General features: G+C 60.0%; 6 protein-coding genes across 9 annotated transcripts in view; 2 read left to right on the plus strand and 4 right to left on the minus strand.

The window, feature by feature from the left end:
* Positions 1-20,860, minus strand: part of ASIC4 (acid sensing ion channel subunit family member 4) — a 29,149-nt gene extending 8,289 nt beyond the window's left edge. Inside the window, exons 1-2 of one of the 2 annotated variants that reach the window (XM_027678792.1) lie at positions 19,675-20,860; positions 6,187-6,307 (exon numbers count right to left, since the gene is read on the minus strand). In XM_027678792.1, coding sequence (XP_027534593.1) covers positions 6,187-6,307; positions 19,675-19,814 — 261 coding nt within the window. In that variant the 5' untranslated portion in view covers positions 19,815-20,860. The remainder of the gene's footprint in view (positions 1-6,186; positions 6,308-19,674) is intronic. The other variant, XM_027678791.1, reaches the window with a different exon arrangement.
* A 41,326-nt stretch (positions 20,861-62,186) lies between these two features.
* Positions 62,187-67,403, plus strand: LOC113965061 (rac GTPase-activating protein 1-like). The gene is made up of 16 exons (XM_027677900.1): positions 62,187-62,748; positions 62,793-63,061; positions 63,146-63,282; positions 63,490-63,568; positions 63,756-63,809; positions 64,439-64,516; positions 64,773-64,893; positions 65,119-65,309; positions 65,524-65,685; positions 65,830-65,925; positions 65,998-66,199; positions 66,275-66,380; positions 66,527-66,659; positions 66,734-66,836; positions 66,945-67,062; positions 67,137-67,403. Exons 1-16 carry the CDS (start codon positions 62,187-62,189, stop codon positions 67,186-67,188), a joined length of 2,463 nt encoding a protein of 820 aa, XP_027533701.1. The 3' UTR covers positions 67,189-67,403.
* A 701-nt stretch (positions 67,404-68,104) lies between these two features.
* On the minus strand, positions 68,105-72,974 carry GMPPA (GDP-mannose pyrophosphorylase A). Of its 2 annotated transcripts, XM_027678793.1 has the most exons (13): positions 72,787-72,974; positions 72,621-72,718; positions 72,427-72,530; positions 71,833-72,025; positions 71,608-71,667; positions 71,328-71,458; positions 71,180-71,194; positions 70,446-70,580; positions 70,168-70,265; positions 69,988-70,034; positions 69,795-69,887; positions 69,535-69,703; positions 68,105-69,446 (listed from the first exon to the last, which is right to left on the minus strand). In XM_027678793.1, the coding sequence occupies exons 1-13, from the start codon at positions 72,827-72,829 to the stop codon at positions 69,346-69,348; spliced, it is 1,287 nt and encodes a 428-aa protein (XP_027534594.1). In that variant the 5' UTR covers positions 72,830-72,974; the 3' UTR covers positions 68,105-69,345. The 2 variants fall into 2 exon arrangements, with proteins under 2 accessions (XP_027534594.1, XP_027534596.1); XM_027678795.1 differs by lacking the exon at positions 71,180-71,194 and having other exon boundaries at positions 72,787-72,972.
* Positions 72,975-73,797: 823 nt separating this feature from the next.
* Positions 73,798-112,551, minus strand: SPEG (striated muscle enriched protein kinase). The gene is given in 42 exon segments (XM_027678796.1): positions 73,798-75,145; positions 75,449-75,598; positions 75,854-75,929; positions 76,447-76,670; positions 76,743-76,982; positions 77,073-77,641; positions 77,643-77,755; positions 77,929-78,093; positions 78,289-78,411; positions 78,691-78,858; positions 78,936-79,052; positions 79,123-79,275; positions 79,400-81,632; positions 81,768-81,836; positions 81,930-81,972; positions 82,193-82,345; positions 82,588-82,614; positions 82,717-82,889; positions 83,085-83,162; positions 83,362-83,422; positions 83,570-83,770; positions 84,118-84,211; positions 84,295-84,463; positions 84,668-84,780; positions 85,590-85,762; positions 86,145-86,268; positions 86,393-86,599; positions 86,689-86,793; positions 87,167-87,286; positions 87,465-87,694; positions 87,840-88,029; positions 88,164-88,322; positions 89,516-89,776; positions 91,815-91,996; positions 92,182-92,270; positions 92,543-92,754; positions 94,406-94,588; positions 95,380-95,523; positions 96,525-98,056; positions 99,163-99,544; positions 99,806-99,895; positions 112,136-112,551. Coding segments are annotated over 42 exon segments (10,512 nt in total). The 5' UTR covers positions 112,545-112,551; the 3' UTR covers positions 73,798-74,937.
* Positions 112,552-114,987: 2,436 nt separating this feature from the next.
* On the minus strand, positions 114,988-120,381 carry DES (desmin). Its single transcript, XM_027678799.1, has 9 exons — positions 119,752-120,381; positions 118,227-118,287; positions 117,956-118,051; positions 117,707-117,868; positions 117,491-117,616; positions 116,573-116,793; positions 116,401-116,450; positions 116,056-116,138; positions 114,988-115,940 (listed from the first exon to the last, which is right to left on the minus strand). The coding sequence occupies exons 1-9, from the start codon at positions 120,300-120,302 to the stop codon at positions 115,899-115,901; spliced, it is 1,392 nt and encodes a 463-aa protein (XP_027534600.1). The 5' UTR covers positions 120,303-120,381; the 3' UTR covers positions 114,988-115,898.
* Positions 120,382-126,921: 6,540 nt separating this feature from the next.
* Positions 126,922-132,071, plus strand: DNPEP (aspartyl aminopeptidase). Of its 2 annotated transcripts, XM_027678797.1 has the most exons (15): positions 126,922-126,951; positions 127,078-127,165; positions 127,242-127,330; positions 127,413-127,526; positions 127,843-127,968; positions 128,107-128,237; positions 128,578-128,662; positions 129,089-129,196; positions 129,423-129,500; positions 129,829-129,912; positions 130,179-130,339; positions 130,494-130,533; positions 130,929-131,030; positions 131,385-131,552; positions 131,959-132,071. In XM_027678797.1, exons 1-15 carry the CDS (start codon positions 126,946-126,948, stop codon positions 132,007-132,009), a joined length of 1,431 nt encoding a protein of 476 aa, XP_027534598.1. In that variant the 5' UTR covers positions 126,922-126,945; the 3' UTR covers positions 132,010-132,071. The 2 variants fall into 2 exon arrangements, with proteins under 2 accessions (XP_027534598.1, XP_027534599.1); XM_027678798.1 differs by lacking the exon at positions 127,078-127,165 and having other exon boundaries at positions 126,936-126,951; positions 127,214-127,330.
* Positions 132,072-132,637: the final 566 nt, after the last annotated feature.

Raw genomic sequence — 132,637 nt, forward strand, 5'->3', positions numbered from 1 at the left:
GCTTTGCCTTTCCAGCATGACAAATCCAATTAGATAACAGGGAGTGCATGAGGAGGAGGAGGAGGAAGAAGGGCAGAGGAGAGCCTGCCTGCACCAGGAACACGATTTTCTCCCTGCAGCTGACCCAGAAAAGCACCTTGCAGGCTGCAGCACACATGTCCAGCCAAGAACAGCAACTGGGCCATGGGCCTCTCGGCACTTTGCTCTGCTTGGTGGGTACTTAAGAATCTTGCAACCTGAGGGGCAGGGTGGCAGCATTTCCACACCTTGTGCCGGTCTCCTCACTCAACCACTGCATGACAGCATCCCCACACCATGTTCATGTGCAGGGGAGACCCCATTAGGGAGGTAATTTCTTGACACAATTCCTCATTTGCCTCTCTCTGCCTGGGAGACATGCTGACCTTGGCAAAAATAGCTGCCTACACCTTGGCAGGCAGATCCCAGTCAGAGATTGGTGGGGGCCCTGGTGTCTTCCTCCCCACTCCACACGGCTCTGGGGCCCCCCAAGTCCTCTTCATGCCCCTGAGACTTGTTTCCCTGCCCCCTGTTGTGGAGAGCCCTATGGGAGTAAGGTGCTGACCCCCAGCATCCTGACCCTGGCTCACGCCGGTCCACCCGTGAGCACTGGGGGCACGAGGACCAGCATCATGCACTCCCAGTCCCCCATCTGCAGTGCTGCCAGCCTATTGTGCCAGCCTCAGGCTGATCCCAGCTCACGCAGGTATTTCCGCGGCTTACACGGCTCCCCATGGTATTTAGCCTCTGGAAGACGACGTTAAACATTGCAAGTGGTGACAAATCCTGATTGCTCCAAGGAGACAAGAGGCCACACTAAGCTTCCAGCCAAATGTTTTCATGTGAGGGAAACGAGCTGCGACGTGTGTGATGCCGGCAGGTCCTGCTCCTGCACGCCTGGGGCACCCAGCCCTGCTCCCACATCCCCTCTGGGACATCCAGCTCTGCTCCCACATCCCCACTGGGACATGCAGCTGATGGGCAGGCCCTGGGCATGGACACAGCATGCAGGAGTGATCACCCCAGCATAGGAACACCCCTGAGAACAGTCATCACTGGAGCAAAATGGGGATGGGGACATGAATGGGAAGACACTGGAGTGCTGCCCACCCTGGACTTGGGGATGCCAGCCCAGGGGTAACCTTGTGGGTGATCTCGAGATATCCCACCCCAGAGAGCAAAATAACATGGGCAAAGCCATGGCATAAAGGAAAGCAGCCTCCAAAACTGGAAATGCTGCTTCCTGAGTGAGTGCAGCCAGCTGGAGGCACTGGGATGTTCCTGTACAGGAGACATGGCACAAGAGCTGGGGCCAAACTGAGGTGACACTGGTAGAGCTGGGGCAATGGCACACCCATGAACTCTGCCCCCTGCTTTGCTTCTGCCCCCCACTGTGGCCATCCCAGCCCTGAAGCCCAGTTCTGCTGGAGCCCCTCCTCATCCCACTGGCCCCTCCGTGGCAGCCCCCCCATCCCCAACAGCCCGTTCCCCCGCACGGCACAGCCAGGCCCCGCCTGGGTGCCCCGGGAGGGAAGCTGCAGCGCTGACGCCAGCATTACAACTGCCCGGGATATGAGATCCGCTTGGATTCAGCAATTTCAACTCATTTCAAGCCCGATTCTGCAGCAATTTTCTGAGCCAGTGGGATGTTTTTGCCACTGCAAACGTCCCTTCTCACACGTGGTCGCACCATTTCCCTTCTCTGCTCCCGAGAAAGGTTTGGGAATGGTGCCAGTTTGGCTCTACCCCAGCTCCGGCAAGTAGCACAACCATCTCCCACACTAGCAGCCCCCCAGAGCAGCCTCCTGCCCCATATGGAGCTGCTGGGATGGCTCCTGTGGGATGCAACCCTGTCTATTTGGGCTGGAGCTGCTGCCTCTATGGGGCACTGGGCTTTGCATCCTCACCCCAACAGAGCAGGGCACCTTTGACCCTGAGCAGCACACACCAGTGCTGGTCTGGACTCCTTGTTTCCCTTGTTTCCCTCCCTGTGAAGGGCAAAGCTCTAGAGCATCCTCCACAGCTCCCTGACCTGCCTCCAAAGGAAGAGGGAGAGCAGCGTGGGGCAAGGGGGCCAGAGGATGCTACAAGCATATCCCAGAAAGGTCAGGACCTCTTCTGCCACCACAGCTGTGCTTTTCTATGTGCCACAGGACAGCCCATGCCAGCTGAGTCCCCTCAGCTAGGCCTGAGCCAAGCAGTGGAGACGTGGGTGCATGGGGTTGGCTGAGCCCCTCTCATGCCAAGCAGGCTCGCTGCTGGAATGCCAATTGCTCAGCTGGGCTGCAGGCTGTGCCGCTGGCTGGTGCAGAGCAGTGGGAGACACCTGGGCCCCAACACTGGGCAGGGCCAGCAGGTCACCACCAGACTGCTGCATCAGGGCCAGCATGTAGCCTGTGTCCCCAAGAATGGGCAGGATCTAGAACAGGGCTTGCTGCTTCTGGTGGGTCAGGAGCATAGAGATGCAATGCAAGGCAGAGGGATACACTGTGCACATGGACAGACACCTTCCCAGCACATCTGTCCCAGTGCTGCCAGTGACTAGTAAAGCAGGGGGACATTGGCACCATCCAGCTTTCAGGATCAACATCTGTGATTACATGCCCAATCTTGTGTGCCAGGGAAGGACCACTCCCTGCAAACCATTGCCCCAGGAGCCCTGCACTGGCCAAGCCAGGAGCCAGAGGGATCTGTGCTGCCAGTGCCACATGGAGCCAGGTTGGCTGTGACGCAGAGGTGAGTGGCTGGGGACCCCAGGTTATCACCTCTTGACCCCACTGCACAGCATGGCAGCACACAGCTGCCTCCAGTAGCAGAGCAAGAGCCATTGCATAGTTGCGCTTTCTGCTCCTGCTGCTCCTGGGGGGAATTTGTCCCAGAATCTCACTCATTTCAAACCTAAATTTATTCATGACCAGTTTGTACCATTTGTTCTCATGCCAGCATTGTCCCTTAGCTTAAATAACTCTCTTCCCTCCCTTGTGTTTACTCCCTTGATGTATTTATAAACAGCAATCCCATCCCCTTGCAGCCTCCAGCCTGCCAGCCTGCACGTGCCAGTCGCTTCTGGTTTCCCCTCCTAATTCAGGCTCTGCCTGCCTGTGCAGCCCAGCACAGCATCTGCTCCAGCTCCACAGCCCTGGCTGCCCAGGGCTCACACACTGCTCTATCCCACAGCAGCCGTGGGGCAGCATCCCACCCCGGTTTGGACTGCTGCCCCAGCCGGGACTAACCTGCTCCCTGCAGATCTCTCGGCAGCTTATGCTTTGATATGGTTTGTTTGCATTTTAAAAGAGTCCACCAAAACGGACGCCTGGGCAGGTGAAGGAGCCAACACGAAGGGAATTGCAGAAGATGAAGTTCCAGTGGCAAAGGTGTGTTGCAGTGCAGGGAAGGGGTGTTGAGAGTTGGGGGGGCAGGAGCAGTGAGATGGGGGGCAGGAGCTGGGGAAGTCCATCCTGTCGGCACTCAGCCAGCATCTCTGAGATGCTGATCGTGCTGCCTACCTACCCTGGTCTCTCCCTTAGTACATGAATGAGGTGCTGGAACTGCAGGAGATTTCTGTCCTATGTTTCTTCCTCCTGCTTCAGGAGGTGCACAGGGTCCCCATGGGAAAGATGCACCAAAGCTGCACCCCCAGACATGCCAGAACGAGTTTGCCGATCTGCTAACACACTCCCTAGCTTGTTTGGTTTGGTTTGGAGTGTGCTGAGCAGCAATCCTGACATTACTCTGTGCATCCTCCGGCACTCTACAGCCGGCTTCCCACCCTCAGACACCCCCGCGCCGGGCATGCCGCCCCCGGGCACACAGCACAGCACGCTACAGATAAGCGCTGGGATGGGATGCAGCTCAGCCTCGCTGCTGCAAACCCAACAAAACACTCGCATACACAGGGAGCAATAGTGATGGGTTTGGGTTGCGGTCTCCCCTTGGCACCCGGAGGAGACCCAGCACCATACACGGTGCTCTGCAGACACAGATGGCCCGTGCCGCTTCTCCCCAGCACCAGGGAAGGATCCCCAGCCCTGCGGCTGGTTTCACACACAGATGTAGCACTGAGCCCACACATCCTGCAGGCTGGAGGAAGCAGGGAACATCAAGGATACCCGAAAGTGGGGTATGCCGTGTCTCCGGGGCTCCTTTATGGAGTTCAGATAGCTTCTGCTCTCTGGCAGTTGTCACCCCCCAGGGACCCCAGTACATCAGTGCCTCTGCATGAGGCTGGTGCTGGTTGGGCTCTGGTGGCTTTCAGCAGCAGATCCTGGGCGCCCCTGGACTTGCCTTGCTCCCCTTCGCATGCGGGGCGCTGCGGGGAGGTATCCCCTCATCCTCCCATCCTCGCAGAGCTCCGCGGGCAGCGCATTCCCCGGGGACGGCTTCTCTTTGAACGCAGTCGTACAGGGAGCGCTGCCGGCCGTCCCCAAAGGGTTAACAAGCAATTTCCTTTGCTGACAGCTCGGAGACCGTTCACTATCGACTGCGGGAGAATAAGAGGGGAGAAGCAGCGAGATAAAAAGGCAGCAGAGCTGGCACCGCCTGCTTAATCCCAGCGTTTAATCTGCTGGGGCAGCGCAGGCAGCCTTATCTCGCCGTCCTTCTGCTGCTCCATCTCATTACTGCTCCCACGGCTGCCGGGAGATGGGGGAGCTGAGCCGAGGAGCGGGGCCCGGGGCAGGGATGCCGCCTGCCTCCCCGCTCAGCAGCCCCCGCGCCTGGCACCACCGCATCCCTCGCTGCCCGGCCAGAGCGGGGACACACATGCAGGACTGGGCGCACAGGCTGCACCCACAGAGCGTGCTGGCTCATGCCTGGCGCTGTGACACAGCCTCGGGGACACATTGCCAGTGTCACACTCAATCACACGTTTCCCGGTCACTGAGCTCCGGTGGTCCAGCCTGTGCGATGTCCGAGCCCTCATGGGCTGATGAAGGATGCAGAGATCCATGGGATGGTGCGTGTAGGACACAGTAGGGCCAGGACAGCAGGCAGGGCAATACCACCTCGTCCTGCATGTTCCCCTCCCTTCATCCTCACCTGTCCAAGTACTCCCCTGCCGGATGCCATACTAACCTTGCTCTGTCTGCTCCTCCCACCAGGCACACCATGGCTATTGTCCCTGAGACGAACCGGCCTGGATCTGGAAGACCCTGCAGCCTCAGGGAAGGGTTAGGCAGGAGGGGAGGGTGGGTACTTCCCATGAGCCGGCACACTGTCCCTCCAGCTGTGGCATTTATCTGTAGATCCACAGCACTGACTCTGTGCAGATGAAGCCTTGAACTTGCTGGGTTGTCACGGGGGTTATCCTCCTGCCTATGGATGGGTTTACACTGATAAGATTTATTGTCACCCTGGCTGAGGTGCTGCCAGCACGTCACTGCCTGCTCCTCTTGCAAGGCTGTGCTGCCTGCCCTCGTGCCTGAGAGGCATGAGCAGCACCTCAATGAGTGGTTGCCAGCAGAGTGGGTCCCTAGATGAAAGGACAGCCAGGCATGACCCTCTGCTCCCTGCTGCCAGGGCTGATGTGTCTCCTGCCCACTGTTGCAGGGTGCCTCAAACACCCTCTCACCATTTCAGCAGGATGCAGGGGATACTGGTCTCTGAGCTGGACTATGCTGAGCAGAGCACACCTCTGGGCTGACACAGATTTGCTGACTGTGCTGGCAGTGCAGCTGCTGTCACAGCTCGGTGGCTTCATGGCTTTTCTGCTTGGTGGGGGGTGACTGGGACTCACGGGGCTGCTGGGTGGCTGTGTGTGGAGCCACTGCAGGCAGGGCGGCCTGAGCAAGGAGTAAGGGGCCGACCCCACCCTGCAGCCTGAACTCAGCACCATGTGGAGCTGGCAGAGTGGCTATGGGAGCCAGAGCCTTGTGCACCCCCTGCCCCAGGGTGACATGGGATGAGCAGAAATACTCTCAAAAGGGGAACTTGGTTTCAAGGCACTCTGCTATGCCCTGATCCCTGACCCACTCCCTGCTGCCTGTGCCTCCACGATGCTTCCCACTACTGATTTCCCTGGGGCCAGTAGGGATTGTCCTGAGCCACCTGGAGCAGCCAGGCAGGGATTGAGCCAGGCTAAATCCCTGAGCAGCAGGAGGGGTAGCCGCCTTCCAGCATCCCCTCCCCCGTCCCCAAAATCACCACATAAGCCCTGCACTGCTCTCCTACCGCTCTGCTCCATCCAGGCTCCCACCTCTTCCTCTTCTCCTCCCCTTCAGTTGTTGACCTCCGACATTTCTGGGGGCTCTGCTCTCTCCGACAACATGAATTTGACTCCAACATGTCAGAACTGAAGGAAACAACATGCAAACAAACAGTTTAAGCCCTGCCTGCACCCACCTCCCCAGGGCCAGCTCAGGGAGACTGGGGGCCAGGGGGCCGGTTGGCATGATGATGTAACCCGACAGCACTTCGGGAGCCCTAGTGAAGTGGGGTGATCACAGCCCAGTGGGAAAGGGCCCGTTAATAGCTGAGCCCTTTTAGCAGAGATTAGGGAGCTGTGCGGCTTTGATCTTTGATTGCCAATTTGCATCTTGAAGGCGCTGGGACCTCATCCAGCCTCAGCGCAACCCTTTGTGGTTATCTCGTGGCTAATGGATTTGTTCTTAATGCTGGAGCGTGCAGGCTAAAGGCTGATTAAACCCTCTCTGCGGTGCTAAATCAATGGAACAAACATGATAGGGGTTGGCTTTCCCCAGCCTGTGAGCTCCCGGGCAGAGGGGCTGATCAAGAGAGTCCCGGCACCCTGGCACTGACAAGGGCCCCCTCCTTGGGGCTGCCAGGCAGGGAAAGAGGCGCAGGCACTGGCAGGCAGGGACAACCCTACAGTCCATATCCTTCTACCCATGTATCCCCAGCCTCTGCTCGCTATGCAGGAGGTGATGGTCTAGGGGTTTTAGGACTCTGAAGGTGTCTGGCCCTCCTGGATGCTTGGGCCACACTGCCCTTGTGCTGGTCCTTGGCAGATGCAGGAGTTCCTCAGTTGTCACCTCCAGCTCCTCCCAGCTCCCAGGGTTGGCTGTGGCAGCAGGGACATGTCCTGAAAGGGATGGGGTGCCCCTGCAGATGGAGGACTCCTTTGCCTCCCACACACAGGGAAACAGCACTGGGAGCTCCCATCTCCTCTATCCAGACCATCTTCCCTTCCCCCTGCTTGAAGCCAGCACCGTGTTCCCAGGGCCACATGCTGTCCATCGCATTCCATACATCACATGCTGTGAGCAGGTGTATCTGTACACACTTTCCATAATGCCTGTGGTCTCTGCCGCATGCTCAGCTTCAGGAAAATGCAACTCCCACTGCGTCTGCAGGCAGCGTGAGCAGAGGGGACAAACTGCACCCTGTCCATGCAAGAACAGCTGGTCCTCCATCCTACTTGCTGCCTGGGATGTGGGCCTGAGCTGAGTACCTGAGACAGGCAGGACTAAAGTTATGGGGAGTAGCAGCTGTGGGGAAGAGGGTTGTGTGGCTGCAAGCTGGGAGGAGACTGGCTGAGAGCATTTTGCAAACTTTGCTTTTTGCAGGGTTCATGGCATTGCCCTGCTGCTAGGGCAAAGCTACCTACAGGTTGACAGGAGCCCTGAGCAGGGACCCTGCTCCAGGGCCCAAGCTGCCTCTGCCAGAGGATGAGATATGAGCTGCAACACAGTGAAGCTCAGAGCAGTGCCTTGCTGGGAACCAGTCCATGGGCAGAAGGTGCTGGGAGCAGCCCTATGGGCCCCAGGCTGCGCCCATGTCAGACTCAACCCTGATGAAGCAGCTGCTTCAGAGACAGCTGGGCTGCTGCAGAGTGTGGAACTGGCAGGATCACACACTGAGATTCCCATCGACAAACCTCACTATTGAAACATCTCCCCTTTGCCAATATTTACCAAGCACAGGAGATAAAGTGGCTACAAGTCATCATTGCTGGCATTTCAATCCACCAAGCTGGCAGCAGAGGGGCAGCCAGGCTGGCAGACAGACCCTGGGGGTGGTGAGGCCCTGTCAGCTCAGCCCCTTGGGCCCCCACCCCCATCTCCTGACTGAGCAGCCCCTGTGCCCTGCCTGCAGCAGAGTGAGGAAAGCCAGGACCCCTCCATGCTGCTGCACAGCATCTCTGCCTGCCTGGAATGGATGCTGCCACCATGGGCACCACTGCCTCTGCTGCTCTGCCCTGGGCATCAGCACAGCCCCTCTCCTGCACCCCCACCTCTGCACCATGACAGCCATCTCTACCTGGTCAGCATCACCTCTGAAATCCTCAATGCAGCACCAGCCTTGCAGTTCCAGCACTGCCCCATCCACCCCATGTCATCCCAGTGACCCCAATATCACTGCCCTGCCCTGCCTGACCACACAATCCCCTCTCCCCATTGTTCCAGGCTGCCTGTGCAGTCTCTGCAGCAGTCCCTGAGTGGGTAAGGCAGGATACGATGCTGAGATACAGCTCCTGGAGGAGAAGCCCAGAGCATTATCAGCACAGGGAGTTAATTAAGGTCATGTCAGGCGATAAGGAAACAGGATGTCAGAGCAGAAGCAGTACAGGGGGGTCAGAGCCTGAAAAACTCCCTCTGAAAAGCAACTCCACCGAGATGTAGAGTCAACCAGGTGCTCGGGGACAGAGCAGCTGTCATGGCTGCACACACAGGGCTTCAAGGATGGTACCGCACGTGGTGTACTGTGCAGGATAGGATGGGATGGAATGGAATGGGATGGGATGGGAATGAAGGTAGCACAGAATGGGATGGGATGGCGATGGTATGGGAATAGGAATGGAATGGGGTGGAATAGGGCGGAATGGAATGGGGATGGGATGGCATGGGATGGCATGGCATGGCATGGAATGATGTGGGATGAGATGGGAAGGGGCTGGGCAGGAGGCCTGGCTGTGATACACCATTTTCTGGGCAAGGAGTGCCTGAATGGTCCTGGTTATTCACTCCTGTCCTCATGCAGAAGCAAAGCACATCAGTGTGACCAACATGATGCCAACAGGGCAGGAATTGCTGTGAACCTCTGCCCATAATTAGCACATGTAATTGCAGGCACTCTCTGATTAGCAAGACCTCAGAGCCAGGCGTGCCAGGCTGCTTGACAGCTCTTGCACTGCTCCTGCCTCAGGCTGTTCACCTCCCTGCTCAGAGATGGCTTCAGCCCTGGGCCCGGCAGTGCCATGGGGCTGGGAGAGCCAGGCTGACCTGGCATGGCACACCACAGTGCACAGTGGGGTTGTGGGAGCAGACTGGGGACAAGGGGACAGGCATAGGGCACACACTGCCAGTGCAAACCCATCTTTCCTGCGCAAGCAGACACAACACCCTGCCTTGCTGGGCAAGAGCTGATCTGACAGGACATAATTAATACTTGCATCAATCTCAGCTGGATTTGCATAGTGCCCTCAGTCCCGTCCTACTCGGGAAGGCGGGCTGCTCCATGCCTTTCTCGGGGGCAGTAGCATCAGACGCTGGGCTGGCCCTGCCTACTCTGCAGGGGTCACAGTCTCAGTATGTTCCCCACATGCCCCCACATGCACACTAGCCTTTCTTACCCCACTGCAGTGGGGACACCCACAGGCCCCTGCCCTGCCCTGCTCCAGCCACTGGAGCATTGAAGACAGATGGAGATGCTTCCCTCTGCTGTGGTCCCTCCCTCCCTCCTTGGGCGATAAAGAAATTGTGGAAATGGCAGCTTGGGAGTGAAGGGCACAGCACGGTTTGGAGGGCAAAAGGATGTGGCTGAGCTGCAAACACCCTCTGGCAGCTGGGAGCCACAGCGGTGCCCACCTCTTCAAGCCCAGATGCCCATGGGCACCATCCACAGCCACTACCTCTCTGCTGGGACACTCAGCCCCTCCCCTGCTCCTATGGCCCAGGTGAAGTCCTTCATCCCGTCCCTGCAGGGGTCCCCCAGGCTGAGCCCTGGCCTGGGAGGAAGAAGAGCCAGGGCAGAAAAGAGCCTGTGGTGGCGGCAGGAACAACAGGACGCAGGCAGGGACATGGATGCCACCACAGTCCTCTCTTTTCTGCCCTGTGGGTGCAGGTGGAGGTGGTGGAGGGACGGGACGGGGATGTGCGAGTGCCACTGACCCCGGGGACAACAGAGTGGTGAGATATCTCTGTGCAACCGAGCGCAGCGCCTCGCCACGGCCGCTCACACCGCTGACAGCCGCCTTCGCCCCCGTGACACCGAAGGGACCGCGACGCTCCAGGCACAGCCGGAGTACAGCCGGATACAGGGGGGGACGCGGGCACGACTCCTGCCCCTGGGCTGCCTGCCAGCCCTCTGCAGCCGCTGTCACTGATGTGTCCCACCCGTGCCCGACTACAGCACCCACAGCATCTGCAGCATTTGTGTGCGTGCATCACCCGTAGTACCCGCGGCATGGGCTGCTCAGCCCACCCGGGGCGTGGGGGACAGGGCCACTGATTGTGCCTGTGACTGGGGAGGGGGAGCCGCCGCCTGATTGCAGCTGCCCAGGCCAGCGCGTCCGGCTCAATCAGAGCCGCACGACCCTCCTGCATGCCGGGCATCGGGAATTAAACTACTAATGAGCTGCTGGCTGGAGGGCTGGCTGTTAGTGATTAATCAGGGATTCTCCTCTGACAAGGCTGTGCCTCCTCTCCCTTCCTGCCCTGCACAACCCAGAGCTGGTGGCTGGCAGTGACTGGTGGGTCCCCCAGCCTCTATTCCCTGTTTGCCCAGCAACCGTGGACAGGGGACAGCCTGGCTCAGCTCTCCAACACAGGGAGGATTCCCCAACCCCTGTGCCACTGGGACACAGTGCCCACAGGTCCTTCCAGCCTCTGGCTTTCCTGCCTCTACTGCTCCTCTTATACTTGCCTTCCCCACACTGCAATCAGGAGGGAACCTTTTGTTCTGCTGGAAGAAAACCTGTTGGGCACAGCTGAGCTCAGCCAGCGCTCAAGTGCTGCTTAGGTGCAGGGCGTGCTCAGGCCTGTGTCTGAGAGCCCGGTTAGGGCCCAGTGACCTGGAGGGCCTCTGCTGAGGGGCTGCTTGAGGGTGGCAGGAGAGGACCGGCTGTGCAGCCAGCGAGGTCTCCTGGTGAGAGGGCAGGCATATGCAGGAACCCTGAGTCCCAGCAGGTTGGGATGCAGGTCCAGCCCCCCAACTCAAGCCTGGCAGCACAGTGCCATGTGCCACTCTCACCTCCTGCCTGCTGCTGACACATTGGTGGGGTGGTGGATATGGGACTGGCAGAGCCCTGTTTGTGACAGCTGGTGGCACAGCACACTGGGACACACGGGAAGGTTTTGCAGCATGAGCAGGGGACAGCCACCCACAGAACCATGTGGGGAGCTGCAGGGAAGCTGCTCGACCATAAGTCTAACTGCTCCCTGCTGGGAAGCCCTGGCTGGCAAGGGCTTCCTCCTCTTCGTGGTTCTGGCAGAGTCAGGATGTGGCAGAGGTGTTGGCACCCTTTCTTGCACCCTCACTGTGCAGCCTGTGCAGGGAGCATGCCCTGGGGACCAAGCTTGCTTCCTCCTCTCTGGCTGCATGTTGGGGCAGCATCTGGGAGAAAAGGCCATCGACTGTCAAGGAGTAGGTTAGAGATGCGTGTTTTCCCCTATTGCACAATTAATCATGGGAAGTTTTTCCTCCTTTCGTGCATGAAACTGAATTTGGCAGGGTGCTCTGACCACGGGGACTGGCTGCTTGCTCTCCAGTAAAAACCCGGCCACATCTGGCTAAGAAATAACCTCAGTGCATCCCTGTGTGTGCAGGCAGGAAGAGGCAATGCTGGGCCAGGCAGGAAAATCTAGCTGGGCTTGGTCCACAGCCACTCATGTGGCGAGCACCTTTGGCTCCTGGTGTTTTCCCCCCTCTCCCCAGCCCCAGCACACACATGGCCATGCTGAGCTGCCAGTGCCTTCATCCCTGTCTGTAGGCCCTGTTATTCCAGTGGTGACATATAAATGCCTAGGCAGGGGCACCCACCCCATGGCAGCATCCCCTGTCTGGGCTCTCATCCAACCCTGTCTGCCTCCCTCTGCCCGCTCCATCCCCCAGCCTGGCTGGAGCCTCAGCCCATCCTTTCCCAGAACAAGCTCAAGCCTCCCCAACAGCGTTCCAGTTATTTGTTATTGGAAAAAGGGGGAAATACGTTTTTCAACAATTATTGTTTTTTCCACCTGACTGGCTGCAAATTTGTTAATTTTTTTCTTTAATGTGTGAACAGTGTCGACGGCAGCTGCATGTCAAATGACTCGACGCCCTATCTGCGGGTCCCTGGCTGGCTTTCAGTACTCGCACCACAAACATTGCCTTCTATAAATAAAGGCCTATATCTCATCAATGGCAGAACAGCAGAGCTTTATATAGTCCTCTTACATAAAACCGTCTCTCTTTATGGGCTTCAAACCATTTGCGTCACTTAGTGCAGCTCCGTAAACCTCCTTCTCCATCCTCTCCCTCATGGAGGGAGACCTGGCACGGCTGCCCCAGTGGAAAGCTGGAGTCCCCAATCCACATGGGACTGCCCCCCAACACCCCTGCAGGGCCAGGTGGCAGCCGTGTCCTTTTCCCCCCACTCCACCACCTCGGCACACGCCTCCCTCCAGCCTGCCCAGCCTTGGCACCAAGTCCTGGCATGGCAGCCAGCACTGCCAGGCACCCCAGCACTTGGAGGTGGCTGGCCAAAGGCCAGCATCACTCACCCTGCCCTTGTCATCTTGTCCCTGCCACCGGTCCTGGGGAAATACTGACATGAATACTGGGAAGTGCTGCTCTATCCTCCATCACTTGAAAATCAGGGACCTGAGGCCACTGGGTGACTGGGGATGCAGTGCCAGGCTCGGGGGACAGGCTATCTCACAGCAGCTCTGGCTTTGACATGCCGGGAACATGAGCCCATCCAGTGGCTGTCCAACCTGCTGCCCAGTGAGTGCTTGGTGTGGGGGATTCTGAGGTCTGTCCCCACAGACATAGGACACAGGTCCCAGCCCCAGCCCACACACAGGCTCCACAGCCAAGAGTCCCCAGGGCTCTTGGCTCCATATGGTAGAGCCTTCCCTCCGGCTTGCTGCAGGCGCCCGCCTGTATGCAGTGATGGGTCGTGGGGGGGGCCAGGGATTCCTGCCGGGGCTGCAGCAATGCCTGCCTGCAGGGAGGCAGCCCACACCGAGGCTGGAACTGCAGGAGCCGGCGGGGGGAGGTAGAGCTGCAGAGACCGTGGTGACAAGCCTTCATTTACCTCTGTGCCATCCCGGGTGACTGCCCCAATTGGCTGGAGCCTACAGCATAGTGGCACTGGAATCTGAGGTGCACTCTGCCCCATGGCTGCCCCCAGCGCTGTTCATGGGACCCCTGTCACGGTTGACACTGGCACAAAGGACAGGATCACAGCAATACCCTTCCAGCCATGGGGCCACATGACATCCAACTATGTCACTGGCACGGGACACCTGCAAACCAGACAGGCCTGCCCCAAGCTCAGATGGCCATGCTGCACCCCATAAACCCCTCTGCCTCCAGCCAGTCACCCTGCACCCTGTCAACCCTACAGCCCTGGGTCTCCACCACCCCATGAACTCACAGCCCTGTGGCCTCAGGAACCAGCAAGCGCCGGCTCCTGGGGCCAAGTCCCCGTGGATGTCTTGTGTCCATCCCTCCCACAGACACCCGAGGTGCCCAGCCCACTCTGCAGCCAGCAGTGTTGGAGGGACACTGCCCCACAATCACTCAATGGGTGCCCTGGTCTCAGGGGATACCAGTGTCCCTATCCACTCAGCCTGGCTTGTGGGACCAACCTCATGGCACGTCCCACATCCCCGATGAGCCATACCAGGCGCAGGCGTCCTGGCCGCTGGCTCCCCCCATATCGGAGACAGGCTTATTAAGTGTGTGATATTAAATTACCCAGATAAGAGCATAAGAGCTTTTAAAGTCAATTCATTAAATATAATTATGAAGAGAGCTTTTTTATGCTCACGGTGATCTGATCTCAATCAGGGAGACGGTGGGAAAGCCGCCGGCTCCTCCAGCATCTCTGCTCCCCCGCTGCGTCGCCTCCGCATCCCCCTGTGCCCCCACCTCATCCCCCTCCTGCAGGGAGCTGGCACCCACAGCCATGGCCCTTCATGTACACCCCACCGCCTTGGCATCTGCTCCCCAGTGTCACTGCTGGTGTCGGTGCCACTCCACTTGGATGGAGGTGGCATGGGGGTCTGCTCAGCAAAGGTGTGAAAGAGGGGAGGTGATGAGGGCAAGATGGTTGGGTCAGTGGGGTTGGGGAGGAGGGCAGGAGGGTATGGACATGCTTGAAGGCAAGAGTCACGGGGCTGGGAGCTAAGCACAGGCAATTCCCAGTCACGGATCCCCTTCTCTGTGTGATCTGACCCCCTCCCTGTCCCCTGCAGAGCAGCCTCCTCAGGGACCTAATGATGCATCCCTACTTCTCAGGCAGGAGGGGTGCATGCTTCCCTCCCCTCCCACATTCATTAATGGCACTTCATGATCAATTAATACCTGCCAGCTAGGCAGAGGCTGCCCTGACCTACAGCCAGACCCCTCATGTGCAGCTCAGGTGGCCCCACACCAGCCCTTTGCACCAGGACACCCCTCTCACTCTATGCATCCCCAGCCACAGCCCAGGGTACAGCTGCACGTGGGGCTGAGCCCAGCCTTCATAGGGGAATCCATGAGAGAATGGCAGTCCCAAAGACATCTCATAATCCCCATGCCAATAACATCTTCCCCACCATCTGGAAGACAGCCAGATTGCCAAGACATCTACTGTCCCTTTGTCACTGTGTCCCACTGTGATGAGGGGCTTTGTGGGGACACCCTTAGGTGCAGCCAGCTCCTCACTGTCCCACCACAGTATCCAAAGTACCCATTATGCCCGCACCCACACACATACTGCTGCAGCCTGGGCACTGTGGGGAAAGGAGTAGCAGCCTGGCTGGCAGGGAGCAAGGTGGGCTCTGGGCTCGAGTCCCTGCACAAGGCTTCAGCAGGGACTGGTGGGAGCAGCTACCCGCTGCTGGGAGCTGCTGGACTGACATTTATTTTTAGACGTGAATTGTATAAATTAGCATTTCTCAGCGGATTAAGCAGCAGGAATTGTGTAAAATTAAATGGCAACGAATTGCATTAAAGTCCCCCGTTTTCTGGCACAAACAGCGCCTCGAGCCGTGCCCGGGCAGCTCATGTGTAACAGCACTGGAGCTGCTGCTGCCGCTGCTCGGGACAGGAGCACAGCCAACCTGCGACGTGTCTGCACCACCCAGGACACAGGCCTGGAAATGCACAAGCATGGTGGCCAGGCTGGGAGGATGGGGGGCTCTGGATGGGCTGTGAGTCTCTGGGTAGGTGGCTCAGGCACTGGATTGGGACTGCAGGAGGTGGATGCAGCGAGTGGAGTGCATTGATCCAGATGGGCACAGGTGGCTCAGCCAAGCAGCTCACAGGCATGGGATAAGTGACGGATGCTCCAGGCTCTACTGGGCACTGACACCACCAGTCCCAGCCCAGCCAGTCCCTACCATGCATGGCAGGACACCCACCACAGTCACAGCTATGCTACCCACCCGTGGGGATGATGCTGTGCTGAGACCTGTATGGCATTGCCTGGCCCTAGAGCCACCCTGTGCCCCAGCCAGGGCAGGTCCTGCAGTACCTGGAGCCCTGGGGGCTGGGGCATCTGGGAAGCCCCCAGCAAGCTCCCCATGCCCTGGAGCTTGCTCAGCCTTGTACAGGAGGACAGGGGAATTGGAGTGGTTGAATTCCAGGGGCTGAGCAGGCACCAGGCAGGGCAGGGCAGGTGAAGAACAACCAGTTCAGCTCTCTTACCCAGCGTAAAAATAGACTGAAAATGTGACATTTATTAAGTACGTTTCTGGTGGAAAGGTCAGAGAGGGACCCTGTGTCAGGAGCGGCGGGTGAGCCTTGAAGGGAGGAGGCAGAGACAACAGCCTACTGCCCACTGGCCACCCCCCCAGCCGTGATCTTTCGGGTGCATATAGGTGCAGCTGAGGATGTTCCCCATCTCAGCACGGGGGTTTTCCCCTCTGGGGTCTTCTTGGGGTTCTGGGGAGACCCCTCACACTGCCCACATCCCTGACAGGCGAGAGGCCTTGCCTGGAGAGCTGAGGCATATGCCAGCTCTGAGAGGCACTGCCAGCTCTCAGCAACCTCCCTGCTCTCCCCCAGCCTCCAGCCCTGGCACAACTGGCTTCGGCAGCCACACATCACAAACAAAAGGCTTCTGACAGTGAATGAGGTTTTGAGAAAAGCACTGGGCTCCTGCCCAGCCGCGAGTGGAGCCTCCCGCCACAGCCACTGCCGGCGAACAGGCGGGATACTGCTGCCAGCGGAGCGGGGCCCCTCCACGCACCTTCTCGCACAGTCCCCAAATTCCTGTCCCCCCATCTGTCTGTCCCCTCCCATCCCCATAGCACCACCGGGAGGGCTCCCCCTTTCCACAGTACTCCCTGACATGGCCTGAACTGGCCTCGTGTTGTACAGGGGTGTCAGGCTTGAGGGGCAAGGGTGGGTGCGAGCCACCCGTGGCAGCTCAGTTCCAGACCCACGGGGACACTTCCCAACCTCCCACTTAGTGGCATGTAAAGAGCGCCATTGATTTCCTACAGCTGCTCTCACGCTTCACACCCTCAGTACCGCAGCTGCACTCGCCCAGCCAGGAGTGCTCACGGAGGCATCCGTCGGACAGTGTGCCGGCGGGCACAGTGGGGACTTGGGGCTGTGGAGCATGGTGCAGCTCGAAGGGGCCAGAAGAGGCTTTGCTAGGGCTCCAGCACGGCCCTCCAGCAGCCGACGCAGAGGGCACATTTGTCAGCGGGGCTGCAGGGAGCCTCGCTGCGGCTCAGGGCTGTCCCTGCCGCTGGGGAGATTTACAGCCCAGCCGGGCTTTATTACGCGGAAGATGCTTACGCTGGGGATTTTTTTTTTCCCCGATAGTTTCTTAATTTGCTATCCCATAAAGAACGTGGATTTGTGACGTTGAATAGGGGAAGATCATTTACCACTCACGGCTCTTACTTAAAGGATCCGCACGAGTTATTTATTGTACGAGCACAGGCTGCAAGCAGCAGCGTAAGGGGACACGCTCCAGCCTCGGCACTGCTCCTGCTCCTGGACAGGCAGACAGTCGGCAGCAGCCCCACAGCTTGGCCACTCTCGTGCTGTAAAACTTCCAGCCTCTGGATGAACTGCATCTCGTATCCAGAGGGAAGGAAATACTCCAGCACTCCTGCAAGAACAACTGAAGGGGAAGCTCCTTCCCTTCTCCAGGATTGCTGGGGGGACAACCTCTGCTACAGAGACTGCTTGCTGTGGGCTTGGTGCCCTGTGACCCCAGGCTATTTACCCCACTGTGATGTGCTGCAGTCTGAGAGCCTTCCACCACTGCTGGGACACGCTGTGACTCATGCACCCACCCACAGCAGCAGCGGTACAAGAGCTTTCTGAACATGAAGGCTCACATGAGGATCCAGAAATGGGACCAACAAAGATTGGACCTCCCCACTGCATGACGGCTGGGTGCAGAGCAGCCAGGGTGCCCCTGTACTGCGGCCACAGCTGGGAGGCACGGGAGCGCCCAAGCCCACACATCACAGCTGGGACTCACCCTGCTTGCCAAGCAGCCTGCGCTGTGTTTCAGTCATTCCCAGGAGGCACAAAGGACCGATTTGGCTCGGGGAATGGGAGTGGGAGGCTCCAGCTGCAAGTAGTGTGATGCCTCGACAGGTCCCACTGCTGCCTGCTAAGGCTTTGGGACATGTTACGTGGTGGAGAAAAGTCACATCTTCACACATCCCTCCCCACACCCATGCTCTACAGCCTCTTCTGCCCCAGGTTCACTGCTTTCCTCTGAGCAAGTAAGAGGTGGCAGAGATGTCTCTTTCTGCTGACAGCCCCCACACCTCAAAGGCCATGCTGGAGGGCTGAGTTGTGGACAGGGGGTGGAGGTTTTAGGAGCCCTATACTCTCCTTTTTTGGGCCATGAACCTGTGGGTCATTCTCTCACCTGAAACCTGCTCCTGTGCAGGGTGCTGGCACACCAGAGCCTGGCTGCCTGGGCATCCCCAGGGCATACCTGTAAGTAGATGATGTAGGCAGGCCAGCTGGTCCTGCGCAGCATCCTGCCAAGAAGCTGGGTCCCAGTGACTGTCCTGTCTGTCACCCTCTGCTGCCACACAGCATAGTGCATGCCACACACTGTGTCCACCTCGTGGGAAGCTCGTACCCAGCCCAATCCACCTGATCTCTGCCCTGCCAGTCTCACAGAGTGGTTCAGCACATGGTAAAACCCATTGCCATGCCGTGCCACCGCCCGGCTCAAGGCTGGTCTTGTTTGCCTCCCTCACACACCAAAGCTTTCAGGATCCTCCAGGAGGACCCACGGGCTGGAGCCAGCATGGCCAAGCCACGTGTAGGACTGTCCAGAACCAGAGCTGCCGGCTCCAAACCCTGCTGGACCATGCTTCTCCCTGGCAAACTCGAGCAGCTGCTGTAGAGCAGGCACAGAGCCATGCAAATCCCCAGGAGGAGTGGGGCTGCCCCCCCTGCTCCTTCCTACTCCACTGCAGTGGCCCATGCCAACCCCCCCACACAGGGCAGCCCCCCCCAAACATCTCTTTCCTAGGGACAGCATCACCCTGCGCATTGAGCAGGCGTCGTACCGATGGGCACAAAGTGAAACGGAACATGCTGCATCAGCCATTTCCAGACCCACAGAGCATCCTCTCTCCCCCAGCATCCCACACAGCCCATGGCATTGCATCCCATTCACTGGCAAGAAGCGGAGTCCGGCTGGCAGCACTGTTTCTGGGAACGCAGAAGCCAGCCGAGCAGTAGCCCCTGGCAGCCTTAGGAGAGAGGCGGCTCATTTCCAGAGTCATTACGGTCTGAAAAGGGTCCCATCAGGTATTCCGCCCGTTCAGCACATTTATTTTCCCAAACCACAGCGGGGATTTGTGATTCCAGGCTCAATATTTGTGAGAGCTGCACACTGGCGGCGGTCGGCCTGGGGCTCGCTGCTTGGGCAGATTGGGCGCTGCTCAGAGGAGGCCCTGCTGCCAGCCCTGGGCAGTGAGTGGGCAGCCCCGGGCAGACCCTGCTCGCCCAGCTGTAGCTGTGTCTCCAGAGCGGAGCAGCTCAGCATGTGCGTGTGTGCACACGTGCGTGTGCAATGCCGGCAGCCTCCACATCCACACACATCCCAGTGCTAACCGTCCAAATGCGGGAAGGTTCCCCTGTGTGCAAAGGGGTCTCTGCCTGCCCCCGCCCCTGCATGCTCTCACTGTGCAAAGCACCCCATGTCAGGGCACTTCAACCCGGGGAAAGCACAGGCTGGAGCAGAATTCTATGCCACAGTTTTTCCCCTGCCCACCACACGCCACCCGTGGGGACCGCTCAGCCCTGCTGCACCCCCCCCTTGGCTCCTGCCTGTGATCCCCTCCGGCACAGACCCGCCGACAGCCCAGTCCTGCGGCACAGAGCCCTGCCGAGAGCTCCCACAAAGGACCCTCTCCCTCTCTCCATGTGAAACTTGGAGGGAAACTCAAACAGAGAGAGATGCAAACTTCAGCAGCCGGAGTGAGCCAGGGAGCCCTGCTCCGGTGAGACCAGAGGGGTGGGTGCCCCCCGTGCCAGCAGGGGCCCCCTGGGAAGCTGACCCAGGTGTGCACTCACCACAGTGAAATCACGGGATGAACAGTTCTCGCCGCTGAAGTTGCAGCTCTTGAGCATGTCGTCAAGCTGGTGGCCAGTGCGGTTGACAATGTCAGCCATGTCGGGGTCAGGGTAGAGCAGGTCCGTGGCCTTGTGGCCATCCCGGTCCTTGGGGGGCAGCCCGGTCATGTTGGCCAAGTGGAAAATATCAGCGTCGGTGAGTGCCGAGTGGCGGTAGCGGTTGATGTTGCAGATGGTGATGGCGGGGAAGACCATCTCACGGATGGCCTCCTCGTCCAGGGCCATGACATGGGGGTGCTCCAGGTAGAGCAGCGCTGACTTGGCTGCCTGGTAGAGGAAGAAGGCGAGTGATGCCAGAAAGGCAAATGCCCAGAGGGTCTGGCGCACGCCCAGCTGTCCTGACCGGCAGATGTGTCCCAAGCCGTGCAGTGTGCTGGTGCTGGCAAAGGTGGCCAGGTCCCGAGAATGGGGCCGGGCAGGCTCCTCGATCAGGCTCTCCTTGTCCCCTTCTTCTTTCTCCTTCTGCTTCTCATCCTCCTCGGCAAATTTGATTTTACACACGATCTCAATCGGCATCTGCCCCGCACAGCTGGTGTGCCCAGCCAGCGAGCTGTCCCCCAACACAGGCACTGACCGAGAACTCGGCCAGGTGCTGGGAGGGAGTTCGGGTCCTCCCCAAGCCCCAGCACGGCACCGGGAGGGCCGAGCCGTCTCGGGAGGGAAGCGCAGCCCCTCTCAGCAGCTCCGAGCCGCCGCTTCCCTCTTGTCTCACTAGTCGATCGTCTCCTTGTGCCTTCGCTTATCAGCACAAATACAGCTGTCAAAAACCCCTCTCTCTCCTCTCCCTCGCTCTGTCTCTCTGCCTCTCTCCTTCGCTCCTCTCTGGTTAAGACCCCAGCAGATACAGGCAGCATTTAGGCATCATGTGCTAATAAAATCCAGGGAATACTTAATAATTCAAGACATGTCAACATTATTTCATCGTCAAATAAAGAGCGAGCGTCAGAGAAAAGAGGCAGTGTAAAGGGCCCGGCGCCTCCGGGGCAGGGAGCCACGCTGCGCCCGCTCCGCAGCCCCGGCCCCGAAGTGCTGCCGGAGCCACTTGTTTGAATGGCTCGGGAGCTGCCCGAGCCGAGCCGTGCCGAGCGGAACCGAGCCGTGCCGCGCCGTGCGATGCCGAGCCGTTCGTGCCGCGCCGCGCCGTGAGATGCCGAGCCGTGCCGAGCCGTGCCGAGGCGGGCGGGGCACGAAGCCTGCCCCCCTCCGCTGCCGCTGTCGCCGCGGTCGCCGCCTGGCCCCGCCGTGCCCCGCCGGCCCGTGCGCCCCGGGGCAGAGCGCGGCGCGGCTCGGCGGGGGCGGGCAGCCTGCGGGCAGCTCGCCCGGCGGCCCCCTCCTGCTCGCCCGCCTGCGGACTCCTCCTGCCTCGGCGGCTCCCTGGCCGTTAACCGCCTCCCTGCCGCGACCCACGGCGGCCACAGCCGAGACACGGCCGTCCCGCCGCCGGCCCCGGCTGTCCCGGCGGGACCCGGCCGGCGAGCCGCCGCCGAAGCGCGGCTGAACACCGGGCGCCGGGGGTGCACCTCCCCGAGCCCCCCACCGGCCCCGCCGTGCTCCTCAGTGTCCCGGAGCCAGAAGGGAGGCAGCGTCGCCACCCGCCCCGCGTGTCCACCGCCCCCCTCTCCACGGCGCTCGCTGTGCGCCCGGGATGAGCTCCCCCGGCTTCATTTCTGCTCCCTCCGCCCCCGCCACTCTACCGCTGCTCCTCATTGTCCCACGGCAGCCCACAGGAAGTGGGGGCCACCACAGGCAGTGACCGGCTGTGATAGAAAGGCTGAGCCGGAGTAGCCCTCACCCTCTCTTTTGCCCTGCTCAGCCCTTGCTCCTCCTGGGATCTGCTCCCTCCACCGCACACTCCCCTCCTAGCCCCCGTGGCAGCACACCCCTGCAGGCAGCGTGAAAAACAGGGTGACCTCCTGCCCCGTCCTGCCCGCAGCAGTGGGGCTCTGCCTGTGCAGTGATGAGGTGACGGGTTCATCTTTAGGCAACAACCACATGGCACCTGGGTCTGGCTGCTTCCCATGCACAGCACCTCTGACAGCAAGTCTTGATCTCTCCCAGCTTCCTGCCTCGGTTTCCCCAGGTGGTGGTGGACGGTTTGCTCAGCTAAAAAGGCTGAACCAATTCCCTCCCCCACAAGTCAAGCAACCCTCTGTGACACTGCCTTGTGGCACAGTGTGTGTGGGGGAACACCAGCTCCCTGCCCCCAGAACAAGCCCAGCACTGGGTACCTCCCCCAGCAGACACAGCTCTGCTGAGAAGGTGCGTGCCTGGCAGGGAAGCTGAGGTCTCCGGAGGACAAGTGACGAGACAGCCGCCCATGAACGCGACAAGAGGCCTCGCCTCTCCTCGGGGACTGCGCCGCAGGTCAGCGTGACCTTCACTGTGCTGCCAATGCCAACGGCAAAGCTTTCCCCAGTCGTCCGGCAAGCGCACAAGCATCTTCAATCTTCCCATTGATCTGTGCGTGCCACACATGTTCCTGCCTCTGTGCGGGTCAATACAGCATGATAGGCTGCCTCCGGCGGGGAGCACGCACAGCCCCATCCAGCTGCTTCTCCCTGCCCAAGGGATGCATCAAGCACGTGGCAGCCCTGTACCCCCAGCTTGGAGAGGCACAGTGGAAGTGGTCTGGGCAGGCAGCCCAAGCACTACCATCACCATGGGTAGCCCAGCCACATAGCCATCAGCCCCCAGCAGCTTCCACAGGGATGCTTGGCCCTGTGGGAATGCTTGGCCCAGTAAGGACCATGGGCAGCAACTGCCTAATCCTGTGGTGAGGAGTTTCTGCAGTGCCATGCAATGGCCAGCACTGGGTCTTTGGTCTGCAGAGCTGGGTGTGTGGTCCCTACCTGTGCCTCTCATTTGCTGTGATGTTAAGGGGCATGAGGGCACGGAGGTCTGCCAGGCGGATCACACTGTAAGCTCAGACTTTGAGGTACAGGTCAAACCGAGCTGTGTGAGTGTGGGACCAGCTGGAGCCGTGTCCTCTGTGTGCTGGACAGCCATGGCATGGCAGCAGAACTGTCTCTTGGCTCCTTGCAGGGCCCTGGCCCCCATACTATGGCGACCACAGACCCCCGCTTTCTCTGGGTATCTTTGGCTCCATTATTAGCTGCCACCCGGACTGGGGACATCTCTTATCACCCTCCTCACATCATGATCCTCTCCTTTGTGGACAAAGAGATAAGTCCTCTCCTCTCTCCTCTCCTGACTCTCCTCCCCTATTGTGTCCTGCTCCTGCCTTGCCATCCAGCAGGGGCAAATGGGTTCTAAGGGCTCAACATCTTGCAGGGCGACCCAAGGATAAAGTGCAGCCAGGTTGGGCTGGGATCAAACTGTGCCCAAGTGAGTGGCACCTAAAGCACCAGTCCCATCTTCAGCTGCAGCTGCAGGCTTTCTACAAGCCAGGGCGCAGAGAGCACTATGGCTTTGCATCCAGAGACACTAGAAGAGAGGGCATGCCAGTAGAAACACAGGGCTGCAGGGGCATGGAGTGGGGAAGCAGCATGGCTTGGGAAGGGGGGGCAGTAGGGCTCAGGGACTGCTTTCTCCTCACACCAGACAAGGCAGAGAACATAGCACCAGCTGGAAATGGCTGGTGCTGCCCCTTTGCCAACATGTCTGCAGGTCCCCAAGGTTCTGTGCTGGAACCTCCCATCTGTGGCTGAGTGCCTGCCCCTGTGGGATATGAGGCCACAAGGAGGGACTCTGTGGCATGCAGTGGGGCTTGTCTGCCCCTTCACCTGGCCACAAGCAGCTACAGAGTCTGTCTACCCACTGATGCTCCCTCTTCCAGCCCTTGGGTTTGATGCTAACAGCCAGGAGAAGGCCAGTGACCTGGGCTCCGGAGTGCTGGCTTCACTAGCCACCATGCAAGCAAACCAACAGGATAGGAGAGCCAGCCAAGGGCTTGCCAGGAGACTGGGAAAGTGGAATCCCCCCTGCTCATTCCCGTGCCCCCCAGCCAGGGGAATGTTGATCGTCAGGGACTTGGCGCAGGGCCCACGTGCTATGCTCAGATGATGGGGGGAGGCTGCGGGTGCCGGGGAAGACAGGACTGGAATTCGAAATGATGTTGACAAATCGGAGAAATGGCCTGAAAACAATCAGATACAATTCAAAAGGACAAGCACCAAGAGCTGGGCTGGGGCGGGAAGCAAATCTGCCCAGCAAGCAGAGGGCGAGCGGCTGGAGGGCAGGGCTGCCAAGCAGGCAGGAGGGCAGGGCAGAGCATTGGCTGTGGGCAGCAGCATCAGCTTGTCTGAGCTTAACAAGGACCCCCAGGACAATCCCGGGTGGATAAACAAGGGATGCAGAGGGTCAGAACCTTCAGGCAGGATGCGTTCTATAGGTGCCGTTATCTGCGTGAGCAGAAGCTGCATCTCCAGATGCCCAGCAGCCAAGCAGCTGCCTGGAAAAGCAGCTGGGAGCTATGAAAAAACAGGAGAAACCTCATACATTTGGGATATGGGATCTACCAGTTTCATATGGGATGTCTGGCTGCCCTGTAACTGCACGGAGCTCAGTGAAAAGGACAGTGTTGCTTAGGGCTGCATCAGGAGGACAATCATTCACGAGGCATCTGAAGCGCTTGCTGGCAGCAAGGCCTTAGTGGAACCCCTGTGTTTGGTCTGGGACATACATCAAGAAAAATCCAAACTAACTGTAAATAGTAGTGAGGATGGTAACAACAAAGAGCAGCAATGGAGACACTCTGGAGGCACTGGGGGTTTAGGTGAGAGCAGAGGAGATTAAAAGGCTGCATCCATAGAAAAAATAATGGAGCAGTGAAGGAGGGGGCTTTCTAGAGCATCAGGGCCCTGACACACCATAGTAGATAGCAGGAGAAAGGTGGAGTCTCCATGGGGACAAGCTGACCCCACAATCTGGAGGGATGCTTGGTGGGCCTGACCCTGCCCTGATGCCCTCCAGCACCCTCATGATGATTCATCTCCTCCAAAACACAGACCCTGTCCATTTCTATTCTTAGCCCAGTCTGGATGAGGGTTGGGTTGTGATTTCCCTTTCTTGCCACCCAGCCAATGAATTGACTCTTTTCTATACCAACAGCCAAACTCCTGCTGCGCTCCAGCACTGGCACTGTGCTGCTGCAGTGAGCTCACCCTCCCAGCCACCCTGCGGGGCTGCAACTCCTCAGGAGAGACACAGGGGATCAGCCCGGGGGAATAAAAGGTGCTGTGGCCAGGGCAGCCCAGGAGGATGAGGTATACAGGTGATTAGGAAAATTACAGACCTGGGTGGGCAGCGAGCAGCTGCCCAAAAGGAGACCCCCAGGAGGGAGCTCCCATCTGATACTCAGCTAGTCCAAGATGGCCAGGATATGGATCCAGCTTGCTGAGTGCTTCTGCCGCCAGTCCAAGCTCATGAGCTGGCTGCCACGTCTTCCTCACCAGCTCCTCACACTCCAGAGTTGGTGCTGGCCGCAGCCCCAGGCCGAGAGGAAACTGGATCTGGGGCAATCATTAATTTTGATCTAATTGAAGGAAACGTGGCTGCAGAGCCCAGCTGACCGCAGCACTCAGCTCTGCCTCATGCAGGTTGTGTCCTCCGAGACCCTTGCAAGCACATCGGCTTAACAAGAACAGCCTCCTTCCATGGCCTCCTCGGCATGCTGCCGGCGCCTGCCCGCCAGGTCACGCTCTGCGGCAAGGACAGCAAGTGCCTCGGCTGTGGGGAGATGTGGGATGACAAGATGTCCACTCCAATTACAAGAGAGCAGGGCTGGCAATGGTGTGATGAGCATTCCAGGCATCTCCACTGCCTGCTATGGAGTTGGCTGTGGGGGGGCCACAGGAGCAGTAATGCTGCCTGCACCCCGCTTGCTGAAACCTCCAGACCCAATGGATCTTCCTTCACCCATTGGGAATGGTGGGGCTGGGAATGATGGGAGGGAGCTGTATGCACCAGGGTAGGAGCAAAGCCATTGCTATGAGCACTGTTACCAGCTGCATGATGCTGGGAAGGGGAAGACAGCAGCTCCAGTGCTGCTGACCAGCCTTGCTCATGGTCCTGGTCCCCAATTTAGCCCACTGTGGCAGATGACAAGTCTGCGAGGGCCAGCAGATACATGGGTGACGCAGCACCCCATTAATGCACTGACCCCATTTACGTAAACTACCCCCATTAAACACAATACCTTATTAAATGCTTTACCACAATTAAGTGCAATACCTTAATTAATGCAACACCCCAATTAAAGACAACACTCCCATTCAATTTATTCCTTCATTAAGCGCAAAACCTCAATTACAAAGTCTCTTTTGCAAGCTGTGTGCATGAGCTCGCATGAGGTGTCCTGGACACCTTTTGCTGTTGCCAGAAAAACAATGCTGAGTTTTTGTAGCTTATGGGATCCTGCCTCCAAGGAATTTAAGGAGTGGGTTTCAGTACGGTCTGAGTGTAGGAGCATCTGCTCAATGACTGACAGGACAGATCGGGGTTAGATCCTGTGGACACTCAATGGGATAATGGGTTCAATCCCTTCCTGGTTCATGGGAGAAAAGGGTCTTTGCCAGGCCGAGGCTGATTCCCTGGTATTTAATCCTGATGAGCAGCTGAGATCTTGCTGGTTGCCCTCCTGACTTCCTGCCCCAAGAAATGCTCAGCGCTTCCTGCATCCCAGCCATCCCCTGCCACTGTGCCCAGGGACAGGCAGCAGAGAGTGGATGCTATGGGCTGCCTGCCCATGCACAGCAGCCCCTGATTCTGGTCTGCATCTGAGACACCCCACATGCCATGGACCTCCACTGCCCTGACTCTATGAGTCTGAAAGCCAGAGGAGCAGGAGAGACCAGCATCCCTGTCTGTGTTCTGCTCTGACCCTGTCAGTACAAACCATACACCAACTGAGCCAGACACTTGATTGCACTGCACAAACATGCTCACTGAGAGAAAACATATATAAAAGCCTTCCAAATCCATGGAGAAGAGAAAAACAGAGCCTCTTTCCCAGCAGGATGGCCAGCCATTTCAGCACAGAGGGTGTTCAGCATTCCCATGAGGATGCTTAGCCCGGCACCTATCTCCTGACTCCAAGTCTGGCAGTGCTCCCTGGCCCGTGTCCGGTAGGAGGTCAGACGGCTGACGCTGCCCTCCTGAGTGGGAGGAGTGAAGGAAATGGCCTCACCGCCCTCAGAGCATCCCCCACGGCTTGAAAGGCCATTGCAGATGTGACCAGAGAGTGACTGCGTGGCAGCAGGAACCCTGGCTCTGTGCACAGGCGATGGAGTGTGCACAGTCCCTCCTGCCCTTGGCACTGTTAGGAAGGGGAGGGCACACTGGGAGCCATCTCTGCAGTATGCAAAGACATTCGTTTGGTTTTATAGCCTTTTATTGCTGCCGCTGGTTGATCCTCCCTTCTCCCTGCCATCTTGAGGAGGGCAGCCGGGCAGGCTGGCACATGGCTGCACTGTGCTGAGCAGCTCAGCAGCAGGACACCCTCCTGGCATGCCGCTGGACTTGCACCACTAGAAAAAGCACCAGCATGGCAGAGAAACTGGGTTTGGTACCCTGCTGGGATGGTCCCCAGTGCTATCCCTGCACAGCCCCTCTGCCCATAGCTTGATATCCCCTGCCTCCACCACTCGTCACCTGCCTGGTCGTTTATAAAATTTTAAATCTAATGGTGTAATAAACTCCAATAATGATATTGCAGCTGCACCGGGGCACCCTGGGATGAATACATTACAGGAGCTGCAGCAGTTAGGCAGGGAGGGCAGCACTGGGGCTGGCAGATGCTCCAGTCAGTGCAGCAGGAGACGGTCAAGCTTCCCCCAGTCCCGCTGTGAGTAGGGCACCCCCTTGCTTTGCTCCCTCCAAAGCAACAGCTGAGAAAAGATGACTGGTGGGCAGGCAGCCCATCTTGGTCATGGTTCTCCTTGATCATAAGGCATGCCAGGAGACCTTCAGGGAAAAGGATTTGTGGGGAGCATGAGCCCCTAAGGCAGCCTACTGTCAGTTTCTGATTTATGGTCAGGGGATGCTCAGAGGGATGAACTGGGCTGAGCCTGGAGGACCACACTGCTTTCAGCTGTGGTCAGTCCCTGTAGCACTGGGCTCCTGGCTTGGGTGAGCCCCAGCCACCATGTGCAGCCCCCAAACAACAGCTGGGTGTCCCTGTCCTGCCTCAACAGTGCCAGACCTGGCATCCACCTGTCAGGGCTGGCATGCTGACATGCACTGCAGACATGGGTAGGGCTGCTGCTGACCACAACTGGCACAGCTGGAAGGGCATCTCATAGCCAAGTGGACATGCCAAGAGCTCCTGACCCTGGACTGCTCCTCCTGCCCCACCCACAATGCTTTGCCAAGGTGGCTCCTACCTCCCACTTGGCTTTACTAAAAACAACAGAGCCATAAACTGCCAGCAGAGCTGCCTCAGCACAGCAATAGGGCTGAGGTTTTAAATGCACCCAAGTCAGGAGACTTGGAGTTATGGTTCCCCAGGCAGCCATAGCTCAGCCACATGGTGCCCATGAAGGCCCTGTGCGTTCACAGACGTGTGCCGCGGGCAAGGGGCAGAGTTAGTGTTACCATGGCAACCACCGCTCCCCATTTCCCAACATCTGTGTGATTAAAACCTCAACCTCAGTGCCATAGCCCCACTGATGGCATGTGCAGTGGGGGCACCCTGCCTGTCCTCCCCGGGCTGCTACGTGAAGGGGATGGAAGCCAAGTCTGAGTCTGCCCCTGCCCCTTGATGGCTGGTGGAGTGGTGGTGGACAGACTGGGTCTGCAAGGTGAATGGGAATTTGGAAGAGGTTACTGGGAAGTGGGCCCTGGATCGAGCACACCATGGGTATGGCACACAGCTGACCACCGAGCACACCGCAACAAGCCCTGCGTGGGTCACAAGCGCTGAAGACACGGTGGTTGCTGCCTGGCTGCAGAGCACATGGCTAACAGCAAACATAGCACACAGAACCAGTGCCTTCAGCACCCTGTGTGCTCCAAATCCTAGGTGTGTTGCTGGCACCAGGTGTGGAGCGCATGGCAAATGCCAAACACCTCACCGGGCTTCATCCTGAACACACTGCAAGTAGGGAAAGCATCCAACTGCCGAGCACCCTGGAAGCATTGACCCCAAGTGTGAGCTGGGCCACTGTTTACACGGCACCAAGCACCATCTTCCTGCAAACTGCCAGCTGATGCTGAGTCTGAGGGCACTGCCAGTGCCATGTGTGCCACAGGCACTGAAAACTGCACTGTGGATGTGGGATGCATGGCGGACTGTGAGTGCAGAGTGCACTGGAGAGAGCCTCAACAGGAACAGCATGGACTGGTGGCACTGCCAATACAAGAGCTGGCACTAGCAGTGGCACAGATCATGCAGCTGCTTCAAAGCAGGCTGGCATCTGGCACCAGGCACAGGGTGGATAGTGTGAACACCATTAACTTTGTGCAGCAAGCTCTGCAAAATGGCAAAAGCATCAGGAAACTTGTCTTGACCACATCATGAGCTGTGCTAATCATACTGTGAGTAGTGAGTTGGGCACTGGGGCTGGGTGCAGGGCAGATGCTTACACCTGTGGGAGTGGGACCGTGCGAGCAGTGGGAGCACACTGTGGGCACCGCAGGCTGAGCCCACTGCAAGCACTGCACATGCACTGGCACCAGGCACCAACCGCAGTGCCAGTAGTCTGCTGTGAACACTCATCACACCACCGGAATCAAAACACTGAGTACACCGCAGAGAGACGGCTGGTGAGAGCACAGGCTATACTGCAAATGCCAAGTTGAACAGACGCTGGGCACACCTTGAATGCAGAGATTACTCAGTGCTTGGCAAACATGAAAACCTCAGCTGACACGAAATACTGAAGGTGCTGCAAACATCAGCAGTGGCAGGACGCATATCCTGAGCACAGTGTGTGTGCCGAGCGTTGCTGACACTGAGTGCGAGCACTGTGTAAATAACAATGATGCCACAGGTATTAAGTGCTGAGCACTCTGCAATTATCAAGCAAACTGTGGGCATCAGGCACTGCACACACCACGACTGTAAACACACTGCAGGCACCAATTTGACAAATACACTCTTGATAACAAGCATGTGGCTGGTGCTGAGTGCACCGAAAAGAGCATGCGAGTATGGGTACAGAGTGCCACAGGCTATTGCATACACCAAATCTGGCGCAGGCAGTGGGGATGCTGCACACATCAGCTCGGGTATTGTGTGCATTGCAAATACCCGATATAGCACGGGCACTGAATGCCAACCAAATCCTTCACTGGCTCCTTCCCATGTGCTGTGCTATAAATAAGAAATGTGCCAAGGCACCACCCTATAAAATGGACTGCAAACACCAAGTGGATGCAGACACCAGGCCGCCCCACACTGACCACTGAGAGATGGGCATGCTGCAGCCAGCCCTCTTCCTGCGCCAGCCTCAAAGCCCACTGCAAAGAGCAGCCCACCTAGGTGCCATGGTGGCATCAGATGCTGGCACACCTCATCTCACTAACCCGCTCCAGGCCGGCATCAGCAACCTGGCTTGCAGCCGGTGCTGAGTGCTGCCAGGGGGATGAAGGCAGCCCTCCTGCAAGCTGCCAACCCCATGGCTCTCCCACACCAGGGTGCATGGGGTCCTGCCTGTCTCTCAGGGAGCGACAGCCGTGCAGGAGGGCCAGTGGTGCGGCATGTGCCGGTGTGCTCAGGGCCTGTTATTTCATTTTCACTTGTCCCATCCCATTAGCACAGCTGTCTGCCACCAGAGAAGGGAAAATTGATGCTAAACGGGATATCAATTTATCATGGAGTGTGTCACCCGCCGCACGGCTCTGCCAGCCGAGGAGGAAAGACGCGCTGCACCAGCCAAGCAGCACCTGTAATTAACAGCTCGTCAGCCTCCCCCTTGCTGCAGCCTGGGCACCAGATGGTGAGTGCAGTACGGGGGAATCCCAGCTGTGGTCCACCCCCACCCTCGTCCAGGACCCCACCATCACTCCTCGGCGCCGTGTGTGCTCACCTCTCACGCTGCTGCCAGGGACAGAGGCAGTCAGCAGGTTGTATGTGGGTGCACCAGGCTTGCCAGCTCATGGGATGCTTGGAGAGAGAGATTTGTCCTCTGCCCCAGCCCTGCCTCAGCCGTGTTCCCCCCGCCCTGATTCCTTGCTGGTGAGGTGTCCCAGCGAAGGCAGTGCTGTAGCTCATGAGGTGACGGTGCCCAGTGAGTAACGAGCCGGGAGCCCGGCTCCGGGGCATGAATTACAGCTGCTGCCGGCGCTCAGTGAGACATCAATCCCAGCGGGTGGCGGGGATAGAAACGTAGCGTTCAGCGTGCCGGGAAGGGCTGCAGGATGGGTCATCAATCCTGGGCAGGAGGGTACGATGCCAGAACAGGCATGACTGGGGGACACACACTGGGGACACCCCTATCCACATCCCCATGTTTGCCCCTGGTCCCCCTAGGTGCCCCCAGCCCCATGAGAATGCAGGCTGTTGTGCCCATCTGAGGGACCACAGCAGAAGGGATGTTCCAGATGTGGTTTATCCCAGCCCTGGAGATGCCAGTGGCCATTCTGTGGGAACATGAAGGAGGGAAGAGCCCCCTGAGATACCTTAGTACAGAGCCAGGAACAGGATCCCAACCTGGTGCCAGAAAAATCTCCAAGGGTTTTTTCATGAGCAAGCTCTCCTAGTACTCCAGGCTGCTCAGCTGTGCCTCCACCTCCCCTCAATGCTCCTGCCGTACAGGAGTCCTGCAATCACACAACCCCCTCCCCACTGTGCCCTGGCAGGAGCAGAACCAAACCCCCACCCAGGCGCAGCCAGGCACTACCATGCCCTGCGCCCGGAGTGCCTGAGCAGCGTGGCAGTGGCAATGACAGTGGCAAGGCGGGAGGGAGTGGGCAAGCAGGGCAGCCAGCTGAGCCAAGGCTGTTTGCAGCTTTGATGTTAAATACCCAGAGATGAAATGCGTGGCCTGGGGCTGGGTCCCTTGCAGCCAGTCGCTGGCCAGCCTCTGGCTGCGGAGCTGTGCCAGCGCTGGGGCCGATAATTGGATGCATGTTTCTTCCAATGAGTTTGTATCATTTTTATGTAAATTTGACATTTTCCTGATGTTCTGTAATGTGCACAAAGCAAGTGCCGTTCCTGCCGTCGGCAAAGCCTATTTCCTTCCTGTCTGAAGTGCTGTGTTGATTTAAGGGCCTGCTAATACGCGCAGCCGGCCCCCCCCCCCGTGCACACGCACGTGCTCACATGTGGCTCACCGTCCCTGATCTCTCTCCATTAGCCTCATGTGCAGCTCCCAGGCACCAAACCCTATGTCCAACCTAGGACCAGGGCCGTCCTGCACTGGGACAGCATGGAGCTGGGCTCCCCAGGACAGCAAAGCACCTTCTTTATCCATCTCATGTGCCACCAAATCCCCAGTAGGACCACTGGATGTCACTTGACTGTTTGGCTTATCCTGATGGAGGTGAAGAGGTCCCTCCATGCCTGGCATGCAGCCCCTCAGGGCTCTTTCATCTCCTAGAAGAAGCTCTGGGAGGAGATCAGAGCCCAGGAGCCAGAGGGGGAAGAAAGGAGAGGGCAACCAAGGGGCCCTTTCTGGCAGCACGGGAAGGTGCAGCCAATTAACTGGTTTAAGAGGATTGTGCAGAGGGAGCTGTGAACATTGCTGCTTGGGAATTGCCAAAGCAGCTGGGGTGGATCTGGCCAGGCATCCCGCAGCACTCTTGGGTGGGGCTCTGCATATCCTGGTCACAGACCACCTGCCCACAGGCGGCAACCATGGCTCTGGGAGGCCCTTCCTGGGGTTGAGGGCACCCCCATTCCCACATCCCCTGGCTTCTTGTGCTGCACAATTTTCCCGGGCTCTGTCTGTGGCACAGGCAAGCGAGTTTCAAAGGCAGCGCTGCTATTTAAAGCCCTTATTGTTCGTGTCCTTGACACCGACAGCTACATCCTGCTGTCGTTCGATGAGAGCGCATCCTGGCCCGGCCAGCCAGAGGAAGGCAGCTAATGAAGAGCAAGTGCAAAGACGCCTCTTCTTTGTCCTGTTCACAAAGCAGCTTCCCAAACAGTCCCCCTCTGCCCTTCACCAGACGGCTATTTATAGCTCCCCTTCCCTAGGGCACGTCGGGAGTTTCCTCCAGACAGTGATGCCCTGGGATCCCTTCAATGGGCAGTTCTCTGACCCCTCAGCCCTGAGAGCTGACCACAAATATGTCCCATCCTTGCATGCTCCCCTTCCAGGAACAGCCACGAGGACAGCTGGGTCAGCCAGGGCCAGGAAGAGAGTGGGCTTCCCATGGGGTCAGCTCCCTACCCAGCCCTGGCAGCCACTGTCCCTGGGGGAGCTTCTCCATCTGGGCAGCATAGCTGCCTCTCTCCTCTTCCTCCCTGTAGGCAAGTGCACATATGCCGCTGCTGCTCCCCTGCCTGCCTCGGGTGCAGGGCTGCACAGCTGTGGGACACAATGGAGGCCTGAGTGCCCCATTCGAACCCTCCATGCCCAGGGCAGCCTGCCTCCTGGGCTCCTGATCACAGTGGGCATCTGCTGCACCCCCATGCCAGGTGCTGCTCTCTCCAGCAAGAGGCTTTGACAGGAAATTAAAGATTAATGTTCCCTGCGGCACCTGTGCTGGCGGCGCCCACGGTGCCGAGGACGTGCCCAGCATGGCAACCTGGGTGGGGGGGCTGGGGCATGGGTGCCCAGGGGATTTGACCAGAGAGCGGGGGGACTGTGCAGGAGGCAGAGGTGGGAGTGAGGAAGGAAAAGATGTGTCCCCTGTGCACTGAGACACTGTCACTGCATCGGGCATCCAGAGTCAGGCAGGGAAATGCCACTCTGTAGGTAGGGCAGCGCCAGGGTTGAGGAGGGTTGCAGGTCTCAAAATTCTGCACAGAGCCTTCAGCCCCTTTCCCAACTCCTTCAAGGTGAGGAGCCACCAGCCCCTCGAGGGGACACCCCGTGGCAGGCCAGAGGATCCAGCACTTGGCTAACTGGCCACCTGGCACAGCGAACTGAGCCATGCAGCTGAGCAGGCAGCATGATGCCAGGAGCATTTCCTCCCTCCCACTGGGAGGGGATTAAGCTCAGCCGAGCTCTGGCTGGCAGCAGCCGTGCCCACACAGCTGCATTTGTGGTTGCAGCTGCCAAGTCGGATCCCAGTGCAGTCGGGTACTGCACCCTGCTGCATCCACTGCCCGCTCCCATGGCACTCCCACCCTGCTCCCAGGGCATAGGTCTGTGCCAGAACACTTTGAGCTCTGTACCAACTCCCACAGGCACATGCTGAGACTCACAAAGGTGGTGGGACCTCTTCCCCCACTGCCTGTCCTGGACACACACCCACTGTGACCATGGGTCTCTCCCCGTGAACACCGGGCACCTTGGTGTGCTGGGCCATGGTTTTGTGAAATACGGCCCTTATAAATCCCATGGTGTGCGTGCCATAATTCTCAATATATTTTCAAATATAGTTCAATTATTTTTCCCATATATCATGGAGAAATTGCATTGGCGAGTGGCGGCGCTAAGCAGGGAGCGCGTGGCGGGGCGGCGTTAATAGGATTGTGCATGGTATTATGCATGAGGTCGTTCAGGACACAGTGGGGAACCTCCCGTGCTCTGGAGAGACGAGAAAGAATAAATCAGGCTATTAGCCCAGCACCTTGCTCAGGTCTGCAGGGGATTAATCTCTGCAGCATTTAGGGATCCCAGCTGGGCTGTCTCCCTGGGCTGCTCCCAGGAGCTCTGTCCCACTCCCTGCCCACATCTGCCCAAAGCACTGGGCAGTGCTGAACATGCTAGAATCACCAAAGTGGGTGTGACCCCAGGGAGCAGGTTTTCCATGACTGCATGCAGGACAGTCCCTAGGCCCAGTGTAGAGGTTGGGTATCCTGGCACCTTTTCTAGAAAAGCTTCATTCTTGTCTTGAGCTTGCAGCCCTTGTTCCAGCCCTGTGTGAGGCCCTAGCAGCTTCGTGCCCCATGTCATGCTGCAGATGGGCAGCATGGGGTACCCTTGCTCTGTCTCACCATGAGACAGTAGCTCAGCCAGCAGTACCTGGGGAGCAGCCACAGCCTTCAGGACAGCCATGTATAATCAGCCGGGACAGTCACATTTCCTTCAGTTTCCCATGAATATTTATGCAATTTGTGCAGAGCTGCCTGAGCCGATCTGCCGAACCAGAGGGGATATGTCAGCCTGGCCCTCCACCTTCCCCTGGGTCCCATGGGAGCCCCCTGGGGCTGGTCCCTCTTGGCTGTGCTGCTGCACAAACCTCCATGACACAGCTGCAAGCAGTGAGATGGGAAGTAAGGGTCCTGGGAACAGCGACCGTGGGGATGGGTGTAAGAGATGGCAAAGTGTTCAAGGTAGGGTTGGACACTGTTGGGCTGGGTTTGCAGTGGGAACATCTGCACCAGCCACAAACCCTGTGAACAGCACCAAAAGCAGGTCCCAGACACTGGGCTCAGGGACTACTTTCCTGCTGCCTGTCCACCTGGGAGAGCCAGTCAGCCTCAGCACCACCTCGGCTGCTGCCAGCTGAGAGGAAGCCCAGCATAGAAGCAGTAGGAGAACTTGGTTGTATCTCTCCAGGGTGCCTGTATGTAGGGGCAACTGGAATTACTACAGAGGCCAGACATCTAGGGCTGCCTCTGCACCAGGAGCAGGCAGGATGTTCCCTCCTCATGCACAGGCCTTGGCCTGCTTGGAGCAATTAAGAGGTTCCTGGTGCTTGGCAGATGCCACCCTGGCTGGGTCCTGGGGGGCTGCCTGGCCCTGCAGTTGGTGCCCCATAGCAGACAGGGAGGTGAAGGACCTGCAGGGCCAGGGCATGGGTGTTCCCTGGCAGAGGCAGAGCTGGCAGTGCCAGAGCAAGCAGCGAGTGCAGGTGAGGTTTACAGTAAAGGGAAAAACAAATTATTAATCATGAGAGCAGCCCCAGCCGGGCTGTCAGGGCCGCATGGGCTCATGAATATTCAGCATCGGGCTGAGCACTAAATCTCATTTAAATGTCAGGGACCATTAGGCAGACAGGGAGGGGGCTGGGATGGCAGCTCCCCACTCCGTGCCAAGCCCTGCACCAGCTGAATGGGCTGGGACTGAGGTGCTGGCACCCCACTGGCACCACTTGGCAGGGGCCACACTAGTGCTCTGGGCATCCCTAGCCCAGCACCTGAGTGTTCCTTGGAAGAGCCTGAGACCCCCTGATGCCTCTGTTAACCCTGAATGTCTTCTGATTGCTGATGGGGGCTGACAACGCACACTAAGCACCCTACAGATGCAGACACCACCAGCCACATGTCCTGCCTGCCCCCTGGCAGAGGAACAAACCCTACTGGATCATCAACCCAGTCATGCTTAGCCTGGGAGGACACAGTCCCCTGGCGCCCGGCATCCTGGCCAATCCTCCTTACTCCTCAAGGCACACACAGGAGCAGCTTCATGTCCTTCCCTGGGCACGGAGCTGGTGGATGCCAGAAGGGTGTCAGAAGGCTGTCCAGAGGGATATCCGGGAGGACTGAGGCCATGCCAGGGAGTAGTGGGCAGCACACTCAGGGGTCTGCACACTTGGCATCCTCCTTTGGAGCCCCTTCCTTGGCAGTGCCTGGGCACCATCCCTTTCCATGCCAAGCACCCCTTCTCTCGAGCCACCTGCCTTCAACCAGCCGTTCATACTCAGGGTAGTTGGTGGCTCCCAGTGGTGCCTACAGTGGTGGCAATGACAGCAGGCAACAGCAGGTAGCAGCAAGGAGCAAACGCACCTGGGCACTGCCTCCTGGTGCTGGCACTCACACTCTCTTCAGCTCAGCAGGGGCCTGGCAATTACACGGATATGTTTAAGCTCTTAATCCTACTGAAGATTATTCCAAGGTCGGGGGATGAGGCAGGTCCCCATGCACTGCCAGGCTGCTATGCATCCCTGCTGCCATCTGCCGGGATAGGCCAGCTTAGGGGACATTGGCACCTTGGCACAGTGGCTCTTCCCATGCCTGGGCCACCAGCATCCTTCCATCCATGGCATGGCCACAGCCTTGAGCCTGCTTGCATCTCCTGCCAGCTGGAGGCAGGTGTGGGCAACCCTCCTTGCAGGTTCTCCAGTACATCCTGCTTCCAGCTGATATTGGTGTGAGCCTCTGGTACCTCCCCTGGCTCTCCCACCTCCCAGCTTCATTGGCTCCCTGATGTTGCCCCATGCTGCTCCATGGGAAGCGTGATGGGTGGCCTGGCCAGCGGGGCACAGGAGACATCTTGGACTTGTCATGGATGTCGCTGGGGATCCAGAGCTGCTGCATGCCCATCCAGGGGGATACTGAAGATCAGAGCTGCAGAAGAGTGCCTTGGCCTGGAACTGAGGAACCGAAGACATGGCTCACGAACTCTAAAACTTTTATAGTTTCTGGTACAGGCAAGTGATAATCTAAGAGCAGAAAATGGCTCTAAGATGGTGCAAACCAGCCTGGGAGCAGGTCTGAAGACCACTGGAGTGCAGAACCTTTAACTGCAGCAGCTCATCCCCTGGGCTATGCTGGGGTGTTCTCCAAACACCTCCAGATGAGCAGGGATGCTTTACACGGCCATGGTGGGTAGTCTGATGATAACTAAAAGTAGGGAAGGTGCCCAAGAGAGGAAATAGGCACTCGGGCTGGGTGGTGGCATCTGGAATTCCCCCTCCTGCTCTCTGCATTGCTCATTGGAAATCAGCACCCACTCCCCAGCATGGCCTCAGTCCTGCACTGTCCGCTGTTGACAGCTGACGGAACCCTGCAGGACCTGGCATTTCCTCCCTGGGAAGATGTGTAAATGCTGCAATCCATCACTGTCCTGTCTCCTGCAGCAGGCCAGCTGGCTTGGGGATGGGACTCTGGGTGGGGCGTAATGTCTGTCATTACCAGCGGGAGGCAGTGGAACTCCTTGGGGCCAGTCCCAGGGGACAGTTAGGGGACGATGCACACTGCACGTTTGGGTGCTGCTTGTGACCCTACTGCACCATTTGGATCCATAACTGATATCAGGCTCACCTTGCTGGGCAGGGACAGAACCCAGAGCAGCACTGTGCCTGATCTTCATCCCTACATCCTGCAATCTTCTCAGAAAGACGCTTCTCCAGCACAGTACATACTCCCTCCTGCTGCAGGATATTCTGGTGACCAGTGCAGGGTTTCCCTGCTTTCCTCTCATTCAGCTACCCAGCAGTGCAGCCATCCCACACACCAGCACACAGAAACACCAGCCCGTGCACCCCAATGCAATACCCCACTGTACCCTCCTCCTCTTGCGCCCCACAAGCCCCATTGCACTGCCTGCACCCCACACCCCTGCATCTCCTGCTGCTACTGGTTGGAAAGGTAAAAAAAATATTAATGATTATTAGGAAGAGCTAAAGCGGAATTGCAAATGTTATTTCTCTGGTAGACAGATGATAGCGAGGTGGATGATAGATAGCTGGATGGATGGATCTCTTTCCCTCCAAGCTGTAACCCCCTTCCAATCGCTCCCTCTGGAGCGCTGCTGTCACCTTGTCTCTGCTCAGAAGGGCTTTTACTGGCTCACTGGGGGATGCACGAGAACAGGTTATTAATACATGGAGAGGGGGATGGAATCCATTTGACTTGAAAATAGCTGAGAAACTGAACTGCACTTTTAAAATCTGCTTTTAATCAGAAGGAAAAGAAGAGAAGTTTGAACAATTAGGGAGTAATGAAGAGGTTTGGAAAAAAAAAGCTCTCTGAAGATTAGCTAAGATTTTTACAGCACTTGGAGAATTTAAAGAGCTATGCTGGTATCGAGCAAAACGATACAAATATTCCTTGTGAAAATCACAAGTGATGGGATAGATGGTGAGTGCCAGAGCCTGGATGTCCACAGGCAGGCAAAGTGCCGGCTTGCTGTAAGCAGTGATGCTGTGCTGCCTGCATGCCAGGGCAGACAAGCAGCTGGCAGCAGCTGGGCTCACCCTTGCCCCTGCCCATGAAAGGTAATGGGAACTTGTCCAGGAGGGAACCTCAGCTTGGCCACGGATAAAGAATTGTGGTGGAGTCTCAGGTGGAAGCACAGCCACTATGGCAAGGCTGAATCCATCCCTTTCACTCCAAGCCCTTGTCAAGCAGAGCAGGGATGATCCCCTATGGATTTGGGTTTTGTGGGGCCGAAGATGTCCAGGAGATGCTCAGGGGCAGGGACCATTGATGGCACATCCCTAGAGGAGAGCTCATGGAAAAGCTTCGCTCGGGTGCTCCCTGAGGCTCAAGCACAGGATGGGCAGCTGTGATGCTGGCATCCCCTGCCCTGAGCCAAGCCCTGGTGCCTACTGTGCGGGGAAGCCCACTAGTCAGGCCGTCTGTCCCAGGCGTGCTGGTGGCTGCTCGCTCCCCGTACCTGCCAAGGGCCCGTCACTGGGAGGTGAGCGCGGGGGCTGCACAGCCGTGCACAGCAGCAGCTGGGTAATTTTCATGCTAAGTGAAAAGTAAAGTGCACAGACTCTTTATTAGAGCAAGCACGATGCGGGGAACAATGAAGGCAGTGATGATCGTTAACTTTCTAATCGGAGGAGAAAAGTCCTCAATGCAATTTTTATGGTAATAACATCGACACTAAAGATAATTGCTCCCCGCGTCGCGCTTAGCGCCAGGAAACTGTTTGGGAAAAAAACATTAATTTGCAGGAACTGAGCCAAAGTTTCCTTAAGGCAGCTGTTCCCTGTGCCACCCTGTCCCCAGTTCATGCCAGTACTTCCTGTTGGCCGACTCCTTGCCCTTCCACCTCTGCCCACGCTGACACCCCTCATCCCTTATGCCAGCCAGGCTGGATTTGCACCATACTGGTGCTGGCTGGTGGCACAGGGCTCTCCTGGCATTGGTCCCTGAGACTCAGCTGAGCAATGCTGGAGGCTATGCAGCCCACCACTGTGGTGGTGGACGAGGGTCAGGAACATTTTGGGTGACATGATGGAGCAGCACTCATGCTGCAGTGAAGGGGACAGGCAGGGCTGCCCCATGTGCCGGGACCACCATGAGCAGGGTGGAATGGGAACTCATGCTCCCTGGGGAATAATAAGCACAGGAGAAATTACAGCCAGGTGACATTTTAACGAGCTGGCGTCCTGTGTGGCATTAATATTCCAGGGGCTGCAATTCCCTCGTGGGCGTTTGAGAGATGAAAAAAAATCCCAGCCCAGTAAAATCAAATAAATAAATCTCTGCCTAAGCGTGGCGTCTCCCCCGCCCCCGGCACGGAGCGGGTGGCACGCGGTGTGATTTCCCTTGTGATCCCCTGCTGCCGAGCAAGCAATCGTCTCATCTTTGAGCGTGGCGGCAGGATGATTTATCCTGGCTCCCGGCGCCCCAGCTGGGGTGAGAGCGCAGGGCCGGGGATGATGCATTGGGCAGGAGCAGAGGTGGCAGCAGGGGGAAGGCGGGAGAGCAGGGCGCGCACACAGGCCACCACTCAATTCTAAATTAATTTTAATATTTGACAAATCAAATCTACTTAGGTGAGCCATGGGCCATGCGAGCGAGATTTATGAGGGTTTGGGGCTGTTGGCTGTGTGTGTAGTCCTTGTTTGCCGCTGCCTAACAGGGTTCTGGCACTCACAGCATCACTAACTCCCCCCTCACCAGGAGAAGGGATACAGACAGTGAAGCGGCATGACAGTGGCAAGAAAAATGTCCTATACTCTAAGATCTGGTTTATTAGGCTGGCAGGAGTGACAAATCTTTTGCCTGCCCCAGCTCTGTGCTCTGCCCCAGGGCACAGTCCTGGCTACAGCTGGACATGGTACCTAATGGCCAGGATGTCTCTGGGAACTGTGTCTGAGCTGGGGCAGAGCAGTCTGTTCCAGCATGCTGGGAATGGTGCTGGAGCAGTTTCCCAGCTTGGGGGCAATTACAGACCTGTGGAGAGAAGAGCCACACTGGGAGCTGGCGGTGGTGCGCAGGGTGCGTAGAGCCATTCCCCTGCAGGGCCATTTCAGTCCCAGCTCCACCATCAGCCTGCAGATTCATGGGCCCTGGGAGGTGACAGGAAACCTGATAGGTTTTAAGACAGCAACATGCCCTGAATCTGCAAGGTGCCTGAACAGACGAAGCAGGGAATCCGAAATGTTTACAGCCTCAAGGGACTGCGGAGCAGGGAAGGCAGGCTGGGCTGCCTAGGATGAGTTTGCCATGCTGGGGACAGACTGCTGACATCCCTAATGTGCCATTGGCAATCCCTGCCTTGGCACAGGCATCTCCCCAGCAGCTCTGCGGGACTGGTAGGGGAGACTCAGGGAAGTTCAGTGCTCCCATGACAAACCTGCTTCTATGGCAAAGCCTCAGCATGAGGGGTCCCCAGACTGCAGAGGTCTCTTGCAGTGGTGCCAGCAAGGGGTCTTCAACACTTTCTACCCCAGTGACCCTCACTCCTGCCTGGCAGTGAGGACGAGCCTGTACTTGTCTCTTTTTGCTGAGTCCTTTACTTGGCACAATCAGGTGGCTGTGCCCATGTGCTCAGGCAGGGAGATCAGGGCTGCCCTCAGCCAGCCTCTGCCTGCAGGATGCTACTACAGAGATGCGGCACTGGGCTCTGTGCTGGAGACCAGTCCCATGTCTGGCTGCAGCCTCAAGCTGGAGCATCTCGAGGGACCTACAGCATATCCCTGTATTGAGGGACATACAATGGTACATGGTCCATGGCAGGGCAGGCAGTCTTTCTAGCTCATCCAGCAGCACAAAGGCAACTGGTACACAAAGCTCAGGCCAGCCTAGAACCCGTGGTGGCTCCATTTCCTGCTCTACCTGTGTCTCCCTCAAGTCTCACTCTGACAACAGCAGAGGCCTCCACCTGCTATAGGTGTGCCAGAGAACAGCCAAGGGCCAGGAGAGATGTGTGAGATACAGGAGAGACAGCCTGTATGCAGGGATGACATGCACACCTACACCCTGCAAGTCTTACAGTATAAAACAGACACCACAAAGGCCTCAGAGGAACTTAAAAAATCTCCACAAGTTGCCCAATCCAGTAGTGACCATCTTTGAGAGGTGATGGATGTAAGGAGAGGGCAGTTTCCAGCCCCTGCCTGCCCCTGTGCTTGTCCAGGCTCCTGGCTGGGCACCAGAGACAGCTGCTGCATCCCAGCATGTCCCCGCAGAGTGGGATGCAGCAGGATGGATGGAGGACCATGCCTCCAGGGCTGTGAGCTTGCAGTGAGCTTCATCTCCATAATGGCACATGGTTCCTGATGGCCCTCTCCAGCCCACCTCCAGCCCCTCAGGTGTCCCCTCCACAGCAGAGGCAAACAGTGCCAGCCCTACTGATGAACAGTTCACGGGAAGGTGGGCACTATTATGACTCCAGTTCTCAGCTGAAGCGTATGCTCCCATAAACTATCTACATTTGGATGCAGAGTTTTCCAGGGATCTGAGAACACTGTACTGCTGATAATTAAACATCTGCTCTGCATTTGTCTGTCTTCCCGCTGTGATGTCGCTCCAGCCCTCGCTTTCCTCTCCCTGTCCTCCTGCAAGCACTCTGGACCAGGATGGCATTCCCTGCTCAGTGCTCTGCCCCAGCCCTGAGGTACAGCATTCCAGGCCATGGATACTGGGAAAGAGAGGGCAGCTCTGGGCACCCCAAGGAACAAACAAGAGCTTCACTGCCAGTGCTATGCAGCCTTTGTGGAGCTGTGAAGCTGACAGTCTTCCCTGTGGCTTGCACCAGCCCAAACAGTTTCTCTGAGCCCCACCGAGCATCACCAGCCAGTGCTTGTCCATGCACAGTCCCCTGGACTGAGTAGACAGCTGCCACCACCATCCTGCAACCAGGAGAGCATCAAAACAACCTCCAAATTGATCTCTGAGAGTCTCCTGCGAGCCCCAGTCATGTCCTGCTAGGAGCAAGCGTCTGCTCTAGTTACTGTCTCCTAGGAGAGCACCGAGGGCTTCAGGCTGTCACAGGAGGAGCAGACCCAAACATGACATCTCCATGGAGCCCTGGGTATGGCAGGTAGGACCACAGCATCACTGAGCAGATGGCACCAGAGCCTGGATCGATGGGACCCAGCTGGGCCCCATGGGGACTCTAACAGCTCATACAGGGCTAGGCTGGTGGTGGGGTGATCTGAGGAAAGGGCTGAGTCCCTTCCCCAGCTGCAGTTCCCTGGCTCCAGCTGTGCCCATGCCTCTGCCCAAGCACCCCCAGGGCTCAGCTAAGGCAGCTACCCACTGCCTGCACCGCTGGCCCTGAGGGGTCACATCCTGCCTGCACTGCACTCCCTGCCTGGCCACTGGTGGCAAGCTGGGGCACTTGCAGTGCCGTGCCAGATGGGCACTACCAGCAGCCATGCCACCACCACTGCCCTGGGGCCCACAGCCCAGTAGGGTGACAGCATCCATGGGGACAGCACCCTGCTCAGGGTAGGGTTCCAGGAGCTGATGTGGGTGCAAGGATGGGGGAGGCTCTCTGGGGTGCACTGCAGAGCCCCTTCTGCAGCACCCCAAAACTTCCCAGACACCTGTCCCCCTTCACCAGGGCTGCCCTTCAAGCCATCCCTTGTCCCCTGCCTGCTCCCTGCCCTCACCTCCCGGCCCCCACGCTGTTTGTCACACCTGTCACCATGGCAAGGGAGAGATTAGCCACAGACCCGCCACTCCTGCCCCAAGCCACTGATTCATATTCATGAGACTTCAAAGCATCTCTCTGGCTTTCCTGCACCAAATCTAATCCTCTGCTGCAGCACCATGCCAGCAGCCCTCTCTCACAGCACGGGGGCCCTGCAGCTGACAGCCCCACAGCCCTCCTGCCCTGGCTGGCTGTGGCCGTGCAGCCACGCTCCCACTGCCCCTGCTCCGCCATGGCAAGCCCGGCCCACAGGCCTGGGGAGATGCTCTGCACCATGGAGATGCTGCCACAGGAGCCACAAAAATCAGGAGTCAGCATCACAGAGGTGGTGGTTTGTGTGTCCTCACCTGCACCTGTCCATCCCTTCACCCCTCAGGGCTGTGCATGCCACACCCCATCTGGACCACCAACCAAGCAGTATCCCTGCATGGATCACAGCAATACCAACAGCCCTTTGTAGGGGATGATTGGTGCAGCTGCCCCACGGCCCCCCACATCCCTGCCACAGTGAGCAACCAGCAGGCATCAGACAGGGGCTATTGAGGGGCAGCTGGGTGTGCAGACCATGGTCTTGCTGGGCAGTCTGCCTGCTCCCACCAGGGACAAATCCTGCAGCACAGTACCGGCAGAGAAGTGGCAGGGAGTATGCTGGAGGCATTTGGAGGTGCAGGCAGGACCAAAGCGAGTACCTGCTCCCAGCCTGCCCCTGCAGAGTTGTGGGGCAGAAGATGGAAGGACAAGGCACCCAGGGGTGCTCTCCCATCACTCTGCTGCGGTGTGCATGCCGGCAGGGCTGTGCAACCCCACAAGCACTAGTGCTAACCAGGCCATCTCCAGGTACAGCCCATCTGCTCCACAGCAGGATCACATTGGGGTCAAACACAGCCAGCCCTGCACAGAGAGCCGGCAGCGTCATTCCACCCACAGGTGCTGGCAGCCCCGCACCGGCGCTGGTGCCGGGAAGGTGCTGGGTCGGCACTCGGGTCCTGGCTGTGGGCAGGCAGCGGGCAGCAGGTCCCCCATGGAACCGTCTCCTCCAGATGGCGAAGGCCATTAGAGCCGCTCTTATGCGCACGGAGCCATAAAGTTTATGGGCCTCATCATTTAGCTGTAATGGAAATAGTTAAATCTGTCTCTGTTTAAGCAAACTCTGCCCTCGTGGGAGTGCTTGGGCAGGCAGAGGCCTCCGGCAGCCAGGGGGTGCCTCCGCTCACAATCTGTCACCTGAGCAGCTGGGGCACCCAGCCCTGGCACTCCCACTTGGCACCTAAGACATCCCCCTCATGTCAGGATGGGGACAGGCAGTGACACCAGGACAGGGGTTCTCCCTGTACTGCCAGCTCTGGATCCTAAGTTTCCCCTCAGTGCAGATAACGCTAGAACCACATTTGGGATGACCAGGCAGGCTTTGGGACTACACAAATTCCCTGACAGCAGGAGCTGAGAGGGAATGTGCAGGCAGGGAGGGCAGGGAACTGTGGGCAGGATGATGCCTGTCTGTTTCAGGCAGGGCACCCACAGCTGCATAGGAGCAAGATGGATTCAGCTGATGCAGACCTGCCCTGCACTGCTGGGGGCTTTGGCCCAACAGCCTCTGGGCAGAACCCAGCCTGGAGCCTGCTGGACCCCATTGCATGGGGCAGAAGAGCATGTGGTACATTGAAAGCCACTTTTCATCCCTCACCAGACACCTAGAGAGCTGGGCAGGTTGCCCCCAGCTTTTGAAGGGTGGAGGGTAACAGCAACACTGCACTGTGCCTCACTGCACCCCTCAGCCCTGGCCTGGGGGTGTGACGCTGGATCCCCAACTGGGAAGCTGCCAGTGTGTTTACGGAGGGCCACTTTCTCCCTGTCGTCACGTGGGGTGGGTAGGGGTGCTGACCCAAAAGCAGTAGGACAGGTTGACACCACCTGCCCCATGCAACCTTCCCCTCACCCCACATCTCACCTGGGATAAGGTGAGACCCAGGGCTGTCTCCACTGCTGGAGTTGGTCTCCCCACCCATGCTTAGCCATGATGGTAGTGGGAGCTACCCCCTCTCTAGCATGCAAAGCTTGATTAATTACAGAGTAAGTCATTAATATTCACAGCTAATTAAAGATCCTTATCATGAATAATGGAAATCACTCTCCAAATTATGGGACAAGGATAGAGGAGGGGGGAAAAAGCCCTGCAGAGAGAGGGGGCTATAGAGGGTCAAGGCTCTGGGTCAGTGGCATGAGGGGCAGTGGTGGTACCCTCCTTGTGGGATGCCTGAGTCTGGCAGTGCCCTGGTCAGGTATGCAGTGATAGGCAGAAGCCGGGGCAGTGGGCATTGGAACGGGCTGGGGATCCAGCCACACTGGAGTAGGGTCCAGGCAATCTCAGGGGCACCAGACACCTCTGCCTGTGGGTCTCTAACCTGCCACCCCATCATGCAGGGGACCCATTCATGCTGGTCCAGTCTTACACACAACCCCATGAAGCAGGGACTGTCCTAGCCTGGTGGCACACTGCCCTTGAGCCAGGTGGCCCCAGCAGCCTCCCAGAGTGAAGCTGGGAGGGGGCTGCCTGTTCCTTGGGGAGCAGGTGGGAAGGGAAGGCTCCGGCACTTTGCCTGAGCTTCTGTTATACAAATGAAAGGTTTTTAGTGGGAAAGACTCCGGGAGAGTAATACATCTCCCATATTGATCGCAGGCCAGGGACCAAGGCAGGGCTTAAACAGTAATTGATTTCTAGCCGCCGAGATGTGTTGGGGAGCATTGATTTAACAGCACTGCAGACACACTGCTACTAATCTGATTAAAGTATTTAGCAGAAATGTTATTCTTTTAAAAAAAAACATAGGGAGGTGACGGTGTTGCCTGGGGCTGAGGCAGACCTGTGGAGCAGGGGCAGCCTAGCACCCTGTCAGCGTGAGCCTGGGGACAGCTCTGTGCATGCACCCTGGAGAGGATGCCACTGCCTTGGGACACATCTCCAGCCAGTTGTGCTTGCAGCCATTCCTGATGGAGCTGCCAAGGACACGTGTGAACCCGGCAGGACACAGGCAGGGCAGAGTCAAGGACATGTGCCGTGAGTGTGGGCAACACGTAGGTGAGCGCCCAGCCAGCCACCCTGCCAGTGCTGGGGACAGAGCAGGTGTGGGAAGAGAGGGAGACAGCCTACAGAGGTGGCCCTGGTTGGGAGCACACTTGGCTAGCAGAGCACACATGTGGGCTACACCAGATGCAGGAACAGTCAGGGAGGTGCAGGAGCCAAGGTCTGGCGGTGCCTGGGCATGGAGGAGATGCTGAGCCAGGTGACCGCATGCACTTGGCCCTCTGGACATGCAGCATCCCCTTGTGCCCTGCCACAGGCGGTCTGGTCACCACCAGGAGCTATTGCATGCTGTCCCCTGCTGTCCCCATCCTGCCCCACTGCTGACAGCAGGGTGGGATGCTGGCTACTGGGGATGCGACTCACCCACACCATTCCTGGCCCCTGTGGAAAGGCATCAGCTGAGCAAGTAGAGGGGTTCCTGCCACTCCCCATCACACTCATCAGCCCAGTTAATTAACAGGCAATGTCAAACAAATAAATTATTCCTGCTTCCTATTGATTCTAATTTACTGGCCCCTAGAGAGCCCAGGATCATTTATCCCACCTGTCACCCCTATGTAGCAGCTGCACTAACATCTGCCCTGCTCCCTTCACCTCTCCTGCTCCTCCATCTTTGGGGCAAAGCTAGGCACAGCTGTGAGGCCCACACTGCCCTACACCACTGCCTGTCATCCCCTGGAATGCAACTGCAGCCTGGTCTGTTTCTTATTCTGGGAATGGCAGATGCCCTAGTGCCAACAGCACAGGGACAGGAACTGTCTGCCCACCATTGTGACACTCCTACCTGCCTAGGGTTCAGCTTCCTCCAGGGATTCCTTGGCCCCTGCCAGCCCCTTCTCCTCCCTAGCACCACCAGAAAGGATGTGGGTGCCAGTTCTGGATTCCTAAGCATGCAGTCCCCCATCTCAGGCCATGGCCACGAGGACAGCAGCCAGATTTCCTTGTTGTCCCGGAAGGAGGCCACTGCTGCCCACGCATAAGCCTTTGATGCCTGCCTCCTCCGTGGGAGGCTGATCAAAGCCCGAGCCCCTCCCAGCTCCAACCCCTATGGATGCTGGATCAATAAATCAATCTGATCTCAGCTGCTGACTGCACAGTAGGTTTGGTTGGGAGATCCCTAAGAGAAGCAGGGTCCTGGCTTCTTTGAGATCTCAGCTCATGGCTGATGCCACATTGGGCTAGTGATACACCAACCACAACAATCCAGGCTCTCAGGCAGGATGGTAGCGGCTGCCAGCTCTTGGCAACCAGGACTGTCTCCTGCTTGAGTCTGGGCAGCGCCCAGTGACAAGTCCTTGTCCACACCTGGCCAGGGTTCTGCTGCCCAGAGTGTCCCTGCACAGGGCTGGGCTTTGTCTGACAGGAGCCCTTGGGCTCACATTCAGTGGTGCAAGTGGCAACATGTGTGCCCTCCTCTGGGCACGGGGTCATTGGTTGGCTCAGCTGAGGGATGCTCTGGGCAGCAGCATGCAGGCATAGAGCCAGCAGTGAGCTGGATGCAGCCAGAGCAGTCCTGGCCTTGCCTCAGTTTCCATAAGCAACAAGCCATGGTGTACAGGGGGAGCTGGAGGATGGCCAGGGTCATGGAATAGGGTTGTGGGTGCAGCCTGCCTGCCTAGCTGCTGCTCCAGGCAGCTGCTCTGGTGGTTTCCAGAACTGGATGAGCTGTATTTCCTTGGATTGGATGGATTAAATTGATCCCGGCCAGACGCCAGTAGCAGGCTGCTTGCCACGTGCCTGTAGCCCAAGCCTGCTTGGAGAATTTGCTGCTTGAATGTGGGTCACCCAGCATCTAGCTTGGGAAGGGACACACAGAGCACTGGAGTCACTCTTGAGGACCCTGCCATGTCCCTGGTGCTGCCTGTCCTTGGATATCTCCCTGCAGCACTTCTCTTGCAGAAAGCAGAGCAGGAACAGCCCTGCTGTTGTGCCAAGCAATGGGTGAGGAAGTGTGGTGGATGCTGCTGCGAAGCTCTGCTGCCAAGCTGGCCAGGGCCAAGGGGGCAGGCAGGTGACTCGCTCTGGGTGATTCATCCCAGGTGTCTGTTGGGACAAGCCAGGGAGCCAGGGTGGCTTCAGCCATGTCAGGATGTCTTGCCCAGAGCCAGCCCATCACCATGGCCTCCAGCCCTTGTCTGAATCCACATGCCTGCTCCCGCGAAGGCAGTCCACATGGATGTACCCGGCTATACCAATGCCTAGGAGCCAGGAGCCATGAGCCTGCCCACCACTGACCCACCACCTACTCTGTGAGAGCCGTGGGGTGCCTGGTAGAGAGGAAAGCTGCAGCTCCCATCCAGATTGGTGTGGTCCCATGCAGTGGGGCACATGTAGGAGGAAAGACTGGCAGCACCGCAGCCAGGAGATAAGCTCCCTGCTCATCCTCATCGCATGTGACGGGAGGGAGATTTATGGCTCCAAGCTGTGATTTGTGCGAGGCTCCAGCACACTGTATTGATCACCCCCGGTTGCTCCTTCTGCTCCCTCCCTCCTGCCTGTTAACTCTTCCAGACCTGGGAACCCCTGGGGCCAGGCACCCTTGGGTGCTGCAGCAGCTGGGGTAACAAGGAGCACCCCAGGTCCAGGGTGGCTGGGATGCCGAGGCCCCTCTCTTGGGAGAATAGCAGGGATTTTCCTGGCTGGGGCTCAGAGCAGAGCAGGCAGGGGGAGTTTGGCTGGGTTGGCAGCGTGGAGGACCCCTTAGCAAGGAGAGGGGCCAAGGGTGTGATGAAGGAGCCAAGGGGACAGGGTTGGTAGTTTGTGATAAGAGAACAGTGCAGAGGGGGTGGGGCATGGTGCCAGGGATTAGTGCTGAGCGTAGAGGGATGGCAGGTGGTGACAAAGGAAGAGTACCCAGGGGACAGTGTGCAATGGCCACGGGCAGTGCCAAGGGCACATGGACAGCAGTGTGCACCAAGCAGTCCTGGGGCCAGCTGGGGGGATGATGCCGGGGGGATGATGCCAAGGGGATGGGGATGGGGGCAGCCAAGGGGGGACAGGGATGGGGCTGCGGGTGGCTCTGCAGCAGCAGCAGGAAACGATGTGTGAAATGAAGAGTTCCTGCCCAGTGCCCAGAGGGAGCGTGCAGCATACTGAGCAGGGCCGGGGCCAGGGAGGGGGCTGCAGGGGGGTGCACGGCTGAGGGGTTCCCCAGCACTGTGTGGGGACCCTGACTGGGGGGGCTGTTCTGCAGCACGGGGCTGTGTCCCTCCTACAGGGCAAGTGGGAAGGGGGGCTCTTGGCGTGGGAGTGGTGTGTGGCTATTGTAGGGTTGGAGGCTGTGTGGGGCACAGCCCTGCTAGACTGAGCCCTCGTTGCCCCCCCTCTGCAACGCCCCAGCATCGTGTACCCGCCACCCCCTCCCTGCTCACTGATTTCCCGCTGCTCCACGGAGATAATTAAATCTGCTATTTCGGCAGGTTCCGCATCCCCTGCCAGGCGGATCTGCAATCAGACTCGAGAGGGCCGGGGGCCCCCCACCTGCGTCCCTCCACTCTCGTCGCCCCCACACCGGGGCACCTTGTCTGGCCCTGCTGCCTCTGCCTGCCTTAGCTCCCAGTCTGCACCCTTGGGGACAATCCTGGGTGCTCGCGGGAGGCTAACACACTCCTCTCCTGTGTCTGTCACTTCTCTCCAGCTCCAGGGTTGCAGCCCCATGCCGGCTCCTCTGGAGAGGTCAGTCCTGTCCCCAAAGCCAACCTGGCTGCAGAAGGACCCATCCAGTGATGGCACAGACCCTGAGCACAGGCAGAAGCAGCTCCCTGACAGCTGCCCCATGTCCCCAGCTTCCCATCCATCCCCAGTTATGATGTTATCATTTTCCTGCAGCACCCAGGGAAGCTTTAAATAATTCAGAGAGGTGAACTGGAGCACAGATGCTCCCACAGGCAGCTGGGTGCGAGCAGGCAGGCAGTGGCTGGGTGGCAGAGATAGCGGTGCTATCCCCGCAGGCTGCCCAGGGCCTGCTGGCACCTGCCAGCCAGGAAGGAAGGGCTTGGGCTGTTCACGGAGGAGAAGCATTGAGAGGATTGTGCTGAGACAGTTCCACAGAGTCAGGAGGTGAGCAGGGTGCCCAGCAAGCCCCACACTGTGCTGCCCCCCATGTCCAGCCCCGTGCCACGGCTGACTTTCCCCCCAACTCCCCTCTGCCCCTAATCCACTGTGCAGGACCCCAGACTGATTCTTGAGAAAGCTTGTGAAGCTGGCAGCTCTGGCTGTAATTTTGATCAATAATTTAAGGGGGTAAAACTATTAATAGAACATTAAACCATCTGCTCTTATCCAAGGCACAAAGTTGGGAGTGAAGGTGAGGGTACCTGGATGACCTGCACAGCCACTTCCTGGTCCAGTCAAAAACCCCAACACTACCTGTGCTGTCGCGGTGGGGAGAGTGGCAAGAGTTGCTGTAACTAATTGCCGGCTGTGCCAGGAGAGGGGAGGGCAGCATCCATCAGGGAGTGGAGTTATTGATGGACTCCAAGGTTGCTATTACCTGCCAGCCCTGCTATTACGCACACCATCACTCAGTGCATGTCTGCGGCCGCCACACCAGCCCCTCAGCGGTGCCTCATACTGTGCTGGCCAGGAAAACCACTGGAAACAGGTATAATTACACAGATGGTGCCCACCAGGGATGTTTTGTCTGTTTTGTCTATTACCTGTGCTGCTGGCTACACATTGCACTGATGCTGTTTCCTCTAAGTCTTGTGCCCCCAGCCCCACAATGAGTCATCACTGTGCAAACCCCATGGCACATCCCCGTTCCACCCCAGTGCCTGCCTTCTCCATCTTCTGCAGCCTGGATGGCCTCATGCAGCTTGGCTGAGCCACAGGAAGGAGGCAGCTGCTGCCATCCTGGAGTGGGGAGCTGGCCTTCCCCACGTGCAGGTGATACCCTCGGGAGCCGATGCACTGTGACACTGAGAACCCACCGCAGCCTGACTCATTTTGGGTGGATTAGTTCCTGATCCCCTACTGCCTAGACCCAGGGAGGGCAGCTCCAGGAAGCAAGGAAGTGAATTTCAGGGAGATTAACCCTGGTCCCCAGCAGCAGGGAAAATGGAGGTACATCAGCTTATCCAAATGGAAGGAACAGCTGCCCTGTGGGGGAGCAGATAAAAATAGGCTGACATTTATCTGCCAGCCCCGAGCAAGGCGGGTGGAGGGCACCATGACCAGGCTGTGTCCACTGAGGAACAGGTGGCAGGCACTTACCACCTGCTGTCCTGCTCAGTCTGCAGAGACAGCGTGTGACATGCAGTGGTGTGGCTGTGACAGCAGGGCAGTGTCCTAGGGCAGCACCAGGGTTGGGGAGTCCTGCCAAGGCAGGGCACACACAGGCACAGCTTCTGGGGCAATGGGAGAGCCAGGTGTGTGTGCCAGGGCTAGAGGGTGTTTAGGCCTGCCCGTGCATGGAGATGGGCACCAAGGTGGCTGGCAGCGAGGTGTGCAACTATGGCAGAGGAAGGGGATCTGAGCTCAGGATTGGGCTGGTGACTGAGCTTGGAGCCTGCTGGGGTACTCATTGCTCCGAGAGGGGTGGTAGTGAGGAGAACAGCCAGGGCTGACAATCCCAGTAAAGATGCTCAGGGTGATGCTTGACAAAGGTAAGGAAACCCTTTACGTAGGCATCCTTCTCTGCAACCAGCAGAAAGAAGCCTCTTCACCTGTCTGAAGATCTGCAGTCTGGGCTACCAAAAAGGCACTCTCTGCCCTGCTCAGAAGCCAGAGGAGCAATTGTTCCCACCTCTCTACCTGCCTGCAGCAGCCCTGTCTTCCCATGCACCACAAACCAGAACTGAACATCCTTCTACAATGGCATTAACATTTCCCAGCACTTATGGCAGCATTTCCTTGGGATAACACTTGCCTCTTCACAGCCATCTCTGAGCAGCAGAGGCCATCCTCCTCACAGCTCACAGCCACAGAGGTGAGGATGCCTCCTCCAGTATCACCAGCTTGGCATCCCACCACTCTGCAGGCGTTGACTTTGCTGTGTGACCAGCAGCTCAGGGTGCCTGCCCAAGCCAAGGCACAGCAGCATCCAGCCCAGCTCCAGTGAGCCCAAGTCCTCAGCACCAAGAAGCCAGTGCATGGCTGTAGGTGGGAAGAGTTAACTGCTGCAAGAGCAGAGCCTCCCCTTCCTCCCCCTGTCTTGTGTTTTACAGACCGGAGCTATTACCAGGAAATGTTCCCATCAGCACCATTGATCCCCTTGTTTACAGCCCAGTAATCCTCGGCTGTTGACTCAGGAGCAAAGAGGAAAGGAGGAAGGAGATGGCTCCCTCTTGGGCATTGCATCTGCTCTGCCTGCACCCTGCTCAACGCCTGCCTGATGCACTGGGGTGACACACACAAACCCTGACACACCCGGTTGGGCACTGAAGTCTCTGCAGCCAGTGGGAAGACTATGGAGGGTGGCACAGTGGCAGGAGCCTGCCTGTGAGAGCAGCCACGGCCCTGAGTGAGCTGGCTCATGCAGTGGCTGCTGGTCCCCCCTCACCAGCATCACCCTCCTGGCACATGGTTGTGCCCCCCACCAGCTGCCCAACACCTGGTCACAGGGTGTAGTGTGGCAGCCCTGCTTTGTTCTCATTAGGGCAATGAGCGGAGGCGTCACGCTAAATTAGAGACCCTCCCGACTCACAGCTCTGCATCTGCCAAGCTGAGCAGCTGCCAGCTGGGAGAGCCCAGTGCAGTAGCAGTGGGCACCCACGCACTGCCCGAGGAGGCTGCAGTCCCCAGACTGCCCAACACCCAGCGGCATGTCAGGGCTGGGGTGCCAGCTCTTGGTGTGGGGCACTGGCCCCTGCCCCTGTGTGTTGGCTCTTCCCACCCCAGGATGGCTTGCAGCCCTATGTCGGGGCTGTGGCTCTCCCTCCCCCTGGACCAAGCTGCGATCCTGATAGCTTGTACCAAGCATCTGTGTCAAAGGTGATTGTGTGCCATCTATTACTGGCTCTTTCATGAAATTTTTACTTCTTGTGGCTCTGATAACACCAGGATTCAGCCACTTCCCTGTGCCAGTGTCCCAGGCAATTACCCTAGCTGGGGGACAGGATTGTGCCTTTCTCTGCTCACGCTACTGCTTGGATTCAACACATCTCCTGGCCCCTGCTCTGTTAGGAGGGGATATGCTTTGCTCCCTTTCAAAACCCTCCAGGCCTAGATTTACCTTCCCTCCCTCTGCAAGCCCTCAAGAGCCTGGCTTTCCCCCAGAGCCCATGGGAGGGGTAAGGAGCCAGGCTTCCCAGGCATGCTGGAGCAAGGCTGTGGGTCACAGCCTGCCTTTGTTAGGGCTGATTTAGGCTGGGCAAATCCCAAGGCTGAGCTCCCCAGCCCACCCTTTCTCTGTGCCTCTCAGTCTGGCTTCACTGCACAAGCACTGCCAGAGCACCCCCGCCCAACCCAGTGCACCCCTGCCCCGCATAGGGCTTTGCTCCAGCCCCAACAAACCCAAGGCCTTATAGTCTGCAAAAACTGGTGCCTGGCATCTTTCCCCTTCCCTGATCTCTGGTCACTGGGGGCTAGGATTCCCTTGTCAGCACCTCCAGGCTGTGGGTGCTGGCCCAGGGGCCATGCCCATCCCCTCCATCCCCTGGGATGTCCCACCACTGGGCACTCACTGTCTGGAAGTCGCTGCTGTTGCAGTCCTTATTGCCGAATGTGCAGCGGACAAGCATCTCTCCCAGGTCCATCTGGTGGCCCGCACGCTCATAAAACTCCTCCAGGTGGAAGGGACGGTTCTTCTCCTCCTCACTCATACCCAGTGTCCCCAGCAGAGCCTCCAGCCTGCTCCTCTCAGGGCTCTCTGGCACCAGGGGCCGGCCAGCACCATCTAGAAGACCCAACATCTCCCCTGCCCAGTGCAGATCGTGGCTGGAGAGCCATGAGAAGCGGGCAGGGTTGAGGTTGCAGAGCGTGATGGCAGGGAAGATCTTGTTGTGTTCTGTCTCCTCCTCCAGCTGGGTGCTGTGGGGGTACTGGAAGTACAAGCCCACGCATTTGGCATAGGCATGGATGAGGAGGGCCAGTGAGCCCAGGAAGGCCAGCAGCCACAGCAGGTTGCGGGCAGTATAGCGCCGGTGCCGGAAGATGTGCTGGATGCCGTGGAGGGTGGAACGGCCGGCAAACTCTTCCAGGCTGCATGGGCGCTGCTGTGGGGCTGGGACATCGCGTGCTGGGTGCCTGTCAGGGCAGTCCCCTGCAGGAAGGGCTGCAGAGGACCAGGAGGCACCCCAGGGGTGTGGGGGAGGCCTCTGGGCTTCCTCCAGCCACATGCTGCCACCCTGCTCTTCCTCTCCCCACTGAGCCCCGGGTGCCAAAAGAAGGTTTGAGGAGTGGATGGCCGTCACTGCAAAGGGCGGGCTGGGCTTGCGGCAGGTGATGTGCAGCAGCGCTGAGGCGGGACTGATGCAGTGTGGTGCCACTTGCACCCTGCCCCGAGCGGGAAGCTCACTGAGTGCTGAGATCACAGATGTACTTAGCGATCACCACATCCTGCAGGAACTGGAGCCAGAGGCTGAAACATCCTGGAAAGCTCAGGGCACTCTCACCGCATGTCCCCCGGGGTTGCGTGCAATTAGTTGGAGTCTTGCTCACTTCCACCACCTCCGTGCACTTAGCGTGGGTTCATCAGGGATGGGGAGACAGGCAAATCAGTAAATTCTTCACAGCCTGCTGCCTGGATATGTAGGAGCCACCTGGGCAGGGCTGCATGGCCCTGGGCTCAGGAGAGGTGCATGGGCAGGCATGTGTTGGGGGGCAACAGCTCTTTGTCCATGGAGCTATGGGGGAACCCCAAGCCCTGAACCAGCCTTACATCCAGGCTGGCCAAGGATCCGAGATGCTGAGTGTCACTCTTGCCACAGCTCCTGGACCCTTGGACTTAAGCACCTCTTCGAGGCTCCCCAAAAGCTGCCAGGGGCCAAGCTCCCATGAGCACAGAGCAAGGGGTGGCAGAGCACATGGGGGCAGTGACACAGACCTCAGGGGAGTGCTGGGTGCTGGTATCCCCTGCATGCCACCACAGGGATGCTGCCAGGCTCTCCAGTGTGGCACTACTTTGAGACAAGGAGATCTGATGCAATGGAGGGGCTGGCACTGCTCAGCATCCCTTGCCCTCACAGTGTGCAGGAAGACACAAAATTTTTTATGAGGCCAGCACTGAAGCTGAAGGAAACGCTTGTGAGTACTGAGAAGCACTCATGGGTCCGAAAGCTTGTCTCCCTTTCTGAACTACCTCAGTTTGTCTAGTAAAAGATAATGCCTTTCCCTATTGGGCTCACCACATGTACACCTGCCTGGGCAGATCCCACAGCACTGTTTTGCTGGCAGTGGCAGAGTGGTAGAGAGCAAAGGCAGAGACCAGAGCCATGTCTGTGAGGCCAGAGAGGACAGATCGGGATCAGGGAGGCACTTAAGCTAGGATAGGGGGCTGCACTCTGCTCCCCAGGAATGTCCCAGGAGGGAAGATGTGGAAATCAGAGGATGCCTGGGCACAAGGAGGAGATGGTGCCCAGGCTTTGTGGGCCTGGAAGGGGGTGAGAGGGCTGGGCTCTCTCCTGCAGATGTTTGGACTTGGCCAGATGCCCACAGGGCTTCGGAGTGCAGTGAAAGGCACTGCAAGACCCTGGTGGTGTCTGTAGCCACAGGCTGGCAACACTGGCCCTGCCCAGCTGCTGCACTCCCCTGGCCTGTGCTCCCCAGCACAGCTTTAAATCCATTAGCTTTGCATAATTAGATTTTTCTCAATTACCAGATTATGATAATTAACAGCTCATTTGTAGGAGGCAGTGCCTAATCCCGGCATCATGCTTGGCTCAATGCCAGCCTGGCTCTCGAGGCTGCTGGTGCTGGGTCAGTGGGCAGTAAAGCAAACATCAGCATGGAGGAGCCTCAGGGATGCTCCCAGGACCCCTCAAAAGCTCTCCACTACTGCTGACCAAGACTTCCCCTGCACTGCCCGGCCAACACAGCCTGCCCAGAGGGGTCAGTCCCCAAAAACAAGGGGGAGAAGAGCCCTCAGGCAGGGACAGTATCTTCAAGTGAAGGGAGTCAACAGGGTTTTAGAAATGGCTCAGGCACCCACATGGCTTTGAAAGTGTAAAAAACATCCTGAGATGCCTCCTCCTGCAAGCAGCCGCCAAGGGAAACCACGGGAAGGGTTAGCATTATGGGCTAGGCTGGCATGGCTGCAGTCATTAAGAGTCTCTTTAATGAACTTTCCTAGTCAATAATGTTGTGAGGAAGGACAGGAGAACACGAAGGCAGGAGAACACCTGCTGGTAAGGTACCAATCTTCATCATGAGAAGGCAGGGCAGTTCAGGCAATTACTGCCCATCAACAGAACTTCATCCCTAGCAACATAATAGAAAAATGCTTCTGAGGACCTCGAGGGCAGAGGAACAGGGAGTAATAAAGATGTGCTTGGAGCTCACATGGAATAAATCTGCCCGATCTGACTTGATTGCCTTTTTTGGGTAAAATTGCTAAATAAATTGATGGTGAGAAGACAAGAGGTGTGATATATCAGGCTTTTATTAAAGCATTTGATATAGTATCTCAGGGAATTAATTCCAGTTGGTGGGGACAGCCATACCCTGTCTGGGCTGGGTGCAGCTGAGGAGACGAGCGAGATGGGGCAGCCTTGGACACAAGTGGAACATGGTGGCATCCTGTGACACCACTGACAGAACAGCTGCTCTTCTTCCATCCAGGTGAATGTGCCACAGCTCCTGCTCCATGGTCTGTCTCCCAGGGCAGCTGTGACAGGAGCACCAGTGTTGCATCTGGATTATCCGGATGCAGCACCCTGAGACAGTGCCCATAGCAAGACTTGTGCCTCAAACTGCACCTGTTTGGGGCCACCACCTCTATGTGCCCAGGGCCATTCTGCAGCTTCAGGACTTTTCTGTTCTTGCCATGGGCTCTGCTTGCAGAGCTCTGGTTGGGAAGTGGCATCAAGCGTGGGCAGTGGTCATGCCCAGCTAGGCACAACTGGATAGGATGCTTCAAGCCGTTCCCATGACTCTACTTTGCACAGCATTTCTGCTCTTCTGCCATGAGTGTCTCCAGGCGGGGGATCTGGTCCTGCCTCTCAGCCCAGCATGGGCTGCAGTTTCGGCTCATGCAGGCAATAAATCAGCCTGCTTGCCCGGAGGTGGCTGTGTGGCCCCTGCTGCCTCAGCTCACATTTCCCAGCCTCAAATTACCCCAGGCTGCCAGAGAGTTGGATGGTTTTGTGCCACTCCTCCAAACTCCCCTTGCTCTGTTTTTGTCACCAGATTTTGCCAAAGCCTCTCGAGTGTCCCCATGTCCAGGCACAGCATCTCCCAGCACGTGGTCCCCACCAGCAGCCCTGCTGGGCAGCAGAGCTGTGCCAGCCCCAGCTTCTCGACACCACAGGGAGCCAGATGAGCCTCGGGAAGGCAGCTTCGCTCAACCTCAATGGCATTTGCTCCTCGACCAGATCAGTACAGGGTCAGAGGTCCTCTGCCAAATTTGGACATGTTTGGCTCAGTGGGGGAGCAGCCCAGAGTGTGCTTTTTGCTGGAAACTGCCTGGAGTGTTTCTCCTTGAAAACAGTTTTTTCCCAGTGGGGTTCCTTTGATGCTCATACTAGGAGCACCACATGCAGCAGTTACACTCCCAGCTGGAGTCTCTTTTCCCCTGACTGAGGAGTCCCTCTTTCTGTCCCCTACAGCCCCTTTCCCTGTCCAGCAGTGCCAAGCAGACAGGGGTTGGAGGTGCTGGAGGTGATGGCAGGCTCTCTAATGGAAACAGCCCTGCCACGGGGCAGTGAGTGAGGGAATCCTTCTGCTGTCAGCACCCACAAAGTATTGGATGCTGTGAGATCCTGGAGGAAGCTGGGGGAGAAGCTTCCTTTGTGATGGCACAGCTCACCCTTGGTGCCTGGCCAGCCAAGCTGCCCCAGAAGAAAACCACTAAATCCATGAGACTATTCAGGCACCCCAGGTGGGTGTTATGATCAAAGCACAATGGTTCAGGGGCCAAGCAGAGAGAAAAGATCTGTGTTTGTGTGGCATCAGCAGACTTCCCCACAGCCCCCACTTTTCGGGCAACAGAGGAAGCTATTAAATGAGGCGCATCCATAGTGGTCCCAGCAGGATGCTCTCCCCTATATGCTATCTTCTCTCTCCCTGCAGTCTAGCTACTTCCCACACCAGCCTCTTTCCAGCTCCTTGCACTGGTGCTAATCCCCTAATCTGTGCAAAGCAACAATTTTCTGCATGGCACAGCTGCTGCTTTGAGATCTGCATCCCTCCTCCCCCCCTAACCAGCTCCCTTATCAGCAGCAGGTATCAGGTGAGCCAGGCACCATCTACTTCTGATAAACTCGTGTTTTATTTTGCCCTATTTCCATTTATCTCCAAGCTTGTAATTATCCCTCATCTCACAATGTGTTGTGCTGCCTTGCGTGCTGAGGAGTGGAGGTGACAGGTGCTTTGCCAGGCAGCCCTGGACCAGTGTCTTCCTGGTGGGATGCAAGGACCTGGTGAGGTGATGTTCTGGGACGGGTCCTGCCCACCATGCTGGCTGCTGAGCTATCCCTCCTCTCTCAGCACCCAGGCTGCATTCCCTTTAGTCTTACACAGCGGTGGAGATGGATTCTCTCCCTGTGAGCCAGATGTGTTGCACGGAGCATAAACACCCACGACAGTTGTTGTGCTCCTCGGTGCGAAGGCATCAGATGTCTGCATTAAAACAAAGCTCTCCACTTAATTACTCAGGCTGATAATTCAGCGCGTGGAGGCGGCTCTGGCTGAGAGCAGAGGGCTGGATCACAGCTGGGACTGGAGAGCCTTGAAGTGCACATTAATCCCAGCTCTTGCAGCCCTGATTAACGGTGCTGGAAACCTGCCCGCCCCACTCATTCCCAGGGAAAGGGTCTTTTACTGCCCCACCGGAGGCAGCCCAGGCTGGTGCCCAAGTGGCTCTGCTGACCCCTCGCTAGGCCAAGGTGCCCCCTTCTCGGCATCTTTGGAGTAGGCTGGTCCAGGACATGAGGGACCATCACTCTGAGGGTGTTGTGCTGCCCTGGGAACTCCCATCTACTGCATCTGGAGCCCATGGGAGCTGGGTGCAGTATGGTGAGGGTCAGGCAGGACCCCAGGGTCACCCTGTGCAGGGACCTGCTACAAGGGAGAACTAGAGACTGGAACTGCCGCTGGCTGGTGGGAACTGGAGACAGACCATGGCTGGGCTCAGATCAAGACCAGGCAGACCACCTAAGGCTTTCCCCTTGGGGCCAAAGCTGCCGACTCCTGCTAACCTGAATTTCTCCTTCCAGGACCAACAAACACCTCCTACAAATTCTCCTTGCTCCCCTCAGTCATCACCAGGGCCTAGGGCTCTTCCTGGCAGAGTCCCTCACTCAACTGTGTGCCTAGGCCCGCAAGCACCTGCCCAGCTCTGCCAGTTTATCTGGGATGGGATTCTTTCTTGGACCTATCTCCCCTTCTCTCTCCCTCCTGCCTGGTTCTCCAGCCCTGCCACTACTCCCTTCCCTCTCCTCATTCCTTCCTGACCCCAGTGCATAGTCATCCCTGGATCTGGAGCATCCCTCTCCCAGTAAAGCCCCCAGTAGACTGGCACTGACGAAGATCTGCCTGTGGGGTCCTGTCTGTCCAGGGAGACTGATTTCCTCCAGCTCTGCTCCTGCCCTCTTATCTCTCTTCCCTGGCCTGCACATTTTGCTCTGTGGCCGGGGTGAGTGGGAGTCACAGACCCTATCCTGCCTGGGCTGAGTACCCAGGCAGGTGCTGGGCATGCAGGTCAGACAGGCCCAAAGCAGGCAGGCAGGCAGATGCAGGCAGCACCATCCCAGCGGGACTCCAAGAGTTAAGTTGTCATGTATTCAGGGCCATGCGCTGGCCAGGAATTACACTTTTATCGGCATGCGGTGCTGCCGCCACTTGAATTGGGACTGGGAACTCTATTTCCGAGCTCACCCAAATTATTCTCGAAGAGATAAAGCGCGGTGCAGAGCAGCGCCGGCGCTTCATTAACATTCCCCAGCCCATTCAGCTTTAAACGAAGATTGCCTGCCTCGGAAAATGATAAAATTGAACATGTGAAGCAGGGCATTATGTTCCATCAGCCGATATTATTTCCCACGCAGAGGCCGAGCAGAGACACAAACAGCTATTTATGCAGTGCCTGGCCAAGCCAGGGTGGCTTGGGAGGGGGGAACAGGCAGTGGTGGGGACACAGAGTGGGTGGCGAGTGCCCCCCTCCCATCCCTGGGCATAAGAGGGGCTGCCTGCATACTGCCAAAGCTGCTCTGACCTTCTGGGGGCTTCCAGGCTTGTACCCAGGGTGCAAGGTGGGTCTGGAGACCACAGACCTGCTCCATGCATGGTGTGGAAAGGGACTCAGGGGTGTGTGGGTTCCCCCAGGCAGCGCTGGCAGGGCTGGGGCATCTCCGTCTGCTGCCCTGACCTGGAAATGCATGTCCCCTACCAGACCTGAGCAGGTGGGGTGCTGGCTCCGTGTGCAGGATGGGGTCTAACCTCGTGGGTGGGTGCTGGGCCAGTGGGGTCGGGGGCCATCCACAGCCAGGGAGCTGTGCCTCCCCAGAGGCAGGCAGGGAGGGCTGGGCAGGCAGGGGAGGGCTGAGCAGGAATGCCCCCGGGGCTGCAATTGGATTTTGCTTGGCCATGCTGAGCCTATCGATCCAGCAGTAATTAAAGTCGCTCCAAAACCTGACTCATATTCAACCTTGGAAGGAAGAAGCTTCTCTGAGAAACACCCTCTGCTTCCCGTGTGCTGGCATGGTGTGTAGCAAAGCCTTGCCAAGGTGCTTCCAGCCCATCCCTTTGGGATAGATGGGCTCTGTCCCAAAGAGAGACCCTGCCTTGGGACTGCCTGGGGCCCAGGCAGCAGCACCCATCAGGCAGCATTCTTGCCAGGGTCCCCGGCATCACACAGCCCCGCTTGTGAATGCTGATGAGGTTCAGCCCTTGAGGGGGGGGGTCCATGTTGCCTGGACCCTATAGCTATTCTCTGGACCCTGGCTGTTTTGTCCCCATGTGCCTGAGACACATCCCTGGGATGTGGTAGTGCTCCCCCATGCCCCTTGTCATTGTCTGGGCCTAATGAGGGACTGACACAGGGAGAGGAGCCTATTGAATCCACAGCCACTCCTGAGAGGCACCTGGGTGTTGGGGTGGACCTGCTGCCACATGTCCACAGGATGTAAAACCCCTTCTCCAGTTCAGAGGCAGCCGCGGAGGTGTGAAGGCAGGCGAGGAGCCTGCGAGGTGTTTGTGTGTGTGTGTATGTGTGTGCAGGGGCTTGCACGCCCAGCCCTGCCGCCAGCCCCGCTGCTATTCCTGGTATTCGCAGCAGGTCGGGACAGGCACTGGGGAGGGGGAGCTGCCTTTCGTCGGCGCCCCCCGCACCCTGCCTGGACCCTCCCACGAGAACGCAGGGCCGCCAGGACCCGGTGGCTGCGGCAGAGAGGGGGCGGGGGGCTGCCCCGGGGAGTCCCCGCGCAGGGGACCCGGGGGCACAGCACGGGCAGCGCGGGCAGCGGTGGGGCTTTGCGGCGGGAAGGTGGCTCCATCTGCAGGACACGGACCCGGCCGGGAGACCCGGTGCGGAGGATCCTCGCCGCCCCTGCCCGCCGCTTTCCATGCGGGGCACAGTGCTGGGGGACAGCGGACAGGGGCAGCGACTCCTCCGGCTCCTCCGCCCCCATCCGCGCCCCTCCCGGGATGCGGGGCTGGGGAAGCCGTGTCCCTTCCCGCATCCCTGCACACCCCCAATGTCTCCCGCGCCCGGTGCTCCCGCCGACGCCCCTGCACCCCCGAGCACCCCGCACCCACTGCCCCTGCACTGCTCAAGTGCTCTCATTAGGTACATCCAGTGCCTGGGCATCCTTCGCCCCCAAAGGCAACCCTCACCCTGCTCCGCACCCCTGCAGCCAGTCCTGCCTCCCGCACCCCGGGGCATTCCACGCCTAGAGATCCCGGGAACATTCCCCCTCGCCGGCAGCAGCCGGGACGGCGGGTCGGGCCCGGTGGCGGCGGGAGGCGGAGGCGGGGCCGGGCCGGGCTCCACCCCGGCCCCCGGCCCACATAGGCCGGCCGAGAGGGCCCCTCGCCCCCTGAGCCTGCGCCGTCCCGGGGGCGCACGGCCCATCACGGTGGTCGGAGGAGAGCGTGGTGCAGAAGCTGCGGGTGGATCCGGGGCAAGGGGTGCTGTGCTGCCTGACTGCGGGGTTCCTGTCCCGGGCGGCGGGATGCTGCGGCAGCGCTGCGGGCGGCTCCTGGCCCGGCTGGAGCAGGGGCTGCAGCTTCTGGAGCTCGGCGGCAGCGTCGAGGAAGGTGAGTGTGTGCAGCCCCTCGGCCCGGGGCACCCCGGAACCCCTGTCTCCGTCGGGGTTTGGGGAAGCTTGCCCCGCTCCCGGCTGGCCACCCGCTGCTTTTGCCCCCAGACTACATCCGGATCGCTCGGTGCTTCGAGGCGACACGCCAGAGATGCTGCCGGCTGGAGCAGGACGGGCGTCGTGCCCGCGAGAAGCTGGCCCGTGTGGAGGCCGAGCGGGCAGCGCTGGAGGTGAAGCTCAAGCACGCCCGAAACCAGGTGGAGGTGGAGATGAAGAAGCGGCACCGGGCGGAGGCTGAGCTGGAGAAGCAGGTCAGAGGGCTGGCCACAGGGGTACCCCGCAGGGCTGGCTGCGGGGACCCCAGCCCTCTCACCACCACCCTGCTTCACTTACAGGAGCGCAAACTTCAGCTGGTCTTTGAGTCTCTGATGCGGGAGCCATGGGGCAATGAAATGCTGAGCAGGAACCAGTGCTCTGTTCTCAGCGCCCTGGCCGGCCGGCGCCTCGGGGCGACCCTGGCACCGGGCAGGAGGTGAGCAGGGCTGGCAGACCTCAGCCCCTCGGGCAGCCCGGAGCTTGGCTGTGCCCCTCTCCCCCTCACTGCTGCTTGCCCTGAGGGGCTGGTTGGGCATGGGGATGCTTGGGCTCTGCAAAGGCATCAGTCATGAGCTCCCAGGAGCATCTATACGAGTAGGTGCTGGCTGAGGGGGGAATTGCTCCAGCTGAGCTCACTCTGCAGGTCATCTGCAGTGGACGAGTCGTGCCAGTCCCTCTTGTCCCACTCAGATATCAGCTATGACCGCACCGAGGACGATGTGGTAAGGAGTGTCCTGTTGTGACTCTCAGGGTTCACCCCAGCAGTGAGGGGGTGTTTTTGCCCCACTTCTGCAGTGGAGCAGCCCCTTTGCATGTCTGTGGTTAGGGGTGGGCTGCTGTCAGAGCCAGAGATGAATGCTGGGGTTGTCCCTGGCCCTGCCAGCCCCTAGACTCCCTGCTGCCTTTCAGGACGTTGATATGACGGTGGTGCGGACCCTGAAGCGGAAAGCCCCGGAGAGGCAGGTATGAGGGAAATTCTGGGGGAAACCCCCCCCCCCGGGGGCTGGTGTTGAGGTGGGGTCTATGCCCCTCTATGGGTAAGGATCTCCCAACTCTGATCCACTATCCGGTAATTTGCCCTTGGGTCCCTCTGCCCACTCAGATCCTCGTGTGCAGCCCAGGTTGGGGTGCTGGCCCTGGGCCATGAGAGGTGAGGGCACCCAGGTACTTATCCATCCCAGCACAAGAGGCTGCAAGGAGCCTGGCAGGGGGTTTAATTTATTGATGCTGGGCTGGGAGCATCGTCTCTCGGCAAACCTCCCGCGATCAATAGAAACTCCATTATGCTCCACTGTGGCCCAGCTGGGCTCCTCAATAATTCATCCCCATATGTAGGCATCCCCCACCCTGCTCTGCTTGCACCTCTGCATTGCAGGCCTGGCCTGGCCTCCCCCAGCCCCAGGGATGGCTCCAACCCAGAGGGGGGCCTGAGTCCCCAAGGTGCCTGGTGTGGGGCAGGCAATGCTGGGAGGGTGACATGAGACTGGGACTTTTTGTTGGGCTGGGGCCACTTAACTTGAGTGATCTGGTGTGGGGGGCAAAGTCAGGGAGGGGTCTCTGCCTGCTCTTCACACTGTTTTCTCTGTTTATAGCATGTGTCCCTGGCCCCTCAGATTGGCCCTGTTGTGATGGCAAAGCGGCACCGTTCTTCTGTGGTACCCCATAATGCTGTGAGTAGGGACCTCAGCGTGCCCTGGGCAGGGATGGGGTGCATGGGCTGTCCCAGTGCCAGAAGGCAATGCTGCAGCCTTCAGTCCTGTGGGTGCTGTGGGGTCTGCTGTATCACCCTGGTCCCAGTGGGGACAGCATCTCTGGCTCTGGAGGACCACAGGGATGTGGAGTGGGTGGAGCAGAGATCATGAGGGAGATGTTGGAGAACTGTGGGGCTGCAGACAGGCATCTTCTCATTGCCTCCTATCTTGACAGGCAAGTGTCCCCTCTATGCCCCCTCCTGCTGAGGTCCCAGGCCCTGCTGGAAACCTCTTGCCCACTGCTTTGGTCCCACGCCGCCGGTCTTGCCAGGGACATCGTGTCTCCATGCGTGCAGGTCATGGGAAGGGCTGAGGAAAGGGTTGGTGGGTGATGCAGGGCTAGCCTCAGGATGCTGCTGTCACATGGGAGGGAGGGGATTTGCTGGGGGATGCTTATCCCCACCATGGAGGTACTGGGGTCCTCTGGACATGCCAAATGCCACTGTCCCATGCAGAGGTTCCCTGAGAGCTGGAAAGCCTCCTCACATGCCAGCTGGTAGATGGGATGGTTTGCCTTTCAGGTCTCCCTCCACTACCTCCTCCCTCTGAAGAGCTGACCACGGCGTGCAGCACCAGTGAAGCTCAGGGCTGCCGTGCCCTGGGGCAGGAGAGCCACACTGAGGGTAGCTCAGTGGGGCAGCCAGCACCAGCCCCCTTCCCCTCACCTCCACAGAGCCTCCCACCAGTCCAGCACCAGTTCACATCCAAAACGGTTTGAGTCCCAGCCTCTCTCTCATCCTGGGTGGCAGGCAAGGGGAGAGGGTCGTGGTGTGGGGGGGGCAAGGCTCTCCTCTATCCCCCACCCCATTAGCTCTGCCTGCGAGGGGGAATGGATGGAGGCAGTGGGGGCTGGCTGAGAGAAGATAAAGGAGTGGTACTGGGTATCTGCAAGAAGGGGGGGCCCCTTACCCTGCTGTCCTCTCCAGGTGATCCGCCCTGAGCCATGTGGTGTCTGTGGCTCCCGCATCCGCTTTGGGAAGACTGCCATCAAGTGCTGTCAGTGCCAGCTGCTGCTGCACACCAAGTGTCGGGAGCAGTGCCCCAACCCTTGTGCACCCCGGCCTCGCCACCATACCTGGCCCTGTGAGGTGAGGGGGCACAGCAGTGCGTGGGGGCTGCTCCATGTCCCTGTGGGGCTTTGGGGCTATCAGCCCCAGGATGCTGGGCCTCTGCCCACCCTGACTGCAGGGCTGGGTGGTGGGCACAGAGTGGGTCAATGTTGTCCTCCCCAGGGTGTGCTGGCTGACTTCGCCCCCTCCACAAGGCCCCTGGTGCCCCTGCTGGTGGTTCAGTGTGTGACCGAGGTGGAGACACGAGGCTTGACAGAGGTAGGGGCTAGGATGGTGGAGGTGGTGATGCTGTGGTTCCTATGGGGCTGAGCCTCTCTCCCTGTGCCCCAGACAGGGCTGTACCGGGTGCCGGGTACGGAGCAGCTGGTGCGGGAGTGGAAGAGGAGGCTGCTGCGGGCTGGGGGTGCGCTGCCTGCCCTCAGCAGTGTGACTGACATCCACGTGGTGTGCGGCGTGCTCAAGGACTTTCTGCGGGGCCTCAAGGAACCACTGGTTACCTTCAGCCTCCACCCTGCCTTCCTGAGTGCTGCTGGTGAGCAGGGGTCCCAAGGTGGGACACGAGGGAAAAAGAGGCTGCTTCTAACAGTGATCCCTGGTGCCAACACAGACATCCTGGATGATGCTGCCTGTGACACAGCCCTGCGGCACGTGGTGAGCAAGCTGCCCCCAGCCAACAGGGACACCCTGGCCTTCCTTATGCTGCACCTGCTCAAGTGAGTGGATCATCCTGGTGTGGGTTCTGTCCCCATCTTCTGGCTCTCTGCCCCTCACCCAAGCTTTGTGCCCTAGAGCAGGGAAGCTGCAGATGAGGGGCCCATTGGCTGGACAGCATGCTCACACCCTCTGTCCCCACTTGCAGGGTGTCACGCAGCCCCAACTGCAAGATGGACGTGCTCAACCTGTCCCGTGTGTTTGGCCCTACACTGGTAGGACACAGCTCAGCCAACCCCACACCACTCGCCATCATGGAGGACACACCGCGGCAGTGCAAGGTGAGGGGTCCTTGAGGCGTGGGGTGTACCCTGGGCACTGCCAGCATCTCTGTCCTACATCCCTCTCTGCCCAGGTGGTGGCTCGTCTCCTCTCGCTGCCACCTGACTTCTGGAGAGGCTTTGTGGGGACAGAGCAGGAGAACCTGGTGCCGACGCCAGCCCCAGTGGGTGAACGTGGTGAGGCACAAGAGCCCCAGACCCTCCTGCCCTGGCCTTGTGGCTTCTTTGAAGGGTCCTGGTTGTCCATGGCTGGGGTTTGATAGCTGTTCTCACTCTGTCCTGCAGAGTTGTTCTTCCACCCCATTGTCTCTCCGGAACCCAAGGCAGGCCAGCTGAGCCCAGCCGGTACCTGCTGCCTCCCCAGCACCCTGCGGAGCTGCGTGGGCACGGCCACCCGGCCCCCGTGAGTGCTGCCGGGGGTGGGTGGGAGCCCAGGGGAGCTCGCTTTGCACCCCTGACTCATCTCTCCCCACGCAGGCAGGGGCCGGCCCCGAGGAAGGTGGGCCGGTTCTTCCCTTCTCCGGTGTAGCCTGCACCAGTGGCTCCCTGGGGACAAGGAGCTGGCACTGGAGGAGGAGCAAAGCCTGCAGCACCAGGCTGCCTGTGGGGTGGCAGTGCTGAGCTCGAAGCTCTGCTCTGCTTCCCTGGGGTGCTTCCTCGGGACTGGGGAGCAGAGCTGGCTCTGCCCAGCCATGGTGGCAGGGATGCTACCCCAGTGCTGTACTTTGTCAAGTTTCTATTAAATGTTTGCAGCAAAACACGCCTGGCTGTGGCTGCTGTCTGTCCCTCCCTGCTGCTGCCAAGTGCCAGGGATCACAGGCATGATGGAGCCTGGCTGGGCAGTGGACAAGAGCTGTACAGTCAGCACAGGTGTAAGCAATGCCTATTCTGGGAGGGCAGACAAGGCCCCCTTCCACCTGAGCTGAATCCCTCCTCTCCTGCCCTGGAGCTCAGGATGTGGGAGGCCCCTCTTTGAGCTCAGATGCTGGCCTCAAGTAATTGGAGCTGCTGCTGCTCAGGGCAGGACAACCTTAAAGTGTTTCCAGACTTCCTAGCGCCTCAGTGGAGGCCCCTTTAACCCCTTCCTCTCCTCCAGCCCTGGCACTAGAGCTGCAAAGCCCAAGCAGCACTGGAATGTACAGCTCTTTTCCTCCAAGACAGGAAAGCAGAATGATGCTGTAATGGAGCAAGATCCTAGGAAGGGCTCATCTCCCAGACAGCTCTGTGCAAGGGGGAACTTAGAGAAAAGGTTCATTACACAACAGGGCTGAGAACTGCCCCAGGGTCACATCCAGCAGCTGATAAACCTTTGTCCCTACTAAAAGCTGGACCAGATGTGGCACATGGGAGAAAATTCATCTACAATCCTGAAAGCAAGTACTTTGGCTCAGTTTTCCCCAGCGCAGGAGTGTACACCAGAGGGCAAGGAAATTAACACATCCAAGGCAGAGGCAAAACTGAAGGAGTTTAATGTGCTTAAAGCCAGGGAACAGCTAATCCCCGCCCAGGACCACAGGAGAACTGGCACAGGAAGGCACAGGGCTGGGAGCAAGGATTTACTGCAAATCCATTGAGCTGGGGTGGTACTGGATGAACGGAGAATTTCTAATGTGGCGTCTCACTGAAGGTGAGAGGCATGATGGGGCCTTTGGTGGAGTGCAGGGCTTTAGCACAGAGCTCAAAAATGGGGGTAAATGGATAAAGGGCAGTGTTGGTTACAGTAGAGAGCCTGTGCTTCAATAAAATCAAGTTTTTGAGACAAAGCAAGGTTCTACATCTCTGCCACCTGCACACATGTAAGTTGATTGCTCTGGTGCCCTGTGAATGTGGCTAGTGCAAGAGGGAGACATGCAGTGAGCCCCCCAACCTACAGCCATGCTGGTGTGAAGGAGGCTCTTGGCCCACCAGGGTGGCAGAGGCTTGCTGCCATCACTCTGAGCCCTGCCTAGGCAGCAGGCACAGGTCTCAGCCTGACAGAAGCAGGCCTGGCAAGGCTGGCAGCTCTTCTGACTTGCACTGAGCCCATGGGGGTGGAGGTTGTGCTAGGGGAAGGGGTGCTCCTGCAGTTCCCTCCAGGGCCAGCAGCCTGCCAGTCCAACCCAGCCCTTGTTTGCCAGTACCCTTAGGACAGCTTGGCACTGTTTTCCCAGTAGTAGGCAGGAGCCCAGCTCAGGCAGTTGCAATCACACTGATGAAATCGGGAGGCTCCCAGGTGGCTCCTATGGAGTGAGCTGCCTACACAGGACAGGCCCATTCAAAGCTCCCTGGTCTCTAAGATGGGCCAAGACCTTCCAGGGAGATGCAGACAGCAAATGATGCAGGAAGAGCCTGGTGAGGAGTGGCAATGTGGTGCTGTTAGTGCCCTTTGGTGGAGAAACACCCAAAATTGGATCCACAACACTGCAGGCAGCAAATGCTTCCTGCACAGGTAGGCAGGCTGGTGCCAGGGTCACATGCTGTCCCTGAAGCCTTCACCCTGGCCCAGGGCTGGACCCAGGGCTGCAAGAGAAGCAGCACGCAAGGCCGATGCTCACCAGCTTTAATGTCTGTCTGGAGCAGTAGTCAGGCACTTGCAGGGCTCCTGGCCTGTACCTCCTCCTTTGGGGGTACTGGGAACCTCCCCAGAGGGCACAGGCTCTTGTTGTGGGGCACAGCAGGGAGTGGGTGGCTGGTGCTGGCCCCTGACTCACAGGATAATCTGGTTTTTGTAGCTGCGGCTCAGCTCCTTGTGAGGAAGGACAATGGAGTTGAGAATAACGACCTCAGCAGGGATGGTGACACTGCACCCTGCAGGGAGAATGCAAGGGGGTTAGCAGGCGGGGAGAGACTGCCTCGCTGAGCAGGGCCAGGGCCATTTGGTGCAGCAGGGACGTACCTAGGATCGTGATGGATGGCGTGAGGCGTCCATCCCGGAAAAGGGTCTCGCTGTCAATCTTGGCATAGGGATCATTGGGGTTGGGGTCACTGGGCGTTCCTTCAACCCGGGCCCAGCGCCCAATGGTGCTGTCCCAGCCCACAATGGTATTGAGGACACAGGTGTGGTCCTGGGGTGAAGGAAAGGGGGATGCAGGGTGCTGCTGCCTCCCTGCAAGGAGTGGGGGTGGATACCCACTCCCTCAGGCAAATCCTACTTACGTGGAGTGAGGCGCCGTGCAGGACAATGGACTCTCGCACACGCACACCAGCTCCCACTGTCACCCCCTCTCCAATGGAGACATTGGGGCCCAACTGTGAGGATAGAGGGAGGTGATGAGGGCAAGGAGGACAATGATGCCCTTGGCACCCCTGAGTGTCTCCCTGCTCCAGGGCTCCCCCAGCCTGCACTCACCACTGCAGTGTTGTCAATGGAAGCTGTCGGGTGGATGTACACATTCCCTGCAACACAAGGCGGTGGTGTCAGGGAAGGCAGCTCACAGGAGCACGTGTCTCTTGGATCAAGGGAGATCCTGCTCATGGCTCCCGCTGCCTCCCAAGGCAGCCCAAAGGCATTAGCAAGTCAGAAAGGTACCTCGGATGACAGGGCCTCCAGGTTTGTTCTGGGCCAGTCTCTCTGGGTGGCTTTTGCTGTACTGGTTCAGGTAAAGGCGGCTGGCATAGATAGCAGAGCTGGAGAAGGAAAAGCAAAATATTGTTATTGTCACTCTGGCACTACCAGGGCAGAGGAGGAAGATCCAAAATCAGCACCACCCACCTACGGTCAGGGCCCTGCCTGAGCACCCTCCTCTCCCATCCCTCATATGGATCACTTGATGCTCCTGCTGCACCAACTCCACCTTCAGCCCTTACCCAGCTGATTTGATCTGGCTCCAGAAGCCATCAGTTTTGTAGACATAGAGTTTGCCACTCCCAGCCAGTGCTGTAAAAACGTCTTGCTCCAGCCGGATCACTTCTGCACGCTGCCAGCCATTGGAGCTTTCCTCTCTGCAAGAAAGAGTCCTGTTAGACACCTACCCCAGTCAAGGCCTCGGCCAAGGACCCTGGCAGAGCTACCCTCCCCAAATCCAGGGGCTCTGACAAACCCAGACTCCTACCTAGCCATGCACTTCTCCCCAAAGCTGGGGACAGCGCCAGCCATGGGGCTAGGCCAGGACAGTTCCACTGAGCACCAGAGCAGCAGAGGGATGGGGCTCTGCCAGCCAAAATAAGCTCTGAGCCAGAAGCTGATGGTGCAAGAGCCCCACCCAGTCCATGTGGGTGAATGATCCTGTCCCCAATCCAGAGCCTGGCACAGCTGGAGTTTAGCTTTGGTGGTGGCAGAGATGATAGGTGACAGGCTGGCTGGTGCAAAAAGCTGGAGAGGGGAGCAGAGAATTTCCCAGGTGAAAGGCTTGCTCAGTCCCTTGTCCAGAGCTGAATGAAAATGGGGTGGGAAGAGAGGAAGGGAGAGGGGGAGTCTCAAGCTGGCCAGGAGGGGAGCGGAGGAAAGAGCAGCCTGGAGGAAGGAGGGAAGCATGCATTATCACTAGGAATGATCCAGCCCAGAGAGCAGCCAGTGCAGACACAGAGGGAGGGAGACTTACCCAAGGTAAGGACAGCTGGTGCAGGACCAGGAAACAAGTGAGTGATGGCAGAGGAGAAAAGATAGAGAAAGAATGGAGGATGAGTGTGCCGCTGCAGCCCCAGGAAGCAGTGGGGTGGGAGGGACGCAGAGCAGAGTGAGGCACTCACAGTGCTAGCTCCTGCTGGTTCCTCTGGAAGACCTCGCCAATATGCTGGAAGATGGCAGGTGTGAAGAGGTAGATGCCGCAGTTGATGATCTCACTGACAAACGTGCTGGGCTTCTCCACGTAGTGTTGGACCTGGAGGCGAGAGAAGAGTTGTGAATCCTGGGGCACAGCCCCCACGCCCAGCGTCACACCCTCTGTGTCGCACTGGGAACGCGCGCCCACACAGGCAGCGCAGCACCCGCAGCCCACGCTGTGCTCAGCTCCCTAAGGCCCTCCAGTACCTCCTGTGTGTCCGCGTTCGCCACGATACAGCCGTAATTCAGTGCCTGTGTCCTGTTGGCCTGTGGAGCAAGGACACGTAAGCAATGGTAGAGCAGTGGGCAAGCGGATGCAGAGCAGATGAAACCCAGAGTCACAGCCCAGGACCCACCCACCACCAGAGCCACTGGCTTCTAAACCCATGGCAGAGCACTGCAGCTCTTCTGCTCCCCAACACTGCCACTCACTGTGGTACCCAGAATGACAAAGCTGTGCACGTTCCCGTGCTGCTGCCAGAACTCCAGCATCTCCTGTAACGGGAACTCTGAGCACACGTCTGCATTGAGGACAAAGAAGGCCTCAGCACCACCTGACAGGATCTGGTCTCGGAAGTGATAGATGCCACCACCCGTGCCCAGTGCTGCATACTCCTGGAGATACCTGTGAGCCAAGTAGGGAAAAGCAAGGGCTTAGGGAAACAGATGCTTGGTGGTATCAACTGGCACCAAGGCTGGGAAGGGTTGGGAGGGTCTGGAGAGACATAATCCTGCCATGCAGCAATGGGGCTCACATGGACATTGCACAGCAGGAGGCCGTGGCAGCTTAGAGCTGGGCTAGAGAGGCATCTCTGGAGCACAAACCAGCCAGGGCAGGGCCCAAGGCAAAGGAAAGATGATAGAACTAACACAGGAGGCCAGCTGTGCCTATCCACGGTGGGACAGAGCCCACCTGCCTAATGCCTGAATGCTGGCTGGGGGCTGCCAATATGGGGAAGGCAGGTGAGGGGCCGAGCCAGGCTGTGCCACTGTGTGTGCGCCAGGGGTGCGAGAGCTGCTGCCCACCTGATGGGGATCTTGAACTCTTGCTGTGCCGACACCAGAAAGCGGCTGAGGGCCTCGTGGGGCTGGTAGAAGCCCATCAGCAGAATCTCCTTCATGCCGGGCACCTGGAGAGGGACGAAGGGAGTGAGCAGAGTGGAAAGGGTGGCCCTCAGCCCCCTTGGAGGCCCCAACCTCCGCCCCCCGGCCTCCCGTACCTTGGCGCAGGCCTCGATGTGGTGCTGCACCATGGGCACACCGGCCACGGGGAAGAGCGGCTTGGGCACCTCGAAGGACAGCGGCCGGAACCGAGTCCCTGCGGAGCAGAGCGGGGTCGGCGGGGCGCTGAGCCGGGGGGGCGCCCCGCGGGGCCCGCGCACTTACCCTTTTGCGGGCCCCCGATAAGGATGACGGCCTTGAGCGGCATCGCGACTCCGCTCCGCTCCGGCGGCCCCGCACCGACCTCCGGCCCCGCAGCTCCCGCCGCGCCCCCAGCCCGGCCCCGCCGCCGCTTCCGCGCACGTGGCTGCGACACGTCAGCGCCGGGCGGGGCTGCCGGGGCCGCCTGCGACCGCCAGGGGGCGCCCGCGGCCGCCGTGCGGGGCGGTGGGGCCTTGTGTGTGTGTGTCTGTGTGCGGGGCCGTGCGGGTGTGTGCGGGGCCTTGTGTGTATGTGCGTGCGGGGCCGTGTGTGTGTTTTTGTATGTGTGTGTGTGTGTGTCTGTGTCTGTGTGTGTGTCTGTATCTGTGTGTGCGTGCGGAGAGCAGCTCCGTGTGTGGGTCTGCGCAGGGCATCATGAGGGTGCAAGGGAGCTGCTGTGGCCGTGCGTGTGCCCCAAAGCGTCGGTGTGCAATGGGGGGACACCGTGGGCTCTGACACGCCCTTGGACACACGAGTGTGAGCTCGTGTGCGTGTCGGGGGAGCGTGTGACAGCCCACAGGCACCAGGCTGTACCGTGTGCCCGTGCCCACAGCGGCAGACACAGCACCGAGGGGCCGGTGTGTGCAGCGAGGGGCAGCCGGGGGGGCCGGCGGGCTGTAACCAGAGCAGCCCCTGCTGGCACGGCCCGGCCTCATATGGGCAGTGGGTATTTATAGCCGGGCATGAGATCCCTCGCGAGCACCCGATGTGTCCCCAGCAGGAGCCCGTCCCTGCTGTCTCACTGTCCCAGCCATGTCGGGCCCTCTGACACCCCATATTTTCGCTCCATGACGTGAGGGCTATGTGAATCAGTTCCCCTGCAGCTTCTCTACCTTCTTCACCAGGTTTCCAATACCATTCCTAGCCCAGCCCCACCTGGAACCCTTCCCGGCCTCGGAACCCTAACCTCCCGAGATACCAGAGTCTGCACTTCCCACTCCCACAGTCCCCCCCAGAAAGGCACTGAGACTGGAGGAGCTGCTCAGGGTCTTTATTGCTGCTCTGGCACATTGCTTGCTCCAAACCACGGGGACATTGGCAACTCCAGAGCCCGGCAGAGAGGAGGGGACAGGGATGGGGGATGGGAACGGGCAGACATCTTCTCCCCAAAGTCAATAAATAAAGCCCTATCACTACAGCAGCATCTGGAAGGGGAGTGCCCAACCACTGCCCCCGTCCACCTGCTCAGAGCACCCAGGCCATGCTGGAGCCTCGTGCCACCAGCTGGGGAGGGGTGGGGAGGGGACACAGGCTCGGCAAGGCACCTCAGGATCAGATGGGAGGGGTGAAGAGTCTGGGGATAGGTGGGCAGGCTGGCAGTGGGGCACAGGGCAAGGTCTGGAGCTGGGTGGGCAGAGCACGAGCAGCATGGGCCTGAGCAGACGCAGGAGGTGTGCGTGGCACCTGGGTGCCCCCCTGCAAAGAGGGGGTGTCTGCCAGTCCCCCGCCCTGGCATGGGGCACAGCTGACAGCCCCAGGGAAGGCACCGGCGTCGGTCCTGAGGCCACAAACCCACTTGCCAGGACCAGGGCTGGGAAAAGTAGAAGGTGGGGGCCTGGCAGCCCCCACTCCCAGCTGTAAGGACTGGAGCTGTGCTGGCTGGCAGGGAGGCATGAGCAGACCCCTCTCTGCAGGAACCACAGGAGCAACTTCAGTCCTTGGGTGCTGGTGTGCAAACCAGGGGGAGCACAGGGACCTGCACACCGTGGCCGGGGGCAGCTGCAGGCTGCGGTGTAAGGCACACGGCTGATGGGACCCGCATGGCCAGGGCTGGCTGACATGCTGGCAGCTCTCTCCCTCCCAGCTGGGGCTTCTCTTGCCCCACTGTCTGCATCCCATTCTTCTCCCAACCCTCTGCCACATTCTCTGTTCCTTGCAGCAAGGCTTCCCACCACCCGCCCACTGCCGGACCCCACTGCTGGTCTGGCTGGGGCAGCACCTCCTCTCCATCGGCACTGCCAAAATGATGCTGGTCACCATTGTCCCTGGCAGCAGCACATGAGGTCCATGGACTCATCCCAGTGCGTCCTGGCTCCTCCTCAGCCGCCCCGTACTGCGGCCCATGGAATGTTCCTCTGGCTCCTCGGCCCCTCATGGCCGTGGCCGAGGCACCAGCTACTGTGGCCCTGGTGGCTGTCCGCCCTGGTAGGAGCGGAGTAAGACCTTGTGCTTGGTGACAGCCTCACCACGGCGCCGCTGGTGATCCACCAGAAATTCCTTGAGGCGGTTGGTGGTGAAGGTCAGGGTCTGGCGGCGCAGCTTCATCAGGTAGGCATCCTGAAGCCAGGCATTGGCAAAGCAGTCCTTCACCGTAGGGCGGCTCCTGGTGCAGAGCCAGCTCTGTGTCAGGAACTGCGGGGTGCCCACTGATGCTCCACCCCCAAACCCAGCCACCGCCCCTGCCCTGCAAGGCTCAGGGATCCCAGCAGGGACGGACATCCACTGCCAAGAGCAGGAATGGACTCCAGGGCCCTGGACTCAGGAGATCCCAGACCTCTCCAGAAGCAGGGCTGGACCCCAGGGTCCCACTGATGATGTCTAGAGGGGTCCCATGTGGCAGGGAGCTGGCTTGGTCAGAGGCACAGCGTGGGGCCACGTATCCTCCCCAGCTGGGCCAGGCACTCACCAGGGGTGGACAGTGAGGACCTTGCGGATAAAGAGGGCAGCAGTCTGTGAGACATTTGGGTACAGCCTGAAGGCATCAAAGCGCCCTGCCAGTATGCGGTTCTCCGTCTCGATGGGGTCCAGTTCGAAGAATGGTGACCGCCCGCTGAGCCTGTGATGGTGGAGGGGGTGGTATGGGCTGAGGGACAGTGGTGGGAGGTCCCCTTGCACATAACCCTCCCTCCCTCTTCCCTGGTCTGGGACAGCCACAGCTGCCCAGGGTGTCTCATCCCCATGTCTAGCTGGGAAGGGTCTGCTGGGCTACAGCATCCCTCAACCCACAATCAACTTGGTGTCCCCCATGACACCAAGCCCTGAATGGGGCTGACATATTTCAAGGTGCTCATCCCCCAGCCCCTTCTCTTACATGATGTAAGTGAGGACTCCAACACCCCAGACGTCTGCTGCGGAGCCCACTGGGTCCCCCTTCACCACCTCTGGCGCTGTGGGCAGGGAAGCAGGTCTGTCATACACACTGAGACACCAGCACCAGCATCCGCACCACTCCCAGCACCTCCAGAACCTGCAGTAGCCCCAGCACCCACAGCATCCCCAGTATCCTCAGCACCTACAGAAGTTGCCATACCCCCAGCATCCACAGCACCCACACACAGTATGCCCAACACCCACAGCAGCCAAGCATCCACACCAGCCACAGCACCCCACTACTGCACCCTCCAGCACCCCTCCCTGACACTCACCCTACTCTGACATCCCAATACCCTAACAGAGCCCAGCACCTCCAAAGGGACCCCAAATGCCCCACAGCTCCCAAACTCTTCCACTGACCCCAGCGGCTCTCACAGACCCCCCAGCTCCCCCAAGAACACAGTTCCTCCCAATTCCCAAGCTCTCCAGTGCATGGGCATACATGCACACCTTTGGGAACAAGCATGCTCCAGTTGCTTCCCTCTCCTCATCCCCATCCCCCTGCCACCACACCCCTGGTGCCCCACTCACACATGTACTCCAGGGTGCCCGCACGTCGCCCCAGCTGCCGCAGCACAAGGGGATTGTAGGTCTGGGCACTGCCGAAATCAATGATCTTGAGGGCATTCGTGCCCGAGACGATGATGTTGTCTGGCTTGATGTCGAGGTGCACGATGCGGCGGCTGTGCAGGTACTCGAGGCCCTGCAGGAGCTGAAGTATGTAGCTCACCACGTCATCCTCCGAGTAGCGAAACCTGGGGGCACGTGGCATCAGTGGGCAGTCCTGTACCAGCAACTGTCCCCGGCAGGCCCACGCCCACCCGTACCTGTCCACAATGCTGTAGAGGATCTCCTTGCCGGCACAGTTCTCACAGATGAGCACCAGGTAGCGAGGGGTGATGTACGCCTCGTGCAGGGCCATGATGCGCTCGTGGTGCAGTGCCTTGAGGACTTCGTACTCCTGCAGCACACTCTGCTTCCTCTCTGCCTCATAGGGCACGATCTTGGCCATGAAGTGCTTCCCTGTGGCATTCTCCTTGCACAGCCGAATCACCCCAAAACGGCCCCTGCGGCATAAGGTAGCACTCAGCATCTCTGGCGTGGAGTGCTGGGGGTAGAACACCCCTGGCAGAGCATCCCATTCCATGGCTACTCACCTTGCCTTCTCATCCAAGAAGGTGTATGGCTTCTGGGGGACACCCTGCCGCAATGCCATGCTATCTTTTGCCCCTGGGACCCCACTCTCAGCTGGGGGCTCCTTGGAGGTTGGGGTGGTGGTGATGGTGGGCTCTGGCATAGGGGGTGATGTGGGGGGCATGGAGACAAAGGAGGTGACCATGTAGGGAGGCATCTTCCGTGCAGGTGCAGTGTTGGGGGTGGGAGACGGTGTAGGGGCTGGACTGGGGGTGGTTGACACTGGGGAAGTGGGGGGGGACTTGGAAGATGATAGAGCCTGGGACAGGGGGGAAGTGTCCGTGGGGGGTTCAGGGGACCTCTGGATGGGGATGTCTGTGTGGGGAGAGGCAACAGTCTGAGGAGGGGTGAACATCAGCTCGGGGGGAACACAGACAGTGATGTTAGGTGGAAGCTCAGGGTCTGGCAGATGACCCTCCTCGTGGGGGGCAGGGGATGGGGGGACCCCTGGGGGGACACCCGCCTGTGCAGCCCCAGCTGCCTTCTGTACCACTCCCTTGTGCTTGCGTGGTGGTGTGCTGGGGGGGGGGCCCTGCTGTCAGTGGCTCCAGCTGCTCCACAGGTGTCTGAATTGACCGGCTAGAAGCCACCTTCTCCGGAACAGGGACAGGGACAGCAACATCCTCGGCTGGGGCAACTTGGGCATCTGAGGGAGCAAAGGAAGGTATGAGCCAGGTGGAGGTAAGCCAGGAGTGGGGTGTAAGAGGCGCCTAATTTTCCAAAGCACTGAGGGGGAAGATGCCCTGGGAGTCGAGGACCCCCAAAGCATCCCAGAGGCCCCACAGCTGCCCTGTGCCCCATGAGACAGGGTTCACTCACCTGTCACCTCGAGATGCACCTTTGCTGAGGGGGTGCTGTAGGGTCCCTGCCCGGCCTTGTTGACACAAGCCACCCGAAACCTGGCAGTGCTCCCAGGGGGCAGGTCTGTCACATTGAAGTAGCAGTCCACAATGCTGGTGCTGACAATCTTCCACGCATGCTCCCCTGCCAGAGCAGGAATAAGATGAGGCCAGAACAGACCAGGGACAGAGGCAGCCCACAGTCCCCCATTCTTGATGCCATCAAGCCACAGGGGACAGCCAAGACATTGGGCACTTTTGTCCTGTCTGGATGTCCCCCTGTGAGCCCATCTTCCTGGCTGTGGCTCCTAGGAGATGAGAGGCAGTGAGTGCCACGTACCATCCAGCCTGCGCTCCAGTGTGTAGGTGCAGGGGGCTTTGCTCTCCGCGGGCTTCCACAGCACCAGCACCGTGTTCTTGTACTTCTGGGGGATCTCTGGAGTGCCTGGCCGCCCAGGGAGCCCTGCAAGGGGACAGACAGGGTGGGCTGGGTGCCTGGCCAGGGCAGGGCAGAAGCTGCTGTGATATCAGGACAAACAGCACATGGCTTCAGAGATGCTGGAAGTGCTCATGCAAAACCAGCCTGTCCCCTCTCAAAAAGCCCCAGTCTCGTGCAGATGTGGAGAACAGAACTTAAGCGACCTGCTTTGACCGGTTCCTAGCCCTGGGGTGTGTGCCTGGCTTGTGCTCCATCCGCATGGGGCAGCACCTCTGTCTCCCGAGGTCCCCCCAGCCTCCTTACGTGCCACAGCCACTGTGCAGGAGCTGATGGCCGTGCCCAATATGTTGGCAGCTGCACACTCGTACAGCCCTGCGTCCTTCCTGGAAACCTTGGTGATGGTGAGCATCTGCCGTCCATCCTTGCAGGAGACAACGTTCAGTGCACTGTCCGGCTGCAGGGACTTCTTGTCTGTGAGGGAGCAGACGAGAGAGATGATACAGTGCCCCCCTAGAGTCCACCCCCGAGACAATGCAGGCAGCCCCCACCTTTCATCCACAGGATCCGGGGGGTTGGGCTGCCAGCAGGCAGGCAGCAGAGGGTCAGCGCCTCGCCCTCCAGCAGCACCTGGTCCTTCAGTTTGATGTGGAAAATGGGGGGGAAGTCTGGAAAGCAGAGTGGTGGGTTAGGCTGGGACAGGGATAGGAACCCATCCCATCCTGGGGCTCCACCTACCTGATTCACTGGGTGCGTGTGGCCGGCCAGCGGCAAGTGCCTCCTCCTGCAGAAGGCTGGAGGGGATGCTGGGCTGTGAGGCCATCTTCTCCTTCTTGCCCCGGGAGAGCCCCCATCGCTCCCAGCGGGACCTCTTTTGGCTGTCACCCCCACCTGTGGGCACCCAGGGCAGCTGAGACAGGGGCCAAGCCATGGCAGCCATGACTGCCATGCCCACAGCGACTGGGCCATGGGTCACCAGCAGGAGCCTCCCACAGGATCCCCCCTCATCACTCACCTTTGGCGGAGGCAGAGGAGCCTGTGCTGCCCTCGGAGCGCAGGGACTCAGAGGAGGGTGCAGGTGCTGGGGGAGGCCCTGGTCTCAAGCTCTCGCCCTCAGAGCTGGTTCGACGGAGCTCCCGGGGCCCCTCGCCCTCTGGCCGCTCATCCGACACGCTGCGCAGCCGCGCGGAGACCCGCTCCACTGTGGCACTGATCTTCCTCCGCACAGCCACCGCTGGTGACTCACTCTCCCCGCCACCCCCCAGCTCTGACTTGAGGCTCTCTGAGTCCCTCCGCTCCTTGGAGCTGGCCATGGCCATGCTCCAGGAGAAGCGGCGCCCACTGGATGGGGTCTCACTGCCTCCGTCCTCCCCCACACTCTTCTTCCTCTCAGCAGGTGGGGTCCGCTTGAGGAGCACGGACATCCTCCGGAAGAAGCCCCTATCCTTCTCCACCTCATGCAGGTCCTGCACTGACTTGGACTTGGCTGCCAGCCCGATAGGCCGGTCCCTCCGCAGTTCCAGGGGCACACCAGCTGGTGTGGGACGGTAGATGCCCTCATCAGAGACTGGGGGGCTGGCCAGGTGCCGGTCCTCAGAGCGGGAACGGGTGAGGAGCTTTAGACCCCGGGTGAGGGACGATTCCCGGCCCCTCTTGAACTTGGCCTCGAAGACCTCCTCCGAGTCGATGTCCTGGATGACCAGGGAGCTGGAGGAGCCAGTCGGCTTCACCTCCTTCCTCAATACCAGTGCTGGTGTAGGCGGCTTTGCAGGGCTGGCTGATGGGGCCTCCTTGATGGTTGATGGGGTCTCCTTGATGGTTGGTGGGGGCTCCTTGGTGGTTGGTGGGGGCTCCTTGGTGGTTGGTGGGGGTTCCTCAGTAGCCGGTTCCCCAATTTGTGTGGCTCCCATGGCTTGCATCATCTTGGCATAGGAAGACTTTATGTGGGTTTGGGGGCCAGGGGCAGGAGTCTGTGGTGGGATGGGTGCTCCCGTCCTGGCAGCCACCTCCCCACTGGGTCCAACAGCCTTTGTGGGTGACTTCTCCTGCTCCCTGGCCATGGGCTTCTTCCCCATGGTGGTAGCAGCCATGCTGGCCCCAGGCTGGCTGTGTTCCTCAGGGATGTGTCTCCTTCCAGAGCCAGCCTTGGCAGAGGGAGCCTGGGGGACAGTGGTCTCTGCTGCAGGGGGTGTTGGTGGGCTTGGAGTGTCTGACGTCACTGTGGGTCGAGCATCAGAGAGGGCTGAGAGTGAGGGGGACTCCTTGAGCCGCTGGGCCTCTAGACAGGCCACTGGGATCTCCAGGGGTGCACCGGAGCGTCGGTGCCGGACGACAGGCTCAGCATCCCCGTGGCTGAAAGAGCTACTCTTCTGCAGCCGGCACTCAGAGGGGAGGAGGCGTGGTGAGGTGGCCTCACTGGAGGCTGCCCGTACCAGCCTTGGCACTGCTGGTGCCTCCAACCGGCCTGGCCGCGGGACTTTTTTGTCAGGGCCAACCCCCAGGGTCTCCAGGAGGGGACCCCGCAGGCCACTGACCTTGCTGTCCCCAGAGCTGCCCCGCAGCAGCCGCTGGCGCATCAGCTCTAGGCGCTGGGCATGATCGTCCTCCCCCCAGGTCACCTTCCGGCGAGGCAGCTCCATGGAGGCTGCCTTGGCCAGGGCCCGGCGGGAATCCCGCACCACTCCAGCCCCTTCCTCAGTCCCAGGGGACTGTTGGAGCAGCAGGGCGCTATCAGCAGATCCGCCCCTCTTCAGCTCTCCCCGACGGGCACTCCCTGGGGACTCCAGGCTGGAACCCTTCCTCATGGCTTTGCGAGGGTACTCGGGCCTCTTCTGGGCTTCAGGGGCTTCTTCATCAGAGGAGCCAGGTGCCTCCACCTCTGCACATGGTCGCCGTGGCCCAGCACCCCTTGGCCGCTTCCCCAGGAACACTCCAGGCTTCCCTGTGCCTTGGCTCTGCCACTCCATGGTGGAGACCTCCCCCTCCGGCTGCAGCCCCTCAAATGGCCCAACGGTCTCATCATCAGTGGGTATCTCGTTGAGTGACATGCGGGAGCCAGAGAACTCCACCTGGTGTGGCATGGGAATGAAGGGCAGCTCATCCAGGTCATCCGAGTCTGAGGAGGATGACAGTGCTGGTGACTCCTTGAGGTGCCGGGGCACAGCGATGGAGAGGTGGTTGGACGTGTCCTCCAGCAGCTCTGGGATCGGCCGCAGCACCATGTTGCACTTGTAGCTGATCTGTGAGCGCTGCAGCCGGCAGAGAGGGCTGGATCAAGCCCAGGTGCATGGCATGGCATGGCATGATCCTGCCGGTGCACATCACTGCATCCTGCCCAGCACACAGCCCTGCCCGCTCCCTTGCTCCCCAGCCCCTGCCTTCACCTGCCATTTCCGACGGGAGAGGAAGAGCTTGAGGTGGTCGGTGCTGATGACCTTCCCCTTGGCCAGCGTCTGTGGGGTGAGGGGACAGCGGTGTCCCATGGAGCCTGCAGCAGGCACAGGGAACCTCATGGCCACTTGGCGCTAGTCCCTGCCCAAACTCACCTTAAACCAGGGATGCTCCAGGGTCTGCTCTGCATTGGGTCTCCTGTGAACCAACACCACTGGGTGAGAACCACCCAGACTTAGGGGCTTTGGCCAGAGGGGTAAGGGCAAGAGGGTCTGGTTACCCGTACTGCACCCAGGCAGGGCTGTGCAGCCAGCTTGCCCTTGGGCATCCCAATGCACAGGGATCCCCACCTTCCCTCGAGAACAAGGCTCATGGTGAAGGGGCAGGGGATGGGGAAAGAGGACCCTGCAGCACTCACAGCCTGTCGTTGACCAGCACTTTGATGACGAAGCCTTTGGCTTCCCGGGTGAGCCCCTGGAACATCCTCTCTTCAAAGGCCACATTGTAGTTGCGGATGTTCATCAGCGTCGTCTTGTCATTCTCTCCCACAAAAGGGGAGATCCCCGTCAGGCTGCCGAGGAGGAGATACTGTCATTGGGCCATGGGCACATGAGAAACAGCATGAGAAGTACAGGAGACTGAGGACAGGACCTCACACCCCAGCCCTGGTGCCAAGGGGAGAGCAGAGGCAGGAGCAGCTGGGGAGGAGGCTGAGTCTGCAAGGGCTCATGTGCATGATCACATCCTCAGCTCTGGAACTGATGAGGGTATGGGAAGGGTGTCCCTCCTGTGAAGGCCCACCAGGGCACTTACCAGAGGTATGCGATGACCCCCACGGGCCTGTGGAGAGGAGAGAACAGTTATTGCACATCATGAGCCCTCCGGGGTGCAGCCCAGCTGACATAGCAGGGAGCCTACCAACCACCCCAGGGCCACTCTTACCAGATGTCAGTGACACTGGAGACAGGGGTCTGGTTGACGATCTCAGGGCCCACGAACTCGGGGGTGCCATACTTGCAGTACTGTGGCTCCTCAGGCGTCAGCTCTTGTGCATTGCCGAAGTCGCAGATCCGGACCTGCTCGCTGCTCAAATCTGCCATCAGGAGGTTTTCTGGCTACAGGACAGTGCAGAGCAGAGTGGAGCTTGGCAGAATGCAGGGGCTTTCCCTGGTGCTCTTGGCACTGGGGGCAATGCCTCCCAACTATATACAGGAATGTTCCCTGTCAGCAGGACCAAGCCCCTGACAGTGCACCAGGAGCCCTTCCCTCAGGGCACGCAGCAGGAGGGATCTGTAAAAGCCTGCACTCACTTTGATATCCAGGTGCAGGACACTGTGCTGGTGCAGGTAGCAGATCCCTTCCAGGACCTGACGCATGTAGGACCGAACCTGCAAAAGAAGGACTGGGGAGGATGAGCACTCTGAGCACGGGTCAGCCCCACACTAGCGCTGCACAGAGGAGGGTGTGGGCTGTAGCCCCCTTAGTAGTCCGATACAATGAACATTCATATCTCTAGGCTGGAACAGATCCCAGTGTCCCCAGAATCCCTCCCTTCCCCATCACTTTGCCCCCACAGCATTTACTCACCTCTGACTCACAGACCGAGGGCTTCCTCACCATCCTGTCCAGCAGCTCTTCCTCAGCGCAACTGGGTCCCAGTCAAGGAGCACAGAAATTCCATGCTCAGTTGTGCCCTGCACCTAGTTTCTCTGCACCCACTCTGCCCACCCATTCCCCTAAAAGCCACCCCTCATCCCCTGTGCAGCACACTCCTGGAGCAGTGTCTGGAGGATACAGCTCCATGACTATTATGACTGCATTCTTCTTCTCAAAGGCATCATGGAAGAAGACGATGCGCTCGTGGTCCAGCTGTGAGAGAATGTGCAGCTCCCGCCGCGCTGACTGCTTGGCCTTGGTCCTCCCGGGGATGAACTTGGCGGCAAAGTCCAGCCGGCTACTCTTCTCTGTCACCCTCCGTAGATAGGAGAAAGCCCCCCTGCAATGCAGCAGTAGGGGCAAGGGAGGATAAGAAGGTGGGCGAGCAAGAGATCCCCCCCTTCCCTGAGCAACTGGTGCAGGCACTCACTCTGCAAGGAGCTGCCCACAGCTCTCTGTGACCATCCGTGGAGAGACCCCAAGCCTGGCTTTTTTCTGGCCACCCCAGCTCCCCACCCTAAGCTGGCACTGGAGTATCCATTGACACCTGAGAGCAGCCCCAGCACACCAGGATCTGGGGTACTATGGAGCTCAGTTCCCCATGTTGGAGCCCCAGGGTGCAGCCTGGCTTCAGCAACCCTGTCCCTGCGGTGTCTGGGGTGCCCCATCACGCCAGCAGACACGTACCTCCCAATCTCCTCATGCACATCGTAGTAGTCAGTCAGGCGTCGTGCCTTGTGCAGTGCATCCTCCTCCATGGCAGCATCAGTACTGGGCTGGACTGGAGGAAGGAAAGGCGCTGGCATGGGGCAAGCCAGACACCCAGGCTCTATCCCTGAGGGCTGGGGGGCCAGTCAGTCATACCTGCCTGCACCACCAGCTCTGCCTTGCAGGAGACCTCCCCAGCCAGGTTCTTGGCCGTGCAGGTGTAGACACCACTGTCAGGTTTGGCAGCACCCAGCACCACCAGCGAGCACTCGTTGTCCTCATATACGAAGCTCAGGTGGCTGCTTTCCTCCAGCAGCTCCCCATCCTGAGGGTGGCAGGGGTGTTGGGGGCATCCTGTCCCATCCCTGACCAGCTCCCACCACCCTTTCCCCATAGTTAGGGATGGGGCACAGCCTGCGTAACTAGGGTTGAACCCAACCCTGAAGTCCCAGTGCAGCAACCCAGGTGAGGCAGCATGTGGGTCCAGTGGGTCTGTGGGTCAGGAAGTGGTTGGGAGCTCCCAGCCCACCTTGTACCACATGATGTCCGGCAGCGGTTTCCCCTCCACCACCACAGCGAAGCGCGGTGTCTCCCCTTCTTGGACATCGATGTCCTCCATGATGGTCTCAAAGCGTGGTGCCTCTGCCAAGAGACAGGGCATGAGGTGCCACAGGACAGTGTCACTTCCCTACCACTGGCAGGGGGTGTATGGCTGTGGGACGCTGCAAGGAAGTGTCAGCTCATGGTGTAGGTGCATGGAGTAACATGGGGCTGTGCCACCCCAATGCACATGGGAGCGGGACATTACGGGGCAGGCCACCAAAGGCATGTGCCTGCAGCACCATGGGGCAGTTCCCCATTGTTGTGGGGCACTGTGAGGCAGTGCCACTCACAGCACACAGGCATGGGGCACTGTGGTACTGCATCTCCGATTACATGTGAATGTGGGGTACTGTGGGGCAGAGCCACCAATCACAACTCTGTGGGACATTCTGGAGGGGTCCTCTATGGCTTTTGGCACTGGGGGCAGTGCCTCCCAACTATATACAGGGATGAGACACCCTGCAGCAGTGCTACCCATGGCACGTGGCTGAGGGACACCATGGGGCACTGCCTCCCCATGCACATGGTCATGGGGTACATGGGACACTTCTGCCCAGGTCAGACATGGGTATGGGACATTAAGCAGCAGTATCAGTGCATGGTTCATGGTCTCTCATCCCCATGGGTCATCGCCACCCTATAGAGCAGCATCCCAATATAAGTGTGGAGCACTGAGGACCAGTGTCATGCTATGGGGCAGTGCCCTGATGGCATATGGGCATGTGGCACCATAGACCGGTGCCACCCTGTAGGGCAATGTCCCCGTCCATGGTATATGGGCTTGGAGTACTGTAGGGTGATGCACTGCAGGGTGAAGGGACACAACCCCTCAGTGTGGGGGCACCTACCTGCAAGGTGGAGGTGGAGGGTGCAGCAGGCAGTGCCATGACGGTTGCTCACCTCGCAGGTCAGCAGCCCTGCAGCCCCCTGGCCCACACGCAGCAGCCGCAGGCAGTGCTGGTCGTCATCTGGCATTGTCACTTCGCATGTGCCTTCCAGCTCCCCCAGCACCTGCCCACCCCTGCGGGCACACCAGCTGCCACATCACAGCTCCACAAGCAGCCCCAGACCCACTACCCCACTGACGCCACTCCAGAGCCACATGACCACCTCCTGACCCACAGACAGCCCCAGTTTCCACCCCGCACTCCCACAAACTGCTCACACCCCATTGTTAGTTCTGCCTTCTGAATGGTTCTTCCTCTTAAAACCCCACAGACAGCATCTCATCCGCCCCCTCCTCCCCAGCTCTGCACAGCCCTGAACATCACTGTTGTGTGCACCCCCAGCCCAGCCCCAGGGAAGGAGCCACACACACACACATGCACTGTGGGCTGCATAGGAAGCTGGTAGGGAAGCCCCTCTTTATGCATCCCGTGGAGTGATTCTGGGCCATGTCCTACCTCTTCCAGGTGGCAGTGGCCTCCACATGGTTGATGGTGATGGTAACAGAGGCTGGCTGGCCCTCCACTACGTACACAACGTCGGGCTTGTCCAGGATGACCGGCGCCTCCTCCAGGTAGGGACCTGTCACATGCATCGTCACCACCCCACCAGACCCCATGCCACCCAGCCCTGGGCAGCTTACCACCTGACGAGGGACAGAGACCTCCACCACATCTACCCAAGCCCTCCCCACTGCCCTTCTCACCCCGGTCCAGGAGCTGCACAGGCCCTACAGGCGGGGATGGCTTGCTGTTGGTCTTGGGGGTGGCAGTGATGACACGGAAGAGGTACTGGGCACCCTTGGTCAGCCCATGCACTGTGTAGGTGGTCTCCTGCACACCGGTCACCAGCACCACCCACTGCATTGTGCCCAGCACTTGCATTTGCACCACGTAGGTCACTGAGTTGGGGTCTGCAGGGGAAGAGAGTCAGTGCAGAGGCCTCAGTATTGGGCTAGCCCATGGACCCCATCATGGCATTACCCACCCCCTGCCCCCTCACCTATGGCAGTGTCCAGCCACTTGGGTTTGTTCCAGGTCAGCGTGATGGCTCTACCAGTCACTGAGGCCACGGTGGGGGGCCCATCTGGGGGAGTTGGCACCACATCTGCATGGGGAGGCAGACAGGGATGTGAGTATGGCCACTGCCCCCACTCCTCAGGGCATCTGCCTTACACCCTGGGAGATGCTGGCTGAGGGAATGGACGAGGCCAGTAATTCTCCCTGGTTCCCTGGTTGGGGGTCAGCCTGGCAGCCCCTGTGGAGTTGGTGCTGCCAGCAAGCCTCATGTGGGACCTGAGGGTCCAGGGATGGGTCCTGACCCCACAAGATGAGAACTGTACTGCTGGCCCCACAGTCCCCTCCAACCTGAACTGCCCTGTGATCATAAGCCCCTAAGATCTCACGACAGCACCAGGGCACAGCCTGTCAGGGTGGCATAAAGTTGCTGCACATCCCCAGTGGTGCCCACTGCTGCTTACCAGTGACATAGAGGTGTGCATAGCACGTGGCCTTCCCCACTTTGTTGGCGATGACGCTTTTATAGACACCAGCATGTGCATGGCTGACGGCTGTGAACACCAGGCGATGGATGTCCTTATCTGGTGGGGAACAGGAGGACACAGGTAAGACCTTACCAGCTAAGCGGCACAGAGCTCCCCTTCCTGCCTCATGGGCCGTAAATGTCTGGGGGTTGATGCCTTCTCCCAGGGTGTTCCCCCTTCTTCCACCCCAGGTGGAGGAACCCCAGTGGGTGGAGAGGGCAGTGGGGAGTCCTACACTGCATCATCTTGCGGTCATCGGTGCTGTCAATGCGGGAGCCATTGTGGTACCAGGTGATGGAGGGGTAGGGCATCCCGGCCACCTGGCACTCTAGCACAGCCTCCTTCGACTCCACCACATCCAGGTTGTGCAGTGGCTTCAGGAAATCAGGCATGGTGAAGCACTCTGTCTCTGTCTCCGCCTGTTCTGGCTCCTCCGGGATGGATGGCATCTTCTCCAGCTTGGAGCTGCAAAAGCCCTCACGTGCTTATGACGGAAGCATGCTGCCCACAGCCCAGCCCCAACCTCAGGCTTTGCATAAGCCTGTTTATCCCAAGTCCCAGAGGAGAGTAAGCAGGGGGAAGCAGATTCTGGAGACCACCCAACTCTTACATCTGGGAGGCAGCAGATGGCCGCGGCTCCTCCACATAGAGCTCGGCAGAGCACTCCACATGGCCATGGATATTCCTGGCGGTCGCCCTGTACTGCCCCTCATCTTCGCTGCCCACATGCACAATGACCAGTGAGTGCAGCCCTCCATCCTGCTGTATCCGCGTGTTCTCCCCCTCCTGCACTGGCAGGCCTGCACAGAGACACACACCAGAATCAGCATCAGCACCCTGTCCAGCCCCAGCCAGGTGCCAGCCTTTAGGAGCAGCCCCAAAAGAGATGTCTTCCTACAGGGCCCTTGGCAAGCTCTCTGGGTTTGGGGGTTACCAAAGTGGGTCCAGGTGACCGTCGGGGGGGGAGTCCCACTGATCATGCAGTCAAAACGTGCCGTCCTCCCTTCCACCACGTCCACATTCTCCAGCTTGCGGGTGAAGAGCGGCTGCACAGAGGGCTGCACCGTCAGCCGGGCGCTGCAGGTCAGCTCATCTGTGAGGAGAGCGGGCAGAGGTGAGCCCCTGCAGGACGTGCAGGGTAGGAGGCGGACTGCGACCACATGGCTGCAACCCAGCAGCCAGCATGGCTTCCCCCGGTGCCTGGTGGGGGCTGAGCCCAGGTGTGCGGAGTGCCAGGCTCTGTCCCGGTGCAGGGCAGAGGTGTATAAGTGTGTGCAAGGTCCCCATGCCCAGAGCTGGGGCTCTGCTGGCAGCAGGGGCCTCTTTCCTCCCTGCACAGCACTACAGGTGCCAGCAGCAAGGTGAGAGCAGGAGATCACAGCTGGCCTCACCTCTGGGGGACAGGGGAGTGATACTTAAGCAGGAAGTGCCACCACATGCAGCACCCAGGGGCAGCATGGGGATGGGTGCAGGCTGGATGCTCCAGGTGAGGGAGTTTGCAACAAGGACCACTTTGCAGTGATGGTATTGTCACCGACCCTGGGCAGGAATGGGCAACACCGTGCTCAGGCCCAGCCTCACCTCCTTGAGCCCAAAACTGCTGCTGCTCTCAAAACTTCACAGGTATACACAGCCTCCTTCATGGAGGGGTGCACAGGCCCAGCCACAGAGCACAGGGAACGCTGCTGCTCCCTGCACTCCCTACAATCCAGCTGTCCAGGTGAGCTGGAGAGTGGGCTCTGTGGGAGACAGAGGCTCTGGCAGCATGCACAGGTGCAGGGGGTGTTGGAGCCGTGGGACAGAGGACCATGCTGCTCTTCCTGAGCTGCCACTGGTGATGGCTTGGTGGGAGAGGGTGGGCAGCCTTGACTCCCTGCCCATTTCCCCACCATCTCCCAAGTCAGCAGAGACAGGTCAATACTGGAGCTTGGCACTGAGACTCTGAAGCCAGAGACTCTGGAGCCAAGGGACAAGGACAGCTGGACTCCAGGCCTGCATCCATCTGGTGCAGCCATGGTGCAAATGCATCTTCCCACATTTCGGGGAGCTGTGTGCATGCCAGCACAGGAGCTGAGTGGGGTGGGACAGGGCTGCAGGGCTCAGTGTACTGGAGCCTGAGGACTGATGTACACCAGGCTTCCTTATTCCCTTGTCCCCCACCTCCAGCACTCACAGCTACATCCCAGGGAACCAGAGCCCTGAGCTGGGGGCAAGGGGGTCTATCCACCCCCTAGGGCCAAGCTCTAAATGAGACCCTCTCTGGGGAGCTGCATGCCCACCACTTACCTTTGGCAGTGCTGAGCTTGCAGGTGTAGATTCCGCTGTCGTCCTCGTGCACAGAGGTGAGAAGCAGCTTGCACTTGCGCCCATCAAAATGCATCTTGCATTTGAGCAGGGCAGGCTGGAGCAGCCGGCCCCGGGACAGCCAGTCCACGTCCATGTCTGGTGGGCCGGCCACCAAGCACTCAAAGACCGCCAGCTCCCCCGCCCCGACCACCAAGTCCTGCAGGGGAACCACGATGGCCAGGGACTGGCACTCGGGGCGAGCTGCCCAGGGAGGGGGGAGAGAGAGAAAGAAAGAGAGAGAGACGCATCTCAGCAACTGAAAAGCAACCATGAGAAGTGGTGGGGATGGAATGGGGGTACGTGCAGGGCAGGGGCTCATGCAGGGAGAGGGTCTGGTGCAGCGGGCAGAAAGTGCAGCAGGGAAAGGTGGGAGGGGAGGCGAGATGTGGAAAGCAGAGCTGAGCCAGGGAGGGGACAGGGGGTGAGGGGACGTGTCCGTGCCAGGAACACACCACACAGCGCTTTACCAAACAGATTTTATTAGAGCTACAAAAGAAAAGGGTCACGGCCTCGCAGCCCGCCCCCCTGTCAAGCCCCCTCCCTGGGGAGAAGAGACCCGGAGCGATGGGATGCTCCGGGCGGACCCAAGCCCTGGGGCTACACGAGACATCTCTTGGTCTTGGTCGCTAAGCTGGCACCTGCGTGGCAGCTGTGAAGCCAAAGGGGCTGATGCTTTCCCTCCCCCCCTGCAGCTCAGGCAGGGTGCTCCCTTGTGGGGTCCCTGGGGTCTCCTGTCTCCCACGCTCCAAAGTGACTGTCACAGAGCTGCCACTGCACTGTAGCCCCTTCCCTACAGCCCTGGCCAGCACGGCAGCGACCATGGGCTCAGCTCCCCACTCCCCTTCACTGGGCACCAAGAGAGAGGCAGCAGGACACGCAGACAGGGACAAACGGATGGAGCAAGAGACAAGACAGCATCATACGGGCCCCTGGCCCGGCTGAGGGGGTGCCTGCCGCTCCCCTGCTGCTCCCCCACCCCGCCTCAGTTATGCCTGCCCCGGCCATCCAGCGAGCCCCTGCCCGCAGTTGAGGGCCCGCGTGTCCCCGCGGTGCGTCCAGGACGAGGCGGTGGATGGAGAAGGAGGTAATAACACAAGGTGAGGTCCACTGCCTAAGAGGTGTCCAACTAAGAGCCCCGCAGCTGCGGCTCTGAGAGATGCACCCCCTTATCGTACTCCCCCTGCGTACAGACAAAAACGGCAGTCAGCAAGCAGAAGGGTTAGTGCAGCAGCGACGGGACCGACACGCACACATGCCAGCACCGGCACAAGGGGTGCAGGTGGGCAACAAGTCACAGAGCCATCTGCTGACCCCCTGAGAGGGGCCAGGGCTTAGGCCATCACCCCTGAAGCCCAGCTCCTGCCAGCCATGGGACATGGGGACAGCTTCTGCTCCCACCCCCGTGCCACCACGCTTTGCTGTAGGCTGGGAGCACAATCCTGGCAGAGTACAAGCAGTGCAGCCAAGGCCAGGGTGGAATGGGCACAGCCCAGGGGGGCTCAGGCAGCCATCAGCAGGGAGGGCTGAGGGTAGCAGGGCACACACAGCAAAGGGCAAGAGGAGGGAGGCAGCATCACTCATCCCTGGAGGCTCCTTCCCTGGCCTTGGGGACACCAGTCTGGCTATCAGTTCTGACCCCCACCCCCCTCTCAAAATTGCACGCATATTTAGGGTCCTAGGAGGGCTGGGGAGAGACAGCAAGAAAAGGGGGCTGGACAGCCAAGTCCCATGCATATGGGACATTGCTGGAAACAGGCAGGAAGGGACCCCTGCAAGCTGCCCTGTGCCTGGCACATAGCTTGCAGGCAGCCTGGGGCAGGGAGGGAGTGAGCTGCAGGGCAGGGGTACGTGTCCCCTGCAGAGCCACCAAGGGTAAAAGCACTCCCTGCACAGCCAGGGGCAGCACCCAGCCCCAGCAGTGGGGGGATGTGGGGTGAAGCTGGGCTGTGGGGAGCAGCAGGGTCTGGGTCAGATCAGCGGGGGATCTGGTACAGCGGGGCAGTGGGACAGGGAGCCTTGCAGCTGCACATTTGGATGGGGCAGCAGGGCAGCCTGCCTTCTGCTACAGGCACGCAGCTCCACTTTCCCGTTCCCACCTGTGCTGCCACAGGGCAGACTGGCTACTTATGTAGCACCACCAACAGGAGTCTGCAATGGCCCCTTCCCCACACAGTTCATGCAGGGCACTGGAGTCAGCTGGTCCCTTGGGTCAGTGGGGGACACGCTTAGGGAATTTTACCTCTGACCTCCAGCTTGGCCTCGCACTGCTTGGTGCCATACTCGTTGACAGCCTTGCAGGTGTAGAAGCCCGTGTCAGTATGCTCTGCTGCCAGGATGTGCAGTGTGAAGAGCCCCCGTACTCCCTCTGCCTCCTCCACATGGTGCCGGCGGCCGTACTTCACTGGCTGCCGGTTCCTCAGCCTGCTCGGGAGAGCAGCATGGTCACACCTGGCCGTGCACACCCAGCTGTCCTCAAAAGCCCCTCTCCACGCCCAACTCTGCTCAGGATGAGAGCTCCAAACTCCAAGCTAATCATCTCCAAAAGTCACTGTGCCTGTCCACTCCTTCCCTGCCCACCTGTGACCCCAGAGAGCAGCAGGACTCACCAGTAAATGATGGGCTTGGGCTCCCCATGGACACGGACACTCATGCTGACATCCTGTCCCTCCAGCACCGACTGGTCTGACAGGGATACCTGGGGAAACAGGGGTCAGACAGCAGCAAGCACCCACCTGCACACAGGGCCATGCACTCCCACCACTGCACCCAGGTTTGTGTGTCCCTCCTCATAACAGGAGTATCAGGGGAGCTGGTGGGGTGGAGCCTGCCCAGGTGCTGTGAGCATCCCAGATCAGATAAAGGTGTAGGAAGACCTGACCCAGCAGCTCCTGGCACTGAGGACCTCAGCGCTGCAGCCACAGGACACTGCTCCCCCTCTGCCAGGTCCTGGGGGAGTTGTTGTCTCACCTCAAAGGAGGGTGCAGCCTTGAAGGTGGTCTCTGGGGAGCTGTGGGCAGCCCCATGCTCAGCTCTTGGCTGCAGCTTCATGGCCGGTTGGTGCTGGGGGGTTCCGGACTCGGGGAACTCTTCCAGGGGGCTCAGGTACTCCTCATCTGATGTGATGGGGCTGGCCTGGCCGAGGGTGGGGGGCAAGTTTCCATGCCGCTCCACGACGGGGGCTAGCACAGGAGAGGCTGGATAAGGAGCTGGCAGCAGCCGGAGCTCGGCAGGTGTGTCAGGGCACCCCTCCCCACCACCCTGCACCACGAGAGTGGACACCCACCCCGCGGCACATCCCGGCTCGGCTGCGGCCGGCAGCGAAAGGGTGCGGGGCCGCGCCGGGGGAGGGGGTGAGCAGCACTCCGCGGGACGATAAGGGGACGCGATATTCCGCAAGGCGACAGCAGGGCTCAAGTGGCTCTTACGCAGCAGCCCGCGCTTCCATCCTTAAGCCGCCTGGATTCCCGGGATGGCTGTCCCTGCCCGGGCCGGCACGGCTGAAGGTGACATTGGCAGCTGCGCTCCCCCCGCAGCCCGCCCGCCGGTCCGCTCCATGGGGGCCGGGATGGGGGACTCGCGGAGTGCGAGATACGTGCAGGGGCCGCGGTGGAGGGTGTGGGGCGGGGAGCGGCGACCGGCTCGAGGGGCTGTCAGAGCCCAGCCGCGGCCATGGGGGTGCCGGCCCCATCGGCCTGGCCGCCGGAGCGCCCTCAGCCCCCCATCTCCCCGCGCTGGGGGAGGCGGGCGACCTGCCCGGTGCTGGGAGAGAGCTGTGCCCCCCGCGCCTCCGCCACGCCCGCGAGCAGCCCCCGAGCGGAAATCTGGGAAGCCCGACTCCGGCTCCCCCCTGTCCGCATCCCCGCACCCCGTCGCGAAGCACCTCGCACTCACCGGGGTCCCGCCAGACCCGCGAGCCGATCCGCGCCACACTGCCAACCCGCCGCCGGTGCCAGTGCCACTGCCGGGGCCGGGCACCTCCAGCCCGCAGCGCCGCCGGCCCGCTGAGCCCTCCCCGCCCCAGCGCTGGCCGGCCCCCGGGGCTGGGCCAGCAGCGCGGGGGAGGGCCCGCGGCGGGCCGGGGTCTGCCGCGGCCCTTCGCGGCCCCCCACCGCTGTGCCCGCCCGGTCCTGCTCAGCCGCGGCTGCCCCTGGGTGTGCAGAGCCGCCGCACCACGGAGCGGGGCGGGTTTGGGTGCTTCCAGCCCTCGGGGCAGCTCTGAGCCTATACCTGCTGCCCAGAGATACTCTCAGGATGGGGAGGCTTTGGGGCTGCAGCGGGATGGGTATCTCCACAGCCAGTGTCATGGGGGGCAGGTGGGGTACCCCCTGGCTAACAGCTTGGTGGGCAGGCAGGGTATCCCCATAGCTAATTGGGGGCAGGGGTCTCCTCACGGCTATCAAAGTGGAGGGCAGAGATATCCCCACAATTTGTGGGCTGGGGAGCAGGCTGGAGCGTCCCCATGGTTCACATGCTGGAGGTAGGAGCACCCACATAGTTTGCAGGTTGTAGGGCAGGCTGGACTACCCCCTTGGCTAGTGGGACACAGGGCAGGTGAGGGGGAGGCCAGACACTGGGCTGCTTCCTGGGCGCCGGGGGATGCTCACAGCCTGACCCCGCTCCCCCCACGGCAGTATCCTTCCATGGCTGCCGGGAGCACGTCAGCTGCTTTGGTTCAGACAGAGCCTTGTAGGGTAAGGAAGCCGGTTTCTTCCCAGTGACAGCAGCGGCCGAGCTGGCAGCCAGCCTGCCGCGGCGCCAGACCTTGCTCACGCTTCCCTGCCGCCCTCCTTCCCTTCCTGCCTCCCTCCATCCACCGGCCGCGGCACTCACCGGGCCGCACGCTGAGGATGGCACTGCAGCAGGTGGCCCCCACCTCGTTGGTCGCGGTGACAGTGTACAGCCCGGCGTCGGCCACCCGGGCGCTCCGCACCAGCAGCGTGTGGCGCTCGCCCTCCGCCTTGATGGGGCGCGTGGTGCTGCTTCGCAGCGGAACCCCGTCCTTCCTCCAGGACACTGCCGGCAGAGGCGGGGGTCACGAGTGGGCAGGACAGCTCGAGCTCCCCCGGGGGTCTGCGCAGGGTCCCGGAGAGACCAGGCGCTCCCCTGCCTGGCCTGAGGACCCATTTGCCATAGTTAGCAGCCCCAGGATACCACAGCCCCTGACAGAGAGACTGGGGCTGGTCCCTTTCTGCTTCCTGGCATCCGCCTGCCCTCCAGCGGAGACTGAAAGGGGGAATCAAGGCGGCTTCGCATCTGCCCGGCTTTGGCGACTGCTACCGGCTTTCGATGCCCAGCTGCCCACGTCCTAGCTACGGCGTGCCCGGAGTCCATCAGCCCTGAGCTTCTGCCCCCAGGAAGACACCTGAGCTGTCCCAACAGCAGCCCAGAGTATCATAGAATCATAGAATGGTTTGGGTTGGAAGGCATCCTGATGATCATCTAGTTCCAACACCCCCTCCCCCACCATGGGCAGGGCTGCCACCCACTGGATCAGGTTGCATCACCCGTCCCTGCCCGCGCAGGGCTCAGCAGCCCTTCTCCCACTTTCCCAACAGCCCAGCCCAGCACAGGCAGACAGCAGGCACCCTGCCCTCTGCATACCGGCAGGCAGTGCCCAAGCACTTCACTCCTGTCCGGGGGGAGGTAGGGCAGAAGGGGTGCTCCCAGGGTTGGCACATCACCTCCCCTGAGACACCCAGCTCAGGGTTGGGTGTCCCACTCACACAGCGCAGGTGGGACAAGGGCATGCAGAAAGCCCCTTTGCCAAACTCGCACCCCTGACCCCCAGCCCCAGGGTCACTCACCTTCTGGCTGGGGGTTGGCCGTGACAATGCACTTGAGCAGCACCTCTGCCCCCGCGACAACTGCCATGTCCTGGATGGGGATCTCAAAGATGGGGGCTTCCAGGGGGTCTTCACCCGCTGAGACGTAGGAGTCGTCTGAGGACTCTGCACAGGGAGAGATGAGCCCCGTGGCTGTCAGTGGGGTGGAGCAAGTGGGTCCTGTGCCACGCTGGGCTACATGTAGGCAGAGCAGGGGTCTCACAACCCTTTGCCCATCCCTGCCACCACATGCTCCACACCCTCGCTGGGGTGTCAGCAAGTACCCAGGCCGTGCAGTGGAGGAAAAGGCCACATCAGGGGCCACCACAGCACAGAGCAAGAAGCGAGACAGGGCAAGGGACAATAGGGCAAGAAGTGTACAGCCTATTTTACATCCCCATAGGGCATATGAGGTGACAGTGGGATGTGAAAGGAGGGGCAGCTGCTGCCCCGGCTCTGAGCTTCCCCCAACCCCCCATGGGATGCTGGCTGCTGTACTCCATCATATCAGCACCCACCTCCCAGTTCCTCCCCTCTCACGGACTCAGCACACGAGCAAAGGTCTTGGGGCTATGCCAGGAGCCTCAAGCATGTGGACCTGGCACTGCTCTGGCCAGAGCAGAGCCTAGAAGCTCCCAGCCCAGGTATAGTCTGGTCTCACTGTTGCATGCTAGGATGGGCAAGACATCTTTCCCCCAGCCATGCCACCACAGCATCCCCTGGGGATGCTTGGACTTCATGCCCTCCTTGGAGCACCAAGCACAGTCCAAATGGCACAAGCTGCAATGGGTGTCCTGTGCCCCAGGGTGCTGAACCAGTACAGGCTAGGGGCTAGAAGTCAGCACCCTGCATCTTTGCTGTGCCAGGCAAGAGGTATGGAGAAGACAGCAAGCATCATGACCTCAAAGTCCAGAAAAAGTGGTAGCCAGGCTGGTCCATCTTATGGCACTGGTTTGTGCCAACTATCCCAGCCTCCAGAGCCATGTCCCTCCACTCCACCTTTGTGCTCTCTGGCACAGCCTGGGTTTCCCACACCTCCCAGGGGCAGGCTGGAGGTCCCCCATCCCACTCAGGGGCTGGCCAGGCCAAATCTGTGCCTGCAGGAGGGCAGAAAGCTATGTCCCTACCTAGCTCTGGAGAGGTGGGCCTGGCTCGGCGTCCCTTCCCCTTGCTCCGTGTGCTCCTGCCTTCTTGAGCCATCCGGCCACTCTCTTTCTTCTCTGACACTTTCATCTGCCTTCTCTCCACGTCCCTGCCCACACCATGCTGTCCTGCCAAGCTCCTCTCCAGACGAGCCTCCTGCTCCATCCCTGGCTTCGCCCACGGCAGGAATCGCACCTCCGTGGGTGTCTCCGGCCGCCGATACAGTCCATGGGGCACAGCCAGTCGGGCAGCCAGAGCTTCGCTCACTGCCCTGGGGCCACGGGCTCCACTGGCAGGGCCTCCATCTGGGCATGGGCTGCCTTCAGTGGGACCCGCCTGCGAAAGGGACATCCTTCCCTGCGGGGTGGCTTGTGCTAATGGCCACTGCTCCTTCTTCTTCACTTCCCCAGTGCCTTCTTGCTGCAGACCCTTCCTGGCAGCCACATCCTCCGCTGAGCTGGGCTGTCCAGCCACCCCACCACCCACCGCTGGGGGTCTCCTCCCCCGCTGTCCCCCTGGCTCTGGCTCCCCGTCAGGTCCCACCAGCACCACGCTGGAAAGTGCCAGATGCTGGATGACGTGAGTGCTCTCTGCTGGTGGGCAGGTCTTTGGTGGCAGTGCCTTGCGTCCGCCGGTGCCCTGAGTGGAGGGGGTGCGAGGGGTGCGGGGGCCAGGGGGCTCGCTGGCTGCTGGGGGCGAGGGTGCTGCGGGCAACCCGGCTTTGCACAGCTCCTGGGAGCGCCGCAGCTGCTGCTTGGAGACCGTCCGTTTGATGCGGGTCAGCTCCTCTGCAAACTTGTGCTCGATGGCATAGACACGGTTGGCGAACTTGCCCCGCTCATCAAAGGATGCGGCTTTCTGCCGGAAGGCCAAACGCCGGCACGCTGCCGTGCTGCCCGGCTCCCAGTGGCTGCCTTCCCGCAGGTCCTCCCGCGAGCCACCCGGCGTGCTGGCACGGCGCAAGCCAGAGCCAGGCTGGTCAAATGAGCGCGTCTTGCGCAGGGGCAGGCTGGAATGTGGGGGGAAGGGGCTGTCAGCCTGCTCCAGGCTCCTCTGCCGCTCCTCAAAGTACTGCAGCCTCTCAAAGATCCTGGAGCCAGCACGCACCAGCTTGGGGGATGCCCGGACAGAGATGCGGCCAGAGGTGTCACTCATTGGTGTCTGGGGACGGGACTCTTGTGTGCTGCCCTGTGAGTACCCAGAGGACTTGGGCCTCTTGATCTTCTCCTCGTACTCCTCAGGGACAATGTCCTGGTACTCAACTGGCACTGAGGACTTCTTGCGAGGGGTCACGGGTGTGAAGGAGGGGACGCCAGGGCCACGGGCAGCAGGCTGGGATGAAGCACCAGTGGGCGGTGGCAGGCACGTGCCAGCACGGGGAGATGGTGAGCGGACGATGGGTGGCTTGGCAGTCAGCGGCAGGGCAGCGGGGGATCTCGGGGGCTCTGCCCCAGGCTTCGGAGAGACAGCGCCTCTGTGGAGGTCATCTCTCCGGTAGCCCCCCTGGGGGATGCTGCTGCAAGGGCAGAGAGAGAGGAGCATGGTTCAGAGCCCACCCTCACACATGGCTGCATCCCAGCTCCCAGCCTGCACCACAGTGCCCAGTGGAGCATGGCAAGGGGGGCAGACAGTCAGAGCAGCTATGGAACATGGGAGCCTCAAGGAGCCCTGGTGAGGGCATCCGGTCATCCCAAGGCCACTGGGAGCTGGCTGGGTTATGTGAGAGTCCTGGGCTGCTGGAACACAGCCATGTCCCCCTGCCCAGGAATACTCATGTGGGGCAGCAGGGTGATGCTGGAATAACCAGTATATGCCCTCCTCAGGGCCACCATGCAGACAGGACCCAGGGCTGGGGGGTGCCCCAGTTTGCTGGGGTGTCCTGGTGTGCCGAGGCAGGGCAGCACAGGCCAACTTTTCCACAAGCCAGAGGGGGTCCCCAAAGCTACAAGCCCTGCCCGTGCACATGCTGCTATGGGCCCATCGTCCCACCCCACTGCCCACAGAGGGCCTCAGCAAATGCAGAGCAGAAATCATAAGGTGGAGATGAGGTTCTGGTGGAACAAGCAGCCTTGAACAAAAAAAAGGGCAGGATGGAAGTCAAAGGAGCAGGCCTGCGGGGATAGGAACCAAAGGTGGCAGGGAGGGACAGGGGCTCTGAGCACGTCAGCACGACCTGCGGAAGCAGCATGTCCCTGGCCCCTACTGCCACCCCTATGTGGTGGAGGCTGTTGGTGATAGAGACTTGCCAGTGGGTGTCCCAGGCTGCTGTGCACCTCCAGTTCCTGACACCCTAGGCTGCACAGAGTACTATGTCTTGGTTGGATGGGAAACATCCATGACGCAGCCTGTGGGTGGGACACTGTGGCTCATGTAGTGGTGCAGGGGACACCCCCAGTCTCAACCTGGCCACAGCAGAAAGGGACCCTACCCTACATCACCCCTAGCCTCGTTTGCTCCCACCTCCTCACTAGAAACAGGCTGCCTATTGCTCAGAGTCCCCACTCCTCATCCAGGATGGTAAAGGCAAAGAAAGCCCAGGCAGAGGGGAGGAGATGGCTGCAGGGATTGGAAGGAGATGGCCCCAGCATGATGTCCCCTCCGTGTGCTTCCCCAGCTACTTACACGTGGAGCGAGAGCGCCCGTCCTCGGTACAGGCTGAAGGCGCTGCCGTAGGGGTCGCTGGCCACTGAAAGGCTATCCTCCGACCCCCAGCTTGTGCCCACCAGATTAGCCCGTGATGCCCGCACCAGCGGCTCCACGCCCAGGTGCCGGACCTCGGCGCCACGTGGAGCCGGTGTGTTTGCTTGCCTTGGGGTTCCCTGTGGCTGCGGCCAGGCAGCGGGGCGGAGGTAGGGTCCCCGTGAGGGGAGGCTGGCATCTGTCTCCTTCTCCACCACGGTCTGTTGGCTGCCGGACCAGCTGGAGCGCTCCTCTGCCTGTGACAGGGCCAGCACCGAGGTTGGTGTCGTGTTCATGGAGGCGTCCACGAGGGTGTCGGACCCACCTGAAAGGAGAGGGATAAGCCGATACCAGGTGCATGTGGGGACAAGCCCAGTACCCTGCTTGAAGAGGGCTGAGCCACCATGGGGTGTCCCAGCATGTCCTGAGCAGCACCCTACTGCCTCAAGCCCTCTCCCCTTTGCATGGGTGGATCACAGCTCCCCCTCCATGGAGACCCCGGAAGCTGGGCCAGCAGAGGCCTTCCAGGAAGTCATGTCCAGCAGCCAGTGCTGGGTCTCTGTGCCAGCCAGGCATCCCTGCTCACCCGTGGGGGTGCTGAAGGCCGTCTCATCCTGGAGATCGCTGCGCTGTGTCACCTGGGGGTCGCTGGATTCATCCTCGCCTGTCTCCGAGTCTGGGATGGAAGGGGAAAGCAGGTGGTGAGGGAACACGGAGACAGTAGACCACACTGGCGCTGCCCCTTGCAGACCCACTGGCTCCAGAAGCAGTGCCCAGGCAGCTCCAGGGCAGGGGCCATGATTGTGACCTGCAGGGACGAGCTGCCAGTAGGGAAAGGCAGGACTGAGAGTGGGAAAGTCCAGCAAGGCAAAGGCAGGCAGGAAAGGACAGGCAAAGCAGGCAGGAGCAGTGTTAGATGATGGGAGAAACAGAGGCAGTGCCAATGATGGGAATGCAGCGGGCAGAGGTGGCATGGGGATGAAAAGGCAGAGCAGGGGGATAATGGTGGTGATGGGGCAGGGTGGCAGGCTGGGGCACAGGGCCCACTATGGGTACAGAGCTGGCATTAGGAAGGGGTCTTCCTACCGTAGCTTTGTTTCCTGCAGGAGCGGAAAACTTCGCTTCCATAGGGGCAGCAAGAGAGAGAGAGACATCAACACCCGGTTATCGGCCCGGCCTGCAGAGACGCGGGGGGCAGCAGGGAGGGCCCTTGTCCCCAGCATTTCCCCACCATGTCTCCAATCTGCACCATATTCACTGCACACCGCTCCAGCACTGCACAGAGATCCTCTTCGCACACGCCCTCCCACCTGCCCAGTGCACAGCACTGTCCCCTCCCCACGCCACAGCCACATCCTGCCCAGCAGGACAGCCACCTCCTGTCCCTGGAGCTGCTGGCCTCACCACTGCAGTATCCATACATCGCTATGCTTCGCAGGACAACACAGCCTGGGACTGGACCTCCCACTATGTGCCCCAGATGGGTGCTCTGAGGGTGCTGGAGCACACGGACACGCGTGTCCATGTGCAAGAAGCCTCCCTCTGGCATGTACACGTGCCTCCCCTGCCCCACCAGTGCAAGTGTTGCACAATACAGCTGTGCTGTGGGGCACAGCTGTGGTTAAAAGCCAAGATGCTCAGGGCAGGGAATCAGTAAGAACCTCCCCACGGGCAGGATGTGGCAAGGCCAGATCAGTGTCATCCTAATGTCCCATTCCAGGAAAACCAGTTTGATGCTGCCAGGGAGAAACTGACTTTCCTCCTTGCCACTGCCCAAGCTCTCGCAAGCTGCCACAACAGACACCTGCAGTAAGGAACATGTTCCCCGCCCCACAGCTGCTCCCCTCCCCTGCACTGTCAAGGCATAGGGGAGGGCCACACTGCTTCCCTCATTCCAAGCCACCCCTCTGCAGCCCGGCACACCGCCAGCTGCCCCGTGCACTGCCACTGCCATTGCATCAGGCTCCCCATCCTGGCCACAACAGCCTGGCAGCCCCTAAGGAAGTAGAGCTGCAGGGCCAGGAGCAGACCAGCCTTGTGGGGAACACTATGAGTCCCCAGCTGACCAGGACCCTATTTTGGGGTTGGCAAGATGCAGCCCAGCCCTGCCTAGCCTCTGCTCGCTGCCCCATGCAGCACGGTGGAGGACCTCATCCTGGCACACTTGGGGTGGCGGGGGGAGTCGGGTCCTGGTAACTCAACGCACCATGCGTGAAGCGCCCGAAGCGCCGCGAGTGGCCTGTCTTCTGCAAAGGAAAAGAGAAGAAGTGTTACCCATGGCAGGGCGATATGCACCTGCTCGCACGCGCACACACGCACACTGCTGGCATGGCGCACCCGCATGCACACACCCCACCCTGGCACACGCAGCGCTGCTCACGCCCACAGCTGCTCACACACAGTCCGGCACAGCACACGTGGTGCTGCTCACACCCTCCCACTGGCAGGGCACACCCGGCACCACACACACGCACACTCGCTGCACACCCGCAGGGTACCCACAGGCACACACCCCCGCGCGCACGCAGAGATGGATGGGTGTAGGTGGGCACGTGTAGCGCATGCCCAGCCATGCACACACACTCACATACACCTGTGCGTGCACGCACATACACACAGAGTCCCCCTGGTGATGGCACTGTGCACCCCATCCTTGCGCCTCAGCCCATGCCCAGGAGTGACAGCCCTGGGCAGCACAGGTGCCCCAGAACCGCTGCCTGTAGCCAGCATCACCTGCAGCAAGGTCTTTGCCTGGGCTGCTGCCAAATGCCCCTTCAAAGCCACCCAGCCAGTGTGGAGACTGGGCCAGTAAAATGTCTTTCAGGCACTGGCCCAGGCACTGCCATGGGCACTGTCCCAGCCACTGTCCCCCATCCCCAGAGGAAGCTGTGCCAGTTGCAAGAGAGGCTGCCTGGCACATGCAGCACGGAACTGGCCCATCAGTGCAGGGCTGGAAGTGTAGGGGTTGTGCTCGCCCACGCTGTCTGGGCAGGCAGGTGGAACCTGAGCATGATTTGGAGATGCCAGGAGCTCCCTGCCAAATTGGCTGCCCTCTGCGCCGCAGCCCAGGGCTGGGCACCTACTTGCCAAGGGAGGTACGGGTTAAGGGCAGCCTGTCTGCCAGGCTGTGCACCGGCACCATCTCCCAGGAAAGTAGAGGCAGGCAGGAGCGGGAATGTGGAGTGCAGACAGGCAGGGTTGGGCTGCCAGGACTAAGCATCCTTCCCAGCCAGTCTGGGTGACAGGGTCTCCCCAGGACACTGATATCCCATGCCCTGTCTTCCCGGCATGGAGCCTAGGGCTGGACACCCAGCTATCTTAAAGCCCTTTGTTCTGCCAGTCCCTCCTGCCCCCCACAGCTCCCAAGCAGGTCATGGACAGCTAGACCCCAGGGACAGCCAGCCACCAGGAACAGACAGCCAAGCATGGCCAGCAGTTAGTTGCCCTTGGAAGGGCAGCAGGCTCATTTTACATGTCCCAAAGCTGCTGCCACTGTAGCAGCAGCCCCTGCACATGGGCAGAATTTGGGGGCTCCCACCAGCCCCTGCCTGCATGCAGTGCTGGCCAGAGGGCAGCGGCTGCACGAGACACATTTGTATTCAGGCTGAGCCAGGCTTCACCTCCCCTCCTCGGCTGACTGTGCTGGTTCTGGCTGGCAGCCCGTCTTCCAGGCCAGGGAAAGATAGATGAGTGATTAACTGCACCATCGGCGGATAATTCCCCCATTAAAAAATGAAAATGCAATTGAGTGCCATTATCGGGTACTCTTGTGGCTTCCCCAGGGACTGGCGCCATCGGCTCCCCATCAAATATGGTGACTGCACCCAGCAGGCCTGGGCTGGGCTCCGTTACCCAGAGCTACAAGACCCCTCCCCTCTGCCCCACAACTGGTCCCTGCAGGATCAGGGCTTCCCACAGACTGGAGTGGCCTCGGGCACACAGCACCCACCCACAGCCCATCAGGGAGCAAGCACTGGATGATGCAGGGTCACCCCCAACCAGGAGGTGAAAAGGGGGCAGGAGCAGCTCGGGGCTCACTGTGGGGCCGGGGTCTGCACAAAGGTGACAGACGGAGAGCAGGGGTGATTCTCCTACCTGAGATTTCATCTGCGTTTGGGGTGGAGGAGCCCCAGGAGCATGCTCTGTGCTTACCCAGCCCAGGGTGGAGAGAAGAACAGGCTGAGACCAGCACCCAGTTTCAGCCCTGCCTCACAGGGCAGTTGGGTGAGGTCTTCTTCCCGTGTGCTAGACGTGGATCCACCTGCTCAGGTTGGGGTCCAGCCCTGGCCCAGGTATGGGACATCCCTCACCATGGCCATAGGGCCAAGAGGAGTCAGGGGAGTGAAGAGCTCCTGGGACCGTGGAGCCTGCCACCACCTTACATGTGGAGCCCAGCACCACACGGCACTGGTGCCACTTGTGTGAGACAGGCAGACAGGGAGCAGGGATGAAGCGAGGTGGAGAGGGAATGTGTGGCTTGCCTGGTGCAGAGACACAGCCACTGTGGGTGTTCTGATACTCCCCCATGCTCGGCCAGCGGTGCAGGACCCTGCCCCACCACACGGGCAAGCCCCTGGGCTTGCTGCCCCCAAGGGCATATGGGGCAGCCAGGCTGTGCAAACCCTCCTGCCCCAGAGGGATGCCCAACGCCTGGCTCCCAATGCCCCTGCAGACCTGTATCCCCCCAGTGCATCCTGCACCCCTGGGAAGGAGCTGTGGGTGACAGCCGCTCCCCGGTCCCTTCTGGGCCACCAGGCGGGGTGACAGCGGGGAGGCTATGTGCCCGCATTGGGTCTGTATGCCTCGGGGAACTGGGGCTGGGGGGCTTCCTGGAAGTATGTTCTCCATCCTCCATCCCCCGCCGAGGCCAAGTGACGTCCTTGTTCCTTGCTCGGCAGTGGAGCGTGCGGCGGGCCCGCGGAGGAGCCTTGCCTGTGCCAGGCATGCTCCTGACGCGGAGGGGATGACGCATGCAAAGCCTCGTCTCCAGGTCCGTGACCACCGGCAGCGGGGCTGGGGGGAGCCATGAAGCAGCCTCCATTTCCCCCCGGCTCCAGAGGGCAGAGAGAGGAGAAAGCGGCATGGGGGAAAGCCCCCGACGGGTGTCCCATCCTGGCTGCTGGCACAGGCGGTGCTGAGCCCCTGCCCCCTGCCCCTCCTGCCCGGGCTGGCGAGGCCAGGCAAGCAGCTGGCGGCTCTGCAAGCGGGGCTGGAGCCGGCGATGGGCAAAGCCCTGGGGAGCTCCGGCGGTAACTACAGGGCTGGAGGAACATCCCCATCCCCATCTTTATCCCCATCCCCATCCCCGTCCCCAGCAGCATCCATTCTCATCCCGATACGCTCCCGCCACTGCCCCCTCCTCCCGGCACCCGCCGGCGCGGCAGCCCAGAGCCCTTACCTGGAAACGCTTCTTCACCCAGATCTTCTTCATGCTTCTGCAGAGCCCTGCTGGCGCGGTGACACCGGCTCAGGCCCGTCAGGACGGCAGCCCGCTCCCGGCGGGGTCCCCGCTGTCAGCACGCCGGGGGGGCAAGCGGTGCTCCGTGCATCCTCCACCGCCAGCAGCCGGGGACGGTGGAGGGAGAGGAAGGGGCTAGCCAGGTTGGGCTCTCAGAAGGGCTGGAGCATGAAGCATCACTGGAGCGCTCCTCCCTCCATCCTTCCCCCGCCTGCCTCCGCCTCCGCCTCCCCGCCAGCCCTGGCACACAGTGACAGCGGCGGGGGACAGGCAGGGCACAGGTGGTGCCGTCGTTGCGGGGGGGGGGAGAGGTGCAGCTGGGGCGGGCACATGGCCTCCCCTCCTCTGACTTTGGCTGCACAGCACCCAGGAGTCCAAGTCCCTTGCCAGGCAATGTGGCTGTACCGCTGTTCTCCATCATCACTCCATCCTGCCCCACAGCTTGGGACAGGGGTTCTTCTCTCCTAGGATACAGACCACCACTGCAGCTCCCACATGAAGGCCAACTGGGATAGCAACAGCACAACACACCACGCCAGCACTCCATGTGCTACCTCCAAAGTGTCCCCAAACAGGGCAGCTTCACTGCCACAGCTGCCACAACCCTGCACCTAGCAGCACAGCCACATGTGCTATGGCACTGCCCAGCCAAGATCCAGGTTTGCCATCACTCTGCCAGCCTCCACGCAGTCCCCCACATCCTCCAGTCATTGGCAATGCAGAAAGATCCCCTTACCAAGACAGGTGTGGGTCACAGCGCTGCTGACCTGCTTGTACGTGACAGGAGCTAATATGGGCACAGTCCTTCACAGCAATCCGCCTGGCAAACCACATGGTCTCCAGCCCCAAGCACCCAGTGCTCTAAGGCAAACCTGCCCCCTAGGTGCCTCAGGGCCCACACAGGATGGCAGGGCTGGGCTGCTCAGCCCTGGGGTAGCATCACTGCCTTGTGGCTGGGGACACAATCTTGACCAGGGAAGGTAGGTTGTTCTCCCTGTCCATGTGGCATGACACACCCGAGACATCCCCTTGTGCTGGGGTGAGGACCCACAGCACAGCTCAGAACCAAGAGTGGGTGCCCAGGACTGAGCTGTGATGGGGCTCCTAGGATGTGGGCAGAAGCTGTGGGTCGGAGTCCCCAGTGAGGCTGGTCAAGGCCATTAAGACCTATTAGTGCTCCTGGGGTGCTGGCACACATTCCCTAGCTGACTGTCCCCACCCCTGCTGGCTTATCCCTGTTCTCTGGGTGATGCTGCAAATAGGACAGGGGGCAGTCCCAGCCCCACAGCCTCAGGAGGGCCTGCCCTGCCTGCCATGCCACCCACAGCTCTTGGTTCCCCACAGCTCACTGCCCTGACTCACCAACTCACCAAACCCCACCATGCTCATCAGCCCCCTTCCCAGGCTCCTGGATAGGCTGCCAAGGTCCCAGCCCCATCAGCTGTTTGCGCTACCTCCTCCCACTGCAGAGCATCCATGGGGACACTGCTGGAGGCCTCCCCACCCAGTGCTTGTCCCCATGCTGTTCACCTGTCCCCTGGGGAGGCAGCCACCCCACAAATGGCTGCGCACAGGCATCACGCTCTCCATGATCCTTGGCAGCACTGGCAGCTTTTTTCTGCTTCCCCTCCCAGCTCATGACTCCAAACGTGAGGCTTTTCATGACTCCATAATAACTTGCAAATTACCCAGTACAAAAGTAGCTGTTTATACAACATTTCTGTCAGTCCCACAATTCGAGTGATGCTGCGGGGTTTCCGTGGAGACCCTGCACGTCAGACGAGTCCTACAAATGCCAGAACTGGCATTAAGGGAATCTCCTGTCAGAGCCAGAGGTCTTGCTGGGCTCACCAGCATTGGGTGGGGACAGAGATGGGTACCCCTGAGCCAGGGCCAGGTAAAGAGGTGAATTATGGGGCTCATGTCTGTCAGAGTACCTGCACCCAGGGTTTCCCTGCCAGGTGCTGTCACCCTGGCTGTGCATGCCTGTGATCCTGATGCATACCCACACAGCCTGTGCCTTTTTTTCACACTCCAGGGGGATTAAAAGCCTCATCAGGGATGCTGGGAAGAAGCACCAAGGCTTGAATTTGGCACACTCTTGCCAGGGCAAGGGTGCTGTCACCACAGCACCCTCAGGTCCAGCCCCAGCGCTGGCCCCAGGGAGCGACCACCTGTATCCAGCCAAAATATGGTCACTCTTGTATCCTCCAGCTGACACATCTGCTGCCCCATTGGCCATGGCTCCTGGCTGGCTGGGCACGAAGCCCTTCCCTGCAACTGTGGCTCTGTAGCCATACCTCAGCAAAAACCTCAGGAGTGACTGGTCTGCCCCAGAGATGCTGTACTCCTGGGAATAACTGGGTCACCTCCAAGGAGCTGTGCCAGCTGCAGGGACCAAAAGTCCTTTCCAGAGGCAACAGCACCTGCAAATCCCTGCTCCAGGGCAAAGCCAGAGTCTGCAGAAGGGGTCTTATGAGAGGTGATGGCTGCCTGCACCCAGGGCAGCCCCTCTGCCCTGCCCCAGCCCGGGGGCAGCCCTGACACTGCCCTGCTCCTGTGCAGGTCAGGGACATAAGGCAGGGGATGAGAGCCAATGCAACCGTAACATGGACAAGAGGCAGAGCTGGAGCAGGTCACCCATTGCCACCCAGCTCCAGCTTCACCCACTGGACACCCATTGGCCCTGAGCAAGGCAGACAGCAAACACTTGCTCAAAATACAGAATCAATTCCACTGTTCCAAGAACTGAAGCTCTCTATGCCTTGCTGGGCCTCTTAGGAGCCCTGCATGGATCCTGACCCAGCACCACATCTCCAGCCTGGCACCAGTGCCCAGCCCCAGCCAGCAGCCCCCTTGTCTCGGTGCTTGAATAATTGATGTTGGTGTGTGCGTGCAGCGTCTTGGGTAGGAGGAGATCAGGGCATGAATCTTTAATGCATTTGCACCTTCCGGAGCTGCCGGGGATGGTCTGCAGGAGGAGGTGATGTTCTGGGAGCCTGGGAAGGTGGGGACCATCCCCAGTCCTGTCCCCAGGGGAAATAAATACAGCAGCAGGATGTCCCTTGTCAATGGGCAGGGCAGCACACAGCAGTTTTTGGCCCTGGGCAAGAGCAGTGCTGTGCTGTGACCCCTCTCCCAAGGGCTGGGACACCCCAGTGCCCTCCCCAACATCACTTCCCCTTGCTGCCACGAGAATGGTTCCTGAGCACACAGTGCTCACTGCAGGCAGAGAGCGCAAGGATGCAGGACAGCAATGTGACCTTGGCTTTGGGTGCCTGAACATAGAGCAGGACAGCAGAAGACATTTCATCTCTGCCCTGCCAGCCCCACTCCTGGCATTCCCCCTGCCAGGACTGAGGGGCTGCATACAGCAGGTGGGGGAAAGCAGGCAAGAATGCAGGCAGCAGGGTGGAAGTAACCAGCCCCTTCCCAGTGCTACCATGCCAGGGCAAAAGGCAGTAACCTTTTGGTGTCAGGAGGCGGGAGGGGCACTGGGAGTGCTGGGCAGCCCTGGGAGGAGGAAAAGGCTGTCATCCCATCATGCAGTCCTGAACGTCGGTGCTATATTTACCCAACTGCAGGCCTGGGTTTCGGCCTCACGTCTGTAACACAAGCCCTGCAGCCCGCCAGAATCCGAGGGGACGGCACATTCCTCAGCAAAAATAACCCCCCGGCAGCAGGCGAGAGGGCAGGGGTGGAGGTGACTGACTGGACAGCTGCACCCACGGCCCTGCTCACCGGGGAGCAGTGCTCTCACTCCACCAGACCTGGGATGGGGACCCAGCACATGTGGGCGCTACACCAGCCCCCTGCCCAGGTGGCTGGGGGCAGATCTGGGAGCCGCTCTGGGGCAGCTGGCATTTGACATGGGCATGGCACCACAAAGTATGGGACTAAAATTAGGCACTGAGATAAATGGCCAGAGATGCCAAGCCACCAGGGATACTGTTATCACAGCCATCCCCCGTGGGGTTCATTGTCATCGCCATGCACCACCAGCTGAAAAATAATGCCTACACTGTCCCACTGTAACTCCCTACACAGGAAGGGGCTTTGCAGGGCCACTGCACACAAGCAGCTCCTGCCCCCAAATCCAGGCGGGTGCAAGCTGTTCCTTGGGCAGAGGAAAGGTTCCAAGGCAGTTTGATTGCTGAGTCCAGGTGGAGGCGAACAGAGCAAGACTCTGCACTGGGAGCCCAAGATGGACACATCCAACCATGAAACAAGAGGCAGCTTGGATGGGGAGGATCAGGCAGTGCTGGCACAGTGAGGGAGGGCTGGGCTCTAAAAGGATATTAGCTGAGGTTCTTAAGAGGTGATTTAATCCAGTTTACAGGGAAAAAATTCAGAAGATACAGCTGAGAGGTGATAGAGGCTTTAGCAAGGCTTGTGGCAGTGGAGCCATGGTGGGGACCAGGGCTAGCTGGAAGAGTGTGGAGGGAGGATCTCTGAATGGACCTGGGAAGCCCCTGGATCAGCCTGGTGCTGGTGTGAGAAGGGTCAATGCACCCTTGGAGCCAGGGCATGAGGGAGAACCTGCAGCAGGAGAAGGACAGAGCAATGGGACAACGGGGAGACAGCATGGCACAGCAGGGATGGTATGCCCCTGGTAGCCCCTGCCCCTGACTGTCTGGACAGCCCCACACATGTGCTCCCCACTCCCCTTGCCGAGCACTGACGCACTCAGGGAACCTGGGAGAAGAGCAGGAGAAAATCATTAGTGGGGTGGAGCGACAGATTCAGGGCAAGAGATTAGAAGAGCTAAATCGGGCTTGTGTGAGCAAGGGGGACTGCTGAGCTGGTGCAGGAGGAGCTGCCAGGGCTGAGTGCAGAGATGGGCAGCATGGAGCCCCCCTTAAGCCACCTGAGCCACTCTGGGGAGAGCTGATGCTGGCCCCAGAGAGAGCTGCAGCCTGGCCTGTGCACCACAGAGAAAAAGGGGAGGACTGGACTCTGTGCCCACCAGAGACCACAACCCATCAGAGGCAAATGGAGCAAGGGCATCCCAATACCTCTAGACACAGGGGACTGAGACTGCAAGTCCAAAGACTTCATCCTGCCTGGGGACCTTGCACACATTTGCCTTGTCCCACAACTGGCTGATGACCTGGCTCACAGAGTGCCCCAGGGAGCAAGGATGCAGTGTTCCTTCCCAGTATAAGGATAGCGGAGCCATGAGTGGAACTTCCACAATCCCTGGAGAGCTAGGTCTTGACGGGAAGTGTGTGTAGACCCTAAGCAACCAGGGCCTCTATGCCAGAGGCCAGTGAGCCATGGCACATGTCCTGGCAAGGTGTCAGGGCAGATGGGTGTAGAGTGGTGACACAGCTCCTCTCTTTTCACACAATGACCTGTCTCACTGCTCAGCTGGTGGCAGGGAGAAAGTGGCCGCAGGAGGTCAACACGTTGAGTGCCAGAACCCCTCAATGGGGCCAGGTGATAAGGCTGGACCCCCACTGCATCCCATCACCTCCACATCAGCACCCAGACGGACATGGTGCTCCCTGGGCACTGCCACGTCACACCACAGAGACCGTTCTGCCCTGGTGTGGGGACAAAGCCACATCGGGGGCTGCCCTGCTCCTTGCCCAGCCCTGTGCCCCAGATCATGCACAGCACCAGAGGCATCTCTGCCACAGGGCTGGTTTTCTGGGTGCCTGTTTGCTCAACAGTGGTGCATCCACAGCCAAGAGCCTGCTGTGAGGAGTGCCTATGGCAGGGTGACATTCACACTGCACGTTAGGCAATCCTGGCTGCTCGGTCCCTCCCTCAGCTGTCCCAGAAAGGCGGTGGTGAGGGCCAGCAGCTGGGAATTGGGAGCAGGGACGAGTGCGTCAGCACAATGGGAACGGGCACCTGGGGAAATCAGGCTGGGCCATGCTGCTGGGCAGAGGCAGTGAGGCCCAGGCTGGTGTGGCCATGGTGAGGTGCAGCTGCACATCAGAGTGTGAGAACAGGGTGATGCCCTGCTGCCCCACCCCTGGTACAGGGCCTGTCTCCCATTCTGCACACATCGCACCACACATCCGACTGCACAGTGACACGGTCCCCAAAGGTGTGATGTACAGTGACTCTCTGCAGACCCATTGCAGGGCAGGACCCCTCTTGCATGCTTCTCCAGTCCTCCTGTTATCCCACCAGGCTCGTGAGCAGCACATACATCTTCTTCCATCCTCCAAACACCACTTTTCCAGACTCCTGGCTCTCAGAGCACAATACCTCCTATTCCTCCAGTGCTCCTCTTCAGCACTGCCAACATTCCTTCTGACCTGCCACAGCCATCCAGTCCCCCCTCAAGGGGCAACATCTCTGGTGTGCCTCCTGTGCTGCAGCTCCTTCCCTGGAATCTCAGGGCTCAGCGTTGCTTTCCTCACTCCCTGCCCTCATTGTCCCCATGCAGGCAGCTCAGCTCACATCTCAGAGCAGTGCCACCAGCCTCCACATTTCCCAACACTTCAATGTCTCAAGCAGGTTGCATCCATCCTCCATGGGGAAATGGCCTCCATTTGTGCCAGGGAAGATTTAGTACTGGAACGGGATGGCCAGGGAAGTGGTGGAGTCACCATTCCCAGAGGCATTTAGAAGACATACAGTTGTGTCACTTGAGGACATGGTTTGATGATGGACTTGACAGTGATGGGTTAACAGTTGGACTCAATGATCTTAGAGGTCTTTTCTGACACAAGTGATTCTATGACATGATTCCATGATGATGGGGCAGAGTGAGCTGAGCCGCAAACCTGCCTGGCCCCTGTACAGGACGAGGCCCACTCCCTGTCTGGCTGCTGCACTCAGGGGTCATGATAATGAGCAGAGGGGCTGCCACAGGGACCGGCAAATGCTGTTTAATTTTCCTTGGCTAATTAACCACTAGGTCCCGCCCACTGCAGGGTACAGGCTCCACCTACTTGTCAGCCCTGCCTCTTACCATGTTGTGTTCCTCCACCCAGCCCCACCGGGGTCCCTGTTTTCCCAGTACAGCTCCAGTGCCTGGTAAAGCTGTGATGGTGATACCACAGAAGTTCTGCCCATGGACAGCTGGTGCTCAGGGTGTATTGGGGACCGTGTTGGTAGCTGTGGTGGGTGGTACCACCAGTGCCATGCGCCCGACCCCCATACCTGTCTCTCTCTCTATATATCTCTCTCTCTCCTCCTGCCCTGAGCAGGCTTGGCATCACATGCTCCCAACACCTCTGTGCCCAGCCCTGGCACCCAGCCTTGCCTGGCAGCCTTGCCTGCAGCCACATGCTCGCTCCAGGCTGGAGAGCCACCCCGGTGCTGCCGGCACTGGGCACCCCAGCCTGCAGGAGGGTGAAAACAGCAAAGCTCAGCAGCCCTGTCTGGCCCCAGGGCACACACTGAACCAAGAGCCCGCAAAGCACCTCTGCCACCCTCAGCAAACCTGTGCCCCCATCTGTGCCAGCACACCCATGCTGGCAGCCACGCCACCCTTACCTTCCATGTCAATGATGGCCAGCACAGCACTGGTCATGGCTTCTCCCCGCTCATTTTCAGCAACGCATGTGTACACGCCGGCATCCTCCTTCTTGCTGTCTCGGATCCAGAGGGTGCCATACTCCTCCCCACCCTGAGGCAGCTGCTCCTGGTTTCGGTACCAGCGGAGGCTGGGCTGGGGGTTGCCCACCACCACCACCCGCAGCCGGATGTCACAGCCAGTGCCGATTGCAGCGTTCTTCAGTTTCCGCACAAAACATGGTGCCGCCAGGCGAACCGGGCCCTCCTCGGGCACCCCCGGTTCCACTGTGACCTTGGCACGCTTTGGGGGGATGCCGGGGCTCGGCGGGGCTGCACGGGGCTCCCCACCATCCCTACTCATGCCACCGCGTCCCTGTGCTCGGTGCATGGTCTGCAGCTCCCCCACCACCACCCGTGACCCCTGTCACCCCAAACCAGCGCGTCGAGCCCCTCTTCTCCCCCTGCCTGCAGTCTGGGGGTGTTGGGTGCCTGCCAGGGGCACCGGGGCAGTAGCAGCCCCCCGGTCCTGATGCTGTCTGGTTCGGCGTCTCCCCCCCACAGTCTGCAGCCTCAAAGGTCGAAGTGCTGTGGGCAAGCGAGGGGCTATATTTAGGCCGGGGGTCGAGTTCCTGCTTGCCCAGCTACCGCTCACCGAGCGCCCAATGCAGCGTGGCACTCACACCCCATGCTCCGCTGCGACCCCAAGCCCGCCCAGCACCACAGCACCTGCTCCTTGCCGGCCTGGGTATGAGTCCCGCGGTGCCGGCTGCTCGCTGAGCCGTCCCAGTGCTGGGGCCGTGGCGTCCCCCCCCTCACCCGTCCCGTCCCGCACGGCCCCCGGCGAGCTGTGCTCTCTCTGCCCCCTCTCCTGAAGTGGCAGCTGCCTCTGATATGTCACATTCCTTGGCTAGGCTCCCCTTCTCCGCGCCTGCTGCCCTGGGCCTGCAGCTCAGCTCCACTTGCAAAGATAGAAAAGGGCCAGCACCTTTCCATATTAGCAGAGAGGCTCGTGGGGAACCTAGCCTACCTCCCCCTCTTCCCCTTCTCCGGCAGTGTCATTGGATCAGGGCAGAGAGAGACCCTGGCGGCATGTGGAGGGAAAGGACACCGTCATACTTCCTGCAACGCGAGACCCCAGGCAGGAGCCACCCTGAGGGGCCCCTTCGTCCCATTCCCAGCGGGCGGCAGAGGTGAGGATCCCAGCATCCCTGATGACCCCAAATCCACCCTCCCAGGGGGCTGCAAACACAACAAGACTATTTCCCTCACCAAGCCCCTGCCTCACTGCCTAAGGGTAACCAGAGTCCTGGTCAGCCCTGCTTGGAGCAGGAGCACCCCACCATTTGGTTTTTGGGGGACCCCATTGGAGCTCCCACATGCTGTGCTCCAGGCAGTGAGCAGCCAGGACTGTCTGTAACAGATGCTGCCTGACCATCCCCGGGCAAGGCAGGGCTTCCCCATCTCCGGTGTGATGGCACCTGGCCCCAGCCGCCCTCGCCAGGGGCTGTAAATCTGGGTGAACAGGACGCCAGCGACATGGCACGGTGCTTCCCAGCTGCAGGCCATCCCTGATGTCTTTGGCACAGCCCACTGCCACCAGCCCAAGGGTGCCAGCATCAGTGGAGCATCACCAGGGAGAAGAAGGTCCCAGGATCTCCCAGCTTGGATAGCTGGGGCACAACAGAGTGGGATGCCCTGCTAGACCCACATCCTCACTGCAGAGTGGCTGAGCCAGCCCCAGGGTCTTTGGGACTGGAGGAGAAGCCCGGGGGAGGCCTGGAGGGCTCTTCCCTGCCACGCAGGAAAAGGAATGCTCTGTCCCCTGCCTGTCCCCAGGGGCTGAGCTCTGTCACAGCCAGCCTGGGCCAGCAGGGAGGGAGGTGTCATCCCTCCCCATCCAGCCTGGGGACTGTCCTTGATGTCACAGGGCCACCTGCTGGAGACAGACCTTGAAATCCAACACCCCCTAACTGGAGTTTGACACACTGGCCTCTCCATCAGGGACCCCTCAGCCCTGCTGGTAGTGGCACATGCCTTGTCCTAAAACATCACTCCCTGCCAGGCCCACAGCCCTCCCTGGGATCTGCTTCCTAGCTGAGGAGTGTGAACCCTGCAGCAACTCCTGGGGCAGAGCAACCCTGAATTGCTCTCTCCCATGGGATGCTTGACCCTGGGTTCCCCTGCAGCATCCCCCATCACTGAGGTGAAGGACGCAAAGCCGAAACCCCCGCATTCTGACCACAGGGAGTGGGGCACATACACTGGGAGGAAGGTGCTGGCAAGTTGAGGCTGCAGGCTGAGCCTGGAATGCAAGCATAGGGTGGTGGGTCTGATGCTCACAGGGTACCAGGGAGGAGTTCGATTTGGGATAAGGGGGGCTTTGCTTGAAGGTTGGTGACACTGGGCGGGGCTGTGAAAAGCCCCAGGCTGGTGTGGATTTGGGCAGGGTTGTCCGAGATGAGGGCAAAAAGGAGATGGCTGTGGAGCTAAGGGCCACCAGGACATGGTGTCTGGCCCTGGGTGCGTGTGGGGGATGTGGCACCATCACCGAGAGCCCCTCTAAACCTGATCAGGGCTTGACCGTTACTGTCCCCTGTCCCAGCAGGGCTCCCCCATCCAGCGCAACTGGGAAATGCACCACCGCAGGCAACAAAATGCTCTGGGACATCTTCAGCATGAGGGCCCACAGCTTTTGGGGGACCCAGCAGCCAGGGAAGAGCAGCTCAGGGAGTTGCTGGCCCCTCCATCCACCTGGCCCTTGTGATGGGCCTCCCTCCAGGTGCTGCCTCCCCACCACCCACCCTATCTCTGCCCCAGAGATGCACTGAGAGGACAGGGTGATGCTCCGTTGTTTATTTTGGCCGCCTGAAGAGTCACATAGATGTGGTGGGGTGGGGGTGCATTGGGGCGAGGGGTGGGGATGCCTGCCCTGGCCCCCCGGGCCTCTCTCTGGCTCCTCCCATTCTCTCCCCCCTCTCTCCCATTCACTCACTCCTCCTCTCTCCTATGTCCACCTACGGGTACCCTCTCGGCTCACGAGCCCAGACCCGTGCAGCCTCCAGCTGCTGGGGGTCCCCGCCATGGTGGGGGGGCGGGCACTGCCCTCCTCTGCCCCACAGGCCTTTATCTTGGCCGGGAGGAGCGAAGGGCCCCAGCCCCCCTGGGCTGGGGGGGACATGCAGGTTGGGAGCCCCCTTGCTCTGAGCCGGACAGAGAACAAGGGGCTCAGCCCGGACCACCTCTAGCTTGTCCCCATCCCTGGCATCACCGCTATGCACCTGGAGAAGTGCCAGCTCCAGGGGGATGGCAGTGCTGGCACAGGGGGATGGGTCCCCACTCCTGTGGAATGAACCCCAAGCCTGTGCCCAGCGTGGGAAGGGGCCTGCGGGGGGATCCAGAACCCGCTGCTGGGACCGTCCGGCTCTCCATGGAGCTGGTCTAGGCCACCACCTGCTCCCCCCAGCCCCTCCTGCCTGTCCCCTCCCCCCTGCCGCCCCTCCCCCGGCCCTGGCCTGATCCTGACGCTGGCGTGGCCGCTGTGAAGCTGCAAAAGCAGACCGAGCCTTTCAAAGCCAAAGGAGAGAGCCCAGGGGTGTGGGGGGCCCAGAGGCAGCTGCATGGGGAAACCCCTCAGGCAGTGCTGGGGGATCACTGAGGGGCGAGGCGGGGGGCAGGAGGGGGGCATGGCGGTAGGACGGAGGCAGGGACAGAATGTGCCAGTGGGCTGCTGGAGCAACCTCCTCTACAGCACTTCATGCTGCTGCTGGGTCGCCTCACTCACCACCTGTGGGAGAGAGCCACTGTGAGTCGCTGTGCCACACCAGAGCCCAGAGTGCAGGAACAGACATCGTGCCTCGGCCCCGTCTCCCCACCACCCTCAGGTGCCACCCTGTGCTCACCTCCCCATCACGGGTTTCGATGGTTTTGATCATCACGGTCTTTTTGGTGTGCACTTCAGAGCCCCGCTGCTCTGGGCTGGTCTCTGCAGGGAGAGGACACGGGATAGGACCACAGGACATGTGGCATGGGGGCACAGCAGTGGGGCTGGGGCTGCTGGGGGGCTTCAGCAGCCGTGGCTGAACCCCCCCATCTCAGCTCATGGCAACACCCAAACAAGTGCCCCCACATCAGAAACTCCATGTGGCAGCTGTGGGTCCCCAACTTGCCAGCTTGGCTGCAGCCCCCCAGGAGGGAGTTTTGCCCCCAAACTGGGGACCCTGGGGGACTCACAGGGTGATGCTCACCTCGGAAATTCAGTGCAGAGGCGAAGGTCTGGTGCATGGGGATGCTGATCCTGCGGGGACACAGAAGAGAAGCTTAGTGCCAGCTAGCTCTAGCCCTCAGGTGCCTGCTCACGAGGTTGGAGCCCCAAAAAACAGTTGACCCTGCTGGTCTCCCTGCACCCCTGCCACTCACCGATTCTCCTCGCCCTCCAGCAGCTTGCGGTATGTGGCGATCTCTACATCCAAGGCCATCTTGACATTGAGCAGGTCCTGGTACTCGCGCAGATGCCGGGCCATCTCATCCTTCAGGTGCCGGATCTCCTCCTCCAGGCGGGCAATGGTGTCCTGGTACCCACCGGCCTCCCCCGCAAAGCGCTCCTCCATCTCCCTCATCTGGCGCATCAGCGAGTCATTCTGGAGAGACACCGGTCTCAATAAGGGAGGGAACCCAGAGGAGCCAGGGGTCACCTGGGGTGGGAGCTGGAGATAACAGGGGATCCTGGGGAGAGCTGTGGTCAGCCCTGGGCTGGGTCCAGCTGATGTGGGACCATGATGAGTGACTGTCATCCTCCATCAGCCCAGTGCTGGCCAGCAGGATCTGGCAGGGCAAGCTGGGCATATCCTGGGCAACCCTAGCACCCTGGTGTCCAGGCTTCTCAGCAAAGCCATCCTACCCCAGCAGGAGGGCAAGGAGAGCTGCAGGAGCACTGGATAGCTGCCTGGGGTTGGCACTGACACACTGGTGGTTGCTGGCTGGCTTCTTTGAGTATGACTGTGTTGGAATGGAACTGTTGTGTACTGTTTGTTTGCAACCACCTTCCCAGCCTGCAACCAGACACCCTGAGCCCTCCGCCCGCCTGCCTGGAGCCTCGCAGTCTGGATCACCTTTTACAATCTGTGCCTTGATCCCAGGACTCTATCAAAACACCTCGCAGGAGCCCAGGCCACTGCTGGAGGAGGCACAGCCCAAATGTGGGGTATGAGTTCCCTCATGGCAGCAACTCAGAGAGCTGGAAAGAGCCCTCCACCCCAGAGATGTCCCTGAGCAGCCCTGGAGCAGCAGGTCCCTGAAGGAAAGCTGGGGGTCTCCCCAGTGCTGCCCTCAGCTCACCGTGCCCTTGAGGGCATCAATCTCGCAGGTGTAGGACTGGATCTGGTGCCGGTACTCCAACATCTCCTGTTTTGCCTGCCGCAGTGCATCATTGTTCTTGTTGGCTGCCTGCGTCAGGTCATTCACCTGCGGAGAGACCAGGGTCAGCAGGCATGGCCACCAAGATGGCCGAGACCCACCGCACTGGGGCCAGCCTGGAGCCCACCACCCCTGTACCTTGGACTTGTACCACTCCTCGGCCTCGGCGATGTTCTTGGCAGCAATGCTCTCATACTGAGCACGGATGTCCCGCAGCGCAGCCGTCAAATCGGGTTTGGAGATGTCCATCTCCACCTGAATGTGCTGCTCCTGCAGCTGTGCCTGCAGCTCCCGGATTTCCTGGGTGGGCAAGGTGACATCTCAGGGCACCCACTCCACCCTCCCTGCCCCACAGGTGCCACTGGGAAAGGGGGCACCCCAACCAACCTCTTCGTGCACTTTCTTGAGGAAGGCGATCTCCTCCTGCAGGGACTCGATACGTCTTTCCAGGTCGATGCGTGCCAGTGTGGCCGCGTCCACGTCCTGGGGGGGACAGAGAGTGAGGGATAGTGGGAGGCTGCAGGGAGAGCACCAGGGTTGGAAGGTGCAAAGCTGTGTCCAGGACCATGCTATGGTGCTGGGGCCAGGCTACTGGGGGGAGAGGGAAGTGGGAAGGGAGGCAGGGGTCTCACACCACATGAAAGGGACAGGTACTCACAGCTCTGAATGCAGCGAGGTTGTTCTCAGCCTCCTCCTTCAGCTGGATCTCCTCTTGCAGCCTGTAGACAGAGAGGAGAGGCTAGGGGGTTCTGGAGGAAGCCCTGTCCCTCCGTGGTGATGTCCCCCCAAGCTGTCCCTTAGTCCAGCATGGCCTGGTGGGAAGACAGCAGATTGTCCTGTGTTCCTGGCAGGCAGCAGAGGGCTGGCAGGGGGCCAGAGGCTCTTCCTCCCATTCCCTATTATAGTCAACACCGGAGAGATCACAAAGGCATGAGGTCAGCTCAGTGCCATGCGTGCTGCCCCGGCCCTTATAGGGGAGAGTGACCAGCAGCTGGGGGGGATCTGGCACGAGGGGTCCAAGAGATGGCCATCAGCTGAGCCATCCCAGGGAGAGCAGGAGGACAGACAGGTCTCAGCGATGCTGTGAGATGGGGTATGGAAAAGGGACTGCTGCCAGGGGTCCCAGGTCAGGGCTGGAGCTCCGGGCTTATGCCAGGGGACGGGACAGTACTGAAGGCTGCAGGCCCATGGAAAGGCAGTGGGGAGGAGACGGAGGTGCCCAGGCGGTACTGGCACACGAGGTAACAGGAACCTGACACCTGTTTGTTCTGGGCCTTGCTCCTCCCCTGTCATTGAAAGTTCCTCCATGTCACCACTCCCAACCCCCCAGCATTGGGGCTTTGCCCCATTAGGAGCATCTATGTTGTGGCTGGGGTTACAGAGGGATGCAGCAGGCTATGTCACCCCCAGGGGATGGGTGCTGGTGTCCCCAGGGCACAGGGTCCGGGAGGGAAGGTGCAGGCCAGCATCAGAACATGCAGCTCCCTCTGATCATTCGCCCCTACTGCCAGGTGTCCCACGCTGTTCAGTCCCTGGGAGTTCCCTCAGCCTGGCCACCCTTGTGGCTAATCCCCACTGGCCCCAGCTCTCTTCCCCAGCACTAGCCATGTCCACAGCATCCTTGGCATCTCCTGCCACTCACAGGGCATTATGGACACTCACAGCAGGCCTAGAGCATCTCTGGCCTGCGGAAGTGCTGCTTCCTCCCCTCCCTCCTTCATGTCCGGAGCTGATGGAGCACCCTCCCCGGGTAATCCTCCCCCTCACTTCCGCCTGTCTGGCTGCCTCTGTCTGCTCATCTATCCCACAGAGCTCAGCTCACTCGTGGGCTCGCCAGCCCTCCCTGGTGTGAGCAGAGATGGGGACCCCATGGTGACGTGCACTTCGATCTCCCTTCTCTGGGTGTCCTGTGGCATCACAGCCCAGCCTCAGCTCCACTGTAAGGGAGGGCATAGGGACACCTCTACTGCCAGAGCTGTTCTGCCCAGTGGGTGCTGCCTGGGCATCAGGACAGGGGTCAAGGGGAACAGAATAGTGGGAACATGATAGTCTATGAGCATGAGGCGCAAGGATGACAGTAACCACCAAAGGGGCTGTCAGGGCGATCTCTGCCACCACCCATCCCTGGGGATAGAGATGCACAGATGGATGCCCGCAGGGACACTCCAAGGGCCCCCACTCACTTCTGCTTGAGCTTCTGCAGGTCATCGAGCAGGTTGTCGCGCTCGACCTCCACACGAGCTCGCTGGTTGGTGAGCAGGTCCACCTGGCGCCGGAGCTCCCGCAGCTCCTCCTCATACATCTCAGCCACGCGGGTGGGCTCCTTGCCCCGCAGGCGGTTCACCTCGGCCACCATGAGGGCATTCTGCTGCTCCAAGAACCTCACCTTTTCAATGTAGTTGGCAAAACGGTCATTGAGCTCCTGCAGCTCCACCTTCTCATTGGTGCGGGTCTGGAGGAACTCCTGGTTCATGGCATCGGCCAGGCTGAAGTCCAGCAGCTCGCCGGCACCTTGGTAGGCACTTTGGTAGGAGCGCAGGGGTGTCACGCGGGTGGTGCGGAAGCTGGACAGGCTGGGGACGGCCGAGGTGCGGGACACCTGGTAGACGCGGGAGGTGACGGAGCTGCCGCTGCTGCCCTTGCTCCCGAAGGAGGCACGGGGGAAGACCGGGGAGCCGCCAAAGGTGCGGCGGTAAGAAGAGACCCGCTGGCTGGAGGAGTAGGACTGGCTCATGGTGGTGGCGTGGGTCGGCGAGGCCGGAGCAGGGAGCAGGCGGCGGGGCTGGCGAGCGGCCGGCAGCTCGGAGAGGCGTCAGGAGGGGAGCTGCGCGCCGCTATTTGTATCCTGCTGACATCACCCGCCCCTCCTGCTGCCGGGCAGCTGGGGGATGCTGCTGCGGGGGGGATGGCCACCAGCCCCCGCCCACTGCCCCTCACCTGCCCGCACCCCCCGGCAGACAAGAATGATACAACGATACCCATGAACCCCTGGGCACCCCCGGAGTCCCCTGGAGCCCTGACTCCGGCCCCCAGTGCTCTGCCCTGTCCCTGGGGGTGTGAGGAGAGTTAACTGGGGCAGGCTGATTGTGACCCCCCTATCAGGGCGCAGTGCCACCCACGGGGGGCCCAGACAGAGAGATGGCTTAGGTGGGTGCCACGGGGGAAAGAAGGGGACTCAGACCTTCACAACAAACCCTCACTTGACACCCTTAAGCCAAACCTCATGACTGCTAGCCATGGTCCCAAAATTAGTCTTGAGAACCCCAAAAGGCCTCTGATGATGCCCTGACCCACCCCCTGGCAAGAGCACCAGGCTCAGCTCTCCATGTGGGGCCAGACTCCAGCCCCCCCACCCAGAGAGTGAGCAAGGAAGGGCCCAGGAAAGGGGCTGATGTGGGAGGACTCCAGCCCTGAGTGTGCTTGTACTGACCCACCACCCCAACTCCCTTTCTGACATGGGGGGCTGTGCACTGGCCAGGGTCTGGGCACTTTCAAGTGCTGCTGAGTGACCCCAAGCAGGTGCTGGGTCTGAGCCCCAGTGACGGTGACGTCAGCCCCCTGTCCTTTCTCAGGCACATTCCCAAAGCAGCAGGCACCCAACCAAAATAGCCTTCCCAGCTCATACTCATGGGGCGTGGGACATACATACATGGTATTTATAGCTGGGTGCCTCCCTGTTAACCCTTCTTGCTCCAGGCATGTGGACAGCACAGCTGGATGGGGACCCTGCCTGGAGCAGCTCCAGTCCCTCTCTGGCCCCCATCACTCCAAGAGCAGAACAAGGTCCCCAGGTTATCCCGAGGCACTGCAGGCTCTGCCCTGTCTCCTCAGTCTTCCTCTTGACCAGAAAGTACATGGAGGATCAGAAAGCCCAGCCCACCTCTGCAAAAATTCAGAGAATGGAGAATACCCCAGTCCTGTATAGGCACCCCCACAGCTTCCCACTTCCTGGACAGGTGGTAGGCCAGATCAGGGAACCCCAGGGCCATGCACAAACCTGTGCCAGCTAAAGAGGTCATCCTGAGGGAGGGGAGCTGTGCTGGGGGAACCCCTCAAGAGGGTGCCCCTTGCCTGGGAAGCACCCCCTCCTCTAAAGCCCCCCCAGCACACTTGGTGACCCCCAGCTCTGTCCAAGCTGCACTGTTTTGGCTGACGTCACCTGGCTCAGCCCCAGTGACTCTGTCCCTGGAGGCCCTGGTGTAGGGGACCACGGTGCCACTGGGCACGGGGTGACTCAGCAGCAGGAGCAGTACTCAGCCCTGACTGGCCCTGCACCTCCTGGCCTTCTGTCCTGGCTGTAACACAGACACCAAGCAGTGCCGTGGCTCACCCAAGGCAGCATCAGGATGGCAAAAGGTTGGGCTTAATCATGGAATCATTCTCAGCTGCCCTGGCTCTGGAGGCATTCCTGCCTGCTGCCTGCCTGCTCCATGCCATCTGAGGGCCAGCGAGGGTCTTGGTCCCATATCCATGCAGGTGGGCAGGGGCTCGATGCCCCACATCCCTTTAGCCCCTCCAAGCCCCCCATCCTTGGAGCCCCTCCCAGCCACCCAGTTGCAGCATGATGTGGCATCTTCCCAAGGGTGCAAGCTGCCTGGCGGAGCCTGCCTTTAAAAGGGAAGGTATTTCCAGATGGGGTTGTTTCATACCAGCACAGGGGGAGGATGGAAGAAAGGGGGGCTTGTGGGGGGAGAGTAGATGGAAAAACAGACAGCATCCTTCCTCCTTCTGGCCCTGCGCCGAGTATGCCCTGCACATCCCTGAGCTCCGCACGTGTGCCCTGCCTGTGCTACAAGTGCCAGCAGGGTGGCAAGCCAGTCCTTAGCCGGTGTGCAGAGGGGCAGGTGGGTGCCCACACCAGTGAGGGGGACCCCAGGGATTTGGGACAGCACACCTCCAGCTGTGGAATTCAGCCTTTCCTTCCCATGACCCTATCCTGCTGCCATGCCAGCTGGGGTGTGGGGAGGAGGGACTCCCTAGGAGTGCTGTGTCCAGCAGTGCCTGGCAGCCTACCCTGGTAGGGCAATGCAAACCCTATCCCAGTCCCAGGGAGCCCTTGTTTCCATTGTCATCCCACATAGCAGGGATATGCAGGGTTGGGGTGCTCCAGGGAGGGGAAATGCACTCTCTGGCACTGGTGCTTGGAGGGGAAGCAGCTCAGAGTGGTTAACAAGGAGCATCCTCCTGGCCCTGTTCTAGGACAGACTGCTTGAAGTGGCCTTTCCTCAGCTGCTGTGACAACCTTCCAGGCTGGCTCTGTGCAGGCAGGGGGCCCCACGGCTTGCAGAGGGTGGACAAAAGCCTTGGACTTTCCACAGCCTCTTAGGAAAGCCCCGTCTGCTTGCAGGACCCAGCATGACGGGAAGAAGGGACAAAGTGCGGGACCCAGAAACCCTGCCCGAATCCCATGCCAGGGACATGGCGCCAAATTCCATGACGACTAAAGACCCAGAGGCTGCGGAAAGTGAGGAGGCTGCAGAGAGCAGCAGTGCAAGGCTGATTCCTGTCCCGTCCAGTCCCATTCTGCCTCCCCACAACTACATCCCAGGCCAGGCTGACCCAGACCGGCGGAGCCTGGGAAGTGGCTCCTGAACCCCCGCACTGGCCTGGTCCCAGCTTCCACCGAGCTGTGGATGAGGCTGCTGCTGGGAAGGCATTTGGAGCTGGAATGTCAAACAACTCCCTCTGGTCATGACATCCTTGTGAGCAAAGCCAGCTGCATCCTGAAGCCACCCCTCCTCCCCAGCCCTCCCTCCCTCCCTCCCGCTCCCCCAGGATTTAAGCCCTTCACAGTCTTCCGAGGCTGTGGGCATCTCGGGGCTCAAAGGATGCAGGGACAGGGTGCTGACCCCTCCTTGGCCCTGGACCCTGCCACCGGACCCCAGTGCCCCCCTCACGCCTGGCCCTAGCTCAGGGATGAGTGGAGGGATGGGAATGAAGCAGCGAGGACATCCATCCCCTCACTTCTGACCCCTGGCTGTCTCCCTTCATCCCACTCCTTTTACAGCCATGAGCCTCCCAGGCATCTTTACCCTAAGAGGGAAGGACTGTGTGGCCCATTCCTCGGTGCTGACGGACCCAGGGCACGATCTATTGTCTAAATAAGAGATGTTCTCCTTCCTTGCCTGGACCATGGCCCAACCTGGCACAACAGGGCCCCAGGAGCTGGTGGGTGCCCTAAAGTCTTCAGCCCCCCACCCACTGTTCACCTCAGCTGTCCTCATGCCTTCACCCACTCCAGAGCTCAGGACAGCACCAGTGGGCACGCAGCCTGTCTGGCTGTTCCTGGTCCTCATCCCTGTGTCCCCAAGCGATGGGGATGCTGAGGACGATGTCCTGTCTCAGAGTGGCACAAGGATGCTGGGGGCATCCTGATGCCCCATGGCATGTATGGATGCTGTGGGTGTCCAGCTGCAACCTGTGTGGATGCTGGGAGGTGTTCACTTGCCCCCCTTGGTCTTTGTATATCCTTGGGATGAGTTGTTGCCTCCATGTTTCACAAAGTTGCTGCGGGTGACCTGTTGCTCCCAGGGCCATGTAGCTGCTGGGGAAGATCAGCTACCTCCATGTCCATGCAGATGCCTGAAGCATACATCTGCCCCTCCATCTAGAGCTAACCCTGTCATCTGTGGGGATGTTGGGAGTGTTCACCCATCCCTGCAGCCCAGAGGCAGGCTCGGTGCCCTCATGGTCCATGGGGATGTTCACCTACCCCCGTGGTGTGGAGAAACTAGGGATGCCCAGCTGCCCTCGTGGTCCACATGGATGTAGGGATGACTGGGTGGCCCACAAGGATGCTGGGGTGTCTGTCTGCCCTCCCACAGGCCTCGATAGTGTCACCCATGCCAGTGAGATGAGGTAGCGTTAGCCGCTGCATCGCTGGCAGCTCACGTAAGGCATGGTGGCCATTCACTCAGCCTCCAGCAATGCCTGGGCAGTGATTTCACTTTCCCATGCTCAGACACGTGGGCCGGGATGCGGGGGACCGCCTCGATGGATGCCATCCTTTTGCTCATCCTGGCAGGGCTGGCTAGGGGGGATCCAGGCAGCCTGGCAGGCAGTGGGAGAAGGGGGCGGCACTTCCTGGAGCTCTGGCTGTGTTTACAGGCTCTGTCCTGGGCCGTCTTTCCATTAACCCCTTCCAGCAGGGCTAAGCACTCTCTGCCGATTCCCAAAGAGTCCTGCCACCAGGGAACACTTCCCAGAACAAACCCTGCCCAGAATCCCACTCTAGGCTGCCAGGGGACATGGGAAGGGCCACAGTGCCCTGTCCCTACTGGTTCTGTCCCTGCCAGGCACCCCTGGGCACACGCATGAGCCCAGCACCAGGGTGCATGCACTCCAAGGAGAAGCTGGTGCCTTTTTGGGAGGGCTGCCTGGGGCTCCCTGCTGCACTAGGTGGTCCATGCGGCAGTGTGGAATGTGGACAGGAGCAGTGTCTTCCCAGGAGCATGGTGATGGGGTGGGGGGAAGCCACGACAGGTGCTGCGCAGCCCTTGGCACCCAGCCAGGGGTGAGTCAGAGCCCACCCGGAAATAGCCATCAGGAGCTTTTTCTGGAAGCCTCTCTGTTCCGGGAATAGCTGCGGCATGCCAAGGCGCTGCCCTTTGCCCGCTCTGGCAGGGCTGGACAAAGGCCACACCCGGCCCTGCCACTCACCCCTGTTCCAACACCCCAGATCCAGGCACCCCCTGCTCCTGCACACATCCCCACTGTGACCATCTGCCCTGGGCACCCGCATCCACTGGCTGCTCACCCACTCTGGGCATCTACCAGCTGGGGAGCCATGGGCTCCAAATGTCCCCAGATCTCCTCCAGGCAGAGCCTGGAAACCACCCAACAGCATCCGACCCTGAGCTGGTTTCTGGCAGCAGCAGGGGGTGATGCTGGCAGAACAAGCATGGGGACAGCCGCCTGGTACCCACTTCCCTTTGGCTGGGGTGTACTGGGCAGTGGCACGTGCGTGCCAGGTCCGGGCAGGGGTGCTGGGTGCTCCCAGCCTGGTCCTGTTCCAGTGGGATGCTGGCCCTGTGTTTTGCTGTGGTTGACTTGGAGACCCTCCAGCTGTCTGTTTGCATGGTGCCAGGCGGTGGGAGTGCTTGTTCCCTTTTTCTGGGGAGGAGAGGCAGGTGCTGGGGGCTGGGAGCATAAATCCAGAGCTGTCAGGAGCTCTTGGCACGATAGGTCACAGGGTCAGGTGGAACAGGACCACCATTTTCCAGTCCCCAGGACACAGACAGCATTCTCCAACTAACAGGGTGTCCATGCTAGTGACTCAGGAGATGGGAATCCAACTGGCACCCAACTCTTCGGCCCCATGCAGCTCTCACAGGCTGCCACGTCCCTCTCCCAAAGCTGCACACCCATTGTCTGGAAGACAAAGGATCCTGCTGGGAAATGATGCACATGGACTGATGGAAACCCAAAACCCCACTGCTGCACCCAGCCCATGCAGAGGACCCAGCCAAGAGTAAGAGGTACCCCAAACCATGCGAGTCCAAGGGCTCCTATCCCCTGGGAGTGCCCCAGCTGGGGTGCTGCCCTGCCACTGTGCCAACTCTCAGAACCCTGTGCATCACTGTCGCTTGGAGACATTGGTCCTCAACATGACACCAGGGGCTTGTGCCTTGTTTCCTGTGAGGGTTGAGCAGTGTCAAGGCAGGAGAGCAGCAATGATGGGGGGCTGCATCTTGCCTTACACCAGTGACCTAACCTAGAAATACCTAGCCTTTGGGAAGTGAGTGTGTTCCCCTGTGCACCTGTACCCCACTGTGCGTGGGTCAAGTCCTGTTTTGGGGCAGCCCCTATTCACCCAGTGGCTGCAATTGGGGCACACCCCAGGGCAGGATGGGTGACCAGCCCTGGAGAGCCTGTGTCAGTGCCTTCTGGCTGTGTCCCACTTCCACCCACCCATAACCCAGCTCTGTCCTGGCTTTGGCAGGCACCGCATTTGCCTGGCCTGGACCAGGGTGTGGGGTGAGTGGTGCATAGTGTGGATTGCAGGGGGCGAATTTTCAGGGGGCAGGGTGTGGGTTGTGGGATGCAGGGTGCAGGATGCACGGTGAGGGGTGTGGAGTTAGGGTGTGCGGTGCAGGGTGCATAATGGGGATTGCATGATGTGGGGTGCAGGGTGAGGGTGCGACGTGCACGGCGTGGGGTGCATAGGGTGCAAGGTGCAGGGTGCAGGGTGTGGGTTGCGGGGTTGCAGGTCGCGGGGTGCGGATTGCAGGGTGTGGATTGCAAGGCGTGGATTGCATGGTGCAGGGTGCGTGGTGTGGGTTGCGGGGTGTGGATTGCGGGGGGCAGGGTTCGGGGTTCCGGGTGCGCGTTCCTCCGCGCCGGCAGGGGGCGCTGTGCGGCGCGGGGCGGTGGCGGCCATGCAGGTACCGGGCGGGCGGCGGGCGCGGGGCGGGAGGGCCGTGCCCAGGCTGGGGGTCCCGGGTCCCGCGGGGATCCCCGGCCCGGGGCGGGGTGTTGCCGGTGCTGTGCGGTGACGGCGATGCCCGCAGGCGGCGGCGCAGGGCTCGAAGGCGGCGGCACAGGCGGCGGCGCAGGAGCTGGTGAAGTTCGTGAATCGCAGCCCCTCGCCGTACCACGGTGAGGAGCCGGCCGGGCCCCCGCCCTGCCCTCTTCCCCTCCCCGCAGGCGGCCCTGACGACTCTTCCCCCCGCAGTGGTGGCCGAGTGCCGCAGCCGGCTGCTGCAGGCCGGTTTCCAGGAGCTGAAGGAGACGGAGCACTGGGACGTGCGGCCGGCGCAGAAGGTGAGCCCGCCGGGGACGAGGCGGCGGGGGCTGGATGGGGCCGAAGGGCCCTCACCCCTCACCTCTGGCCCTCTGCCCCCAGTACTTCATCACTAGGAACTACTCCACCCTCATCGCCTTCGCTGTCGGCGGCCAGTTCCAGCCCGGGAATGGGTTCAGCCTTCTGGGGGCCCACACTGACAGCCCCTGCCTCAGGGTAAGGCCACCCAACCAGGTGCTGGGACCTTCTCTGGGGCCCTCCAGTTTCATGCCACAAGCAAAAACATCCCTTACTTCCCCTGTGCCAAGGAGCAACATTGTTGGCTCCCTACACATCCCAAATCTTCCTCCCAGAGCAGCCCATGCTGACCCCCTGCATTGCTTTGCCTGCTGCTGTGTCCTCTGTGTCCCCTGTCCTGCAAAGGCCCTCGCAGCACCCTGTGCTGGCACCGTCAGCGATGAAGCTCTGGGCCAGCTGTGCCCAGTCCCCAGCATTTCGCAGTGCCATTAGTGACACCTCTGCTGTCACTCAGGTGAAGCGTCGCTCTAAGCGGGGGCAGGTGGGCATAGTCCAAGTTGGTGTGGAGACCTATGGAGGTGGCATCTGGAACACCTGGTTCGACCGTGACCTCACCGTGGCTGGGAGAGTGATCATAAAGGTGAGTCTGATTTGGGGCAGGCACAGTGGGATAGCTGTGTGCCCCCAGCTCTGGGTCCTTGACTCCCACACAGAGTGGGACCTGCTGCAACCTCTCAGCCTTACAGGCCCAGCCCCAGCAGCCCTCCTTGTGTTTCAGGACCCGGCCACAGGGCGCCTGGAGCAGCGCCTGGTACGCGTGGAGCGGCCCATCCTCCGCATTCCTCACCTGGCCATCCATCTGCAGCGCAGCATCAATGAGAACTTTGGGCCCAACACCGAGCATCACCTGTAAGGCCCCAACCCCTGGCCAGCCCTTGATAGGGCTGGGGCACAGCTGGAGCAGTTGCCCACCCTCAGCTCACCCTTTACCAGCTGCTGATTGCAGTGAGGAGGTCTGCAGTGGCGTTTCTTAGCCCCATAGAGTCCTTTCAGGAGATGCTTCCAAGCTTAGGACTTGGGAAGGACACTGGGGTGTCCTGAGGTGGCACAATAGATCTGTGCTTCAGGGGCTACCATGTTCAGCTCCCTGGAGGAGCAAGGCAGACACTTGGGAGGGATTTGTTGTGTGTGGCCCAAGCAGGTGAGGTGAGCAAAGCCCTGGGGGCCAACATCATTGTCTCCCACACAGGGTTCCCATTCTGGCCACTGCTGTGCAGGAGGAGCTGGAAAAGGAGGTGCTTATGGAGTCCACACCTTGCAGTGCTGTGGCCCAGGTGAGCTGGGTGCCAAGGATCAGTGGGGACTCTTGCTAGGACCTCACACTTGTCACCTTTGATCTCCATTCCTCAGGGACCTCCCACCAGGTTCCTCTTCCCCTTCTCCCCGTGGACTGGTGGTAAGCTTCCACTCAGCCTCACAGCTGTGTATGTGGCACATCTGCTCAGCCATCTCTGTCTTCTCACCCTCCTCTGCAGCCACTGTTTAGAAGTGGGTGCACCTTCCCAAGGAGGCAGGGCAGGGGCCTTGCACAGGGGGCAGAGACCTGTCCTGGGTGAGGTGGGGGCTTGAGCACAGGACATGTTAGCAGGAGAGAGGACATACCAACATGAGTGGGGTGTGGGACGGCTCTGCAGGGTGAAACAGGGAGCTTTCCCTGCCATCCACAGCCTGCCCTGCCCACAGCTCTGCTTTCTTCCCAGGCAGAGCGCCACAGCCCTGTCCTGCTTTCTCTGATCTGCCCCCAGCTGGGGGTGAAACCGGAGCAGATTGTAGAGCTGGAACTGTGCCTGGCAGATACACAGCCAGCGGTGAGTAAGGGCAGGAGCCTCCTTCTGCCGGCACACAGCCTGCGGGCTGGCACTACACAGGTGTTTCCTGGCACACATCCTCTGCCTGGGGCGTGCCAGGGCTGGAAGCTGAGTGGAACAAGAGGAGGCAGCTCCTTAGGGGCAGAGATGAGGGGACTGGAGTGGGGACCATACTTTTTGGTGTGCCAGAGGCTGTGCCCTACTCCTCCTGGCTCTCTAATTGCAGACACTGGGTGGTGCCTTCGATGAGTTCATCTTCTCCCCACGTCTGGACAACTTGCACAGCTGCTACTGCGCCCTGCAGGTGAGAGGGAAAAGAGCCTGGAGGCTGCAGCGTGGTCCCAAGGCACCCTGACTCAGCTTTGAGCTGGCCCAAGGCTTTGCAGGGGGGTGTGTTCCCATGAGATGGTTCTGGCTTACTGGAGGATCTGGTTTTGGGAGCTACCCACTTTGCTGAGTGTATGGGGTTCCCAGCAGCTCCCAGGGGTGTCTCCTGCTGTCACCGGGCCATGTGTGTTCCCACAGCTCCCTTCCTCCATGCTTTTGGCTCTCCTGGGAAAGTTCCTCATGGCTCAGTCCTGAGACTCCCAGGATGGCACTCAGGCTGATGTCCATTCCCCCCAATCCTGCAGGCCTTGATCGACTCATGCGCGGCGCCCTCCTCGCTCTCCCAGGAGCCCAATGTGCGTCTCATCGCACTCTATGACAACGAGGAGGTGAGCAAGGGCACAGTCTGGGATGGCCGGCACTGGGAGGGGCTCCGTGTTCTTTGCTCTCCCCAGCCATGCCTGGCAGGAGAGAGAGATCCCACGCCCCAGTGGAGGAAGCTGGGATTTGCCTACACCTGCATGGAGCATGGTCTGGTCAGGGGGTGGAAAGCACTGGTGTGATAGGAAGCAACTCTGCTGGCTTTGGAGAGTTCCCTGTCACTCAGCTGGCCCCTGGAGTGTTGGGGAGTTGTGCTGATGATGATTCTTGGCAGGTAGGGTCGGAGAGTGCACAGGGCGCGGAGTCCTTGCTGACAGAGCTGGTGCTGCGTCGGATCTCGGCATCGCCACACAACCTGACAGCCTTCGAGGAGGCCGTGGCCAAGTCCTACATGATCAGTGCTGATATGGCCCACGCTGTGCACCCCAACTATGTGTGAGTAGCCTGAGCAGTACCACAGGCCAGAACAGCTTCCCCTGCCACCTGAGGGGACGTGTCCCCATCGTTCCCCAGGGAGTACAGACCATGCAGTCTTTGTTGTGGCAGGGAGGGAGGGTTGTAGCATGAAACTCCTGCTTCTCTTTTGCAGAGACAAGCATGAGGAAAATCATCGTCCAGCCTTCCACAAGGTGAGGGCAGCCCTCTGCTTTGGGTTGGGACAGACACTTTCAGTCTGTCCTGCAGTGCTGTGGATTGTCCAGCTGCTCCCTGGAGCACAGTCTTGAGGTGCAACTCAGCAGCTCTCAAATGGGAAACATTTGTCCTGCAACAGGATTTGGCTGTGCCACATGTCTGATGTTGGTCACTTGGGAACTCAGTCTTGTTCCTGGAGCCCTTCCCTGCTCTGAGCTGGGCTGCCCCTGTCACAGGGCTGTCTCCATCCCCATAGGCTCACCCAGGGAGGGGAGAATGGTCTGGTGTGATGTGTGATGGGGTAGGACAGCATTCCCTGGGCATGAGTGTTTCCAGAGCCACTGACTATCCCTGGTCCCATCATGAACCTGCGGCGCCTTTGCTCGTGCAGGGCCCTGTCATCAAAGTGAACAGCAACCAGCGCTACGCCTCCACAGCTGTCACCGAAGCCGTAATCCGGGACATCGCCGCCCGCGTGGGTGTCCCTCTGCAGGTAAGCGCGGCTGAGTGAGCCCTCCTGGAACATTGCGAGTTTGGGCTGCAGCCCTGCCCCTCAGTTCATGAGAGGGGGCCTGTGCCAGAGCCCCACTCCTGTTACTGTATCTGTCCCCACTATGATCTGTGCTGCTTGCTGCTCTGGGGCTCCAGCTCCACTGCTGCCTCAGGGAGCAGGCTGGGGAACAAGAAGGGAATCGGGCCTCAGTGTGTCCCATCTCTGGAGGATTTTGCACCCTGGCTTGGATCAGTGCTGCTTCCTTGTCCCGGGTTGTCTCCCTTCAGGGCTGAGGGCCCATATGGGAGGCTGTGGGGCAGCATGAGGAGCTGCTGAGGCCTTGTCCCCCTGCAGGAGTTCATGGTGCGCAACGACACGCCCTGCGGCACCACCATTGGCCCCATCCTGGCCTCCCGCCTGGGGCTGCGCGTGCTGGACATCGGCTGCCCGCAGCTGGCCATGCATTCTATCCGGGAGATGTGCTGCACTTCAGGGGTGCTCCAGAGCATTACCCTCTTTAAGGTAAGCCCTATGACCCCCATCCTGTGCTGAATCCTCCTCCCTGCTCCTCTGCATTTCTTGCATCCCCATGTCTCCATCCAACCCCTGCCTTGGGACTGAGCTTTCCCACTCTCCAACCCTCTGGAGCAGTGCAGGTACCGGCTGCTTCCGGAGGTGCCCCCTTGCATCCCAGCCTCCCCCGGTGACTGCCATCCCTAAATAGTTACTATGGCAACCGGTGCTAGCCTTGAGTCAGTGATGGGTTACTATGGCGACGTGGTCCTGCTCTCTGCGAGTAGCTGCCTGCTACAAGGCTGCCTGCGTAACCCAACAGGGAGATGCTGCCTGCCCCCGCTGCCTGTCCCCCCCCCCCCCCCCCCCCCCAGCTGCCCCGCCCGGCCCACTTTGACAGCCTCTCTCCTTCCAGGGCTTCTTCGAGCTCCTGCCGACAGTCAGCAGCAGCCTGGTGGTCGACTGAGCGCAGTGTGGAGGGAGCAGCAGTGGGTTCAGTGCTGGGGCCATTAAAGCATCTCTAGCTCATTGGCGAGTGGTCCATGACTGCGGCTGGGGATGGGGGTAACATATGTGGCTACTGCTGGGGACTCCCATGGCTCCCAATCCATGCTCTCCTGCCCTGGGGCTGGGAGCGGAACTTATTCACCCACCCCCAGCACTGGCGATCTCAGCTGAGGGGCAGAACACGGCTTTGCCCGCACCCAGGGAGAAGTGGCTGGATGATGTCCCCTCTCTCTGCGGCGCTGGGGCCGCCCCTTTCCACAGGGCTGAGCCTGCCGTGTGTGCAGCTGCTCTCCGGGGCCGGGCCGGGGGTCCCTGCGCGGGGGTTGCGCGCTCCCCTCGGCCGGTGCCGGGGCGCTGCCGCTGGGCGGGGCACGAGGGTGCGGCTCCGCGCTCGCCGCCCATTGGCCCCTTCTCAGGGGCGTGTCCCACCCAGGAGCCAGTGGGACCGCAGAACGGGGCAGAGGCGGGCGCTGATTGGCGGAGGCGCTCCTTGCGCGGTGACACACCCCCGGGGGCGTGGCTCACCCCCAAGGAGGCCGCGATTGGCGCGCCGCTGGGCCGCCTCTTCCCCAGGCGCGACGTGATTG

This window comes from Neopelma chrysocephalum, unplaced genomic scaffold (genome assembly GCF_003984885.1).
Source record: "Neopelma chrysocephalum unplaced genomic scaffold, ASM398488v2 Primary Assembly neopelma1_44, whole genome shotgun sequence".
Lineage (NCBI taxonomy): Eukaryota > Metazoa > Chordata > Aves > Passeriformes > Pipridae > Neopelma > Neopelma chrysocephalum.

Coding starts and splice junctions, on each gene's coding strand:
- LOC113965061 (XM_027677900.1), top strand. CDS start 62,187: ATGTCTCCCGCGCCCGGTGCTCCCGCCGACGCCCCTGCACCCCCGAGC. Junction 66,381..66,526: donor CTTATGCTGCACCTGCTCAA/GTGAGTGGATCA, acceptor CCCCACTTGCAG/GGTGTCACGCAGCCCCAACT. Junction 66,660..66,733: donor ACACACCGCGGCAGTGCAAG/GTGAGGGGTCCT, acceptor CTCTCTGCCCAG/GTGGTGGCTCGTCTCCTCTC.
- GMPPA (XM_027678793.1), bottom strand. CDS start 72,829: ATGCCGCTCAAGGCCGTCATCCTTATCGGGGGCCCGCAAAAGG. Junction 72,531..72,620: donor ACATCGAGGCCTGCGCCAAG/GTACGGGAGGCC, acceptor GTCCCTCTCCAG/GTGCCCGGCATGAAGGAGAT. Junction 70,035..70,167: donor TGGAGGCCCTGTCATCCGAG/GTACCTTTCTGA, acceptor CTTGTGTTGCAG/GGAATGTGTACATCCACCCG.
- DES (XM_027678799.1), bottom strand. CDS start 120,302: ATGAGCCAGTCCTACTCCTCCAGCCAGCGGGTCTCTTCTTACCGCCGC. Junction 117,617..117,706: donor AGGAGTGGTACAAGTCCAAG/GTACAGGGGTGG, acceptor GTCTCTCCGCAG/GTGAATGACCTGACGCAGGC. Junction 116,451..116,572: donor CTGGAGGGCGAGGAGAATCG/GTGAGTGGCAGG, acceptor GTGTCCCCGCAG/GATCAGCATCCCCATGCACC.
- DNPEP (XM_027678797.1), top strand. Junction 131,031..131,384: donor GCGTGGGTGTCCCTCTGCAG/GTAAGCGCGGCT, acceptor GTCCCCCTGCAG/GAGTTCATGGTGCGCAACGA. Junction 131,553..131,958: donor AGAGCATTACCCTCTTTAAG/GTAAGCCCTATG, acceptor CTCTCCTTCCAG/GGCTTCTTCGAGCTCCTGCC.